The 126,861-nt window shown below is 49.5% G+C and overlaps 2 protein-coding genes across 4 annotated transcripts; one reads left to right on the forward strand and one right to left on the reverse strand.

Moving 5' to 3' along the window:
- The first annotated feature begins 15,126 nt into the window (after window positions 1-15,126).
- On the forward strand, window positions 15,127-47,852 carry PTCD3 (pentatricopeptide repeat domain 3). Of its 2 annotated transcripts, XM_073562070.1 has the most exons (25): window positions 15,137-15,198; window positions 15,394-15,480; window positions 24,296-24,333; window positions 25,035-25,071; window positions 25,328-25,373; window positions 25,462-25,530; window positions 25,831-25,935; window positions 26,392-26,515; window positions 26,812-26,924; window positions 27,911-27,969; window positions 28,818-28,905; window positions 28,983-29,043; window positions 35,683-35,765; window positions 36,081-36,225; window positions 37,897-37,947; window positions 38,131-38,217; window positions 41,757-41,785; window positions 42,938-43,044; window positions 43,428-43,506; window positions 43,601-43,691; window positions 43,914-43,999; window positions 45,114-45,262; window positions 46,580-46,621; window positions 47,219-47,377; window positions 47,656-47,852. In XM_073562070.1, exons 1-25 carry the CDS (start codon window positions 15,143-15,145, stop codon window positions 47,726-47,728), a joined length of 2,064 nt encoding a protein of 687 aa, XP_073418171.1. In that variant the 5' UTR covers window positions 15,137-15,142; the 3' UTR covers window positions 47,729-47,852. The 2 variants fall into 2 exon arrangements, with proteins under 2 accessions (XP_073418172.1, XP_073418171.1); XM_073562071.1 differs by lacking the exon at window positions 15,394-15,480 and having other exon boundaries at window positions 15,127-15,198.
- A 10,614-nt stretch (window positions 47,853-58,466) lies between these two features.
- IMMT (inner membrane mitochondrial protein) lies at window positions 58,467-79,993 on the reverse strand. Of its 2 annotated transcripts, XM_073562072.1 has the most exons (15): window positions 79,793-79,993; window positions 72,110-72,180; window positions 71,247-71,436; window positions 70,729-70,843; window positions 70,519-70,653; window positions 70,200-70,313; window positions 69,903-70,039; window positions 69,697-69,800; window positions 69,417-69,552; window positions 64,346-64,475; window positions 62,207-62,221; window positions 61,238-61,461; window positions 60,941-61,072; window positions 60,728-60,857; window positions 58,467-59,411 (listed from the first exon to the last, which is right to left on the reverse strand). In XM_073562072.1, exons 1-15 carry the CDS (start codon window positions 79,835-79,837, stop codon window positions 58,804-58,806), a joined length of 2,286 nt encoding a protein of 761 aa, XP_073418173.1. In that variant the 5' UTR covers window positions 79,838-79,993; the 3' UTR covers window positions 58,467-58,803. The 2 variants fall into 2 exon arrangements, with proteins under 2 accessions (XP_073418173.1, XP_073418174.1); XM_073562073.1 differs by lacking the exon at window positions 62,207-62,221 and having other exon boundaries at window positions 79,793-79,992.
- Between the last annotated feature and the right edge of the window lie 46,868 nt (window positions 79,994-126,861).

Consider the following 126,861-nt stretch of genomic DNA (forward strand, 5'->3'; position numbering starts at 1 on the left):
CTGCGGGACACTTCGACACTGGGAGTGTGGAGAGAGGACTGGGATCGTGGTGGGGAAGGAACAGTTAGAGGTGAAGGTGTGGAAAAAACTACAGAATGGGTGGACATGTGGGAAGCAGAAGAGGTGGTGTGTGGTGGAGTGGAGGGTTGGGCAGGGACTGTAGGAGCAGATGATGTTGATGGCAAGTTGTATGGGGAAGGAGTTTGGTACGGGGCAGGTTGCTGGAAGTGGGGAGATGTCTGGTACGGGGCAGGTTGCTGGAAGTGGGGAGATGTCTGGTACGGGGCAGGTTGCTGGAAGTGGGGAGATGTCTGGTACGGGGCAGGTTGCTGGAAGTGGGGAGATGTCTGGTACTGGGGAGGTTGCTGGTACTGGGGAGTTTGCAGGTACTGTGGAGGTTGCTGGTACTGGTGAGGTTGCTGGTGCTGGGGAGGTTGCTGGTGCTGGGGAGGTGGATGGTGCTGGGGAGGTGGATGGTGCTGGGGAGGTGGATGGTGCTGGGGAGGTGGATGGTATGTAATAGGAGGGGGAGGATGGAAAGTGGCTGGAGGTGGATGGTATGTAATAGGAGGGGGAGGATGGAAAGTGGCTGGAGGGGGTGTAGATGTAATAGGAGGGGGAGGATGGAAAGTGGCTGGAGGGGGTGTAGATGTAATAGGAGGGGGAGGATGGAAAGTGGCTGGAGGGGGTGCAGGTGGAGGAACTACTGTGGTGGGAGGAGGAGGAGGTTGGGAGGTAACTTGCTGGAGAGCAGCGTGGCATGAATGCATTACATGCATCTGCTGGGCAGGAGAGAGCGTTTCCATGCGCTCCACAACAGACCTGAAAAAGGTGTGGTTTGGCGAAGATCTTGCTTCTGAATGCATGGTTTGCAGAAGTGTCTTCACCTCCAGAATGCTGGAGTTGATCTGCTGATAGCCTGCGGAGATTTGCTCTGACAAGACTTTTAGACAGTTCTGGAAAGATGCATTCAGATGCAAGAACTCTGGCGCATAAGTCTTTTCCTGACCCCTCTGCCGCTGCCGCCCAGTACCCGCAGGTGTACTAGAGGTGGCAGGGGCAGAAGGGTGGGGTAAAGGGAAAGCGATCTCCTCACCAGCAGCTTCATGTAATGTAGGCGGCCACGATGCTCCTGTGCTGGTGGATGGGACAGATGGGTCGAATGTGTGGGAAGGCTGGGAAGGTGCAGATGTACCGGGGCGGTCGAAGTGTCCCTCGGTACCGGTCTCCTCAGGGATCGCCTCAGAAGGGTCCAATCGTGCCGGCTCCCGAGTGCTGCTCACCGTGCTGTGGAATAAAGAGAAAAAAAAACAATTAAAATACTGACATGGTATGGCCCTGGCTGAAAAAAAAATTTACATCTAACATTTTTTTTCACATGTGGTGTGTAATATTTACCTTCTGGTGACCATTGTTTCCCGGAGGAACGACAGGGCTTCTGCGTACTTGTACTTGCTCCTGCGTCCACCAGATCCACTCGGGGCCTGCATCTCTTTATTGAACTCCTTCTTGAAACGATCCCTCACAGACCGCCACCGATTCACAATTCTGTTCCCTGAAACGAGAAAGGAGTGGTTAGTATACAACATCAGTGTTTCCCAAACTCCAGTCCTCATGGTCCCCAGGGGTCATGTTTTCAGGATTTCCATAGTAAATAGAAATCCTGAACACATGATCCGTGGGGACCACGAGGACTGGAGTTCGGGAAACACTGGTTTAAATCAAGCAACCGGTACTGTATATACTTACGCTCTGTAATCTGGGCCCGAACATCGAGGTCCTCCCAGCGGCCCACAAGGAGCGAACAGATTTCCTCCCAGAGTCGTCGGGTAACGATCAGGTCAGCGTGGCGGCGGTCAGCCATATTCCAGAGCGGCTCCCTTTCTCTGACGAGATCGATGAGGCGGTCCACATCAATCCCTCCATCCTCACCGTCAGAGTCGGGAGCACGCTGTGAAGGCTGTTAAAGAAAAAGACAAAAATAACATAATTAGCCTCCACAAAAGAAATGAAATAAAAAGTGCAAAAAAACAAAGCAAAAATATTTATACTTACACGCTGGTGACCGCCGCGTTGCTGTCGCCGACGACCCTGGGAGGCACTGCGAGGACCTCTTGGCCAAGCACCAGATTGGGAAGACTAGAGAAGAAAACAAAAAAAGTTATGTCTTTGGATGTAGGCATTTGTTTGCTGTGTGTGGTCTGCAGAACATTGTTTTCTATGTGTTGTGTGTAGTGTGATGTTGTGTTTCTGCGTTTGATGCAAAAAACTTACCAATTGTGAGCCCACTCCAGGTGTCTGTCCACCCCTTCCTTCTTCTTCTGGGAGCTCCTCTTCATCTTGTGATTCCTGTTTTGAAATAAAAGGCAATGAATAGACATATATTACAGAGAAGATGGATTTTGGAAATAAAAACTTACCGTCAAACGCTGACGATGCGAGGGAGGGCTCCCAGAAGATGATGTGCTGTCTTCCTGGTGGCCACACTCCATGCCTGTGGGTGGTGTTCCAGCTGCTGCCATTGCTGCTGCTGCTGCTGCTGCATCTATTGGGCGGCTGTTGAATAAAGAGAAACAAAGGGCCAATGAATATCTTGATATTCAATAGCCCTAGTTTGGAGGAATGGGTGATTTGATAATTACCGTCTCTCATCTGCTGCTGGACTCCCCTCCCGTTGTTCAGCATGCTGCTCCATTTGGGGTGGTGCTGATGGTGCTGCTGCAGTGGTCTCCTGCCTTCTCCTGCGCCTGGTTGCTGTCTTGGGTGGCATGTTGGGTGTGGCTGTGGGTCCCACTGTCTTGCTTTTATATATGTCTTGTGGGCAGAGCTACTGAGCATGCTCAGACCAAAAAACCGGATCCGGCCGCCGGATCAGGCTTTCGCCGGATCCGGCGCATTGCGGCGCTCATAGGCTTTCATTGTGTGAAAAAGCCGGACGCGCCGGATCCAGCGTGTCCGGCTTTTTCGCCGGAGACAAAAAACGTTACAGTAGACGTTTTTTCCAGACGCCGGATTGCGACACATTGCCGGATCCGGCGAAAACCGGATGAAACGCATGGCCATCCGGCGCTATCCGGCGCAAATGCAAGTCAATGGGGGGGAAACCAGATCCGGCATTGCATTTCGCCGGATCCGGTTTCTGTCAAAACCGCCGGATCGCGCCTGATGGCGAAAACCTGATGTGTGAAAGAGGCCTAAGAGAGCCTGGGGTCAGAACCAGAGCATTTGAAGGCAATTGCCCTGACTTCCATACTGAGGATCCCTTTAAGAGAAGCCTGGGGTCAGAACCAAAACACTGAGAGGATTTGCCCTAACTTGCATACCATTGATCCACGGGAGGGGGTGATTCATTTCTGTCATGTGCTCTCTGCTCCTTTCTGGGGGGCAGACAATGGCTGGGAGCTTATGTTCCCGGGGATGCTAGATTTCTCCCACCATGTCAGTGTCTGCTGAGGTGTTGTCAAGTGGGAAAACTTCCTCGTAGCAACCAATCAGCTCAGCTACTTTTAACCAGCTCTGGTGAAATTAGAGATGCTTAGTGATTGGTTGCAAGGAAAACTGTTGCTCATAGCAAGCAATCACAGCTCAGCTTCTTTTGAACAGTTCTGGTGAAATGAAAGATGCTTCGTGATTGGTTGGTGATACACACATACATATATACATACATTCAGTTTCATACTGTATATAGAGATGATTACTTTTGTCAGATTCGAGTTATTTCTGTGACCATTGTGGGTTTTTCTGTCATTAAACGAGGGGTACCAATAATTTTGACCACGTGTGTATATAATACACTGTATATGTATATATGTATGTACAGTATGTGTGTGTATATATATAAACCTTTTTGGGTTATATGCCCACATTTCATAAGTGCATTTTTTTCATCGAGACAATTGCAGTTCTGGCTGAAAAATCTAACTTTAGGCAAAAAGCTTATAAAAAAAACGCCTTCTGGTGCTTTTTCGACTGTGGCATGTTTTGGGTTTTTTTTTACTCTCATATTTGTGGGACCTTTTTTTTCCTGTTCAAATTGATTCAGAGGTCTTATTTTAACATTTTGTTGTCTTTTTCAAGCAGAAACGTCAGAACAGTTGACACACTCTCTGCATCTCTCATGCGCTCTGCATCTCACGCTCTCTCTAAGCATCTTTCGCTGTCTGCATGTCTTGCTCTGTCTCTATGCATCTCTCTCTCTCTGCATATTCCTCTCTCTCTGCATCTCGCGCTCTCTCTCTACATCTCTCTCTCTCTGCGTCTCTCGCACTCTCTCTACATCTCTCGCTCTCTCGCTGCGCCTCTCGCTCTCTCTGCGTCTCTCTCTCTCTCTCTGCATCTCTCGCTCTCTCTCTGCATCTCTCGCTCTCTCTCTGCGTCTCTCCCGCTTTCTTTGCATCTCTCATGCTCTCTGCTATCTCGCTCTCTCTGCATCTCTCGCTCTCTCTCTCTCTGCATCTCTCTCTCTGCGTCTCTCGCTCACTACGTCTCTCGCTCTCTATGTCTCTCGCTCTCTCTGCTTCTCTCGTTCTCTGCATCTCTCGCTCTCTCTGCATCTCTCGCTCGCTCTCTGCATCTCTCACTGTCTACATGCCTTGCTCTGTCTCTATGTATCTCTTGCTCTCTCTGCATCTCGCGCTCTCTCTGCACGTCTCGCTCTCTCTGCATCTCTCACTCTCTCTGTGTCTCTCGCTCTCTCTCTGCGCCTCTCCCGCTCTCTCTACGTCTCTCGCTCTCTCTGTGTCTCTCGCTCTCTCTCTCTACGTCTCTCTCTCTCTCTGCATCTCTCGATCACTCTCTCTACATCTCTCACTGTCTACATGTCTTGCTCTGTCTCTATGCATCTCTTGCTCTCTCTGCATCTCGTGCTCTCTCTGCACCTCTCGCTCTCTCTGCATCTCTCACTGTCTCTCTGTGTCTCTCGCTCTCTGCGTCTCTTGCTCTCTCTCTGCGCCTCTCCCGCTCTCTCTACGTCTCTCACTCTCTCTGCGTCTCTCGCTCTCTCTCTCTGCGTCTCTCGCTCTCTCTGCATCTCTCGATCATTCTCTCTACATCTCTCGCTCTCTCTCTGTGTCTCTCGCTCTCTCTGCGCCTTTCCCGCTCTCTCTACATCTCTTGCTCTCTCTCTGTGTCTCTCGCTCTCTCTGCGTCTCTCGCTCTCTCTGCGTCTCTCGCTCTCTCTGCATCTCTCGATCACTCTCTCTACATCTCTCGCTCTCTCTGTGTCTCTCGCTCTCTGCGTCTCTCGCTCTCTCTCTGCGCCTCTCCCGCTCTCTCTACATCTCTCGCTCTCTCTCTGTGTCTCTCGCTCTCTCTGCGTCTCTCGCTCTCTCTCTGCGCCTCTCCCGCGCTCTCTACATCTCTCGCTCTCTCTCTGTGTCTCTCGCTCTCTCTGCATCTTTCGCTCTCTCTCTGTGTCTCTCGCTCTCTCTGCATCTTTCGCTCTCTCTGCATCTCGATCACTCTCTCTACATCTCTCGCTCTCTCTCTGCGTCTCTCGCTCTCTCTGCGTCTCTCAAATTCAAATTCAAATAGGCTTTATTGGCAGGACCAAAATACAATTAGTGTTGCCAAAGCAAGAAAAGAAGTGTGGCAGGGAAGTGGATTAGGGTAGTGAGGATGGGGTGTTGGGGGCAAAATTTGGGGAGTGATTGTCCATTTGGAGGTCTTTAGTTCCTCTCATCTTATGACATGTGGTGACATATTGGGCGGCGACCTCCACCATTGATTCTTCTTCCCCCAGTAGGATGCAGAGTTTCCTCTCCTCGTCCATGGATGGGAAGTCTGGGGTATGGGTGGTAAGTTTCTGGAAGTGGGAGTCCCTCACTGCTGAGTATTAGTCTGGGGTATGGGTGGTAAGTTTCTGGAAGTGGGAGTCCCTCACTGCTGAGTATTTGTTGCAGTGCAGCAGGAAATGCACCTCATCTTCCAGAGCCCCCTGCTGGCAGTGCTGGCACAGTCTGTTCTCTCGTGGCTTGTATGTCTGTCGGTGCCGCCCTGTTTCCACCTCTAGGTTCTGGGCGCTTAATCTGTATATACTCAGGGTCTGCCTGTCTTTGGGGTGGCGTAGCCTTTCCAGGTATGGAGCCAGTGTGTAGTCCCTCCGCAGTGACCGGTAGATGGTGAGTTTCTGGGAGTTCTCCAATTCACTCTTCCAACCCTCTATGTATTGCATCTTGCAGCTCTCTGAGATCTCTTTTATTTGGGGTTTAGTTAGAGTGTGTTGCTGACTTTGGTTGAGCTGCCTGCCGAGGTTCCTGGCTTGCTCTTGGCTCTGGCTCAGCAGGGCTTTATGATGGTAGGAGCTGGGGTTGCTGTTCTGTATATGCGCCTGGTGTGATAGCGCCCTCTTGTGTATAGTGAGCCATAAGGGGAATCGGCCCAGCTCTGCCCGACAGGCTATGTTTGAGGTGCTGCGATGTACCTGGAGGAGATATTTGCAGAACTCCAGATGGAAGACTTCGGTTGGGCTGGAATCCCACTTTTTCTGGTCTGGATAGGTTGCTGGACCCCATACCTCGCTGCCATATAGCAGTATAGGTGTGATGACGCTGTCGAATATCTTGAGCCAGACTCTCACCGGTGGTTTGAGGTGGTACATTTGTCTTCTGATGGCATAGAAGGTTCTGCATGCTTTCCCTTTCAGGGTCTCTGCTGCTTGCTTGAGGCTCCCGGTTTGGCTTGGCTCCAGACCGAGGTAGGTATAGCTGCTTGTCTTCTCTAGCGTGGCACCATTTAGTGTGAGGGAGGAAGTGGAGGTTTCTTTAGAACTCCTCTTTTGAAACACCATGACTTTGGTCTTCTTTTGGTTGATGGGCAGCGCCCATGTGGTGCTGAAAGCTTGGCCGTGCTGGAAACAATCTTGAAGGCCTCTCTCGGTTGGGGAAAGCAGCAGGAGGTCATCTGCATACAGCAGGATCTTCACCTCTCGGTCGTGCAGGCTGAGACCTGGGGCAGAGGAGGATTCCAGGGCCGCTGCCAGTCCATTTATGTAGATGTTAAATAGAGTTGGGCTCAGGCTGCAGCCCTGTCCTACCCCATGGCACTGCCAGAAGAAGGCCGTCCTCTTTCCATTCACCTTCACGCTGCACCGATTCTCAGTGTATGAGCTCTTGATGACGTCGTAGGTTCTGCCACCTATTCCGCTCTCCAGGAGTTTCAGGAACAGACCTGGGTGCCACACTGAGTCAAAGGCCTTCTTGAAGTCCACAAAACATGCAAATATTTTCCCCTGTTTTTTTCTATGGATGTGGGTCTTGATGAGGCTTTGCAGGGTGTAGATGTGATCCGTGGTGCGATGGTTTGGCATGAACCCAGCTTGGCTTCTGCTGAGGGTGTCCCGCTGGGTGAGGAAGGTGATGATCCTTTTGTTAATAATGCTGTTAAATAGTTTTCCCAGAACGCTGTTAACACATATTCCTCTGTAGTTTGCTGGATCATATCTGTCTCCATTCTTGTAGATGGGCGTTATGAGACCTTGATTCCAGCTTTTTGGGAAGTAGCCAGCACTCAGGATGTGGGTGAATAGTTTTGCCAGTGCTGCATGTATATCTGGGGAACTGAATTTGATCATCTCTCACTCTCTCTGCGTCTCTCGCTCTCTTTCTCTGGATCTCTCGCTCTCTTTCTTTGCATCTCTCGCTCTCTCTCTGCATCTCTCTCTGCGTCTCTTGCTCTCTACGTCTCTCGCTCTCTCTCTGCGTCTCGCTCTCTGCATCTCTCGCTCGCTCTCTGCATCTCTCACTGTCTACATGTCTTGCTGTCTCTATGCATCTCTTGCTCTCTCTGCATATTGCTCTCTCGTGCTCTCTCTGCACCTCTCGCTCTCTCTGCATCTCTCGCTCTCTCTCTCTGTGTCTCTCGCTCTCTCTCTGTGTCTCTCGCTCTCTCTCTGCGTCTCTCGCTCTCTCTCTGCGTCTCTCGCTCTCTCTCTGCATCTCTTGATCACTCTCTCTACATCTCTCTCTCTGTCTCTTGCTCTCTCTCTGCGTCTCTTGCTCTCTCTCTGCGTCTCTCGCTCTCTCTCTGCGTCTCTCGCTCTCTCTCTGCGCCTCTCCCGCTCTCTGCGTCTCTTGCTCTCTCTGCGTCGATCACTCTCTCTGCATCTCTCGATCACTCTCACTACATCTCTCTCTCTGCGTCTCTCGCTCTCTCTGCATCTCTCGATCACTCTCTCTACATCTCTCTCTGTCTCTCGCTCTCTCTGCGTCTCTTGCTCTCTCTCTGTGTCTCTCGCTCTCTCTCTGCGCCTCTCCCGCTCTCTGCGTCTCTTGCTCTCTCTGCGTCGATCACTCTCTCTGCATCTCTCGATCACTCTCACTACATCTCTCTCTCTGCGTCTCTCGCTCTCTCTGCATCTCTCGATCACTCTCTCTACATCTCTCTCTGTCTCTCGCTCTCTCTGCGTCTCTTGCTCTCTCTCTGTGTCTCTCGCTCTCTCTCTGCGCCTCTCCCGCTCTCTGCGTCTCTTGCTCTCTCTGCGTCGATCACTCTCTCTGCATCTCTCGATCACTCTCACTACATCTCTCTCTGTGTGTCTCTCGCTCTCTCTGTGTCTCTCGCTCCCTCCCTGCGCCTCTCCCGCTCTCTATGCATCTCTCGCTCTCTCTCTCTGCGTCTCTCGATCACTCTGTCTACATCTCTCTCTCTGTGTCTCTCGCTATCTCGGCGTCTCTCCCGCTCTCTCTGCATCTCTCGTTCTCTCTCTGCTTCTCTTGCGCTCTCTGCATCTCTCTCTCTCTGCTTCTCTCACTCTCTCTGCTTCTCTTGCTCTCTCTTCATCTCTCTCTCTCTCTGCGTCTCTCGCTCTCTCTGCTTCTCTCGCTCTCTCTCTACATCTCTCGCTCTCTCTCTCTGCGTCTCTCTCTGGATGTCTCGCTCTCTCTGCGTCTCTAGCTCTCTCTCTGCTTCTCTTGCTCTCTCTGCATCTCTCTCTCTGCTTCTCTTGCTCTCTCTGCTTCTCTTGCTCTCTCTGCGTCTCTCGCTCTCTCTCTGCGTCTCTCGCTCTCTCTGCTTCTCTTGCTCTCTCTGCATCTCTCGCTCTCTACATCTCTCCCTCTCTCTGCATCTCTCGCTCTCTCTGCATCTTTCGCTCTCTCTGCGTCTCTCGCTCTCTCTCTGCTTCTCTCTGCGTCTCTCGCTCTCTCTGCATCTCTCGCTCTCTCTCCGTGTCTCTCTCTTTCTGCGCCTCTCGCTCTCTCTGCGTCTCTCGATCTCTGCGTCTCTCGCTCTCTCTGCATCTCTCGATCACTCTCTACATCTCTCTCTGTGTGTCTCTCGCTCTCTCTGCGTCTCTTGCTCTCTCTCTGCGTCTCTCGCTCTCTCTCTGCGCCTCTCCCGCTCTCTGCGTCGATCGCTCTCTCTGCATCTCTCGATCACTCTCACTACATCTCTCTGTCTCTCGCTCTCTCTGTGTCTCTCGCTCCCTCCCTGCGCCTCTCCCACTCTCTCTGCATCTCTCGCTCTCTCTGCGTCTCTCGCTCTCTCTGCATCTCTCGATCACTCTCTCTACATCTCTCTCTCTCTGTGTCTCTCGCTCTCTCTGCATCTCTCCCGCTCTCTCTGCGTCTCTCGCGCTCTCTCTGCTTCTCTTGCTCTCTCTGCGTCTCTCGCTCTCTCTGCCTCTCTCGCTCTCTCTGCTTCTCTTGCTCTCTCTGCTTCTCTTGCTCTCTCTGCATCTCTCGCTCTCTTTCTACAGCTCTCGCTCTCTCTCTGTGACTCTCGCTCTCTCTGCATCTCTCGCCCTCTCTGCGTCTCTCGCTCTCTCTCTCTGCGTCTCTCGCTCTCTCTGCGTCTCTCCCGCTCTCTGCATCTCTCGCTCTCTCTGCTTCTCTTGCTCTCTCTGCGTCTCTCGCTCTCTCTCTGCGTCTCTTGCTCTCTCTGCATCTCTCGCTCTCTCTCTACATCTCTCGCTCTCTTTCTGCGACTCTCGCTCTCTCTGCGTCTCTTGCTCTCTCTCTGCTTCTCTCGCTCTCTCTGCTTTTCTTGCTCTCTCTGCGTCTCTCGCTCTCTCTCTGCGTCTCTCGCTCTCTCTGCTTCTCTTGCTCTCTCTGCATCTCTCGCTCTCTACATCTCTCCCTCTCTCTGCATCTCTCGCTCTCTCTGCATCTCTCGCTCTCTCTCTACATCTCTCGCTCTCTTTCTGCGACTCTCGCTCTCTCTGCGTCTCTTGCTCTCTCTCTGCTTCTCTCGCTCTCTCTGCTTCTCTTGCTCTCTCTGCGTCTCTCGCTCTCTCTCTGCGTCTCTCGCTCTCTCTGCTTCTCTTGCTCTCTCTGCATCTCTCGCTCTCTACATCTCTCCCTCTCTCTGCATCTCTCGCTCTCTCTGCATCTTTCGCTCTCTCTGCGTCTCTCGCTCTCTCTCTGCTTCTCTCTGCGTCTCTCGCTCTCTCTGCATCTCTCGCTCTCTCTCCGTGTCTCTCTCTTTCTGCGCCTCTCGCTCTCTCTGCGTCTCTCGATCTCTGCGTCTCTCGCTCTCTCTGCATCTCTCGATCACTCTCTACATCTCTCTCTGTGTGTCTCTCGCTCTCTCTGCGTCTCTTGCTCTCTCTCTGCGTCTCTCGCTCTCTCTCTGCGCCTCTCCCGCTCTCTGCGTCGATCGCTCTCTCTGCATCTCTCGATCACTCTCACTACATCTCTCTGTCTCTCGCTCTCTCTGTGTCTCTCGCTCCCTCCCTGCGCCTCTCCCACTCTCTCTGCATCTCTCGCTCTCTCTGCGTCTCTCGCTCTCTCTGCATCTCTCGATCACTCTCTCTACATCTCTCTCTCTCTGTGTCTCTCGCTCTCTCTGCATCTCTCCCGCTCTCTCTGCGTCTCTCGCGCTCTCTCTGCTTCTCTTGCTCTCTCTGCGTCTCTCGCTCTCTCTGCCTCTCTCGCTCTCTCTGCTTCTCTTGCTCTCTCTGCTTCTCTTGCTCTCTCTGCATCTCTCGCTCTCTTTCTACAGCTCTCGCTCTCTCTCTGTGACTCTCGCTCTCTCTGCATCTCTCGCCCTCTCTGCGTCTCTCGCTCTCTCTCTCTGCGTCTCTCGCTCTCTCTGCGTCTCTCCCGCTCTCTGCATCTCTCGCTCTCTCTGCTTCTCTTGCTCTCTCTGCGTCTCTCGCTCTCTCTCTGCGTCTCTTGCTCTCTCTGCATCTCTCGCTCTCTCTCTACATCTCTCGCTCTCTTTCTGCGACTCTCGCTCTCTCTGCGTCTCTTGCTCTCTCTCTGCTTCTCTCGCTCTCTCTGCTTTTCTTGCTCTCTCTGCGTCTCTCGCTCTCTCTGCTTCTCTTGCTCTCTCTCTCTCTGCTTCTCGCTCTCTCTGTTTCTCTTGCTCTCTCTGCGTCTCTCGCTCTCTCTCTCTGCGTCTCTCGCGCTCTCACTGCAACTCTCGCTCTCTCTGCGTCTCTCGCTCTCTCTCTGCGTCTCTCTTTCTGGATCTCTCGCTCTCTCTGCGTCACTCGCTCTCTCTCTCTGCTTCTCTTGCTCTCTCTGCATCTCTCTCTCTGCTTCTCTCGCTCTCTCTGCTTCTCGCTCTCTCTGCATCTCTTGCTCTCTTTCTCTACATCTCTTGCTCTCTTTCTCTGCATCTCTCGCTCTCTCTCTGCATCTCTCGCTCTCTCTGCGTCTCTCGCTCTCTCTCTGCGTCTCTCGCTCTCTCTGCGTCTCCCGCTCTCTCTGCGTCTCTCGCTCTCTCTCTGCGTCTCTCTCGCTCTCTCTCTCTGCGTCTCTCGCTCTCTGCATCTCTCTCTCTGCGTCTCTCGCTCTCTTTCTCTGGATCTCTCGCTCTCTCTGCGTCTCTCGCTCTCTCTGCATCTCTCGATTACTCTCTCTACATCTCTCTCTCTCTGTGTCTCTCGCTCTCTCTGCATCTCTCCCGCTCTCTCTGCATCTCTCGCTCTCTCTGCATCTCTCGCGCTCTCTCTCTGCTTCTCTTGCTCTCTCTGCGTCTCTCGCTCTCTCTGCTTCTCTCGCTCTCTCTGCTTCTCTTGCTCTCTCTGCTTCTCTCGCTCTCTCTGCATCTCTCGCTCTCTCTGCTTCTCTTGCTCTCTCTGCATCTCTCGCTCTCTCTCTACAGCTCTTGCTCTCTCTCTGCGACTCTCGCTCTCTCTGCATCTCTCGCCCTCTCTGCGTCTCTCGCTCTCTCTCTGCGTCTCGCGCTCTCTCTCTGCGTCTCTCGCTCTCTCTGTGTCTCTCACTCTCTCTGCGTCTCTCCCGCTCTCTGCATCTCTCGCTCTCTCTGCTTCTCTCGCTCTCCCTCTGCGTCTCTCGCTCTCCCTCTGCGTCTCTTGCTCTCTCTGCTTCTCTTGCTCTCTCTGCATCTCTCGCTCTCTCTCTACATCTCTCGCTCTCTTTCTGCGACTCTCGCTCTCTCTCTGCATCTCTCGCTCTCTCTGCCTCTCTCGCTCTCTCTCTGTTTCTCTCGCTCTCTCTGCTTCTCTTGCTCTCTCTGCGTCTCTCGCTCTCTCTCTCTGCGTCTCTCGCGCTCTCTGCAACTCTCGCTCTCTCTCTGCGTCTCTCGCTCTCTCTCTGCGTCTCTCTCTCTGGATCTCTCGCTCTCTCTGCGTCACTCACTCTCTCTCTCTGCTTCTCTTGCTCTCTCTGCATTTCTCTTTCTGCTTCTCTCGCTCTCTCTGCTTCTCTTGCTCTCTCTGCATCTCTTGCTCTCTCTGCATCTCTTGCTCTCTCTGCATCTCTTGCTCTCTTTCTCTACATCTCTCGCTCTCTCTCTGCGACTCTCGCTCTCTCTCTGCATCTCTCGCTCTCTGCGTCTCTCGCTCTCTCTGCATCTCTCGCTCTCTCTCTGCATCTCCCGCTCTCTCTCTGCGTCTCTCGCTCTCTCTCTGCGTCTCTCTCGCTCTCTCTCTGCGTCTCTCGCTCTCTGCATCTCTCTCTACATCTCTCTCTGCGTCTCTCGCTCTCTCTCTGCGTCTCTCGCTCTCTCTCTGCGTCTCTCGCTCTCTGCATCTCTCTCTACATCTCTTGCTCTCTCTCTGGATCTCTCGCTCTCTCTCTGCGTCTCTCGCTGTCTCTCTCTCTGCGTCTCTCGCTCTCTGCATCTCTCTCTACATCTCTCGCTCTCTCTCTGGATCTCTCTCTCTCTCTCTGCGTCTCTCGCTCTCTCTCTGCGTCTCTAGCTCTCTGCATCTCTCTCTACATCTCTCGCTCTCTCTCTGCGTCTCTCGCTGTCTCTCTCTCTGCGTCTCTCGCTCTCTGCATCTCTCTCTACATCTCTCGCTCTCTCTCTGCGTCTCTCGCTCTCTGCATCTCTCTCTACATCTCTCTGCGTCTCTCGCTGTCTCTCTCTCTGCGTCTCTCGCTCTCTGCATCTCTCTCTACATCTCTCGCTCTCTCTCTGGATCTCTCGCTCTCTCTCTGCGTCTCTCGCTCTCTCTCTGCGTCTCTAGCTCTCTGCATCTCTCTCTACATCTCTCGCTCTCTCTCTGCGTCTCTCGCTGTCTCTCTCTCTGCGTCTCTCGCTCTCTGCATCTCTCTCTACATCTCTCGCTCTCTCTCTGCGTCTCTCGCTCTCTGCATCTCTCTCTACATCTCTCGCTCTCTCTCTCTGGATCTCTCGCTCTCTCTCTGCGTCTCTCGCTCTCTGCATCTCTCTCTACATCTCTCGCTCTCTCTCTGCGTCTCTCACTCTCTGCATCTCTCTTTACATCTCTCGCTCTCTCTCTGCGTCTCTCACTCTCTGCATCTCTCTCTACATCTCTCGCTCTCTCTCTGGATCTCTCTCTCTGCATCTCTCACTCTCTCTCTGCGTCTCTCGCTGTCTCTCTCTGCGTCTCTCGCTCTCTGCATCTCTCTCTACATCTCTCGCTCTCTCTCTGCATCTCTCGCTCTCTGCATCTCTCTCTACATCTCTCGCTCTCTCTCTGCGTCTCTCACTCTCTGCATCTCTCTCTACATCTCTCGCTCTCTCTCTGGATCTCTCGCTCTCTCTCTGTCTCTCGCTCTCTTTCTCTGGATCTCTCGCTCTCTTTCTGTGTCTCTCGCTCTCTTTCTCTGGATCTCTCGCTCTCTCTCTGTGTCTCTCGCTCTCTTTCTCTGGATCTCTCGCTCTCTCTCTGCGTCTCTCGCTCTCTTTCTCTGGATCTCTCGCTCTCTCTCTGCGTCTCTCGCTCTCTTTCTCTGGATCTCTCGCTCTCTCTCTGCGTCTCTCGCTCTCTCTCTGCGTCTCTCGCTCTCTTTCTCTGGATCTCTCGCTCTCTCTCTGTGTTTCTCGCTCTCTTTCTCTGGATCTCTCGCTCTCTCTCTGCGTCTCTCGCTCTCTTTCTCTGGATCTCTCGCTCTCTCTCTGCGTCTCTCGCTCTCTTTCTCTGGATCTCTCGCTCTCTCTCTGCGTCTCTCGCTCTCTTTCTCTGGATCTCTCGCTCTCTCTCTGCGTCTCTCGCTCTCTTTCTCTGGATCTCTCGCTCTCTCTCTGTGTTTCTCGCTCTCTTTCTCTGGATCTCTCGCTCTCTCTCTGCGTCTCTCGCTCTCTTTCTCTGGATCTCTCGCTCTCTCTCTGCGTCTCTCGCTCTCTTTCTCTGGATCTCTCGCTCTCTCCGTCTCTCTTTTCATTTTTTTCCAGCAGGTTTTGATGTGGATTTTGCAGGCAGAATCTGCTATAGAATTCATGAAAAACATGACAGTCTACTTCAATGTGGAGTTTGAGGGGATAAAAAGAGCGTATGTAAAATTGCAACTGCATTTATTTTGTGTGCAATAAAAAAGCCTCAGAAAAAGCCGTGTCCAATCTGCTCTGAAAATAGAAAAAAAAATCAATAGAATGAAATAAAAAATGCATCGATTGCTGGATGCTGACGCCGACGCTCGGCGGTGAGGTGTGTTCTGCCTTTTTTTTTTTTTTTATTTTGTAATAAATTGCGGTAAAATTATATTTTTGCTGTTTTAAAAATCCTGGGTAAAATAATGTGTTTTTCTTTATAGGTAATTTTTTTATTTTTTTTTTAACATTAATTTCTTGTTTTCTATCAGACATCTCCCCGGGACTACACACATTATATTATTTATTCCTTTATAGTTTTTCCTCTATTATAACCTCTCAGTATTAAACATGGCGCCCAAGGTGTTTGTTGCCCATAGCAACCAAAGTTCACATTCTCCTCAGCGCGTCAGTAAAACAAAGCAGAGCGCTGATTGGTTGCGATGGACAACAACCAATGACGTCATTACTGCTGGACTCTCACTGCCGGTCTGTCAAGGGCACTAAACACGTGTGTGTAAGCCGAAATTGGAACGTACCAAGTTGTTCGGGGGGGGAGTGACAGTAGCATGTCGTTACCGGGCATTCCGTGAATAGTGACGCAGGATATCGCTCACATTTGGGAAATAATTAACCACACTTCGGGTTGTACCAGTGTTTGGGTGTAGCGCGTGGGGGGATAACGGACTCCCCTGTTATCTTTTGTAGGTGGTACAGTCCTGGTCTTGGTGTCATCATGGCGCTGCCCTGTGTGAGGCTGGGAGCTGTACGGTTCCGTACAGGGATGCTGCTCAGGTAGTCTATAGGGGGAAGGGGCCGTGTATACGGCGTCAATGAGGGCTGTGTGTCCGGGACTCGCTCCTATAGGGGCAGTGATGTGTGTGGGGGACATGTGCGCAGGATACTGTCCTGTGTCAGGGGAGGAGATGGAGGGGCAGGGGTCCCACGGAGAGGCTGCGGTCACACAGAGGGGCAGGGGTCCCACGGAGAGGCTGCGGTCACACAGAGAGACAGGGGTCCCACGGAGAGGCTGCGGTCACACAGAGAGACGGGTCCCACGGAGAGGCTGCGGTCACACAGAGGGGCAGGGGTCCCACGGAGAGGCTGCGGTCACACAGAGAGACAGGTCCCACGGAGAGGCTGCGGTCACACAGAGGGACAGGGGTCCCACGGAGAGGCTGCGGTCACACAGAGGGGCAGGGGTCCCACGGAGAGGCTGCGGTCACACAGAGAGACGGGTCCCACGGAGAGGCTGCGGTCACACAGAGAGACAGGGGTCCCACGGAGAGGCTGCGGTCACACAGAGAGACAGGGGTCCCACGGAGAGGCTGCGGTCACACCGAGGGACGGGTCCCACGGAGAGGCTGCGGTCACACAGAGAGACAGGGGTCCCACGGAGAGGCTGCGGTCACACAGAGAGACAGGGGTCCCACGGAGAGGCTGCGGTCACACAGAGAGACAGGGGTCCCACGGAGAGGCTGCGGTCACACCGAGGGACGGGTCCCACGGAGAGGCTGCGGTCACACAGAGAGACAGGGGTCCCACGGAGAGGCTGCGGTCACACAGACAGGGGTCCCACGGAGAGGCTGCGGTCACACAGACAGGGGTCCCACGGAGAGGCTGCGGTCCCACGGAGGGACAGGGGTCCCACGGAGAGGCTGCGGTCCCACGGAGGGACAGGGGTCCCATGGAGGGACAGGGGTCCCACGGAGAGGCTGCGGTCCCACGGAGGGGCTGCGGTCACACGGAGGGACAGGGGTCCCACGGAGAGGCTGCGGTCACACAGAGAGACGGGTCCCACGGAGAGGCTGCGGTCCCACGGAGGGACAGGGGTCCCACGGAGAGGCTGCGGTCACACAGAGACAGGGGTCCCACGGAGAGGCTGCGGTCACACAGAGACAGGGGTCCCACGGAGAGGCTGCGGTCACACGGAGGGACAGGGGTCCCACGGAGAGGCTGCGGTCACACAGAGACAGGGGTCCCACGGAGAGGCTGCGGTCACACAGAGACAGGGGTCCCACGGAGAGGCTGCGGTCACACGGAGGGACAGGGGTCCCACGGAGAGGCTGCGGTCCCACGGAGGGACAGGGGTCCCATGGAGGGACAGGGGTCCCACGGAGAGGCTGCGGTCACACGGAGGGACAGGGGTCCCACGGAGAGGCTGCGGTCACACAGAGAGACAGGGGTCCCACGGAGAGGCTGCGGTCACACGGAGGGACAGGGGTCCCACGGAGAGGCTGCGGTCACACGGAGAGACAGGGGTCCCACGGAGAGGCTGCGGTCACACAGAGACAGGGGTCCCACGGAGAGGCTGCGGTCACACAGAGACGGGTCCCACGGAGAGGCTGCGGTCACACGGAGGGACAGGGGTCCCACGGAGAGGCTGCGGTCACACAGAGACAGGGGTCCCACGGAGAGGCTGCGGTCACACAGAGACAGGGGTCCCACGGAGAGGCTGCGGTCACACGGAGGGACAGGGGTCCCACGGAGAGGCTGCGGTCCCACGGAGGGACAGGGGTCCCATGGAGGGACAGGGGTCCCACGGAGAGGCTGCGGTCACACGGAGGGACAGGGGTCCCACGGAGAGGCTGCGGTCACACAGAGAGACAGGGGTCCCACGGAGAGGCTGCGGTCACACGGAGGGACAGGGGTCCCACGGAGAGGCTGCGGTCACACGGAGAGACAGGGGTCCCACGGAGAGGCTGCGGTCACACAGAGAGACAGGGGTCCCACGGAGAGGCTGCGGTCACACAGAGAGACAGGGGTCCCACGGAGAGGCTGCGGTCCCACGGAGAGACAGGGGTCCCACGGAGAGGCTGCGGTCACACGGAGGGACAGGGGTCCCACGGAGAGGCTGCGGTCCCACGGAGGGACATGGGTCCCACGGAGAGGCTGCGGTCCCACGGAGGGACATGGGTCCCACGGAGAGGCTGCGGTCCCACGGAGGGACAGGGGTCCCACGGAGAGGCTGCGGTCCCACGGAGGGACAGGGGTCCCACGGAGAGGCTGCGGTCACACAGAGGGGCAGGGGTCCCACGGAGAGGCTGCGGTCACACAGAGCAGTGATTTTCAACCTTTTTTGAGCCGCGGCACACTTTTTATATGTAAAAAATCCCGGGGCACACCACCAACCAAAATGGCACAAAATGACACTAAAACAGTACATGTTATACATATAGTTAATAATATAGATTCTAAATGTATTTTTACTCACTCAGTATTCCCATATATATATACAGTCCCATGTAAAGTCATATATACAGTCCCACGTATATGAGCCACATAATTATCAGCATATACCATATATATATATATATATATATATAGTATATGAGCTGGCGCTTGTACTCCAGCCTCATGGCCATAGTATTTCTCATTGTACCCCTTTATATTGCAGTATATGAGCCACATAATTATCCCTTTCTTTTAGTAATATGCCCCATCATTATCACCTTCTTGTAGTAATATGCCCCATCATAATCCCCTTCATGTAGAAATTGCCCATTCCACTACCTCCATCATTTCCTTCTCCCCACCACCCCATTATTGCCCTTTCGACAACCCCATCATTGCCCTCTCCCCACCACCGCCTTCTTATCACCCCCATCACCGCCTTCTCCATTGCCCTCTCCCCATCACCGCCTTCTCCATGACTCCCATCATTGCTTCTCATCACATCCATCAACTCACCTACACACGCACACAAACGCACACCTCTCACCTAGACACAGACACACACACACACACACACACACCCCTCACCTCTCCTCACCGGCAGCTTCCTCTCACTGGCACAGCAGTGAATGATGATGTCATCCAGCCGCGCCGCTGACTGCTGTGTCAGGGAGGAAGCGACACAGGAACACGGGACTGCTGCCTCTCCGACCCGCCGCCCTGCTTGCCTCCACATGGCTAATTTGCATCGCATGTAAATTAGCCATGCGGACACGCGGCACACCCGACCATGTGTCGCGGCACACTGGTTGAAAACCACTGACACAGAGGGACAGGGGTCCCACGGAGAGGCTGCGGTCCCACGGAGGGACAGGGGTCCCACGGAGGGGCAGGGGTCTCACGGAGGCAGGGGTCCCATGAAAGACAAATCTAGGGGTTTCAATAGGAGGAGAATTAGGGCTCTTACCCATCAGTATTAATAAAATCGGTCCGATGTTGTTCCTGTAAAGTGAGACGAGTGTCATGCGAGTACAATGCGATTTTTCTCACCTGTCATCCGTATGAAGTGTGATTTTAAGTTTGGCATTTACATAGAGTAATTCTTGTCATTTAAAGAGTTTTCTATTCTTCTATACATAGAAAGATATGAGTGAGATCTATAATCAGTGCTTTACATGTGTTTAACCCCTCTCTGCCATCCGATGTACTATTCCGTCCATGTGACCTGGGCTTTACTTCCCATGGACGAAATAGTATGTCATAGCGATCAGCCGCGTTCACGGGGGGAGGAGCTGATTGCGGCCGGGTGTCAGCTGATTCTCACAGCTGACACCCAGCACTAAGTGCCAGGAGCTGTCACGGACCGCACCCGGCACTTTAACCCCCGGAAAACTGTGATCAAACACGATCGCAGCATTCCGGGAGCAGGCAGAGGGCTGACCTCCTCTCTGCCTTTAGATTGGAGACCCCGCGGCGTGGCGCATGGTCCCGATCGCTGTTAATGGTAACCCGATGTCATCATGACAACATCCGGGTTCCCAAAGCTGAGTAACTTCCTGTCATACGTAGTGCATGTCAGGAAGTCTTTCAGGTCAGTGTGCACAGAGCGCAGCGCTGACAGCTTATATGGCGGCTTCATCTGCATTATATAGAAGCAATCAGCCTGCAAAAAATGATTGTCCCATAGTGGGACAAAGTGTAAAAGTAAGAATGAAATTAAAAAAAAAAAAAATTCCATAATTGTAAAAAATATTAAAAAAAATAATTTAAAAAAGCAATATTTATTCTATCAATATATTGTAATGACCTGAACTATAAAACTTTCCTACTGGTTAACCCCTTTAGTGAACACCATAAAAAAAATCTAAAAAAAGTGGAATAACACGCAATCAAAAAGACTGATATAAATAAACATGGTACCGCTGAAAACGTCATCTTGTCCCGCAAAAAACAAACCATTTGGTGATGCAAAAACTATTTTTTGCAATAAAAGGCGTCTTTAGTGTGTGACAGCAGCCAAGCAGATAAACCCGCTATAAGGCCTATTTCACACGTCCTGATGTTTCTGGTATCGGAGATGTCCGTGTGTGTAATACTTGCGGCACACGTGTGACGTGTGTGCCGCATCAGGACCACAAGGACGGGCTCCAGGGAAGAAGTGTTACAGAAAGCACTGTTCCCCGGCGCCGGGTGCTGAACACAGCTCTCATCATTCTACCCTGCTCTGCCCGCGATCATCACAACCAGGGGTGATGATGAGAGCCGTGTTCAGCACCCGGCACCGGGGAACAGCGCTTACTGTAACGCTTCTTCCCCGGTGCCAATGCGTGTCACATGGATGACATCCATGTGTGTTATGCGTATGCACGTGTGCTGGATGTTTTGTGGCCTGTGCAGACATTAAAAAACGGACATGTCAGCGTGTTTTGCACACAGACACACGGTCCATGGAAACACACTGACGTGCACTTGAATAGGCAAATAGCGCTCCGTTCCTCCCGAGTCTCTCCGCATGGCTACCCAGCGTTATATAATTCTGTGACACACCCATGGTGTCAATGTGATCACTGCACCCCTAGATGAATTCATTGAGAGGTGTAGTTTGTAAAATGGGGTCACTTTTGGGGGGTTCTGCTGTTTTTGACACCTCATGGGCTCTCCCAGTGGGTCATGGCACCTGCAAACCATAACAGTAAAATGTGGCGCTCCTTCTCTTCTGAGCTCTGCCATACGCACAAACAGTGGTTTACCCCCACATATGGGGTATCAGCATGCTCAGGACAAATTGCACAATAACTCTTTGGGTCCAATTTCTCCTGTTACCCTTGGGGAAAATAAAAAGTTGGGGGCGAAGAGATCATTTTTATGATTTTTTTTATTTTCACGGCTCTACATTACAAACGTCTGTGAAGCACTTGGGGGTTCAAAGTTCTCACCACACATCTCAATAAGTTCCTTAGGGGGGTCTAGTTTCCAAAATGGTGTTACTTGTGGGAGTTTCCACTGTTTAGGCACATAAGGGGCTCTCCGAATGTGACATGGTGTCGGACCTTAATTCCAGCCAATTTTGCGTTGAAAAAGTCAAATGGGTCTCCTTGCCTTCCGAGCTCTGCCATGCGCCCAAACAGTGGTTTACCTGCATATATGGGGTATCAGAGTACTCGGGACAAATTGCACAACAACTTTTGCAGGCCAATTTCTCCTGTTACCCTTGGTAAAATAAAAATAAATTGGATCTGAAGTAAAAAATTTTGTGTAAAAAGTTAAATATAAATTAGTTAATTTTTTTTTAATATTCCAAAAATTCCTGTGAAGCACCTGAAGGGTTAATAAACTTCTTGAATGTGGTTTTGAGCACCTTGAGGGGTGCAGTTTTTAGAATGGTGTCACTTTTGGGTATTTACTATCCTATAGACCCCTCAAAGTGACTTCAAATGTGATGTGGTCCCTAAAAATAAAATGGTGTTGTAAAAATGAGAAATCGCTGGTCAACTTTTAACCCTTATAACTTCCTAACAAAAAAAAATTTTGGTTCCAAAATTGTGCTGATGTAAAGTAAACATGTGGGAAATGTTACTTATTGAGTATTTTGTGTGTCGTATGTCTGTGATTTAAGGGCATAAAAATTCAAAGTTGGAAAATTGGAAAATTTTCACCAAATTTGTATTTTTTTCACAAATAGACGCAAGTTATATGAATGAAATTTTACCACTAACATGAAGTACAATATGTCACGAGGAAACAATGTCAGAATCACCGGGATCCATGGAAGCGTTCCAGAGTTATGACCTCATAAAAGGACAGTGGTCAGAATTGTAAAAATTGTCCCGGTCATGAACGTGCAAACCACCCTTGGGAGTAAAGGGGTTAAGTCAGAAATAAATATGTTAAAAAAGAAAATGTCATGGGATCCCTCAAAAATTTTAATTACGAGCTGAGTGAAAGCGGACAGCTGGGAGCAGATGTTCATAGCCTGGGAAGGGGGTAATACCCATGGAGCTTCCCAGGCTATCAATATCAGCGCACAGCTGTATACTTCCTGTTTATCAAAATGATTATAAATAATAACCAGCAAAGGCTAGGCAGACCGCTGCGGGCTGATATTAATAGGCTAGGAAGGGGCCATGGATATTGCTCCCCCCCCATCCTTCCCAGACTAAAACATCAGCTCTCATCCGCCCAAGAAATGGTGCATCCATCAGTGGCTCTTCCCAGTTACCCTGGTGCATTGGCAAGTGGGGTAATAGTATTGGGGTTGATGTCAGCTTTGTATTGACAGTTGACAGCAAGCTCAGAGAAGCGACTATATTACTAACACCATAGTCAAAATGTAAAAAAAAAAAACACAGCCAGAATAAAGTCCTTTATTTGAAATAAACACTCCTCTGCCTCTTTTACCCATTTATTATTGAAAAATTAAAAATAACCATATTATATATGGCATGATGTGAGCGTTCACCTGATGAACTCCGCTCACCTCACGGACGTCACTGCTCGCTGCGTGAGAACTTTCTGCAAAAATTATGCATACATCCTATTCTGACGGGTTATGCTGTAAATTTACTGTATTCGGCTGGTGAAATGTTGTTTTTTTTAGGAGATGGGCGTGTAAATATTGGACGGCACTTGCATGGTCCGAGTGCCATGCAAAAATTTTCTCACACCCAGTGACTTGTTTTGGCGAGTCTCGTCCGATCCGAGCTGAGAAAAAAAATCCTAGATGAATCATTGACTAACATTGGTCAGAGTGCAGTCCTTTTCCTCTTTGCACCCCACACACATGCATACTCTTCTTGGTCGAGCATGCATGTTTGCTGATAGACACCTCCCTTGTCAGAAGAGAGGATTGGACATGTTGTAAACCAGCCTGCCTGATCCTTTTCTGATCACAATATGGTGATTGCTGGTTACTCCTGCCCCTCTTCTCTGTTACAACATTGGAGGTACTAGCGCCTGCAGTGATCACTTATTGATAACTTTTTTGGAGGGCTAGCAACTTTTAATAAATGGCAAGCGAACAACAAAAAAATGCAAAAAACCTCAGCATTGGCTTGGACCACTGCTGATCAGGTATGTCCTAGTATTGAGGCATCAATAGGATAAACTGCCGGTGCCTGACCTGAGTGATGGGGATGTATTTTCTGCATGCTGTTGTAACCCTCCGCTGTTTTCTGCGGGCTGCTGTATCCCTACACTTTATTGTGCGCGCTGTCGTAAGCTTCCGCTGTCTTCTTCGCTCTGTTGTTACCCTCCGCTGTTTTCTAAGCTCTGATGTAACCCTCTACTATCTTCTGCGGGTTGTTGTAACCTTCCGCTGTGTTCTGTGCTCTGTTGTAACCTTCCGCTGTGTTCTGCGCTCTGTTGTAACCCTCCGCTGTGTTCTGCGCTCTGTTGTAACCCTCCGCTGTTTTCTGCGGGCTGCTGTATCCCTACACTTTATTGTGCGCGCTGTCGTAAGCTTCCGCTGTCGTCTTCGCTCTGTTGTTACCCTCCGCTGTTTTCTAAGCTCTGATGTAACCCTCTACTCTCTTCTGCGGGTTGTTGTAACCTTCCGCTGTGTTCTGCGCTCTGTTGTAACCTTCCGCTGTGTTCTGCGCTCTGTTGTAACCTTCCGCTGTGTTCTGCGCTCTGTTGTAACCCTCCGCTGTGTTCTGCGCTCTGTTGTAACCCTCTGCTGTGTTCTGCGCTCTGTTTTAACCCACCGCTGTGTTCTGCGCTCTGTTTTAACCCACCGCTGTGTTCTGCGCTCTGTTGTAACCCTCCGCTGTGTTCTGCGCTCTGTTGTAACCCTCCGCTGTGTTCTGCGCTCTGTTGTAACCCTCCGCTGTGTTCTGCGCTCTGTTGTAACCCTCCGCTGTGTTCTGCGCTCTGTTGTAACCCTCCGCTGTGTTCTGCGCTCTGTTGTAACCCTCCGCTGTCTTCTGCGCTCTGTTGTAACCCTCCGCTGTCTTCTGCGCTCTGTTGTAACCCTCCGCTGTCTTCTGCGCTCTGTTGTAACCCTCCGCTGTCTTCTGCGCTCTGTTGTAACCCTCCGCTGTCTTCTGCGCTCTGTTGTAACCCTCCGCTGTGTTCTGCGCTCTGTTGTAACCCTCCGCTGTGTTCTGCGCTCTGTTGTAACCCTCCGCTGTCTTCTGCGCTCTGTTGTAACCCTCCGCTGTCTTCTGCGCTCTGTTGTAACCCTCCGCTGTCTTCTGCGCTCTGTTGTAACCCTCCGCTGTCTTCTGCGCTCTGTTGTAACCCTCCGCTGTCTTCTGCGCTCTGTTGTAACCCTCCGCTGTCTTCTGCGCTCTGTTGTAACCCTCCGCTGTCTTCTGCGCTCTGTTGTAACCCTCCGCTGTCTTCTGCGCTCTGTTGTAACCCTCCGCTGTCTTCTGCGCTCTGTTGTAACCCTCCGCTGTCTTCTGCGCTCTGTTGTAACCCTCCGCTGTTTTTTTAGGTGCCTGTGTCAGAGCAGCAGCCATCATGCGGCCACAGGTGAGTGTCTTCTTGTGTCAGCGGCTGCATGAATGTATGAGACTACATATGACGTGAACAGGAACGGCTCTGAGGAATGTATAACAGTAACTGCCGTGTCTGCAGTGCAGCTGTTGCAATGTATATAGAGCAGGTTTCCCTCTGCTTGCTGTCAGTGAATGGTGATATTTCTGTTTGCACGTAGAAGGTAAAAAAAATCTGCACAGACGTAATATTTCTCCTGGGTGAGTACCTGCTACAGTTGTTTGTGCAAGAGGGACGCAACCTGAGGACCCTGATGCTGTTTGTGTGGCCTCTTATAAAGGGACACCAATGCTTATAGGAGTAGGAGATGTCAACTCCAGACTATTTTTTTTTTTTTTTTCCTAAAACAATCCAAGATGCTTTAACATAACACATATATTCCCCACTGCTCCTTTACTGTTGCTACCCAGGCCCCCCGCTGGTCTCAGTAACTCCTGTCTGCTCCAGACAAATATGTGACCACTGCTACCGATCACTGGTCGTAGCGGTTTGATGCGTTGGTCACTGTTACAGCCAGTGGTCACCCCCGGTGAAGTGAATGCATAAACAGCCCAAATCAGTGCAGATTTTGGACACTTTTGCAAGATTTTTGCGTTGGATTAAATGTTATTTTATGGGATATAATAAAGTGCATTAACTTTTTTTTTTTTTTTTTTTTTAATTCTATTCTTTTAAAGCTGCTGAAGAAATTGAAGTTCCAAGAAGAAAGACCTGGTCAGTACTTTACTACATAAGCAATCCTGTTATGGGGTAATGGACGTCTTAGAGGGGTGTCCTTCTCTCAGAGCCTCCTCTTATTTGTGCCATACAGTCATGTGTCACACGGTTGTCTCTGTATGCGACTGACCGCCATGTAATACTCCTTATTTCCTGTAGTGGGCGCTGCAGTGCGTGATCAGCAGAATGGTAGCACGAATGTATTAGTTGTCACCCACTTCTTACCTCTGTCCATTACTATACCCCTCTGCAGGGACAAGACGGCGGTCCTCCAGGCCCTGGCGTACACGGTCAATCATGTACGTTTTTGTTTTGTTTGTGTTTTTTATTAGGTTTTATTTTTCTACTACTTTTTTGAATAATCTTTCTTATTTCTGTTTGTTTCAGGATCCAACAGCCGTCTCCTACACCTTTCAGGATGACCCCTACCTCATTCCCATCACCTCCACAGATTATGTAAGAAACTATTCCATGCGATAGCGTAACATCATTCGCTCCCAACCGTCCCATGCACATGCACTCTCGGGATGACTGAGCATGCATGCGTTTTCTTTGGGACCCATCAGATGGTCGGGGGTCAGATGACATTACTCTAGTGTATATAGGGGCCTCTGTTATTAGTTGGCATTTACCCACATTGGGCTATAATCACCAGTTCCCTGTGATTTGCCTCCACTCTGTAGACAATGTTTGTGGTTTTGTTTTGTTTTTTTAATGCTTTTTCATCTTTTTTTTTTTTTTTCCATTTTCTTTCAGAAATTGTATTCCATGTCCAAAGAATCTGGTAAAAATGCAGCTAAATATATCGTGAATATGTATCCGAACCTGTTTCAGAAGGACATCGCAGAGCCCCACATTCCTGTAAGTAGTGGGCTGCATTATTATTATTATATATATTTTTTTTTTTTTTTTACCCTTTTGCATAGAATAACGTAGGTATTCTAGAAAAATGAAGCAAAAACTACTTTTGGCCTCCATTGGGTGAATTTGGGACCTGTGTATCCATTATCTTGTGTCTTTTGCTCCACCGGAAGTTTCTGGCGTCCCTGATGTCTCTTTAGAATCCCTGCGTTACCAGAATTGCAAAAGTTGTTTTTTTTTTTTTAATAAAATTATCCGTATGATACATGTGCCACTAGCTTCATTGGTCTCTCAGAGCACTTAAGCACGCGGATCCATTCTAATGGGGGTCATGGGATCCCCCGCTCTTGTGAGGAGTGTGACCAGTGTTGGCGACTTTGCCCATGTGTCACGTTGTACATATTATAACGTATTTATTGAGGTTCACACGGTTTTCCGGATTTATTTTCCTTTCAGTGTCTGATGCCTGAGAACATCCAGCCGCAGATTGAAAGCGTCAGCGAGGAAGCCCTGAACGAACGCATCAAGCTCAGAAGAGTGAAGGAGTCCGTAGACTTGTTCGACCAACTTCTTCAAGCCGGTACGTGGCATGATGACCCCTCCGGTATCTGTGTTAAGGGCCCTCCGCCATTATTTTACCTGCTCCCCGGTGAGGCTAGGTGGCAGCTTTACTAGTTGAAGAGTACTGGAGCATCCTAGGAATAAATAATGGGTATACCTCTTTGTTGATTATGTATTACTACAACCTCTTTCTGATCTTTGCAATGGAACATCCATGCTTCCAGCCAGAAAAGAGCAGAGGAGCTGTCACAATGTGCAGTTTTCTATACTCCTTCCATGCTGTCCGTGTAAGTAATGTCCTCCCCATTCCTGTAGGCACAACACCGTCTCTGGAGACTACAAACAAACTTCTCGATCTCGTGTGTTTTTATGGAGACCGTGAGCCTTCTACTGATGATCAACAATACCACCAAGAGGATAATGAGAGTGTGAGTATTGTCTGCCCACATACACCATATTAGTGCTCAGTTATAGGTAGAAACTTGTGCTGAAGCGGAGTAATCCTCCAGAGCTGCATTTACAATTCTGCTGGTTGTCATTAAAGACGGTCGGCAAGCTTGTCATCGGACACATCTTTAGTAAGGGCCTTTTCACTCTTGCTGTCAGTGTTTATTTTTGGGGAGACTTGTCTTCTTACTAGAGTTGTTGCAAATAAATTCACAGGACCAATCGGTCATCTCTAGCAACTGGACGGGAGCCCTGAGGACCGCCTCTTACCTGACGGCATCCATGGCTCTTCTTTTGAATAGTCGGCCTGGCAATACATCACGTGCAGCAATGACGCCAGGCCAGGTAATCAAAAGAAGAGCCATGGATGCCGTTCTAATATCATCAGGGCTGCCATACAGCAGTGCTAGGTTACTGACATGTCCTGCGAATCGATTCGCACCATCCCTACCTCTTGCGTCACCTCACTACTATATACTACTATAAAAAATTTAAAAAATTGGTATTACTGCGCCCATTAATGTCCGATCTATGAAAATGCTAAATTATTAAACCCATAAGATGAAAGCCATAACAAAAAGGCAAAATTAACATTTTATTATCAATGCCTATTTTCCAAAAAATGCTTAAAAAAAATCCGATACAAATTTAGCTTTTTTTTTTTTTTTTGGCTCTAAAATAATATTGTAGATAATTGGTAATCATCACGACCTGTAGAATCGTGCTGCCCCAGGTCATTGTTCTCCTCACACGCTGCATGCCAACAACACAAAACCCTAAAAACAGGCAGATATCAAGTTGGATGTGGCAGGTTCTGGCTCAGCTTTCTGTTATAATGGGTTAAAATTGAGCAAAACCGCTTTCTCTGATGACCATCGCTCATAGTCGCGGAGAAGGTCTACCTTATTCCTCCAGTGTTTGTTATTCCACGGCTTGAGGTTATAACGTAGACTTCTTGTATCTTCAGGAAAACTTCAGGAAGAGATATGTCCCTCAGAAAAGTCTCCCTGCTCGGAAAACATGGAGGTAACGGAGTGGCTACTGTCGTTTCAACAAACTTTTACAATAGTATAAGCACATATAAGAAACTTTACAAGACGGGGTGCCGGCTCATGGGTATTAGTGATGAGCGAGTATACTCGTTGCTCGGGTGTCCTCCGAGTATTTTGGCATGCTCGGAGATTTAGTTTTCGTCTTCTCAGCTGCATGATTTGCGACTTGTAGACAGGCTGAATACATGTGGGGATTCCCTAACAAACAGGCAACCCCCACATGCATTGAAGCTGTCTAGCAGTCGCAAATCATGCGACGAAAACTAAATCTTGGAGCACACCAAAATACCCGAGCAACGAGTATACTCGCTCATCACTAGTATTAGTCACATAGTAGTCAAAAATTGTATTCTTCCTCATGAGATGGCAACAGTCCAGAGATTAGCCAGCACTCGCTTATTAAAAGAATTGCCTTATTGATCCAGTGGTAAGGCACAAAAAATGGTTGAACACAACAGCACAAAAATTAATAAGGCAGAAAAGAAATATCTGCTGCACTCCCAGGCAACGTGTTTCAGTCCTACACGGGCCTTTGTCAATCCTGGGAAAGGACCATGCAGGTCTGAAACATGTTGCCTGGGAGCGCAGCGAATATTTCTTTTTTTACTTTTTAATTTTTGCGCTGTTGTGTTCAGTTTTTGTGCCTCTTATACTACTGGATCAATAAAGTAATCATTTTAAGAAGATGAAAGTGCTGGAGTCATATACTCTAATCTACCGTATTCATTGTACTGCCCCCGCACCCATTTTTCCTCCATGTACCCTTACTGGACCTTTGGAAAGGTGCCTCTGGCACTATTTATTTATTTTTTTTTATTTCAGACCAAATAACAATGCTGAGAGGATCTTCAACCTGATGCCAGAAAGGAACGACCATTCCTACCGCACCATGATCCGAGGAATGGTGAAGGTATTGTGGCAGACACAAGCGGACGCTTTTGATAAGATTTTTCCATACCAAGGTTATAAAGTAATTCTGTGTTTCAGCACGGAGCATATGCCCAGGCGTTCGGCATGTACACAGACCTTCTGAACAACAGATTTACCGGTGAGTTCACGGAACGTGAAAATTATGACGCAGGTAAAGGGCCTGAAATTGCACCATCGTTCCTGTTAGTGTTTTTTCTTTATCGCCTTATTGGGGGACACAGAATACCATGGGTGTATGCTGCTGCTGCTAGGAGGCTGACACTATGCAAAAACAATAAAATTAGCTCCTCCCCGGCAGTATACACCCACCGACAGGCACCAAGCACCTCAGTTTGTGCTTAGTGTCTGTAGGAGGCGGACCGGGATCTCCCCAGATCCGCTTTTTTCTTTTCAGGTTTAGTCTGAACTTTTTAATTTTTCCCTCTTTTGTCTTTTAGGTTATTTTCCATCGGGAAACAGGGTGTAGTTGTCACCCTGATTTCCCATATCATGCGGCTGAGCGAGCAGTGTGGTGTCATCCACATCGCAACTCTCAGTACCGCAGGCAGGACTTTTCCCTTTCGCCTTCCGGTGATAAGGGTTGTGGACAGGTGGCTAGTCCTTGCCGAATCCCCCTCCTCACCCCTCTCTCGGGACAGGGCTGAGAGGAAGACGGCGATCGCAGGTATTTCAAGCCGTCTTCTGCAGGATGCGGGTACAGAGGACTCCCTTCCCCCCAGCGGCCTGCCGTTTCCCCGTGGGCCCCTGTGGTCATCCTCTTCAGGGACGTCAGGTAAGTGCCTGTACGTTCCCTCCGGCCCCCGCATAAGCTCCAGTGCATGGGAGAAGTTGGATCTTGGGATTACAGGTCCACTGTTTTTGAATCTCCCGCCCTTTTTGCCTGCCGCGCGCTCTCACAATGGAACTATCCCTTCCCCTCTTAGTCAGGGAGACGCTGCGGATTCCTTCACTCACCGCAGCAGCGTCGCAAGCAGGGGACCGCTTCATATTTCATCCTGAGCGCGGTATGTCGGGGTGGGCAAGGGGTTGCAGCGCCGGCGCGGGCGCCGTCACTTTCACTTTCACTTTCCCCTCAGCCAGGGGAATTTCTCTGCTCCCTCCTCCATTCCTGAGCGCGCTCTTTCAGTGCGCCTTTTCTAGCCCATCACAGGGCTTCTTTCTCTTTGGAATGCCAGCCTCCCCTCTCTGTCATGCCCCCTCCGTCGCTGGTAGCCAATCACGGTGCAGCCGCTAAGCTCCGCCCCCCATCTTCCAGCACAAGGATTTCCTGGTTGTCTCACTCCTTCCAGCGCTGTTTGGGGGACACTTCAGCGTTTTCTGCTGCTCACAGAATCTCGGTAGGCTCTGCTCTGAGGCAAAGATTAGCTCCCCTCAGCAGTTATTCCATAAATCCTGCGGCCATTCAGTGCAGTCTACTTATGCCCAACCCTTCAGGGGATCTCTGCTTCAGGCCCACCGCTATCTATTACGCCTGTGCGCGCTGTAAAAAGAAGTGGGCATCAGGTCAGTCGTCTCCATTCTGCCCCCCCTGCAGTCCTTCCAATATGTCAGCATCTCAGGAGCGCACAGAGTCCCGGGCGGAGGGCGCTCTTCCCTCCTCTCTCCCCCCGGAGTGGGCCGTTACAATGTCACAGTCTGTGTCTGACTTGACAAAAGTATCACAGTCGCTGGTCCAGGTTTTAGAACGATTACCTCAGCTATCCTCAGCCACCTCTGCCCCGACCACCTCTCGGGGTGAGTCGTCCGCACCTGACCGCGACCTTCAGAGAGACAGACGGGGAAGGTCTTCTAGGAAGCGGGCTCGGTCCTCTTCGTCCTCGAGCTCGCAGGGCCCTTCTGCTCCCAGGCCTCCTTCTCCTTCCTCAGATGACAGCCTTCAGTCAGGCGATGATTCTCATTCGGAAGCTAGCTCTGAGGGGAACAGCGTTTCTAAAACGCGGGACATGGTCGATAGTTTGCTTGCAGCTATCTTCCAAACACTAAAACTTAAACAGGATGAGGCTCCAGCTCAGGAAGGCTCGGTTGTCCTTAGACGAGCCAGACCTCCGTCCCGAACCTTTCCCAATCACAACGATTTTAATACTACCTTAGCCAAACACTGGGAGCGCCCTGAACAACGTTTCTCAGGCCGCAAGTATTTGGACGTTCTGTACCCCTTTGACGCAGAACTGCTCTCAAAGTGGTCCAAGGCTCCAGAGGTAGATCCTCCAGTATCCCGGATAGCCTCTAAAACGGTTCTCTCTCTTCCAGACGGGGCGTCGCTCAAAGATCCTTCTGACAGGCAGATTGAATCTCTGGCTAAATCTATCTTTGAGGCATCTGGCACCTCTCTCTGCCCTATTTTCGCATCCGCCTGGGTGGCGAAGGTCATTTCCGCTTGGGCAAAAATCCTTCGCAGAGGCATCTTAGCGTCAGCTCCTCAAGACGAATTGGCAGATCTTGCAGATCAGATTAACCAGGCGGGAAAATACCTTTTGGCCGCCTCCTTGGACGCGGCCGGCTGCGTAGCAAGGGCTAACAGCAACATAGTAGCTGTACGCCGAGTCCTTTGGCTAAAGTCATGGAATGCGGACACTACTTCGAAAAAGTCGCTTACCAATCTGCCATTCCATGGCTCTAGGCTCTTTGGAGCAAAGCTGGATCAGATAATTTCCGATGCCACTGGAGGCAAAAGTACTTCGCTTCCCCAGTCTCGACCAAAACGCCCCTTCAACGGAAGGGGGTTTCGACCATTCAGGCCTTTTCGTCCCTTCTCTGCCACGGAGAGGGCCACTCAACAGGATCGGCCGCCTGCCACCAGGGAGCGGGATCAGAGGAAACCTTCCTACAAACCCGCTCCTCGCTGGAGATCTAGAGGACAATATTCCAGATCTGCAGGAGCCAATTCCGGCAGATTTTCGTCTAAGTGACGGGTCACCCCCACCTGGAATTCCTTCCAGGGTGGGCGGCAGACTTTCCTTTTTCGCGGATGCTTGGCTGTCCGTTGTAGACGACGCTTGGGTCAGAGAACTCGTCGCATCCGGTTACAAAATCGAATTTGCTTCACTCCCGAACAGACGGTTTTTCCGGTCTCGGCCTCCGCGACAGCGGGCCCAGATTCCGGGTTTTCTGCAGGCCATTTCCTCCCTTCTTTCCGCCGGAGTCATTGTTCCCGTTCCCTCAGACGAACGGTTTTCCGGGTTCTACTCCAATCTCTTTGTAGTCCCGAAGAAAGACGGCTCTCTTCGTCCTATTCTGGACCTCAAATTGCTCAATCGCCACGTGAAGATTCTCCATTTCAGGATGGAGTCTCTTCGGTCGGTGATTGCTTCCATGGAGCCCGGGGAATTTCTCTGCTCGGTGGACATTCGGGATGCCTATCTCCACATTCCAATATGTGTGCAACATCAGAAGTATCTTCGATTTGCGTTTCAGGGAGACCACTTTCAGTTCACAGCTCTTCCTTTCGGCCTGGCTTCAGCGCCCCGGGTTTTCACGAAGGTGATGGCGACTGTGATGGCCATCCTTCGCTCCAGAGGGATCCTCATCATCCCTTATCTGGACGATCTTTTGATCAAGGGTTCGTCTCGCCAGGACTGTCTCCGGAGCCTTCAGATAACCCTGGACACTCTCAGCCGCCTAGGTTGGCTAGTCAACAAGGAGAAGTCCATTCTGGTCCCCACCCAGCGTCTGACCTTTCTGGGTATGGAATTCGACACGGAGCTAGCCCGTGTTTTTCTTCCAAAGGAAAAGTTTGCAACTCTGTCCAAGTGCATCAAATCTCTCAAGAGGCCTGTTCCCGTTCCCATTCGGTTCGGCATGAAGGTCCTGGGGAAGATGGTGACCTCCATGGAGGCAGTGCCCTTTGCGCAGTACCACCTTCGCCCTCTCCAGCTGTCTCTGCTTTCAGCCTGGGACAAGACCACGATGTCCTTGGACCGTCCTATTCGGCTTCCTCTCAGAGTGAGGCAGTCTCTCACTTGGTGGCTACGGCCAGCGTCAGTTCTCCAAGGGAGGTCCTTCCTTCCTCCTCAGTGGCAAATCATCACCACCGATGCAAGCCTTCTAGGATGGGGAGCCGTGTTCCATCAGAAAGCGGCCCAAGGACGCTGGAAGCCACAGGAGTCTCTCCTTCCAATCAATCTTTTGGAGATCAGGGCGATTTTCCTTGCCCTTCTTCACTGGCAGCCCCTCCTTTCCGGCAAGCCGGTCCGCATTCAGTCGGACAACGCCACGACCGTGGCGTACATAAACCATCAGGGGGGTACGCGCAGCAAACAGGTAATGTCAGAAGTGGCCAAGATATTCCGCTGGGCAGAACGTTACGTTCCGACAATCTCTGCCGTCCATATTCCAGGGGTGGAAAATTGGGCAGCCGACTTTCTGAGTCGCCAGGGCCTAGCGTCCGGCGAATGGTCCCTGCACCCCGCGGTTTTCTCTCAGATATGCGACCGTTGGGGCACCCCGGATGTCGATCTCATGGCATCTCGGATGAACCACAAGGTACCGCAGTTCGTAGCCAGGTCCAGGGACCCTCTAGCCGTCGCATGCGACGCACTGGTGACTCCGTGGTCCCAGTTTCAACTTCCGTATTTGTTCCCGCCTCTGGCATTGATCCCTCGGGTGGTAAAAAAGATAAAATCAGAAGGCGTACCAGTGATTCTAGTTGCTCCAGATTGGCCAAGACGGCCTTGGTACGCGGAGCTGGTCAACATGCTCGCGGACGTTCCCTGGAGGCTTCCGGACCGTCCAGACCTTCTCTCGCAAGGCCCCCTTTACCACGAGAATTCTCAGTCTCTGAGTTTGACGGCATGGCCATTGAGACCGCAATTCTAAAGGAATCAGGTCTGTCCAGTCAGGTTATTCAAACTATGATCAGAGCCAGGAAACCAGCCTCTTCCCGCATTTACTATAGGTACTGGAAGGCTTTTTTCCGTTGGTGCGATGATAGCAAAGTCTTCCCAATGTCGTTTTCTATCCCGTCTATCCTAGGGTTTCTTCAAGCTGGGTTAGACGCGGGTCTGTCCCTCAGTACGCTCAAGGGCCAGGTTTCCGCTCTCTCTATCCTCTTCCAAAGAGAGCTAGCTTCTCTACCACAGGTCAAGACTTTTCTACAAGGGGTTTCCCACGTGGCTCCCCCTCATCATTCGCCAATAGACCCGTGGGATCTCAACCTCGTTCTTAGCGCGCTCCAGAAGGTGCCGTTCGAGCCTCTCCAGGACATTCCTTTGTCCCTTCTCTCTTGGAAGGTCACCTTTTTGATCGCCATTTCCTCCATCAGAAGAGTTTCTGAATTGGCGGCCTTGTCATGTCGTTCCCCTTACCTCATTCTCCATCAGGACAAAGCCGTCCTCAGGCCCGTTCCTTCTTTTCTTCCAAAGGTGGTTTCCGCTTTCCATATCAATGAGGATATCGTCCTTCCTTCTTTTTGTCCGGCTCCATCTCATCCTCTTGAGAAGTCTCTCCACAAACTGGACGTAGTTAGAGCCCTGCGTGTCTATCTTGCCAGGACCTCTTCCTTCCGTCTGTCCGATTCCTTGCTAATCATCTCTGAAGGTCGCCAGAAGGGCCTTCCGGCTTCCAAATCCACGATCGCTCGCTGGATTCGTTCTACCATTCTGGAAGCGTATCGTCTTCAGGAAAAGCGGCCCCCTCCGGGAGTAAGAGCTCATTCCACCCGGGCTGTGGCGGCTTCGTGGGCTGCTCGTCACCAGGCCTCGGCCATGCAAATTTGCAAGGCTGCAACCTGGTCATCCTTGCACACCTTCACGAGGTTCTACAGGGTTCATACCCAGGCCTCGTCTGATGCTGTGGTTGGTAGGAAGGTTCTGCAGGCGGCGGTGGCTCACCGGCCGACCTGAGCCTTTCGGTTACTTTCGTTCCTTTTTGCTGTTCCCACCCTTGGGACTGCTTTGGGACGTCCCATGGTATTCTGTGTCCCCCAATAAGGCGATAAAGAAAGATGGATTTTTGGTTCTTACCGTAAAATCTCTTTCTTGGAGCCTTCATTGGGGGACACAGCACCCTCCCTTTTTCAGTTGTACCGTGTTGGGTCTTAGAGTCCCCTGTTGGGTTGGTACATATGGTTCGAGTTTTTTCTCGTTGCTTCTCCTACTGCTTTTTCACCAACTGAGGTGCTTGGTGCCTGTCGGTGGGTGTATACTGCCGGGGAGGAGCTAATTTTATTGTTTTTGCATAGTGTCAGCCTCCTAGCAGCAGCAGCATACACCCATGGTATTCTGTGTCCCCCAATGAAGGCTCCAAGAAAGAGATTTTACGGTAAGAACCAAAAATCCATCTTTTTTTGTTTTGCGCCTTCATTTTTTTTTTTTTTTTTTTTTTTTTTTTTAATTTCTCTAAATGTTTTTGTTTTTTCTTCTTCAGTACCAGCAGTATGAGGGTTTGTATTTTGCAGAACGGGTTGTTAGACTCCCCAAGGCTCACTTGTACAGCTGATGTCAAGAACTATGTTTTGGGTCAATGTGATTGGAGCAGCAGGTTGCACGGGCGACCGTCTGCGCAATGGAGATACTATGGGGATAAGACAGCAAAGATGTCCAGCTGTGTCTCTCTCGTTGTTCGCACTCGTCAGAGCGGGCGCTCCTGTGCTGTAACAGAGTCGGGCGACATAGCTGCCAGCAGACAGCTATCTATTGTGTATGGGAGGCTTTAGAATGAAGCAGCAAGAAATGTCTCTGTACAGAACGCCCGACCTAAAGAAAAATAATTTACTGCTTTAGAAGCCTTTTAGAACTTGTCCTGCTTGTATTCCCTGCAGGAGATGTCTGCACATTCAATGCGCTGATATTAGCGGCTCCAGAGACAAAACCACATATCAACGAAAAGTCCGCCCTGATTGTGGTAAGGACTGCGCGGCCATACAGCCCTTCTACAGTGCCTGCCAGTCACCTTTATAGGGACTTTGCTGACATTGGGTCACGATGCTGGAAAGCAACTATGTGCTGTTGCCTCCTTCTGCTAATGAGGGGCACCAGGCGTAAAATTGAATTTGTGCCCCTTGTATCATGTGTCATTGTGGTTATGCATGGTTGTCATTGCCATCAGTGTGTGTGAAGGAGGGGATCCGTATAACGTGGCCAGGTCCCATGGTCGCTGTAGAAGATGCCTTGGTGCTACCTGTGGCTGAATTAATGCTCATTATGTACTATTTCCCAGGAGCTGCTAAACCAAATGGTGCAACAAAAGGTTACACCAAACTTACTAACCTTCAATTCCGTCATGAAAAGCTTACGTAAGATCGGCCCGGCGGTGAAAGGCATGGCGATGCAGACTCTAATGGAGATGAAAGCACTTCATATAGGTAGGACAATATGAACGGCCTGTCCGGAGCAATGTGGTGGTGAAGCGTCGTCTTGTTCCCTTTTTATACTAGACGCAAACTGAGCATGTATCAAGCTTCCGACTTCAATATGATTCTGTTTAGAGGGAATCTGTCATTAGCCTTTTGCTATTTAATCTGAGAGCAGCAAAATGTAGGAGCAGCAAAATGTAGGAGCAGCAAGCCTGATTCCAGGGATGTGTCACTTGCTCAGCAGCTCAATACTATCAGTGTTTTATCAGCAGGAGATTATCACTCCAGGACTAGATGTCCTGTGTCGGGCAGTCCAGCTAATCTGTGTAACACCACCTCCATCCGATTGGCAGTTTACTATATACAGCTGCCAATCAGAAATTTGGGTGGGGTTATACAAAGCTCCATAGTTAGAGCACTGCTGCATCTACGTCAGAGAAAGCGGGAGTTTTATCACAACTGCAGCAAGCAGCACAGTAAATGACACATTGCCGGCATCAGGGTCTCTGCCCCTACATCATTCTGGTCTCAAAATCTGTTGAAAAAATATGCTGACAAAGTTCCTTAAAGAAGGGGTCTGTTCTATCTATGGGCGGTATTTGATTTTGCAGCATTCATTTAAAAAGCAATATGGGGCAGCAGCAGACAAGGCCGTGGACAACAATGCCGCCGATCCTTTATTCTAATCTTTGAAAATGTTAGTATGAGGGCAAACTAAACATTCCGGCTATATGTTCCCACGGTGCATAAATGCAGCAGAAAATCTGCTGCGTGTTCCAGTGACGTCTGTGCGATTCACTTTTGAGTGCAGCGTAAAATGTGTATAATATCTGCGCCAAAATTCTGTAGGGGATACGCCAAATGGTTTTTAATATCTTTTAGTTCCTATTAGTTGCGTGAATGTGACGATACGCATCCTGAGACTCTCTCATGAACCAAAAGAAAGGTTTATCTAAGCCCCGAGCAGGTGATTGTTTGGACCCATAAGCGTTCACTTGAGTCCTTTCACCGCTTTGCTCACCCTAAGGGTTAAGACTTCAGTATATCAGGGTCCAAGTACAGACCACAACGCACGGACCGGCTTCGACTCGCCTGACAGCCTCGTAGATGCCTGTTAGGCTGTTGTCAGGCAGGAGACCTGATACTCCTGTGGCAGGAGACCTGCGGTCGGAACCTGGTATACAGACATCAGAATTCGGCCTTTTACTTTTTGAGAAATTGGTATGTGACGCCGAATGACAACTGTATAAAGTCACCCTATTTTATTTCTTTATTCTGGCTTTAGGGTACGTGCACACGCTGCGGATTAGGGTGCAGATTTTGTAAAATCCGCAGGTAAATCTGCAGGTCAAAAGACCTGCGGATTGACCTGCAGTTCTGCCCTGCAGTTTTTCATCTCCACAATGGAGGAGATGGCAAACCGCAGCGGAATCCGCAGAAAGAATTGACATGTCAATTCTTTCTGCGGTTTCAAAACCGCGCGGAAAAATCCGCAGCGTCTGCACAGCGGTTTTTTATGCCCATAGGGAATAATGGTACTGTACACCGCAGCAGAATCCGCAGCGTGTGCACACACCCTTAGGGTTTTTTTTTTTTTTATCACTTAGTTGTGCTTTATATTCTCTTATGTTTGCACAACTGAATTTTTTTTGTATTTGTTTTGTTTTTTTTTTCCCCCAGATCCGAGCCTTGGAACATACTGCCATTTATTGGGGGTGCTTTACAGACCTGGTGAGTACCAGAATAGTCGCTGCTGGGGTTTATGGGTGTTATATATCGTGAGTGATATATATAATAATTCTTGCATTGCACATTCAGGGATGAAGCCTTTTTGTGCTTTTCCACACTCCTATCTATCTGTACCTGTTTAATGCCCATTTCCTTGATGTTTTCCTTAATTTCCCATCTTTGCAGGGGATTCTTTCAGCCAATCCCAGCTGCTGGCCTCCATTCTGGAGCAGGCACAAGGAAAGAGCTTCACAGCTGAGGATCCCGATGACGGTATGTTGTAGTTCCAAATGGAGAAGGTGGTATGTCTATTGAGCCGTTGTAGAGCGATTCTCCTGCCTTAAGCAGATGCAAACTAACACACCTTGTAAAATTTGGCAAAGGTGTAAAGTGATGACCAAGTGGACTCTCCACACACCAGAAGGGCGGAGGTCTTGTGAGGAAACGACCATGACTCCCCCAGGATTGAGGGGTGGCACCTTGCCCTTGGAGTGGTAAGCTTCATCAATGGTTGATCAGATCCAGTGGCTGTGATGGACTTGGATGCCGCCAGGATGAAAGGGAAATCTGCTTGGGGAAAGGCAAAATGAAGGCTCTACAGTGTCCCCATCAAAATGTAATGCCCAAACCACTTTTTGGCAAGAAAGAAAGGACTGACCGAAGTACTTCCACTTTGTCCTGATGGAAAACTGTGAAAAGAGACTTGAAGGTCAAGTTGCAAATTCTAAAACTCACCTGATGGACATAATGGCGAAGCATAAGGCGATACACCAGAGGGCACAAAAGCAGATGACTGTAGTATCTCAGAGCAAATTGAGGACCTAGTGTAAGGTTGGATGATGATAAAGTGGGACAGCATTGACCACTCGTGTGAGCAGAAGGTTTGGAGGCAAGTGGGCACTGGAACAAAATGTGACTGAGGTTTGTACCTTGGGAAAGCTTAGACTGAGACTGGATCCCAGTCTATCATTGAGGAAGGAAAGTAGTCGGGAGACAGAGAAATGCTGTGGTTGGACTTTCCAATCTTGTGCCGAATAAAGTACATCTTCAAGGTCCTGTGGCATATGTGGGAGGAGGACGGATTTCTGGCCTTAATGATGGTCTGAATGACTCCCTCAGAAAATCCTCCTGTTCATAAAACAGCACCATTAAATAAAAAGTAGGTAAATTCAGTGGTAGAACGGTTCTTGACAGAGAAGATCTTGTGGAAGAAGACACAATTGGTCGTAGTCTAGAAGGTTGTTTAGATTTATGTACCTTGCTTGTCTAATCCAACCTGAGGCGATGAGATGGTAACGCCTTCTTGAGTACCTAAGTAAAAAGTGAAAGAGGAGGGTAGCCCAGACTGGCTTCAAGGAATGAAGAGAGCTCTGGCATAAACCTTGTCAACTTGAGGTTGAGCCTGGAGACCATTAAGTCTAAACTCAGGGGCCCCCCCACCAGGAGCTGAGTTTGGCAAACACTTCGGAGTGTCGATTCCACTTTCTTGGGTCAAATTGTTTTCAACTGTGTAAGTTGGCCATGCTATTGTCCTCTCCTGGGACTTGGACAGCTAAGATGGCTGATGCGTGTTTTGGCCCATCGTGGGATGGCTGCCCCCATAGCTGCTGGGCTCCTGGTTCTGCCCTGGTGAATCAAGCAGGCAACTGTTATGGCATTGTCTGTGTGGTCTCTGACTGGGAGATCTGATAAAGACCTGAGTTCTTTGTCTCAGGCAGAGGAGAATGGCATAGTTACAGCATGTGGAAGGGACCAAATTCTTTGGACTGTTCGATCTTGAAAACTTCAACACATTGGCATCCATCATAACAACTCTCCAAGAAGGAGGAAGGACCATCCATTAATAGAGCTTAAACTCTGGCCTGAATTCGAGCCATCCAGGAGATTTAGGAATAACTTCTATAGATGAATCCTGGAGGCCTATAGCTCGCATGCGATGTCGATATTGAGGAACGGGTCTGTGCCCCTGAAGAGATGCTTCTTGCTGATACAGATTGTTGAATTCTTCCAAAGGAATAAAAATCCAAGCCTGTGTGGTAGCGAATCTCATGCACTAAAAGGAAAGACTCCGTGAGACGGAGAGACTATTTCAGATAATTAATTCTCAAAAAAAAGGGGTTCAGGGTGTCAGGTCCCAATAATTTGAAGGCCCTGTGGATTGTCTGCTGTGAACAGCGCCTTTATCATGATTTCAACCAGATAAGGAATGGCTAAGACACCCCAGGAGTGAAAAATGGCCATCGCAGAGACCAAGACCTTCTTGAAGGGTTGAGGAGCAGTTGCCAGACCAAACATGAGGGCCACAAACTGGTACTGACAGGATCCAACAACAAAGTGAAGGAAACACTGATGGGTCTGGTTTGGCTATGAAGGTCCTGTTTCTTGTTGATGTGAACTGGACAATCTATCAAAGAGTGGAAATGTCTTCTGGATCTCCTATGAGGAACGGATCTGATGTTTGTTATGTAATCTTTCTGCTTGTCACTTCCCGGATGGTTTTGTCCAGTCGTTTGTGAACCAATGAAGGTGAGCGCCATCTGACTTTTTGCTTTGATTGTAAACTTGCATTTGAGCTATAGGATGCAGCGAATGGCCACTGAGGGGAACGAGGAACCTCTAAGCATCTATGGTGACCTCACGGATGTATCTGGCTGCTTCCAAAATCGGTTGAGTGAGGTCAGCCCAATCTTCAGTTGAAGTGCCAGACAAGATGCCATCCCGGTCCAGCTGGTAGTGACTTCACAAGCCCAGCAAGTGGGAAAAAAACATTTGAGTCACACCAGCCGCTTCAAAGGAAGAATTGGCAAACTATTCTATTTTCTGATCTCATTGACCTTGAAAGGCGACTCCATAACAGGCGAGGAAGAAGATCCATCTTTCCAGTGCATCTTCCAGAAAGGCATACATGACTTCCAAACATTCTGTTTTGGAGAAATGCCAGTCTGGATAGTTCTGTTCCTTTGGAAGTACCAAATCTAATTCCAGATGTAAGGGAAAGATTTGGGCAATTTGGTGAGGAAAAAGATGGTCTCCTCAGAGAGAAAAGTGTCTGGTAACATTCAGGGGTGCACTGACAGGCTGCAGAGGACTAAGATAATTGCATAGGGTTTCTTTTGGTAGTGCCGACTGACACACCTCTGGCCGGAATATGGTGCCGGCCAACTGCACTTCCGCCTGACTAGGTTGCTGGAGAAGAGCGACACCAGGTTTTATACTGCAATAACCCATGTTCACTATCGCGTAATTGCGCACAGACGAGAAAGGAGCAATTCATGAGTCCAAGTGTAATCTGTCTCCACCCAGCCATCCTGCCTGACAGCTGCAGCTTGTACTGAGCGGTGTGAGATCTTGGCAGCAGCAGGAGCCCACTGAGATGCTGTTACTTATTAGGCCATCTGTCTGTAGAGGGAACTCGCCAGCTAATAAAGCCCTGTGATTACAGCAGCCTCTGCGCTGTTAGTCTCAGCAATGTAATAATGGGGAGAGATGAGGAGAGGCAGGATTAATGACAGCAGCGGTGTAGACAGTGACCTGACCAGGCTCCTCCATATCTGTGACAGATTACTTCTTTTATGTGCTGCAAACCTCTTCTTCCTAAGCCACTAACTTCTAAATTTAAAGGTAAGGGCTTCACCGATGTATTGTACGTAAGACTTTAAGAGCAGTGTGAAGTTTCCATTTTTCACTAGCGATCTACCGTAACATACTCTGTCCAATGCTTCTGCAAAGTATGACCTTATACGTTTAGTCTTGGGACTTGTAAAGCATTTATTAATCTGATAATTCCTTTTTTTTTTTTTTTTTTTTTTCAGTGCTCTTTTTCAGTGAAGCGATGAGAGTGGTGAGTAATCCCTGGAGTCTTCTCAGACTGGATGCGGTGTATAGGAGTGTTGCTTGGAGAGACTGAACATTTACCAGTTCCATGATAAACTTTGGCGGTGTTCTGGTTATAACACATTATTGCATATGCAGATTTGCTGCTGTTAACCATTTTTATGCTGCAGTCACTCTCTCATAGTGGCATGTAAATGTTGTGCAGTGGTGCAGGATGCAACACAAAGTTGCACAAATTTTTTTGCGACTTTTGACGTCTAATTCATTAAGTGGCAATCAGCTGGTACTGAGCTATGTTCGTTTTATTACTGCTCGCTCATTATTAAGGCTGGTGTATGAATCAGGGCCATGGTTGTCTGGGAAAAAAATGTAGCAATACTAATTTTTCATTTTTTTGCAAACTTAGGATTTAAAAAAAAAAAAAAAGTTTGATATCGCTATAATTGTTCCGACCTGGAGAATCGTGTTGCCTGTCCATTTTTACTGCATGGTTAATACTGTAATACCGGAACCCTGAAAGAACAATGGCCAAAAAGAGCAATCGGCTCACTTGACCAGATGCACAGCGACGCACTCCAATAATGGTAACAGTCCAAACTATAGCAGGCACTCGAATCATCTGGAAAAAAAAATGGCTTTATTATTCCATTAGTATCAAAAGGCACAAAAATTAAGGCAGAAAAGAAATATCTGCTGTGCTCTCCGGCAACATGTTTCAGACCTACATGGTCCTTTTGTTGTTGCAGCTTTTGTGTGTGTATTTAACCACACTTTTTCCATTTTTCAGTGCATTTGGGTCTTCAAAACCACAAATACTCCTGCAAAAAAACAGCAACAAAAAAAACGTCCTCATACGGCGTTGTTGATGTTGAAGAAGTAGGAAAAAAAACGAAGGTGCAAAAAAAAATGCACGGCTGCGTCATTAAAGGGGCTAAGCAGAAAATAGCCTGCGTGTGGGACTATGTGATCAGCGATGAGCAGGACTGCAGCAGCCGGATAGATGAGGGGCGCTGCAGGCCGACGTGTAATGGACAAATCCTTATACATTGGCGCCAGTTCTGGGGTTTACCCTGTATGATTGCGATACAAGTGCAGGCGTTTCTAGGGGTAAGCGTATTCCGACTTTTCACTTGCTGTATTTCCGTTCCCTTGCTCGCAGTGTCTGGAAGCTAAGGATTTGGACTTGGCTTACGACATCCACAAGCTGCTGAATACTGGGGATAATTGGAGACTGTTAGGAAAGCCTAACCAGGAATTTGCCTACTAGTGAGTATTTGGGGACCAACCCTTGATTTATGCCCTGTTATAAACTTTGCAGGACCCTGGTCTAATGGCCACCAGACCACTCCCTCCACATACTAAAAGAACCAGGGTGACGTCATATGCAAGCTGCACCGCAACGATGGCATTACTGACCGGAAGTGGCGCCAGAGCACCAGGCTTCGGTCCCGCGGCCATTAGACCCCGGGGTCCTGCACAGCTTTCTGCTCAGAAAATGCTTGGAAAATTGTCACAGCTTGCCGGGGTTTGCTGCATGCCCAATCTATAGATCCATCTTCTTTGTCCTAGTTTTCAAAAAAAAAAATCTCTAATGGAGAAACTTGCATCATGGACGCTAACAACATGGATTTTTTTCCCCCTCTTCGCAGTGGCCGACTCTTCCACATAGTGTGCATGATGGAAAATGCCGACGTGGTGTTGAAGTGGTACCGAGAGCTCGTCCCATCAGTACGTTCCCTGGGATGTCTACCTCATGCAATATCTTGTGATATGGATCATCCTGGATTCTAGTGCGGATTTTCATCCATTTTTTCTTTTGTAGCGCTATTATCCTACCTCCAAAGGTTTCCAGAACCTCCTTCAGGTGCTGGAGATGGAGAATCGACTGGAGCTCATCCCTGATCTCTGGAGAGGTAAGTGATCTCAATAATTCAGTGCCAACATGTGCAGAAGTGTCTCCAGCTCCTGACAAGGCTTTGCCTCTCGTGTGCGTTTTTGGATCAACCCATAGACCTGACTCCTCCTGCTCGTCTAAGTATCCGTCCATCGAGTGGTTGTAGTGTATACCGTCATGTGGTGTGTGCCGTGTGTATTTTTACTTTACAGCTGATATTATTACTACTTTCCCTTTTTAGATATCAAGCAAATTGGTCATAGTAACAAGGAGCATTTGCTTGAGGAGGTCCTGAATTTGATGGCGAGCGGGAAGCAGAATGCGGAGGTATATATAAGCACAGACATGGCGCACATGGCCTGAGCTATGCAGCTCACTTGTCAGCTTTGCTGTAAAGACTGAGACAGAATGAGCAGAGCCAGCTCATGATTATAAGAGAAGTGAGGCGTTAAGGACCCCTGTAATGTACGGCTGGAAGCCTAGATAATGCAGGATGGTAAAAACCCATACACATTAGACTAAGATTATTGGCAGAACACGCGAATATCGACAGGGTTAGCTAACAGTCTAACGTGCATGGGGGTCTCCAATAGATGTCCAAGTGGGGAATAGGATTCCAGTATATCCAATTTCGAGCTGCCAGTCCTTTTCCTCTTTAAGATTACTGACAGAGGCTCTCACAAAGGGCACAGGAGCACACCCTGTGTATGGGATAGTTGGCCAAGATGGTTCCGCCAACAGTTAAATTGTATGGCGGGACGTAACACAACACTATGTATACTGAGAAGACAGGACGGTGACACTCGGTACCCAGGACAGTGATGTGTACCCTGGAAAGGCAGGATGGTGACTGTGTACCCTGGGAAGTGTACCCTGGGAAGATAGGACAGTGATGTGTACTGTAGAAAGGCGGTACAGTGACTGTGTGTACCCTGTGAAGGCAGGACGGTGATTGTGTACACTGGGAAGTCATGACGATAATGATGTGTACCCTGGGAAGGCATTGACGGTGACTGTGTATCCTGGGAAGGCATGACTATGATGCTGTGTACCCTGGGAAGACATGATGGTGATGCTATGCACCATGGGAAGGCGGGACAGTGATGCTGAGTATCCTGGAAAGGCGATGCGAGAGCGCTGCATATCCTGGGAGGGTGAGACTGTAACGCTGTGTACACTGAGTGTGCAGGACAGTTATGATGTGTACCCTGGGAAGGAAGGACGGTGACACTGTGTATTCCTGGAAAGGCATGACGATGCGTACCTTGGGAGGGTATGACTATGACTCTGCATACCTTAATGAGGCTGTGCTTTATTTATCCTATGTACATATAACAAACACAGCTTCTAGCATTCAGTAAGGTCCGAGAGCTGCAGCAATAGTACGGCTATATGGCTATGATGGTGTACTCAGTTCTTTCTTTGGCTTTTCCCAACATAGCTCCAAGCCGCCTTTGCGGACACTGCGACCTCTATAAAGTCCGTGTACGATTCTAATGAGCATTCTAAACATCCAATGAAGGGATCTGCGTCTGCGCTGGGGAATGTGGCCATACTGCTGACGAGGGCCGGGAGACTGGATGAAGCTTGGTGAGATCTCGCACTGTCCGGTCCCAGTCTGCCTTTGTTTCCCCAATTTTTTTCCTTATTTTCCTCTAGGCCACCTGCTTATTTGTGCACTTACGTCCTTTCCTTTCAGAGTTCGGCTGTTTGTGCTGCAGCCATTTTTTTTTTTCCTAGTTTACAGACAGCCGACACCATGTAACAAATGGTGGAAATAGATCTTGACCTCAGTAGCTTTTTCCACAAGTCAGCTAGCTCTCGTTACACTCGCCACCCATCCCCTTATTCTGCTCTCATGCAGTAGAGATTGCCTGAAAAGTGTCAGAATTGTTTTGTTTTTAAAAGGAACTTTAGAACTGAGATTGTCCTGTCCTGTGATTACAGCAGCCAAGACACAGCTTTAAAGTGAACCTGACAGCTAATACATGCTGCTGGTACCATGGGCAGCATGCAACAGACATTATTAGGTGCAAGTTCCTTTTAAAATCCAAGACAATTACAACCATAAAGTTTCGGGGTTTTTTTGTTTTTTTTTTAAAGGGTTCTCCCAAGAATGGAATAAAATTCCCCCATCACGTAATTAAGACGGCACGCCGTGTCATGTTGGACTGCAGAAATACAGCTCCTGAGACCTGTATCTCCACTGACACCGGAGCTGTTTGTAAGCACACATACTTGTGAGGCACTGGGGAGAGAGGCTGTGACAGGAGAAGAAATAAATCTTCTCAGCTGATTAAGCACGGAGGACTGAAGCTGGAGGGAAAAAAAATCCTTTGTGCTCAGTGAGCGAGAATAAGATTTATTCTATTGTCACAGCCCTTCGCCTCAGCTAACGGAGATGTGTGTTTATGATACAGCTCTTTTGTCAGGTCTCGGGAGCTGATTCTTCAGGCTGCAGCCTGTCCTGACACGTGTTTGAATTATGTGATGAGGGGGCCTTTCTTTTCTTTTTTTTTTTTTTTTTTTTAACTCTCTTGGAGACCTCAAGCTCAGAAGTAGGAAGATAAAGAGTTTCGAACGCTCCAATAAGAGCGATGAATTCTCACTTAAATTGTCCAGCCTCGGGGAAAATTTTGGCAAGTGCTGCAGCTTGCCAAATCTTAACAGTGAGTAATATTGAGCAGTCGTCACTTGATGGCAAGAGTGTGAATTACTAACTTCACGTGACGGACACGTGAATTGATAAAACGGAGCCGAATCCTGTGTATTTTATACACTCAAAGGATTCATCAAGCTGCAAGAGGTTAGCTTAAAAAAATTCCCCATTTTACTTTATTTTTTTTTTTTTTTTTTTTACAGTTGTTATACTACTTTTAATGCTTTCCAATCATTTTTTCTAAACAGGAAAATTCTCAAGTCATTCCAATCCAAGCGTCTTGTTCCCCGGTGAGTACAAATTTAGTTATTCTCAATGCTCAACAGAGAATTCTGCTTTTAGGTGCCTGCAGATGAGCGCTGCTGCTTTTATGACCTGTAGTGAGAATAAAAACCTTTCCTGACCTAAAGTGCTCTTCATATCCCAGGAGCACTGAAGCATGTCCGATCATCTTAGGACGCTGATCAGTCCTGTAGGGGAGCCCATGTCATCTCCCAATTTAATTATTGTGACTACTGTCTGTCTGCAAATTACTGCCCTTACCTGGCAGTGTCAGCGACTCTTCTTTTGGTTTCTTTTGGTGGTTAGCTGGCCTGGCACGACCTCACTCTGCAATGATGTCACACCATGCCATCTCATCAGAAAAAGAGCCGAGGACGCCGCCGGTAGTCCCGCTCGCGGCCGCTGGCAGATGGAATCAGATGGGCAAATTGATTCACTCCAATTCTAACTAATATCTTGGCAAGAGTGATTTAGGGGATATAAGGACGCCTTTGAAAAGGACTTTTACTACAATTCGATCCTAGCCACGCAGCATCAGAAATGGAAGATCGGGTCTATTCCTTCATTGTCCTCAGTGGTTTATTACCGCTTCTTTTATTTTTCAGGTCCAATGTTATCACTGAGCTTTTAGATGGCGCCAAAACTGCAGGGAACAGAGCTGTGGCCGTAGATCTGGTGCAGCTGGCGCTCGGCTTCAGTTTGCCGGACACGGCGCAGATCGCTCAGCGAGTGCTGGATGACTTCACCCTAACCGAGGAACAGAGGTAAGCCGTAACACCTATCGGGAAAGCTGGGATCATAAGGAGACCGCCTGTCCATGAGCTAAATACAGGGTGTTAGGCCAAAGTCTATCTTTGATAGGGAGAGGTTCGAGAAGATGCAATATGGAGTACAACACAGGGGTGCGCAGGGATCGACTGCTCCTCGGCTAAATGGCCAGTGCCCTGTGTTGTGACGGTCACCTGTCACGCTGATCGGGTAAAGCTCACCTCGTGATCTGACATATCCGCCTTATGTGAAAGCTTTGTGTTGTTTCTTCTAGGATAAGCTTACAAGACCTGACGCAGAGCAGCGGCACCAGTAGCAGTAGTAGCAGTGACAGCGACCATGATTAGGGTTATGGTACTGGATTGTGGAACCTCCATCCTCAGCTCTTTGGATAAAGGAAGAAGAATCTTTACAAACTGTTAACGTTCCTCGTTTACTCTTTGGACAATTTACAATAAATTTATACTATAAGTTTTGTTGTTTTTTTTTTTCTTCTCGTACAGCACGTGTCAGCTATGTGCATTCATCGAACACAGAATAAATTTACATACACTTATCTTGTTCACCCTTGTATTATACTCCAGAGCTGTATTTGCAATTCTGTAAGCCCCCAAAAAATGTCTTTACCCAAGATGCATAACACATTAGTGATGTTTGGTCTTTTGCGCCATGTAAGATATTGAGGCAAGATGCTATATGGAGTTTCCTTCCATATAAATGTTTCCCCTTTTAGTGCTGACTGCACCATTTCTCATCTCTACAGACCTCCATTTGGCTGTACCTTTTTTAAGAGTGGATGAGTTTGAAGCTCACATTTTAAAGTGAATCTCCAAAGTTTATATTGTTTTTAGGTCTATAACGTTTACCAAATTCTACTGCAGCTCGTTGTCTTACATCCAGTCTACGGCTGTCTATGGACAGTGTACATACGGAGACTGGTGTTGGCCGGGTCAGCTTTCTGAGCTCTGCTAAGAACTCTGTGCTACAACTGCTGCATCCAGTAATCTGACACATCGCTGGCATCAGGCTCACCTCAGTCGGAGAAGGGTTCTAAGCTGTGCTCGGCCATGCAGAGCCTTATTGGGACTGTGATGGACACCCTCCAGGTCAAGAATTAGTCCACCTATCCATCCTAGGAAGTGGTTTCTTTCTGTCAGCACTCTCCAGAACAGGTCGCCTTTGCCTACCATGAAGACTGGCAATCATGTAAAAAAAAAAAAAATATATGGGAACTCCTAGATAGGCACGTGCCTTCTAGGAGGTTAATGATGCTGTTCCCTTGCGAAGAAGAATTGATTATCAAAAGGTCCATGCCTCGTCAATGGATTACCAAGTAACTAGTTTCTCTATTGCCACATCCTTTCCCTATTCTGATTTGGATTCTCTGTGACGCGCTGATGGTGAGCAGGTGTGAGTTCTCTCCAAATAGAAGTTTTAGGATTAATGATCGCACTTGCATGTGATGAGGGGTTTAATCCCAACAGCTCTCCTGCTCCTGTTTATAGATCACAACATCATCGCTCATGCAGGGTTAAGTTTGCAAGTAGAACAACGCACAAAATATTAAAAGAAAAGAGAGGAAAAAGGGAAGGAAAGTCTTAATTCTTTCCAAAATTTTTAAAAAAAAATTTTATTTTTTTTTTTACAAAAACAAGAAGCCTAAAATAATAAGACAGAAGAGGCCGTATGGGATTTATTTCCAGTAATGGATTTGTACAGAGGAGGGAGATAACCTGTTCGGGGAGGTCTCCTCTCTTTTTCTAGTAGGTTCACTGTGTATATTTGAACAGAAATTAATTTGACAATTTTCTTAGAATGGTACAATTTACATCTATTGCGCTCTCTCTCTATATATCTCCATAACCTGTTTACAACAATACAGGAAAGACTAGAGGTTTCAGGATTGTAACCACCCCGGACGGGGCTGCACATAAATCTCTCCATGTGCCATATCGCTTCATACACTTGAGGAAGGCTCATTCAGAGCGGAAACACGTTTTTTAAAAAGTTTTTTATGTTGTTAGTGCATGAGCACTTAAGTATTTTTAGAATAAATTTAAATGTAAAAAAAAAAGTGTAATATTGTTACTCTGGAACACCACCTGGAGGTTGCTCCAGAATCAATGTCTTTTTGGGATTCCAGCCACTAGAGGGAAGCGCCTCCGAAAAAGCTTTTTCCACAGGAAAATTGTTCGGGATGCAAATAAAAATCCCCAAATAACATCAGCTGAATCCCTGGACTCTCTGAAAACTAGCGGCGTGGCTGTTTAAAAATGCACAATAAGGAGGTACTTCAAGAAAAATGGGCTGCATGGTCGAGTCGCCAGAAGAAAGCCACTACTGCGCAAATGCCACAAAGTATCTCGCCTACAATACGCAAAACAGCACAGAGACAAGCCTCAAAACTTCTGGAACAAAGTAATTTGGAGTGATGAGACCAAAATTGAACTTTTTGGATACAATCATAAATGTTACATTTGGAGAGAGGTCAACAAGGCCTATGATGAAGGGAACACCATTCCTACTGTAAAGCACGGAGGTGGATCGCTGATGTTTTGGGTATGTGTGAGCTACAGAAGTACAGGAAACTTGGTCAAAAGTTGAAGGAAAGGTGAATGCAGCACGTTATCAGCAAATACTGGAGGCAAATTTGCAATCATCAGCCCGGGAGCTGTGCATGGGACATACTTGGACGTTCCAACATGACAACGATTCAAAACACAAGGCCAAGTCGACCTGTCATTGGCTACAGCAGAACAAAGTGAAGGTTCTGGAGTCTCCATCTCAGTATCTTGACCTCAATATCATTGAGCCACTCTGGGGAGATCTCAAGCGCTCAGTTCATGCTACTAGACAGCCCAGGAATTTACAGGAACTGGAGGCTTTATGCCAAGAAGAGTGGGCAGCTTTACCATCTGAGAAAATAAAGAACCTCATCCACAACTACCACAAAAGACTTCAAGCGGTCATTGATGTTAGAGGGGGCAATGCACGGTATTAAGAAATCGGGTATGTGAACTTATCATCGGGGTCATTTGGATGTTTTGGGCTGTCATTATGATGATTTAAATGGAGAAAACACAGTAGTTTGACAATAAATGGCTTCACCCAACCACTAACCATGAGGGGAGAAAAAGGTTTGGTATTATCTTCTATATATATATAAAGCTATGTGTGTGTGTATAAAGCCCCGCCCCTCATTATGTCATAATGGTTGCTATGGCGACGATGTCATAATAGGTTGCAATGGTGACGGTTATGTTATAACTAGCTGAAAAGCCCGGCGTTGCCCGGGCATAGTAACTAACTGTGGTTAATTATAACAAGTTATAATGATTATCCTCCATCCTATAGTCCAGTGCCCATATACCCATCATACATATCATCCATCCCATCGTCCCGTTCCATGATGACTATGTCATAATAGGTTGTAACCATTCTGACACTGTCACCATGGCAACCTATTATGACATCGTCACCATGGCAATCATTATGACATCTTCGTCGCCATGGCAACAAATGACATCATCGTCACCATAACAACCTATTATGACATCATCATTGCCATGGCAACCATTATGACATCATCTTCACCATGGCAACTTTTATGACATCGTCGATACAAACATATCCTCCATCCCATAGTCCGGTGGCCATATACCCATCATACATATCCTCCATCCCATGGTAACTGATGTCATAATAGGTTGCAACCATTCTGACATCGTCGCCATGGCATCCAATTATAACATCTTCGCCATGGCACCAATTATGACTTCATCGTCACCATGGCAACCAATTAAGACATCATCGTAGCTATGGCAACCTATTATGACATCGTCACCATGGCAACCTTTATATCATTGTTGCCATGGCAACCATCATGACATCATCGTCACTATGGCAACCATTAGGACATCGTCAACATGGCAACCTTTATGACATAATCATCACTATAGCAACATAGTCACCACCGTCACCATGGCAACCAATTGACTTTGTCACCATGGCAACCTTTATGACATCATCGTCGCCATGGCAACCATTATGACATCATCACTATGGCAACCATTATGACATCTTCGCCATGGCAACCTTTATGACATTGTCACCATGGCAACCTATATGACATAATCGTTGCTATGGCAACATATTATGACATAGTCACCATGGTAACCTATTATGACATTGTCGCCATGGCAACCATAATAACATCGTCGCTATGGCAACCTATTATGACATGATCATCGCCATGGCAACGATTGACATCATCAATACACATCCCTCATCCCTTAGTCCCGTGCCATGGTGACTATGATATAATAGGTTGCAACCATTCTGACATCGTCAGTATCATCGACACCATGGCAACCTATTATGACATCCATCGTCGCCATGGCAACCATTATGACATCTTCGCCACCATGCCAACCTATTATGACATCATTGTCACCATGGCAACCATTATGGCATCATTGTAACCTATTATGACATCGTCACCATGGCAACCAATTATGACATCATCGTCACCATGGCAACCTTTATGACATCGATGCACAAACATATCCTCCATCCCATGCCCATATACCCATCATACATATCCTCTATCCCGTGACATGGTGGCTATGATGTCATAAGTTGCAACTATTCTCACATCGTCGCCATGGCAACCTTAGGCGTCAGGCTCCTGCAGCTGCACAGCAAGAATCCAGAGGCATACATCCAGCGGTCTCCCATTCCTTTTCCATTCCCATTCCATCCCTACCTGTACAGCAATCTCGGCGATCCAGGCGCCCTGCTCAGACCAGCTCTCTGGGTCTGGATGTTGCTGCCACCTCTGGACCAGCAATGGTAGTGCAGCCTGCTCTGCAGGAAGCCACTCCAGAGGCTAAGTCCTCTCGCCGCGCTACTGGGCATGCCCACGAGACGATCTCCCAGTGGAGATCGGGGGTCACGTGCTCAGGTCCTTCTCCTGATCTGATTGGCCCATCTCAGAGGTCTGGAAGGTCCCGGAAGCGCACGGCTATAAAAGTCTCGCATGGCCTCTCGGCCATGCGCTAGTACAGACACTAGATGCTACTGTGTGTATGATGATGGATGTATGGACTGCAAATGACTCATTATGATTCCCCTCCCTCTGATATTACGTATGTGGACAGGGAACTAGTGTTAGAGTCAGCACCAGTCAGTGGCACGTTACAGGCCACGGTCTCCATCTTCACAGTGCGAGCGTCTGACGGTGCGCCTCTCCGGGCATTGTTGTATTGCAGCTTGTTTAGTTGCCGCGCTGCAGTCAGCAGCAGGTGGGGCGTTCGCGGTAGCAACTCCGCACGCACGGTAGGTCAAGATAGACTTTGACCCAGAGTCTAGGGCCTAGTCCTGCGACCGATTACCGTGTGTGCACACCGCCGAGTCCTGTGAGGTCAACAGGCTCGGTATTCATGTCTATGTTTAAAGCGTCTGTGATTCAACAGAATACGCTCTGCGCACAACGGGTGACGTTCAACCCACGTGTTATACCACCATACAGCGCGTCTGCCATTAGCTAGCAGCGGTGTAACACCTACTGCACGGTGGACCCCGGGCAGCGAACGCACTTATTATTTATCTATTTAGTGCATTCCGCCGTCCTTAACAGCAACCTATTAGGACATCATCGTCACCATGGCAACCTACTATGACATCATAGTCGCCATGGCAACCAATATGACATCATAGTCACCACCGTCACCATGGCAACCTATTATGACATCATCTTCGCCAAGGTAACCTTAATGACATCATCGTCACCATGTCAACCTATTATGACATCATCATCACCATGGCAACCATTATGACATCATAGTCACCACGGCAACCTATTATGACATCGCCACCATGGCAACCATAATGACATAGTCATCGCTATGGCAACCTATTATGACATAAGTTACCACCGTCACCATGGCAACCTATTATGACATCGTCGCTATGGCAACCTATTATGACATGTTCATCGCCATGACAACCATTGACATCATCGTCGATACACACACATACATTTTCATCACTTAGTCCCGTGCCCATGTTTCAATCATACATATCTTCCATCCCATAGTCTCATGCCATGGTGACTATGATGTCATAATAGGTTGCAACCATTCTGACATCTTTGCCATGGCAACCTATATGACATCATCGTCGCTATGGCAACCTATTATGACATCATAGTCGCCACTGTCACCATGGCAACCTATTATGACATCATCGTCACCATGGCAACCATTATGACATCATCGTCGATACACACACATACATATCTTCTATCCCATAGTCCCGTGCCCATATTTCCTTCATACATATCCGGTTATGTCATAATGGTTGCCATGGTGATGATGTCATAATGGGTATATGGGCACGGGATTATGGGATGGAGGATATGTAAGATGGATATATGGGCACTGGACTATGGGATGGAGGATGTGTGATGGGTATATGGACACTGGACTATGGGATGGAGGATGTGTGATGGGTATATGGGCATGGGACTATGTGATGGAGGATATGTATGATGAGTATATGGGCACGGGACTATGGGATGGAGGATATGTATGATAGGTATATGGGCACTGGACTATGGGATGGAGGATGTATGATGGGTATATGGACACTGGACTATGGGATGGAGGATATGTGTGATGGGTATATGGGCATGGGACTATGGGATGGAGGATGTGTATGATGGGTATATGGGCACTGGACTATGGGATCGTGGATATGTATGATGGGTATATGGGCATGGGACTATGGGATGGTGGATATGTATGATGGGTATATGGGCACGGGACTATGGGATCGTGGATATGTATGATGGGTATATGGGCATGGGACTATGGGATGGAGGATGTGTATGATGGGTATATGGGCACTGGACTATGGGATCGTGGATATGTATGATGGGTATATGGGCATGGGACTATGGGATGGTGGATATGTATGATGGGTATATGGGCACGGGACTATGGGATCGTGGATATGTATGATGGGTATATGGGCACGGGACTATGGGATGGAGTATAATCATTATAATTTGTTATAACTAACCACAGTTAGTTACTATGCCCGGGCTCTTCAGCTAGTCATTCATATTCTTTGAAAAAAGGCCAAGCAAAAATTCTGCTGGGGTATGTAAACTTTTGAGCACAACGGTAGCTGCCTTACATATCTGTTCAGTTGAGACCTCCGATCTTTCCACCCAGGAGGCTGCCGTGGCTCGAGTGGAATAAGCCCTCAAACCTTCTAGTGTCGTCTTGCCACTTGACGTATACACTAATGAAATAGCCTCCCTAGTCCATCTAGCTAAAGTACTTCTCGACACCCTAAGATCATTCCTAGCCCCCCTGGAAGGACACGAATAAGGAATTATCCTTCTGCCAAGGATCAGTGACAGATAAATACTCTAACAGGCACCTCCTGACATCTAGAGTATGAAGCTTCATCTCATTCTGGTTTTTAGGACTGGAAGAAAGGGAGAACAATTTTCTGCAACCTATGGAATTTGGAAGCTACTTTTGGTAAGTAAGATGGATCTGGTTTAAATATAAAATTGTCTTCCAGGAACTTGGTATATGGATTGAGCCTAGAAAGAGCCTGGATATCGCTCACCCTCCGGGCTGATGTTAATGTGACCAAGAGAGCTACTTTAAGGGAGAGCACCTTTTATAGGGGCTGACTCAATGGGTTCAAACAGGGGATCTGTCATAACTGCGAGAACCAAGTCCAGGTCCCTCGGCATAATCCTCTCCTTAAGAATGGGCCTAGATCTACTGTACTTGATGGTTTAATCTAGCAACCCAGTAACAGGGCCCCCAGGGCTGATACCTGGACCCTCAGGGTACTTGTGGAAAGACACATTTCAAGTCCTTTCTGAAGGAATCGCAGGACCTGATGCATTGGAACCTCCCACCGACCCTAAAATCTGAGGTAGCTAAAAACTTTTTCCAGGTTCTGGTGTAGATTTTGGTTGTGATCATCTTCCTACTCATTAGGAGAATGGCTATCAAATTAGGGGAAAATCCTTTATCCCTCAACAACGACCTCTCAAATTCCATGCAGTCAGGTGAAGCCGGGCCACTCGTGGATGGCAAATAGGCCCCTGGGAGAGATCCGGTAGTACCCGTGGCTCGGTGACCAACATGATCCTTAGCCATGAGAACCACACCCTTCTGGGCCAAATGAGGGCAGTCACAATTCTTGCCCTGTGTTCTTTGATTTTCCTCACCACTAGAGGTAATAGGGTAGGGTCAAGGGGGGAAAGGCATAAACCAGTCTGAAGTCCCACATGATTAGGAAGGCATCTTCCACTAGTGGTTTTTCTCTGGGGTTGAGAGAACAGAACAGCCTCACTTTTCTGTTCTTCCTGGTGGCGAAGAGGTCTATATCTGGATGACCCCACATCAGCACAATCTGGTCAAAGATTTATGTCTCGACTTCCCTGCGCACTTCTTTTCCTGGCAGGATCAGGAGAAAATAAGGGGAAGACTACACCACCGAGTGAACTTTCATGAAGATCACGGCGCATAGCCGACAGATCGCTGAAGGCTGCTGACTCGTCCATTCTGCTGGAGATCCTGTGGCTGGACCTCTCTGCAGAATCCAAACTCTCGCTTGCATGGCTATCTTCCACACTCTCGCTGGGTTTTCATTGGGATGCACGGGGATTCTGACCGAGCTCCTTATGTTGCTGCTGTGCAGGGTGTACCTGCTCCTGCTGCTCGCATTACTCCATCCTCTTGAATAAGGATTAGGCCCAGAAGCAATGAGGTCTGCGCTTGTGCCCCTTTTAAACTTGGATATCCAGGTCAGCAGGTTCCTGGTCCTTGGCGCCATCTTCCTCCCCCAGAGATCACTGGCACACCCCCGGATGTGATGTCACCGCCCCATGCGCCTTTCCCCTTCCACAGGCCTGTGACCATGCCACCAGTCACTGGCCTGCAAATGGATCTGTATGTCCCCCCCTAAAACCCGGTCACAGCCCAGACACGTTACCGGTGCACACCGGTTACATCATCCGGCTGCGTTGGCATACTAGAACGCGCCCCCAGGCCCTGCCCCCAACATGTAACCATTGCGTCCCGGGCCGCGTCACCATCCGTGCCCCTGCGTGGTCTCCGGGACCGACCCAGCCGCAGCACTCCACCTGGTTGTCCCCAGATGCATCCCCAGCCGAGGCTGAACGCTTCAAGCGGCGCAATATTGGAGACCATGCTGGCTAGTTTCAGGGGTATACTTACGTGTCTTCTGGCACTGACCTTCCGGAGCTGGTAATTCTCCCTGGACACCGATCCACCTCCTCCGCTCACTATTGTGTGGTCGACCTTGGACCCGCTGTAGCACTTCCAAAGACCCCACACTGGCTGAGGCAGGGGACCCCCACTGCCTGAACTGATCGACCAGGCCTGGGAATCCGTTAACTTCTTTACAGGCATGTCTGACAAGGGTTCCCCATCAGGGACAGGAAACCAACTGTTGCATGGGTGAGGTGCCGCCCTTTTATGTCTGTAGGTTTCTTGTCCCTGAAGGACAGATCCCCTCTCTCGTGGTGCTGTTATGGGAGACCGAATAAAACTATAATATCCCATTATATTTATCATCTTGTCCCTGGGGTTAGTTCTGCTTGACTGTGGCCTATGCCTTTTTTCCCTGGGTGAAGTAGTTAAGCCTTTTGGGTTGCTCTCCTCCTGCTTTAGGAAGAAACGGAGCTGCCTGGTGTCCAATGAGAGGGTACAGCCCACCATGTGGAGTCTACACTTTATTTTCACCTAGTGTCAAGCCTCTATGTGGCAAGGCCTATACCCTGTGTCCCACCATCCCCCAATGTATATGAGAGATTTTATAGCACGTACAAATATTTTCATTTTTTCACCTTTCATACTGTTTTTGTCTTTCCATTCTTTACGCGGACCCTGCTTTTTAGCCTGTCACAGGCTCACTTTCCATGTCTGCCTGTACTTAGCTTAAAACTGCAACTTAACAGGACTCTTTATTCCACATTGCCATTGTGCTAACCCTCCAGCTAAACAACTCAGAACCCTATAAATGATCATCCCTGAAGCAGAGATGAGAGCTATGGCTTCCAAATGGAAGCCACATGTAGAATGGACAGGTCACCACTTTTAGCCGCTTCATCGCTTTCAAAGCCTGAAGCTAGTTCAAAAAGACTGACCGTGTGCACAGCAAGTCGTTTTGACAGTGCGGTGAACATGCTCATCCTTTTTATAATCTCTTTCTGAAGATCTGTTGCGTGTGCACATACCCTTATAGGTGCAGTGAGAGTGTAAGCAGGGTGCCGGGTCTGCGGGTCCTGTATCGGGCACGTTACTCCTGCTGCACGGTGTTTGGCTGGTGTATCGTGTCTGTTTAGGGAGGAGGAAATAGATAGGGGTCTGTAAGCTGCATGGGGGGGACCAGGGCTGTGGAGCCGGTATGCCAAACCTCCGACTCCTCATTTTCCATGACACCGACTCAGACGCCACCAAAATGGGCTCCGACTCCACAGCCCTGGGGAGAGGGACACACGCAGCCTTTCAGGTACAAGTAGACGTGCCTGATTTGGCACCATCCTTGTCCATGGGCTCTGATGCCGCAGAAGCACGCACCACAATAAAGCAGAGCTGCAACACCAGACACTGAATTGCAGAGGATCGAGGGGAATTTATTATTATTAGTCCCTGGACAAGTTATACAAAAGGCATTGTATGCAGTAGACGATTTTGGTTAATGAGGTCCATTGACAATGTTATTTCACCGCTCCAATCCAGAGGAAGAAGTGGCCTCTTGTGTAATATACAGTATAGTTCTTCTGATTCGCTATGACGCTGATCCCATGGTTACGACCACAAGCAGCTGTCACTATATGAGAGGTCGTAACCATGGATACTTAAGATACCACAATGTCCTGCACAGGAGGTAAACAATACAGTGAATCAGGAGAACTATACTACATTTCTAATTGGAGGTATTACTTTTACACCTACTACATATTGGGATAGCACCTTGGAGATGGGAATATTACTTTAAGCTTAAAAAACAACAACAACAAAAAAGTACAGACTGCACCGAAACCGATTTCTGATTTATTCAGATGTTCCATGAGGCATGAACAGTAAAATTATTAGAATTATTCTCTTTTTTTGGTTGGATCAGTAAAACCTGAATACTTTAAAAAAAAAAAAAAAAAAAAGTAATATAGGGTGCGGGGCGTGACGTCCTGGTGGGTTTCAGACATGATAAAAGGTGCGAGCTGTCGTTTCGGAGAGGTCGTCGGAGTGCAAACAAAACCCTACTGTGATCGGTATCATTCACAAACGCCAAAACAACCGGAACTTAAATTAGGCTTCCTGTGTGGGACAAGGGACCGAGTTCTGCCACGTGCCCCTTTCCGTTACTGTACTTGTGTGGTACCCAGGCCCACGGCGCTGGCGTAGGCGGACAGGATGTCGATGACTTGCTTTGTTTCCAGGGTGAGTCGAGCCTCGGTTAACCAGTCGTGGGCCACCCGTCGGGGTTCTCCTCTCAGCTGGTTGACAAGTTTTGCCGCCAGCTCCAGGTCTCCGTGTTCGATGCAATAAGAGGCGTAAGAAAGTAATTTAAAGGTGTCCAGGTCTGCGGCGGTCAGCTCGCCAGGGGGGTGCAGCTGTTTGGGCTCAAACATGAGGATGGACTGTATGTAGGAGAGGAAGTATTGGTACAGACTGTTTCTAGTTTCATCTATCAGCGCCACCCGGCGGGCCAGATTACGGACGGTATAAAAGCGGGCTCTGAGCGCCTCCTCGCTGTAGATGCCGCGCTGCAGGGACTCTTGGGGCAGAGCGGCTGTCAGGGCTTCTGTAAATTCGTTGTTGGAGCAGCTCGCTCTTATCCCCTGGACGGCGCCCTCTAGGGGTTCGGTGGGGTGTTCACCTGAGGCGGATCGCAATGTAAATTTTAAGGCTTCGATGGAGAGCCACAAGTGATGGGCTTTTCTGGCCTCTTCTTCGGCGACGGCGTGTCCTGCACCAGAGCAATACACAAAGGTGTTATTAGAGCAGAGACCCCCCCCCTCCCCCCCCGAGGCTGGACGTAAACACCCCGAGGAATTAAGGAAAAGTGCATATAAATAGAAAAAAGAAAAAAAAAAAAATACCTCCCACATCTAACCACAGCCACCACCAGGGGGAACTCACTGTATGCAGCAGAATAATGAATGAGTCTGCACTCGTTTCATCAGCTCCCCCTAGTGGTGACTGCAGGCAGCCAGAATTCCAGAATTCCATCATTTAGGCCTATGCAGAGGATCTGGGGCTGTGAACACGACCAAGATAAATGAAGAACTCTATGAGCACAAATTCTGGACCTACCAATGTAAATGTTTATCTAACGGCACAAAATGACTGTTCAAACCAAGCACAGGAACTAATAGAAACAGTGCATTAACAAATCCATTGCTGCGTTTGCCAGAAATAGTTCTATATGTATTTGTGCCAATGAGACACGGTGTCCCCCCCCAGGCCGAACAGCATCTTCCTACGCACTCGATTTCTGTCCTTGAAGAAGACGGAGATAAGAGGGGAAAAACAAATACATGCGAAGGTTGCACTGAGAAACTCTGCCACGCCCAGGATGCACCGAGCACTTCATTAGCATATCTAAGTAATGAATAACTTCTGCCAAATGCAGCAGTGGGAACTGAAGCTATGACTTATGTCTCTTACACATATAAGATGAAGTGCTTGGTTTGAGTAGTCATTTTGTGCAGCTAGACTCCCTTTAAAAGCAAAACTTGGCTATCGATGTTTCTGCTAAGAAATATGGGTATTTGCAATCGATACGAGTGCACAAAAGGCGGAAGTCGTCCCCCATATCAGGCCGGTGTCAGCGCAGACCTTTACCAATCACTAGAGGAAGCAGCTGCAGCGATCTCACGATCAGACACTAAAGGCCTCCGTACACAGATGGGTGGCAGATGAACGATGGCTCGGCCGACTCTCCCATGCACACGAGCGCTCTATGAGTCAGCCACCGACAGGCATCTCCGCTGATGATTCATCTCAGGGAGAACAATGATCGGCAGCCCAAAAAATTGCACATCAACATCTCCCCGACCATCACTTTACCAGCGCCCCCCAATACACGAGACCGCCGGCTGAGCCTGTCGATATTGGGAGTGCGGCCGATGTTAGTCTAATGTGTGGGGGCTTCTAGATTCGCTACGGTTACCGGATTCCCTCTGTGAATGGGATTACTATTACTTACTTGGAAATAATCCATGATAGTAGCAGCCAATTCCTTGCACCTACATAAATCACGGTCTACAAGTAAACGCTTACCCTCCACAGCTTCCTCGATGCCCTTCAGCCGGGCGTAGGCCGTGTTAATATCCAGCGTGAAGCCATCGACCTGCTCCTGAGTCAGACGTCTGAACTGCATCTCCTGCTCTGACAGCTTCTCGGAGAGGGACTGTAGGTGAGAAGCACAATGTCAGTCCGGTCCTGCTAAAGCCCGGGTCAATCGCCAACCCCAGAGCTGGGTACCGGGCCCACCTGATGGAACTCAGCCTTCAGCTCCTGCTCCTGGACCCCCAGGACGTCGCGCAGGTGGTCAGTGTGCGCGGCTGCCTGTCTGCGCAGCTGAGTCCTCATCTCGGCCTCCATCACCTCCCGCACTTCTTCCGCCTGAAATGGATCAGAATTAGGCTTTTATAGGATTTCTAACAGGCAATGCAAAAAAACAAAAAAAAAAACAAAAAAAAAAAAAAAAGGACTCCCCTCTCTGCTCGAAACACGCACAGCAGGAAAGGGCTGTCCATCCAATCACTAACAGGATGGCCCCGGCCGTACCTTCTTGTCCTGCTCCAGCTTGATCTCGGCCCGGTAATGCTCCAGCGATTTGGACACGGCACTTTCCAGCGCTCGGTTATTCTCCAGCTTCTGCTTCTCTAGTGCAGCCTCGATGTGCTGCTTTTCTCGCACCCGGTACTCCGCCAGCTGCTTGTGTAACTGGTCGATGCGGCGGTGGGCATGGGCAATCAGAGAGTTCAGGTCTTCGGTGCTCAGCTTGCCGGCTGCACAAGACAAGGCCAATAATATATACAGATGGTGGGGCGTACGGTCACTTTTATTTTCACACCGCAGGTAATGGGCAGGGGACGACGTCACTTCCAGTTTAGCTTCACTTGCATTACTTCGATATTGGAACCTTTTACTCCAGTCCCATCGCACAGAGCCTGGCGTGACTGCGTCGGACGGGTACCCCAATAGCCGACACAAACTCAAGACAAACTTGCAAAGATGTTATAATTGTAGTTGTAGGGGAGCGATGAAAAAAAAATAAGGTCGCCTTTCATTTCCAGCAGCAGTGACTCTACACAAGTGGTCACACAGCAGACGATGGACAACCCATACTTGTCTGAGGGGTCTTTAGAGGATAAGCTCTGGTGGACCTCCAGCGATCAGCTGTGATCGGTGCAGAAACCTGGCAGTAAGCGTGCAGTTTCTCTGCAGTGCCACCGCAGGAGAAATTACGTATTACACGTTCAAATCAATGTGTTATCTGTGTAACACAGGACGGGGCAGGCGGAGAGCCCCTTTGTCTGATATTTGTTCAGGATGAACGCACGTTCTGCCCAGTCGCAGCGATATCGGCACGTGGATCCGCAGGCATACGCGACTCCATTACTTACTCATCTGACCAGCACATTACACGGAGGGAGATACAGGGGGACGCAGACAGACACGGTGTGACATGCAGAGGACACAGGTGTAGAGGACAGGAAGGTGTCAGTGTTAGGAGACAGGAGCAGAACTCACCTAGATCGGAAATCTCTGAAACAGAAAAAGGAAGGTTTAGAGAGGTTAATGCCGCTCCGCGGGGCTAACAAGACTCTACGTGCAGAGAAGCCACAACCCCCATCCACCCGGCGTACGTCCCCATTCATGCCCGTCACATACAGGTGGTCATCCACGATCCCACCCCCCATTTTTACTGTGCACTCTGAGGTGCCAATGTGATTTCTGAAATTTTAATTTAGCTCCCCCCAAATATGAGCTAGCGAGCAGCACAGGGAGGTACGCTGGAAGCCGAGGAAAGACAACGCCAGGAAGAGCGGAACAGACCCCCGTAACAGACAGTAACACTAAGCATGTGTGATAAATGGAAAGCCTTACAGCCTTATTCTGTCCTTCCTCTGCGGCTCCTCCTGGAAATGCAGGCGTCTAACCAGAAATACTGACAGTGTAAACTAAGGAAGCAGCCTTGTAAGGGAGACCGCAGCGCAGGCCTGCCGGGAGCAAGCAACGTCCATGGGGAGGCTCAGACAAGAGTGCTGGGTGTCACTGGGAGGCAGGGACATGTCCGCGACCACCAGAACCTCCTACCTGCCAGCAGCCCCCCCACAGGTCAGCCTGCTCTCATCAGAACTACACAAAATGTGGGAGGGTCACACGGCAGATGCAAAAAGGGTGACATGCAGCAATGGGTGCGATCCCCCAGCACACCGGAAACCGCCCCCCCCCCCCGTGTGCCATGTACTTATTAACTAGTAACCTGGGACACATGGAGAGAGGGGAAACAAGCAAAATCCCTGCACTGTTAAGCCAGTAACATGATACATTACTCTAGTCGTGACCCCCATGTGCTGACGCCATGTATCAGAGGAGGGAACTGCGCTATTGTCTGTCCTGGCCCAAATGACAACTGACGTCACCCAAACACATTGCATCATTCATCCGCCACCTACTTCTCCTGACTACTCCTGTAGCCAGGCATATGCTGATCCCCCCTCTGCCACCACCTGCTTGCTGCTGCTCCTCCTACTCCAACACCTCAAATTCTGCTGCTCCTGCTCTGCCCTCCTGTACCCTGCTCCTCCGCCACCCTCCTCCACTCTGCTGCTCCTCCTGCTCCGCTCTCCTGCACCGTTACTGCTCCTCCCCCCCCGTTGCGCCACCGCCCTGCTGCACCCTGTTCCTCCTTCCCTCTACTGCTCTTCTTTTGCCCTGTTCCTCTTCCCCAGCACTCCTGAAATCTGCTGCTGATCCTCCTCCCGTTTCTCCTTCTTCACCCTCCGACAGTCTGCTGCTCCGCCACTCCCCTGCACCTCCTCCTTGTCCACTCCCCTGCACCCTATTCTTCCTCTACCCCCCCGCTATGCCTCCTCTGCACCTTGTTCCTCCCCCTGCACATTGATTTACATAGGACTGGCGTATGGCGTTTTCTATCCTCTAGACTGTAGAGCAGGAGCTTCATATACGACTGACAAGGACCCCCTACCAATCCTACGGATGACAGGGCAGCCACTGACCACCGGCCCGTGCAGGGCATTGCATCTGGCCTGCTCCATGTACATGAGGCTGTGCAGCCGTTCCCTGTGTCCCTCTCATTCCCAGGATTGTTGGGGGTCCCCCAGCGATGGCCTTACCGATTGTACATGAGATTCCCTAGCAGCAAATATCACTGATGCCGCCTCGCACAGTGGAATCTGACGGATGAAGTTGCCACCGTGACCCCCCCGACAGCAGAGGACCATCTGGTAACCCCCATAGACATTGGTCTATCAGCGATCCCTGTGTACATGCCAGCAGCGGAAAGTTACCACCCGCAGAAGCGTAACCCAACTACATGCAGTGTGACCACGCTGACCCCCACACTAACATTTTCCAAATTATCCCCCCACTGTGCCGCAGACATGATGAGGTCTGACAGGAGGCATCACAGAAATTCAGACATATCCAGAAGCAAATTCAATGCTTCACCCCATGAAGACCCCGGCAACCTCTGTCTCCTGCTTTACTGGGCGTCCCACGCACCAAACTGCTCCTCTCCTAGTTGTGACCTTTTGCAGACATTTCTATGATGCCGAACTCTGACACGTGAGACGTCCTCAGCACCGACATTATATAACTGGTCTGGTGAACGCCGGCAACGTGTTTGGGACACAAGACACTTACTGAGCCCTTTCCAGCCCGGCTGCACCTCCGGCGTGATACTATCCAGCTCCTTCTTGAAATCTTCTCGGGCGGCGGCCACCAGCTCGTGGTACTGGGCCACGATCTTCGCTTCAGACTGAGCAGACTGTACCTGCGGCGACAAGGCGAGAGTCAGACACCGGAGAGTAACGATACCGTGAGGATCACCGCGTGTAAAGCTGGACAAAAAAAGAAAAGCATAGTCGGAGATGTAAGTAGGTCACACGGCTAGGGGTCTAGGAGCAGTTCAGCGGGGGTCTCCATCTCATTCACCACCTGCATCACTTAAAAAAAAAAAAGTGGTGTCGGAGGAGGAAGCGGTCATGTGGATAAATCAAGTGAGTGGAGCCATCTTTCAAGGTAGGAATGTACGCTTTATACAGCGCATGGGTGGTCAAGCGAGGGTCCCTCTTGGCACAGCGGGGGCTGCAACAGAAAGGGGCTTAGGCTACTTTCACACATCCGGTTTTCAGCATCAGGCGCGATGCGCCGAAAAGTGTAAAAACTGGATCCGGCGCCTGTTGCCACCGGATCCGGTTTTTCCCCCATTCAGTTTCATTATTGCCGCATCGCGCCGGATACCTATGCGGCGTATCCGGTTTTTGCCTGATCCGGCAAAAACAGCCTGTCCGGCGTCTGGAAAAAACGTTCCATGTAACGTTTTTTTGCAGCGCCGGACCGGCTTTTTCCACAGCGCATGCCCGGACTCTGTGAATGTTAACCCCACAAGTGCCCGGCGAGAGAGAGATCTCTGTCACCCGGACACTTGTGAGAGATCTCTCTCGCTGGGCACTTGTGGGGTTAACACTCAGTGTCTGGGTGAGAGAGAGATCTCTCTGTGGGGTTAACCCCACAAGTGCCCGGCAAGAGAGAGAGATTCTCTCGCCTGGACACTGAGTGTTAACCCCACGTCTCTCTCTCTCTCCACCCCCCCCTCCCCTCACCTCCCTTTCAGCAGCTGTCTCTCTGGCTGCCTCTGTCCACCTCCTCCTGCGGCTCCTTTAAATCTTGTCCGAGCCGTATCAGACGCCGCACACACATCCGGTGTCACGGCTGCAGGCCGGATCCGGCGGCCCGGCTTTTCGCAGCACGCCGCCGGACCCCACACACCGGATGTGTGAAAGTAGCCTTATACATTTCCTAGCACAATATCACAATTTATTGCTTTTCTTCCCTTTCAATTTTTGCATATACAGATGCCAGATGTTTTTTTCCCCTTTGATCCTGGCAAATCCTGGAGGATAGGGTGGTCATCTGGTGGGCACACGATGATATGTACATGCAGTCACCGCGCCGTAACGACCCAGGGACCCTGATTTATGGGTGCAGTAAGGGGTTAAGATTAGTGTTGAGCATTCCGATACCGCAAGTATCGGGTATCGGCCGATACTTGCTGTATCGGAATTCCGATACCGACTTCCGATATTTTTTCAATATCGGAAGTCGGCATTGGAATCGGAAGTTCAAAGTTGATTGACAGCCTGACGTCATCATGATGCGCGGTGTGTGCGCATCATGATGCGCCGTCATTTCGGGCCTTCCGGGGGGTCTCTGCCGGCCTGCCGGGGGGCTGTGCCGGCCTGCGCCGGCCTGCCGGGGGTCTGTACCGGCCTGCCGGGGGGCTGTGCCGGCCTGCCGGTGGTCTGTGCACCCTGTGGGGGTCTGTACCGGCCTGCCGGGGGGCTGTGCTGATGTCCGGGGGTCTGTGCAAGCATCGTCCGATGGGACTACAAGTCCCATCTGGCGATGCCTGCTACCATGACAGTGATTGACACATTAGCCAATGATGGGACAGTAGTAGTCCCATCATCCGGCTAATGTGTTAAATGTTAAAAAAAAAAAAAAAAAAATACTACATACATACATACTACATACATACTACATGCTACATACATACTACATACATACTACATACATACCACATATATACTACATACATACCACATACATACTACATACATACTACATACATACCTACCTTCCGTCATTGGATTCATGCAGCCCGTAGAGAACGGCAGCAACAGCTGATGCTGCAGTTCTCTACCCAAGATCGTCGTGGGACACACTCGTGGACTGCTTCGGATCGTGGGTGAGTATTTTTGTGGTTTGTTATGTTAATATTTATTCCGTAAAAGACAATGGCTTCGGGGAACAATGTGACAAGTATTGGTAAGTATGTTACTCTATGTTATATGTACTGTATGTCTATGTATGTATTGTATGAATGTATTGTATGTATGTAGTATATATGTGGTATGTATGTAGCATGTAGTATGTATGTAGTATGTATGTAGCATGCAGTATGTATGTAGCATGCATGTAGTATATATGTAGTATGTATGTAGCATGTAGTATGTATGTAGCATGCATGTAGTATATATGTATGTATGTAGCATGTAGTATGTATGTAGCATGTATGTAGTATGTATGTAGTATATATGTAGTATGTATGTAGCATGTAGTATGTATGTAGCATGCATGTAGTATATATGTAGTATGTATGTAGCATGTAGTATGTATGTAGCATGCATGTAGTATATATGTAGTATGTATGTAGCATGTAGTATGTATGTAGCATATATGTAGTATGTATGTATGTAGCATGCATGTAGTATATATGTAGCATGTATGTAGCATATATGTAGTATATATGTAGTATGTATGTTGCATGTAGTATGTATGTAGTATGTATGTTGCATGTAGTGTATATGTAGTATGAATATAGCATGTATGTAGTATGAATGTAGCATGTACACTCACTGGCCACTTTATTAGGTACACCTGTCCAACTGTGTGTTAAGACTTAATTTCTAATCAGCCAATCACATGGCGGCAACTCAGTGCATTTAGGCATGTAGACATGGTCAAGACAATCTCCTGCAGTTCAAACCGAGCATCAGTATGGGGAAGAAAGGTGATTTGAGTGCCTTTGAACGTGGCATGATTGTTGGTGCCAGAAGGGCTGGTCTGAGAATTTCAGAAACTGCTGATCTACTGGGATTTTCACGCACAACCATCTCTAGGGTTTACAGAGAATGGTCCGAAAAAGAAAAAAAATCCAGTGAGCGGCAGTTCTGTGGCCGGAAATGCCTTGTTGATGCCAGAGGTCAGAGGAGAATGGGCAGACTGGTTCGAGCTGATAGAAAGGCAACAGTGACTCAAATTGCCACCCGTTACAACCAAGGTAGGCAGAAGAGCATCTCTGAACGCACAGTGCGTCGAACTTTGAGGCAGATGGGCTACAGCAGCAGAAGACCACACCGGGTACCACTCCTCTCAGCTAAGAACAGGAAACTGAGGCTACAATTTGCACAAGCTCATCGAAATTGGACAGTAGAAGATTGGAAAAACGTTGCCTGGTCTGATGAGTCTCGATTTCTGCTGCGACATTCGGATGGTAGGGTCAGAATTTGGCGTAAACAACATGAAAGCATGGATCCATCCTGCCTTGTATCAACGGTTCAGGCTGGTGGTGGTGGTGTCATGGTGTGGGGAATTTTTTCTGGGCACTCTTTGGGCCCCTTGGTACCAATTGAGCATCGTTGCAACGCCACAGCCTACCTGAGTATTGTTGCTGACCATGTCCATCCCTTTATGACCACAATGTACCCAACATCTGATGGCTACTTTCAGCAGGATAATGCGCCATGTCATAAAGCTCGAATCATCTCAGATTGGTTTCTTGAACATGACAATGAGTTCACTGTACTCAAATGGCCTCCTCAGTCACCAGATCTCAATCCAATAGAGCATCTTTGGGATGTGGTGGAACGGGAGATTCGCATCAGGGATGTGCAGCCGACAAATCTGCGCCAACTGTGTGATGCCATCATGTCAATATGGTCCAAAATCTCTGAGGAATGCTTCCAGCACCTTGTTGAATCTCTGCCACGAAGAATTGAGGCAGTTCTGAAGGCAAAAGGGGGTCCAACCCCTTACTAGCATGGTGTACCTAATAAAGTGGCCAGTGAGTGTATGTAGTATGCATGTTGTATGTATGTAGCATGTAATTTTTTTTTTTTATTTTTTTTTTTTACATTCAACACATTAGCCGGATGATGGGACTACTACTGTCCCATCATTGGCTAATGTGTCAATCACTGTCATGGTAGCAGGCATCGCCCGATGGGACTTGTAGTCCCATCGGACGATGCCTGCACAGACCCCCGAAGCCTGCACAGCCCACCGGCAGGCCGGCACAGCCCCCCGGAGCCTGCACAGCCCCCCGGCAGGCCGGCACAGCCCCCCGGCAGGCCGGCACAGTCCACCGGAGCCTGCACAGCCCCCCTGGCAGGCCGGCACAGCCCCCCGGCAGGCCGGCACAGCCCACCGGAGCCTGCACAGCCCCCCTGGCAGGCCGGCACAGCCCCCCGGCAGGCCGGCACAGACCACCGGAGCCTGCACAGACCCCCTGGCAGGCCGGCACAGCCCCCCGAAAGGCCCGTACAGACCCCAGAGAGGCTGTACAAGGGAAAAACAGGATTTTTCTTATTCCGATACTGGAAGTCCCATAGACTTGAATGGGACTTCCGGTGTCGGAATCGGCGATACCGATACTTTTTTTTTTTTTAAGATCGGCCGATCCATTCCGATCCGATACTTTGAAGTATCGGACGGTATCGCTCAACTCTAGTTAAGATAGAAAATTGATGTGAGACCCAAACTATTGTACTGTGAGGAATTATAACCCTTCACCCTATACACTTGTCATGTGTAGTCACCATATATGGTGCCTCGGGGTCCGGTCCTCCTCCCCCAGTATGGCCACCATGAACCATGCCTTGCCAGCATAGGAAAGTCAGGAGAATCGCGATTTGGACTTACCACTATGCTTCTCTCGCCATCTTGGAAGCAGGGTGACGTACAACAGTATCAGTGAAGGATAGCGGATGGCAAACAGGTAAGGTGACTATTATACATGACAAGTGTCAGGGCTGCGGGTCCCTTGAACTATGTCCGTTTGCTGCAGACTCTTCACGTCCACTATCCCTCAGACTCTTCACAATAAATTGGACACCATATACCTGCATGTGTTACATAGGCCACATTGTACCTTTTTAACCACGTTATCCAGGTCCACGATCATACGATGCAGATTCTCCTCGGCTGACATGATGTGAGGTTTGGCACCATTGACTGAGTTCTTCTTTGTGTCATCAATGACGCTCCGCATCCGCTCCAGCTCTTCCCTGAAGCAAGAAATAAGACAACGTCAATGACGCGCCAGTGGGGAATGTATCGGGAGAAACTTTATGCCTATATAGCGCAGGTAGTGTCACGGGTACAAGATACTTCCAGCTTATATAGGACGCGCAGAACCGGCTGATACGAACTTTGCTTTGAGAAGGGCATCAGCTGCTTCATCCACAGCTTTGCTGCGCACCTTCAAGGCATCCTCCAAATCCCGCCACTGCAAAGACTTCTGCTCAGCCGAGACCTGGGGATTAGAGGAGGCCGCCGTCACCAGATAGGAGGAAGCCGTTCACCAGACAGCAGCACTCCAGCCACACAGAGGTAGCAGAGCTGGGTGTGCACTCACCTGGGTGTCATCCATTGCTTCACGCAGCTTCTGGGCATGAAAGCTGACCGCCTGTACAGCCGACTCCTGGGAGGTGATGGCCTGGAGGGTGACTCGTGCCGTGCTGCTCAGCGCCTCCTCTAGCAAAGCGGCTACAGCTGGAGGGACAAAAAGGAGGATATATATATTTAAAAAAAGCCAAGCATTTGTCTCTCCTCAAACAGCCCAGTATTTCACAGCTCTCCAACTGCACAGGAGAAAGCCACAATGTGGGAATTACATCAGGCTGGACCTTTACAATTCACAATTACGACTTACATTCAATTTTTTCTTTTTCTTCTTTCTCCTGCTGGATGAGACGGGCGGCCACCTCCTCCGCCGGCCGTTCCTTCAGGTGGTGAGACTCCTCATGGTCACACTCCTTACATTGTTCTGGGAAGAAACGAGAGGACGAGGTCAGATGAGCGATTCTGAACATTACGAGCAGTAGACGCGCAGATTAAAATGAAGGCGGCAGCAAAGTTTGGGTTGCTTATTTTTCAATCCCCTCGCAGCTGCCCCTACGTTTCTGACTTTGGACATATCCATTTAGGACTATATAGAATAGTGACGATTAGTGCAGGTGTTGTGCTCTTACCTGCCCCTGCAGGGTGTTTCGGCTTGTGGTCTCCTGCCTCGGACACTTTGGGACCCTCTTCTTCATGCACCGCAGACGCCGGGACGGAAACTGCATCACCGGTGGCAGAAATGATCTGTGCTACGTGTGACGAAGCTGCAACGAAAAAAAGTGTAATAACGATAGAAAAATAACCGGGATAAAAAGGCAAAATAAAATAAATAAAATTACTTTCGGCGGTTTCCCCAGGAGCAGGCGTGGCCTCGATACTTTCTTTCTTGGGTTGTTTAGACTCCTTCATCACTTCCGATGCTGAAGAGATCTTTAGTGGACCGGAGGCTTTCACCTACAAGGAAACAAAATGGCACATGACCAATCATACAATATTACCCCCTGGGGGACATCTGGATAGAGAGAATATAATTTAGTATTTTCATGAAAATGGCAGGTCTGCAAGATGCAAATGTGATGACATCTTACAGCTACGGGAGCCAAAGTGCAGTGACCGGTCTGAATTGTGGCCAAGGCCATCCACGCTTCATTGGTGAGGGTCTGACCTGCAGTACCCCTACCAGATCTGCAGAATGTGGTCTATGATTGGGTCCCGTGACCGTGCTTGGGACCGCGGAGGTCAACCACAGCTCATCTCTAGTGCCAAAAACTACAAGCACGTGGCCGTACCCATCTCCACTCCGGCAGGGAACCCTAACTCTTACGAATTCCTTCCATGCGGCCGCGAGCCAACTTACTGGTTTCTTCGGCAGTGGTACGTTATATGGCGCAGCTCCTAGGACAAGCTCAAAAAGTTTGTCAGAATAGGGAACAGACTTCTCCACGCTGTCACGAAATTTCGGATCCCACTTTGCATAGAGTACAGTGCCCCCGACGCCCCCACCTGCAAAAAGGAGGCCGGCAGCCACGATCTTCCCAGCAGAGGGCCTGCAAGAAAACAAAGGTGTAGTTACTGCGACTATGGACGGCGTCACGTGGATCTCACACAGGAGGACAATGCCGTAACCGAGGCCTCGGTGTACGTGCCGGGCTCATGTTACAGAGAGGGTGAGCGGCGGCCGTCAAGGACACGGCGGCTGCAGAGCTGCACAATGCGGGACCTGAGCCTCTGTTCGCTTAATCAACTGCACAATGCAATTGTACTGCAGTGTACTGTGAAGTTGTCGATCTCCTATGAAGTCCGACCATAGCGTCAGGATGGTCTTCACAGGTGTACCAAGATGGAAGACACGATCGTGAGGTGCTGAAGAGACAACATGGCAGCTGAGGACATTGCAACTTATCAGCAACCACAATCACATGTCGCAGAGGCCCGATTGGGACAAGAGCGTCATCCACCACGTGGGAAGCTGGTAAAACACTGGTGTGACACTAAGCAGCGTCATTTCAGAGGTTAGATTGTTATGATCGGAGCCGGCTCGGATCGCTGCGGATTCGGCTACTCTCACACAGAGAACATGGATCCATTCGTCATTCCTGACACCTTGACAAAAGTCATCAACCCTAGAAAACCCCTTTAATGATAAGGACCTGAAGTGGACTCTACCCCTGAAGTTCACCCACTAAGCAAAAAATGTACATAAACTGGTAATGGCCATACCCGGATGGTGGGGTGGAGTACGCTCTTGTAACCCGGAGCGGGTTATGTGCCGTCTTCATACACAGGCATTCCTACAAAAGAGAAGAAGAAGCGTCACTAATAACCAAGGCCATCCATTTTGCTTCCCCCCCTACAAATCCTGCTACAATGTACAATTGGAAAGGGAAAAAACAGAAGTCTGTAGAAATTATCTAAAACATTCATGATGGCGTAATACACTGCAGTCCCGGGGGTCCCTCCGAGGAAAAGTGTGACGTGATGGGATAATATAATACAGGCAGGACCCCGGGAGCGGAAAACATTCACTATATTGAAGATGAAGAAAAGCTCTGGATATCGTGTGGGTGTAAGCATGGTGCCCGGTTGGGAACACTTTTGACCTGGCTTCTGAGTTTGGGCTCCCTCTGGTGGTTGCTGCTGGTAATGGAGCTGGTCTGGCTGACAGAAGTCAATCACCTGAGGAGGATGATTGGAAGTCAGGTGTTACACACTGGAGAGATTTAAGTGAGCAACCTTCCCTCAGTTGTTGCCGATTTGGTTTTCTTCCTGAGCATTTTGGAAGTCTGCTTGCCTCCTGCTTCGTCCTGCATCTTTCAGATAAGTTATTTGTCTGCTTGAATCTTTTCGCATTTGATCCATTTTTTGCTTTCTCTGATTTCTGCTTTGCTGGTGTGAGTTCAGCCTTGTTCCCTGCTGGGACCTGTGCTGGACTCCATATGCCACAGCTCATATCAGTCTTTTCAGTATTTCTAGTCCCCTTTTATATCAGGATCTTTTGTTTTGTGTCCAGTTCACACCAGAGTTCTGATTTAGTGGGGGGAGAGGTCGTGTGGCCTCAGTATTTTTGCATATCAGATGTGTTGGATTTTTTCTTAGGGTTTTTGCGTGATTGCAGACAGTATCCTTTCCTGTTCTATCTATGGGCGGCACGGTGGCTCAGTGGATGGCACTGCAGCCTTGCAGCGCTGGAGTCCTGGTTTCGAATCCCACCAAGGACAACATCTGCAAGGAGTTTGTATGTTCTCCCTGTGTTTGTGTGGGTTTCCTCCAGGTTGAAGAAAATAGGGGGGGAAGCCAGCACTGCTTAAGGTTAGAACGCATAAATTGGAGTGCATATGCACATAATATCCAGCTGTATTCAAAAATGAGATATTTGGCAAAAAAAATGATCAATTCAATTGAGCCACCCCGCCGCGCCAAGGCAATCTCATGTGGGGGGTCCTACTCTACATTTATAATAAATACTGTGCCATTACGGCCTCCTAAGAGCATGACCACATCTAGTGCAATCTGTACCTGAACATTGCTGGATCGCTCCCATGAAGCCAGATGAAACAAGTGCAGATGAAGGCCAACCAGGTCTGGACACAGACATATCAGGATTGACCTCCACACGTTGCCCAACCAGCAAACATAGATGAAGGGCGATATTGGCCCGGACACAGGTGCACAATTAAATAAAGCTTGGGGCAGGGCGGGGCTGCCGTGTGTGTGCACAGCAGCCTAGATCCATCATAATGCTGCCACCACTGCTGCCGTGCACGCTTGGCTATGTCCGCTATAAATTTTTCTGTGTTCATTATGATGGATCTAGGCTACTGTGCACACACACGGCAGCCCCGCCCTGCCCCAAGCTTTATTTAATTGTGCACATGTGTCTGGGCCAATATCGCCCTTCATCTATGTTTGCTGGTTGGGCAACGTGTGGAGGTCAATCCTGATATGTCTGTGTCCAGACCTGGTTGGCCTTCATCTGCACTTGCTTCATCTGGCTTCATGGGAGCGATTCAGCAATGTTCAGGTACAGATTGCACTTGATGTGGTCATGCTCTTAGGAGGCCGTAATGGCACAGTATTTATTATAAATGTAGAGTAGGACCCCCCATATGAGATTGCCTTAGCGCGGCGGGGTGGCTCAATTGAATTGATTAATTTTTTTGCTAAATATCTCATTTTGAATACAGCTGGATATTATGTGCATATGCCCTTCAATTTATGCGTTCTAACCTTAAGCAGTGCTGGCTTCCCCCCCTATTTTCTTTCCTCCAGGTTCTCCGGTTTCTTCCCACATTCCAAAGACATACTGATAGGGAATATAGATTGTGAGCCCTGCCGGGGTCAGTGATGATGATGTGTGCAAACTGTAAAGCGCTGCGGAATATGTTAGCGCTATATAAAAATAAAGATTATTATTATTATCTAGACAGTTTGGGCCCCATCATTTGCTTGCTGTTTTCTGCCTGTGTTTTGCGCCTCATCTTGTCTCACCGGCAATATATGTTTGGGGGCTATCTATTCCTTTGGGGTTCTGCTCCGGGGCAGTTTAGCTTTTCCCTTTCTCTCTTTAGGCTTAGTTAACTCTGTGGCTGTGCCGAGGTGTCTAGGCCATCGTAGGTACGTCCCACGGCTAATTCTAGTTGTGTTGTCAGTTTAGGGGTCTGCAATCCGCTAAGTTACCAACCTCTCTGGTTGCCTAGTCTATTCCCCGACTATCCTCCTCGGTGACCTAATCACGACAGTGCCCGATGCTCGCCCGCCGAGCCGCGCTCACTCATGTGCATGCGATAAAGAACAAGGGAGAGGAGCGACGTCTGCACTTCTTCCACGCCCGAAAAAAATAACACATCCAGCGCTCTCTTCTCATGACATAGTAATGATCCGCCGATACATGTCGGGCTCATGCAGACTAGCGCCAGGCAAACCGTGCAAAGAAAAGCCGACAGATAAAACGGGAAAATGACCTGGGAGGAGATGAGCGTGACCTGGTACCATTTCGGGATCGATGTGTCTTTTTGATCGCTTGATGCAGCCTTTTTTTTGGGGAATTGCGGCCACCAAAAAAAAAAAAAACTTAATTTTTATGTTCCAGATTTTTTGCCGTTTACGGTGTTTACTAATCAGGCTAGTTGCTTTTATATGTCGATAGATCACACTTTTCTGAATGTGGCGATACCACATACGTGTATTTTTTTTTTTTAAATGTCTTCATTTTCAATGTGGGAAAAGGGGATGACTTGAACTTTTTTTTTTCCTTTTCATATTTTTAAAAAACTTTTTTTCTGTTCTTGCTAGTCCCATTAGACGACCAGAAGCTGCGGTCGTCCGATCGCTTGTGCTACGTGCAGCGAGGCCGCTGTATATAGCAGAAACCACGGTCTCCTTTGAGGCTTGACCGCTGGCTGGAGCTTCCTGATGACAGGCACCGGGGTCATCAGCTGACCCCTGGCTGTCAGGAGAACCTACTGGCGACCCGCGATCACGTCATGGGCGGAGACAATGAGTCTACATCAGGGGCACATTTATAAGATTAAAGTGGGCGCCGGCGATGAGCAACAACGTTTCCAGCACATGACAGCGGATTTCATCAGCCCCTAACAGCTGTGGGATTCCACTTTTTTTTTCGTAATTTCATCGCATTTTGAATTTTTTTCCCGTTTTCCAATACACTATGAGGTCAAACCAATGGTGTCGTTCATAAGTACAACTCGTCCCACAAAAAACAAGCCCTCACACGGCCATATTGACGGAAAAATAGAAAAGTTATGGCTCTGGGATGAAAGGGAGTGAAAAAAAACAAAGACTCAAAAACGGAAAAACCCAAGTGGTGAAGGGGTTAACCCAACCATTTCTGTGCGCCATATAATGAACAGAAAAATCTTCAAACCACCCAAATTACTTTGCACACAGCTGTATGTATATTATACCGTGTATATATAATCATTGTATTACTACTGGTATACTATACATGTGTATATGTGGGCAGTTTCCCTGATTAGCTCACCCATCAAATTTTAGTCTTATGTCTGTAAATCAGTGATTGAATGTTTTTGAGCATCTGTTTAAATATAAATGTGACTTTTTACTTGACATCTGAGCATTATTTTGTTGCTGGCACATCTGTTTTTTTTAAACAAAATAGCAAAATGTCTTTTTTTTCTATATTTTTTAGTCTCCCTATGGGAGTTGAACTTGCTGATCGCGTGCACGTTTTATTTCACTTAATTTCTCCAAATACCGAGCTACTAATCTCTTATTAAACCTCGCCACTTTGTAGGAGCACTGCGATGGGGGCAATAGAGACCTCTTGAAGGAGCACCACGATGGGGAGCAATAGAGACCTCTGAAGGCACAACCGTGATGGGGGGGCAATAGAGACTTTTGAAGGGGCACTGTGATGGGGGGCAATAGAGACCTCGGAAGGCACAACCGCGATGGGGGGGCAATAGAGACTTTTGAAGGAGCACCGCAATCGTGGGCAACAGACTTTTGAAGGAGCATTGCGATGGGGGACAAAAGAGACCTCTGAAGGAGCACCGCAATGGGGGGCAATAGAGACCTCTGAAGGAGCACCGCGATGGGGGGCAATAGAGACCTCTGAAGGAGCACCGCGATGGGGGGCAATAGAGACCTCTGAAGGCACAACAGCGATGGAGGGGCAATAGAGACTTTTGAAGGAGCACCGCGATCGTGGGCAATGGAGACTTTTGAAGGAGCACCGTGATGGTGGGCAATACAGACCTTTGACGGAGCACCGCGATGGGGCAATGATGACATTTGTAGGAGCACCGTGATGGGGGCTATAGAGACCTTTGACGGAGCACCGCGATGGGGCAATGATGACATTTGTAGGAGCACCGTGATGGGGGCTATAGAGACCTTTGAAGGAGTACCGCGATGGGGGGCAATAGAGACCTCTGAAGGCACAACAGCGATGGAGGGGCAATAGAGACTTTTGAAGGAGCACCGCGATCGTGGGCAATGGAGACTTTTGAAGGAGCACCGTGATGGTGGGCAATAGAGACCTGTGAAGGAGCACCGTGATGGTGGGCAATGATGACATTTGTAGGAGCACCGTGATGGGGGCTATAGAGACCTTTGACGGAGCACCGCGATGGGGCAATGATGACATTTGTAGGAGCACCGTGATGGGGGCTATAGAGACCTTTGAAGGAGTACCGCGATGGGGGGCAATAGAGAATTTTGAAGGAGCACCGTGATGGGGGCAAAAGAGACCTTTGTAGGAGTACCGCGATGTGGGGCAATAGAGACCTTTGAAGGAGCACTGTGATGGGGGCAATAGAGACCTTTGAAGGAGCACTGTGATGGGGGCAATAGAGACCTTTGAAGGAGCACCTCGATGGGGGCAATGGGGACCCCAAGTGGGAAAACACTTGCTATTGCAATACAGTACAGACCAAAAGTTTGGACACACCTTCTCATTCAAAGAGTTTTCTTTATTTTCATAACTATGAAAATTGTAGATTCACTCTGAAGGCATCAAAACTATGAATTACCACATGTGGAATTATATAATTAACAAAAAAGTGTGAAACTACTGAAAATATGTCTTATATTCTAGGTTCTTCAAAGTAGCCACCTTTTGCTTTGATTACTGCTTTGCACACTCTTGGCATTCTCTTGATGAGCTTCAAGAGGTAGTCACTGGAAATGGTCTTCCAACAGTCTTGAAGGAGTTCCCAGAGATGCTTAGCACTTGTTGGCCCTTTTGCCTTCACTCTGCGGTCCAGCTCACCCCAAACCTTCTCGACTGGGTTCAGGTCTGGTGACTGTGGAGGCCAGGTCATCTGGCGTAGCACCCCATCACTCTCCTTCTTGGTCAAATAGCCCTTACACAGCCTGGAGGTGTGTTTGGGGTCATTGTCCTGCTGAAAAATAAATGATGGTCCAACCAAACGCAAACCGGATGGAATAGCATGCCGCTGCAAGATGCTGTGGTAGCCATGCTGGTTCAGCATGCCTTCAATTTTGAATAAATCCCCAACAGTGTCACCAGCAAAGCACCCCCACACCATCACACCTCCTCCTCCATGCTTCACGGTGGGCGCCAGGCATGTAGAGTCCATCCGTTCACCTTTTCTGCGTCGCACAAAGACATGGTCGTTGGAACCAAAGATCTCAAATTTGGACTCATCAGACCAAAGCACAGATTTCCACTGGTCTAATGTCCATTCCTTGTGTTCTTTAGCCCAAACAAGACTCTTCTGCTTGTGGCCTGTCCTTAGCAGTGGTTTCCTAGCAGCTATTTTACCATGAAGGCCTGCTGCACAAAGTCTTCTCTTGACAGTTGTTGTAGAGATGTGTCTGCTGCTAGAACTCTGTGTGGCATTGACCTGGTCTCTAATCTGAGCTGCTGTTAACCTGCGATTTCTGAGGCTGGTGACTCAGATGAACTTATCCTCCGCAGCAGAGGTGACTCTTGGACTTCCTTTCATGGGGCGGTCCTCATGTGAGCCAGTTTCTTTGTAGCGCTTGATGGTTTTTGCCTCTGCACTTGGGGACACTTCCAAAGTTTTCCCAATTTTTCGGACTGACTGACCTTCATTTCTTAAAGTAATGATGGCCACTCGTTTTTCTTAGCTGCTTTTTTCTTACCATAATACAAATTCTAACAGTCTATTCAGTAGGACTATCAGCTGTGTATCCACCAGACTTCTGCACAACACAACTGATGGTCCCAACCCCATTTATAAGGCAAGAAATCCCACTTATTAAACCTGACAGGGCACACCTGTGAAGTGAAAACCATTTCCGGTGACTACCTCTTGAAGCTCATCAAGGGAATGCCAAGAGTGTAAAGCAGTAATCAAAGCAAAAGGTGGCTACTTTGAAGAACCTAGAATATAAGACATATTTTCAGTTGTTTCACACTTTTTTGTTAATTATATAATTCCACATGTGTTAATTCACAGTTTTGATGCCTTCAGAGTGAATCTACAATTTTCATAGTCATGAAAATAAAGAAAACTCTTTGAATGAGAAGGTGTGTCCAAACTTTTGGTCTGTACTGTACATGTCGGAAAAGGGTCAAAAGTATTGTGTTTCATACTGGCTATTTTTGTGGGGGAGGGAAATGTTATGTTTTTTTTAACTTTTTTATATTAACACAAACAAAACAAAAAACAGTGATGCGCTACAGAAAAATCATCAATGGTTTATCAGCCACTTTCTACCTCGGGGGCCATCGGTGACTCAGACTGTGACCCATCCTTTATTTTTCGCGCTCATCCCTGTCATCTCCAGTAGGACCCCAGTCACACTGGCTGCAGTGCGCTGCGTTACGCATTCCTCCGCCAGGCAGGGCTGGGGCACAGCTGAGGAGTCACTGAGGCCTGGGAGTGACGCCCACTACAAGGTCACGTCCTCCTGAGGGTAAATGCGGCCAGTGTGTGACCTGAGCTGCTGACAGGCCGGAGCGGAGCCCCCGGGAGGCGCCCCCGCGGCACACACCGCCCCGCAGCGCTGCCCCTCCGCACACCGCCCGCACTGCCAGTATCTGTCCTCAGGACGTACACTAAATGCCCCATCCGACCTACCTAACCCGAGCTTTCCTATTGGATAAGCCGCACGTCAATCACAGATAAGCTGCATTCCATTGGCCAGTAGGCACGTCGCTCACGTAACTCAGTTGAAAGGTCATTGAACAAGCCAGTGATTGGGTGGATTCGTTTTTCCAGAGTGATGTGATTGGTTACTGACATAACCGGGACCATCTCCGATTGGCTGATGGGAGCAGTAGTCCGCTGTGCTCTGTGCGGCCCGGTGTAACGCCGCCAACCACGGGCGGCACAGACATCTCCCTGCCGCCGCCCGGTATGAGACGTGCCCGCCACTTCCGACACCAGCGCTGCTCGGAGCCAATACCGCGCTTTACCGAGGACTCACCTTAGCGAGCAGCGCCGCCCGGGCCTTCCTGCACACCCGCAGCATGGTCCCTGTTGTAACGGGGAGAAATCAGTCCGGTGTCCGACTCAACACAACATATCCCGGCCCGGGATGAATGAGACTAGTGACCGCGCAGCCGAACTGACACCGCGCCCGCCTCCTCGTCTGACCACGCCCCCACAAGGCGGCAGCAGCGTGACTTTTTTTTTCAACAACTTTATTGAACATTTCATCTGACGCGCAGCGCCCTCTAGCGATGGATAGTATTAACCCTTTCAGAACAGGGCCTTTATTTTCTTTTTTCCCACTTTTGTAAGAGCCGCATCTTTTTTTTTAAACTTGTTTATAGATCGGATTTTTATGGAGGCGGCGAGCCTCTGCTAAAATCATATTTGCAATTCGGTTTCAATAAAAATTTTGCGCCGTCCGCCTTCTGTGTTGTTATGTGCTGCGCTGTTTATTGCAGGCTGCGTAATGAGTTAACTGAGAATCTGTCAGTGAGCTTGATTGGTGCTCACACCACACCTAGCAGTTTGGGTCAGGCTTATGGCTGCTAGTCACAGTACGCGCTCCCTAAGACTAAAAGCCGATGGCTCCTGCACCACGGTGATATGTTCCTCTACAGGGGCGTAACTACCACTGGTCGCAGCAGCGGGCCGACGGGGAGTCAAAGGCCCAGCAGGTCAGATCATGATATCTCCCATCCGTCCCCATTCTCGCCGGCCAGTCCCGTTTTTGACCCTCCCGCGTCCGGCCCGGGACTCTATTCTTCCTGCACTGCACTGAGCCGCCACGCCCTCCATCCTCACCCTCCCAGACAGACCCACCGCAGCCCCCTCACAGCCTGCAATGACGTCCTAGGCTGCTCCCTTCTCTGTGCGCACAGGACCTGTGATGAGGTCACAGGAGGGGAGGAGTCAGGGGTCACATGATCAGGGGCCTCAGTGTCTGCAGGACTCTGCTGTGCTGGTTGTCATGGTGCTGGATGAGGTAAGTTTCTGTGTGGGGTCAGGAGGGGTTTACAGGGAGGATGTAGCAGAGCCGTGTGTGTACGAGGTGTACGGAGCGGGGCCGCGTGTGTACGAGGAGAGCGGAGCCGCGTGTGTACGAGGAGAGCGGAGCCGCGTGTGTACGAGGAGAGCGGAGCCGCGTGTGTACGAGGAGAGTGGAGCCGCGTGTGTACGAGGTGTACGGAGCGGAGCTGCATGTGTACGAGGTGTACGGAGCGGAGCCACGCGTGTACGAGGTGTACGGAGCGGAGCTGCATGTGTACGAGGTGTACGGAGCGGAGCCACGCGTGTACGAGGTGTACGGAGTGGAGCTGCATGTGTACGAGGTGTACGGAGCGGAGCCGCGTGTGTACGAGGTGTACGGAGCGGAGCTGCATGTGTACGAGGTGTACGGAGCGGAGCCACGCGTGTACGAGGTGTACGGAGCGGAGCTGCATGTGTACGAGGTGTACGGAGCATGTGTACGAGGTGTACGGAGCGGAGCCGCGTGTGTACGAGGTGTACGGAGCGGAGCCGCGTGTGTACAAGGTGTACGGAGCGGAGCCACGCGTGTACGAGGTGTACGGAGCGGAGCTGCATGTGTACGAGGTGTACGGAGCATGTGTACGAGGTGTACGGAGCGGAGCTGCATGTGTACGAGGTGTACGGAGCATGTGTACGAGGTGTACGGAGCGGAGCCGCGTGTGTACGAGGTGTACGGAGCGGAGCTGCATGTGTACGAGGTGTACGGAGCGTGTGTACGAGGTGTACGGAGCGGAGCCGTGTGTACGAGGTGTGAAGAGAGGAGCTGTGTGTGTACGAGGTGTACGGAGTGGAGCCGCGTGTGTACGAGGAGAGCGGAGCGGAGCCGTGTGTGTACAGGTGTGAAGAGAGGAGCCGCGTGTGTACGAGGTGTACGGAGCGGAGCCGCGTGTGTACGAGGTGTACGGAGCGGAGCCCGCGTGTGTACGAGGTGAGCGGAGCCGCTGTGTATGAGGTATATGGAGCAGAGCCATGTGTGTACAATGTGTATGGAGCGGAGCTGCATGTGTACGAGGTGTACGGAGCGGAGCTGCATGTGTACGAGGTGTACGGAGCGTGTGTACGAGGTGTACGGAGCGGAGCCGCGTGTGTACGAGGTGTACGGAGCGGAGCCGTGTGTGTACAGGTGTGAAGAGAGGAGCTGTGTGTGTACGGAGCGGAGCCGCGTGTGTACGAGGTGTACGGAGCGGAGCCGCGTGTGTACGAGGTGTACGGAGCGGAGCCCGCGTGTGTACGAGGTGAGCGGAGCCGCTGTGTATGAGGTATATGGAGCAGAGCCATGTGTGTACAATGTGTATGGAGCGGAGCTGCATGTGTACGAGGTGTACGGAGCGGAGCTGCATGTGTACGAGGTGTACGGAGCGTGTGTACGAGGTGTACGGAGCGGAGCCGCGTGTGTACGAGGTGTACGGAGCGGAGCCGTGTGTGTACAGGTGTGAAGAGAGGAGCTGTGTGTGTACGGAGCGGAGCCGCGTGTGTACGAGGTGTACGGAGCGGAGCCACGCGTGTACGAGGTGTACGGAGCGGAGCTGCATGTGTACGAGGTGTACGGAGCATGTGTACGAGGTGTACGGAGCGGAGCTGCATGTGTACGAGGTGTACGGAGCATGTGTACGAGGTGTACGGAGCGGAGCCGCGTGTGTACGAGGTGTACGGAGCGGAGCTGCATGTGTACGAGGTGTACGGAGCGTGTGTACGAGGTGTACGGAGCGGAGCCGTGTGTACGAGGTGTGAAGAGAGGAGCTGTGTGTGTACGAGGTGTACGGAGTGGAGCCGCGTGTGTACGAGGAGAGCGGAGCGGAGCCGTGTGTGTACAGGTGTGAAGAGAGGAGCCGCGTGTGTACGAGGTGTACGGAGCGGAGCCGCGTGTGTACGAGGTGTACGGAGCGGAGCCCGCGTGTGTACGAGGTGAGCGGAGCCGCTGTGTATGAGGTATATGGAGCAGAGCCATGTGTGTACAATGTGTATGGAGCGGAGCTGCATGTGTACGAGGTGTACGGAGCGGAGCTGCATGTGTACGAGGTGTACGGAGCGTGTGTACGAGGTGTACGGAGCGGAGCCGCGTGTGTACGAGGTGTACGGAGCGGAGCCGTGTGTGTACAGGTGTGAAGAGAGGAGCTGTGTGTGTACGGAGTGGAGCCGCGTGTGTACGAGGAGAGCGGAGCGGAGCCGTGTGTGTACAGGTGTGAAGAGAGGAGCCGCGTGTGTACGAGGTGTACGGAGCGGAGCCGCGTGTGTACGAGGTTTACGGAGCGGAGCCGCGTGTGTACGAGGTGAGCGGAGCCGCGTGTGTATGAGGTATATAGAGCAGAGCCATGTGTGTACAATGTGTATGGAGCGGAGCTGCATGTGTACGAGGTGTACGGAGCGGAGCTGCATGTGTACGAGGTGTACGGAGCGGAGCTGTATGTGTACGAGGTGTACGGAGCGGAGCCATGTGTGTACAAAGTGTATGGAGCGGAGCTGCATATGTACGAGGTAAACGGAGCAGAGCCGCGTGTGTACGAGGTGTACGGAGCGGAGCCGCGTGTGTACGAGGTGTACGGAGCGGAGCCATGTGTGTACGGAGCGGAGCCGCGTGTGTACAAGAGGTGTACGCAGTGGAGCCGTATGTGTACGAGGTGAGCAGAGCCGCGTGTGTATGAGGTATATGGAGCAGAGCCATGTGTGTACAATGTGTATGGAGCGGAGCCGCGTGTGTATGAGGTGTACGGAGCGGAGCCGCGTGTGTACGAGGTGTACGGAGCAGAGCCATGTGTGCACAAAGTGTATGGAGCGGAGTTGCATATGTATGAGGTAAACGGAGCAGAGCCGTGTGTGTACGAGGTGTACGGAGTGGAGCCGCGTGTGTACGAGGTGTACGGAGCGGAGTGCGTGTGTACAAGGTGTACGGAGCGGAACCGTGTGTGTACGGAGCGGAGCCGCGGGTGTGTAGGAGGTGTTCGGAGCGGAGCCACGCGTGTACGAGGTGTATGGAGCGGAGTCGTGTGTGTACGAGGTGTACGGAGCTGAGCCGCGTGTGTATGAGGTGTACGGAGCAGAGCCGTGTGTGTACGAGGTGTACGGAGCGGAGTGCGTGTGTACAAGGTGTACGGAGCGGAACCGTGTGTGTACGGAGCAGAGCCGCGGGTGTGTAGGAGGTGTTCGGAGCGGAGCCACGCGTGTACGAGGTGTATGGAGCGGAGTCGTGTGTGTATGAGGTGTACGGAGCTGAGCCGCGTGTGTATGAGGTGTACGGAGCAGAGCCGTGTGTGTACGAGGTGTACGGAGCTGAGCCGCGTGTGTACGAGGTGTACGGAGCTGAGCCGCGTGTGTACGAGGTGTATGGAGCAGAGCCGTGTGTGTACGAGGTGTACTGAGCAGAGATGTATGTGTATTTTGGCATGGGGGGGCCCATTTGAAAGTTCGCACTCGGGCCCATAACTTTGTAGTTACGCCACTGTTCCTCTCCAAGTAGCTGCATCTACAGCCACACAGCATTGTAACCATCTGCGCACCCCCTATACCACCGGGAAAGTGTCATGGAGAGCAGATGAAGAGATAAACTATAGATTTGGCCTGTGATAGTCTGGCCGCCAAAGAGGAAGGTGGAACTCTGCAGGATGTGGCAGAATAGGCCTGAGGGGTCAGTTCTGCTGAGCAGAGTCCTGTGGGCTCCCAGCAGCATGTTAGTCAGTCCTTAAAATAATGTCCCCAACCTGGGCCCCATCCTGTCATAATGTCCTCCATCCTGGAACACATATACTGCACCAGGATGGGGGATTATATATACAGTGGGTATGGAACGTATTCAGGCCCCTTTACATTTTTCACTCTGTTTCATTTGCAGCCATTTGGTAAATTCATAAACGTTAATTTTTTTCTCATTAATGTAAACTCTGCCCCCCATCTTGACTGCAAAAACAGAACTGTAGAAATTTTTGCAAATTTATTAAAAAAGAAAAACTGAAATATCACAAGGGAATAAGTATTCAGACCCTTTGCTCAGTATGGAGTAGAAGCACCCTTTTGAGCTAGTACAGCCATGAGTCTTCTTGGGAATGATGCAACAAGTTTTTCACCCCTGGAATTGGGGATCCTCTGCCATTCTTTCTTGCAGATCCTCTCCAGTTCCTTCAGGTTGGATGGTGAACGTTAGTGGACAGCCATTTTTAGGTCTCTCTAGAGATGCTCAGTTGGGTTTAGGTCAGGGCTCTGGCTGGATCAGTCAAGAATGGTCACAGAGTTGTTCTGAAGCCACTCCTTTGTTATTTTAGCTTTGTGCTTAGGGTCATTGTCTTGTTGGAAGGTGAATTTTTGGCCAAGTCTGAGGTCCAGAGCACTCTGGAAGAAGTTTTCATCCAGGATACCTCTGTACTTGGCCACATTCATGTTTCCTTCAATGGCAACCAGTCATCCTGCCCGTGCAGCTGAAAAACACCCCATAGCATGATGCTGCTACCACCATGTTTCACTGTTGGGATTGTATTGCGCAGGTGATGAGCAGTGCCTGGTTTTCTCCATACATACCATTTAGAATTATCACCAGAAAGTTCTATCTTCGTCTCATCAGAAAAGAGAATCTTATTTCTCATAGTCTGGGAGTCCTTCATGTGTTTTTTAGCATACTCTATGCAGGCTTTCATATGTCTTGCACTGAGGAGAGTGTCATGTCCGCCATGTATGTTATGCCGCATGACCTCTGGAGCAGTGTGCACGCGCACCGAACTATCATGCCTGCCATGTCTCATGCCCGTTATGTCTTATGCTGCCAGATCCCTGGAAGCAGTGTGCACACGCACCTCGTGACTGTTGTGCTGCAAGATGCCTGGAGCAGTGTGCACGCGCGCCTCATCTCATGGCTGCCTGCCAGTGCACATGTGTGTTTACCTCATGGCTGTACGCCATTGCTGTGTGACCAGCCGTCTCTGCTCTGCCTGCAGCAATCCTCTCTGTGTTCCTGGAGCCCCTGATCATGTGACTTTTCCTATGTTCCAGCACTGTCTGACCCAGCTAGCCTCTCAGTGTTTCTGGAGCCCCTTGATCATGTGACCTTCTCTATGGTCCAGCCCAGTCTGATCTAGCATTGCTCTCTATGATCCTGGAGGATTGAACCGGAAGTCCTTCCCTGGTCCTGACCCGGAAGTGCAGGTGTGTTAGCACCGCTCCCTGTTTCGCCGCCCCCGCTGCCATATTCACCGCTCCTGCTTCTGCCCCGACTCTCTCCTCTGACGCGTCCTGCACGCGCGCCTCCGCTCCCCTCGCTTTCCGGCGGCCGGTGTCCCGACGCTCTCCTCCACTTCCCTCGGCCGCGCGCATTGTGCCTCTGCGCACGCGCCGGAGGGATAAGCCGCACGCCTCTGCCGGCAGCCACCTGTCTGGCGTGACCTGACCCGGACCGGCCTCCCGACCTATCAGAGGCCACCACCAGGTATTTCAGGCCGCCCTCCCTTAGTGGAGGCGCCTGACTATTGAGTTGCCTCTCGGTTGTCTAGGCCGCGCTCCCTGCTGCTAGTCCCTTGCAAGCTGCGCTCTAGTTTACTCCTTGTGTCTTGTGCCTCCGGCTAGTCCCTGTGTCTTCCGCCTGTGTCCCCAGTGTTCCTCTGACTCTCCGGTCCGTGCCCCCTGCTAACCCCTGTGTCTCCTTCCCTTTTCAGTTCGCCTCCTCCTGGACCCCCGCCATCCTCCGTCCTTCTCCTTCTTCCTCAGCCTCTGGACCCTGGTCATCCTGGTTCCTCTCCGGACCTTCCTCTGTTCCTCATCGTCTGTTCACCCTCCTGAGCCGACCCCTGGTCCTGGCTGCCGTGGCGCTAGAACTTCCCAAGTCTGTTCCCTAACGGTCCCTGTATAGGGGTCGGTCCACTTGGTGCGCTCGCTCAGGGAGGGCTCGGCGCCACGGCCCAGTGGGTCCACTCTCGTCACCTGCGTCCACAGCGTAACAGTATAGTCAGGCCATGGACCCCGCCGGGGCCGCTACCCAAAAGGAGTTGGTTTTCCTTAGGGAGAACCAGACCCGTATTATGTCTTTTATGAAGACTATGGATTCCCGCTTGTCGGCCTTGCAGGCCGCTGACCCTGGTAACGCCTCCCAACTGGCCAGCCTCCAGCAGGAGCTGGTTCAACAACGGGACACCCAATCCCATATTCTTTCATACATGGCTTCGGTCGACGATCGGCTGCTTTCCCTTCAATCGGCCGCCGGACGCGATTCGTCCCGCAGTTCTGATCCCGGACCCTCTCCGCCTCCCAGGCTTGGTAGACCGCCTCGGTATGGCGGCGACCCTAAGTTGTGCAGAGGCTTCTTGAATCAGTGCAGGTTGCACTTCGAACTGCCCCAACAGTACCCCACCGATCGGGCCAAGGTTGCCTTCATTGTCTCCCATTTGGAGGGAGAGGCACTCTCTTGGGTAAATCCCCTGTGGGAGCGGGACGATCCCGTGGTCTCCAGTCTCCAGACCTTCACTGACACTTTCCGTAGGGTCTTTGACGAGCCCGGACGGTTGGCTTCCGCCACGGAGTCTCTTTTTTGCCTCACCCAGGGCACTCTTACGGTCGGACAATACGCCATCTGGTTCCGTACCTTGGCCTCTGAGGTGGGGTGGAATAACGAGGCTTTGGTTGGGGCCTTCTGGCGTGGTCTCTCTGGTAAAATTAAAGATGAGCTGGCAGGGCGAGACACCCCAACCTCCTTGGAGGATTTAATTTCGTTGGCCACACGCATCGACCTTCGGTTCCAGGAACGCGCTAGGGAGACTGCTAGGGATAGGAGACCGCTTAGACCATCTGCTTCTTTTCACAGGCCGTCCAGCCCACGTCCGCCTGGGGCATCCTCCAGTCCGGCGCCTGAGCCAATGCAGGTGGATCGGGTCAAGTTGGCAGAACAGCGCCGCAAGGAGAGACTGATGGAGGGTCTGTGCCTGTATTGCGGCAGCGCGTCTCACTTCCTACGCTCCTGTCCTGAGAGACCGGGAAACTCCTCCACCTAGGGCAGGTAAGAGAGGCCGATCTAGGTGTGTCTCACTCCTCTCACCCCCTTACCCTTTCGGTTCAGTTGGTTTTGGGTCAGAGACGTGGTTCGGAGGTGGCCTATGTGGACTCGGGCGCGGCAGGGAACTTCATTAGGTTGAAGGAGGTAAAGAAGTATCAGATTCCCGTGATCTCCCTGAAGACTCCACGTGTCATCGCCTCAGTAGATGGTAGACCCCTACGAGAATCTGTGTTCCTGGTAACTGAGGAGGTGTGTCTGCAAATTGGGGCCTTGCACCAGGAGCGGATCGCTTTCTACGTCCTTCCCAACCTTTCCCATGCTGTGCTGCTAGGTCTTCCGTGGCTTAGGACACATGAACCTGTCTTGGATTGGCGTTCCGGTGAGGTCCTCCGCTGGGGGCATCCCTGCCAAGAGAAGTGTCTGGGGCCTGTCCGCCCGGCCAATCCCCCACCAGCCTCCTCGGGTCCCGAGGCTCTACCAGCCGCATACTGGGCATTCTCTGACGTATTTGATAAGAAGGAGGCAGAGGTTCTTCCCTCGCATCGCCCGTATGACTGCCCTATTGATCTGCGACCCGGGACCACTCCGCCCCGAGGGCGAATTTATCCCTTGTCCCCTGCAGAGACTACGGCCATGTCCGAGTATATTCGTGAGAATTTAGCTCGAGGGTTCATACGGAAATCTTCCTCCCCGGCCGGAGCCGGGTTTTTCTTTGTAAAGAAGAAAGACGGTTCTCTCCGTCCCTGTATTGATTTCCGGGGCCTGAACGACATTACTGTGAAGAACAAGTATCCGTTGCCTCTCATTCCTGAACTCTTTGACCGGTTGCGGGGAGCCAGCATCTTCTCAAAGTTGGATCTACGCGGGGCTTACAACCTCATCCGCATTCGCCCTGGTGACGAATGGAAGACCGCCTTTAACACCCGGGACGGGCATTACGAATACCTGGTTATGCCCTTCGGTCTCTGCAACGCTCCCGCGGTCTTTCAGGAGTTCGTCAATGATATCTTCCGAGACTTGTTATACTCCTGCGTGGTGGTGTATCTGGACGACATCCTTATTTTTTCCCCGGATCTGGCGTCCCATAGGAGGAGTGTTCGTCTGGTCTTACAACGTCTGCGGGAGAATCGCCTCTACGCGAAGCTTGAGAAGTGTCTCTTTGAGCAGTCTTCCTTGCCTTTCTTGGGCTACATCGTTTCAGATTCTGGGCTGGAGATGGATCCTGAGAAACTGTCGGCTATTCTTCGATGGCCTCGCCCTGTGGGGGTCAAGGCGATTCAAAGGTTCCTCGGCTTCGCTAACTATTACCGTCAATTTGTGCCATATTTTTCGTCCATCATCAAACCCATCTCCAGTCTCACTCGCAAGAACGTCAACTCCTCGTCCTGGCCTCCGGAGGATGAAGAGGCCTTTTCCTGCCTGAAGCAAGCCTTCGCGACTGCACCTGTTCTACACCGACCCGAGGCTAATAAGCCATTCATCCTGGAGGTAGACGCCTCTTCCACCGGGGCAGGTGCAGTGCTCTCACAGAGGTCCCCCTCCGGCCGACTGATTACCTGCGGGTTCTTTTCAAAGGCCTTCTCGCCGGCTGAGTGTAACTACGCCATCGGGGATCGCGAGCTGTTGGCCATAAAGTTGGCGCTGGAGGAGTGGCGTTACCTTCTAGAAGGGTCGGTCCATCCGTTTACCATCTTTACCGACCACAAGAACCTTGCATATCTCCAGTCAGCCCAGAGACTTAACCCTCGGCAGGCCAGATGGTCCCTCTTCTTTGGTCGGTTCGATTTTGAATTGCGTTTCCGTCCCGGGCCAAAGAACATCAAGGCGGACGCATTGTCCCGGTCTCTGCAGTCCCCTGATCTGATGGAAGAACCAACTCACATTATTGATCCCGCTAAGATCATCACTGTGGCCCCGGTGAGACTGATTACTCCTCCCCCCGGCAAGACCTACGTCCCTGACTCTGAAAGAAAAAAGGTACTGCATTGGGGACATTCCTCTAAAATTTCCGGACATGTCGGAGTCAAGAAGACATTTGAGCTCATCGCTCGTTTTTACTGGTGGCCCTCTCTCCGCCAGGATGTGACAGACTTCACGGCCTCCTGTCCCTCTTGCGCCAAGGTCAAGATTCCTAGGCGACCACCCGCCGGCCTTCTGCTTCCTCTCCCGATTCCTTCGGTTCCATGGCAACATATAGGTTTGGATTTCATCACGGATCTGCCTAAATCTTCCGGATCTACGACTATCCTGGTAGCGGTCGACCGCTTCTCCAAGATGGCCCATTTTGTTCCTCTACCTGCGCTGCCCTCCGCTCCAGAGTTGGCGAAGATTTTTATCCAGCACATCTTCCGCCTCCACGGCTTTCCACAGCATATTGTTTCCGATCGAGGTGTACAGTTCACCTCTCGGTTTTGGAGGGCCTTGTGTAAACTTCTAGAGATAAGACTGGACTTTTCATCCGCGTACCATCCCCAGTCCAATGGTCAGGTTGAACGCGTTAATCAGGTACTAGCGTCCTACTTACGGCAGTTCTCTAACGCTCATCAGGATAACTGAGTCCATCTACTTCCCTGGGCAGAATTCTCCTACAATAACCATCCCAGCGAGTCATCAGCCAAGTCTCCATTTTTCGTGGTCTTCGGCATGCACCCTGGTGTCCCTCTACCTCTGTCCGGTTCCTCCGGTGTGCCTGCAGCCGATTCCCTGACCCAAGAGTTCTCTAGGATCTGGTCCGAAACTAAGGAGGCCCTCCAGAGGTCTGGGGAGTGCATGAAGAGGCACGCTGACAAAAGACGCTTGGATGCTCCAACCTACCTCCCAGGTCAACAAGTTTGGTTGTCGGCCAAGTACATTAGGCTAAAGCTCCCTTCCTACAAGCTGGGACCGCGCTACATTGGGCCTTTCAAGATTCTCAAACGTCTTAACAACGTATCTTACAAACTGGAGTTGCCTGCGTCGCTTCGGGTTCCCAACTCCTTCCACGTCTCTCTCCTTAAACCGGTTGTCCTGAATCGGTTTCACCCGGCCCCGAACCTTTCTCTTCCTGTCACGTCTGATGACGTCTTCGAGATAAAAGATATTCTGGCCTCGAAAAAAGTTAGAGGTAAAACCTTTTTTTTGGTCGACTGGAAAGGTTTTGGTCCCGAGGAGAGATCTTGGGAGCCGCAGGAGAATATCAATGCCCCACGCATTCTTAAGAGGTTTTTAGCTAGACGCAGTGGAGGGGAGTGTAAGAGAGGGGGTACTGTTAGCACCGCTCCCTGTTTCGCCACCCCCGCTGCCATACTCACCGCTCCTGCTTCTGCCCCGACTCTCTCCTCTGACGCGTCCTGCACGCGCGCCTCCGCTCCCCTCGCTTTCCGGCGGCCGGCGTCCCGACGCTCTCCTCCACTTCCCTCGGCCGCGCGCATTGTGCCTCTGCGCACGCGCCGGAGGGATAAGCCGCACGCCTCTGCCGGCAGCCACCTGTCTGGTGTGACCTGACCCGGACCGGCCTCCCGACCTATCAGAGGCCACCACCAGGTATTTCAGGCCGCCCTCCCTTAGTGGAGGCGCCTGACTATTGAGTTGCCTCTCGGTTGTCTAGGCCGCGCTCCCTGCTGCTAGTCCCTTGCAAGCTGCGCTCTAGTTTACTCCTTGTGTCTTGTGCCTCCTGCTAGTCCCTGTGTCTTCCGCCTGTGTCCCCAGTGTTCCTCTGACTCTCCGGTCCGTGCCCCCTGCTAACCCCTGTGTCTCCTTCCCTTTTCAGTTCGCCTCCTCCTGGACCCCCGCCATCCTCCGTCCTTCTCCTTCTTCCTCAGCCTCTGGACCCTGGTCATCCTGGTTCCTCTCCGGACCTTCCTCTGTTCCTCATCGTCTGTTCACCCTCCTGAGCCGACCCCTGGTCCTGGCTGCCGTGGCGCTAGAACTTCCCGAGTCTGTTCCCTAACGGTCCCTGTATAGGGGTCGGTCCACTTGGTGCGCTCGCTCGGGGAGGGCTCGGCGCCACGGCCCAGTGGGTCCACTCTCGTCACCTGCGTCCACAGCGTAACAGTGTGCTATGGTGCTATATCAGACCGCCTCTTCCTATGGTTGGGGCCTGAGTATTGTGTTGCTTCCCTGCATGGCTGCTTGGTCTGCTCGGTCGCTCCCTGTATTCTGTGCCCCTGCACTCTGCCCTGTAGTGCGTCTCTGCACACGCTCTGTGCTTGTACTCTGCCTCTTGTCCCGTGCCTTGTCTTGTGTTTGTCCTTTGTGCCATGTTTTGTCCTTGTTATGCTTCGCCTTGTAGTCCTTCCTGTGTTCTTTGCCTTGCCTGCTTTGCCATGTCTTGCCTTTGCTATACTTTGCCTTGTAGTCCTTCCTGTGTTCTCTGTCTTTGTTTGTTCTTCCTTGCTCTGACCTATGGTGCTCTGTGGTGCCTCTTGGCACATGCACCATTCCTCCTCTCTTACCTATGGTGCTCTGTTGTGCCTCCTGGCACACGCACCATTCCTCCTCTCTTACCTATGATGCTCTGTTGTACCTCCTGGCACATGCACCATTCCTGCTCTCTGACCTTTTGTGCTCTCTTGCACATTTCGGGGCTAGTCTCAAGGTACCCCTTGACCCGGCTCTGGGCTTCGGCCTACCCTCCGCTGCTAGCTCTGTTCTCGCTCTGACCTGACTCTGTGTTTCTGCCTATGTTCTGCTCCTTGCCCTGTACCTTGTCTTACCTTGTTTCTCGCCTTGCTTTGCCTCGTTTCTTCGTGCACCCTTTGCATACGCCTGGCCTTCCCTAGCCTCCTGTCTGTGCCTCAGCGGTGCCCGCCCTAGCCGTGCCTCAGCCGTACTCGTCGGCCAGTGACAGCTGTGTCGCCTGTTATGCCTCAGCTGGGTTCGCTGGAGTCTTGCCCGTCTGTCTGTGCCGCAGCCCGACCAGCTAGCCAGTGCCCCAGCCGTGCTCTCTGTGCTTCCTTGCACCCTCGCTGTCTCTGCACTGTGCTTTGCGTGCTTCTCTAATAGCACGCGCAGGCCCTAGCCTGCTCCTTGGCATACCTCCCCGTGCTTCTGTAAAAGTACGCGCAGGTCTTGCCATGTACTCTGTCGTGCCCTCTTGCACGCACAGGCCCTAGCTTGTACCTTGTGCCCTCTTGCACGCACAGGCCCTAGCATGAACCCTGGCGTGTCTCAGCACGCACACTGTCTTGAACCTGACCCTGGCATGTCCCTCGGCATGCGCAGGACCTTGCCTTAAACCCTGACCCTGGCGTGTCCCTCGGCACGCGCAGGACCTTGCCGTGGACCTTGAACCCTGGCGTGTCCCTACACACGCACCATGTCTCGTACTTTGAACTTTGAACCCTGGCGTGTCCCCTACACACGCACCATGTCTTGTAGTTTGAACCTGGCGTGTCCCCTACACACGCACCTTGCCTTGCACCTTGCCCTGGACCCTGGTGTGCACCTAGCACGCACCCTGCTTGGAACCTTACCTTGGCGTGTTCCCTAACACGCACCATGTCTGGAGATCTGTCGTGCCTCCTTGCCTGAACCCTGGTTTGCCTGCCGGATGCCCGGAACCTGCCGATCGCTGCCAGAGATCGTAAGCCTGACGACTGCAGCCTGATGTCCGGAGCTGATGTCCGCAGCCTGATGCCCTGATCATGTCGATCGTTGCCAGTTGCCGGAGTCCAATGCCATTGAGCCCTTGCCTGTACCCAGGCGTGCCACCTGGCACGTACCATGTCATGGACCTTGGCGTGCCACGCACGCACCTTGCTGTGTTTTGCCTGTTACCACGTTTTGCACCTGATGTTACCCTGAGTTTGCCTTAAGATATCTAGAATTCACGTTTTGTCTTGTCTTGTTTCCTGCACGTCCTTTGTCGTCAGACACTCGTACTTAGTGTCTACCTGAGCCGGCGGTCTGGTCCCAGCTGTCGTGGTGGCTCACCCCCTTGGTCTTGCCCCTGACACTCCCTGTAAAGGGGGTGGTTCCTCACAAGGTCAGCTCGCCCTAGGTGGGTGGGTGCCACGACCCAGAGGGTCCACGCTAAAGAAATCGACTCAGCGTAAGCTGACTCAGAGAGGCTTCCATCGGGCCACTCTTCCATAAAGGCCCAACTGGTGGAGGGCTGCAGTGATAGTTGACTTTGTGGAACTTTCTCCCATCTCCCTACTGCATCTGTGGAGCTCAGCCACAGTGATCTTGGGGTTCTTCTTTACCTCTCTCACCAAGGCTCTTCTCCCACGTTTGCTCAGTTTGGCTGGACGGCCAGGTCTAGGAAGACTTCTGGTGGTCCCAAACTTCTTTCATTTAAGGATTATGGAGGAATGATCTTTGTACCATGTTAGCCAGTAGATAGAAGAATATTCTGAATTTGAGAGTGAGAGAGTAGTCTCAAAAGCTTGCAATTTGTTACCATCTTTTCAGTTAGCCATTAAAATGAATCAACCACTGAAGACTCTCAATTCTGAAGATTATGGAGGCCACTGTGCTCTTAGGAACCTTGAGTACTGCAGAAATTATTTTGTAACCTTGACCAGATCCATATCTCCCAACTTTTGAAGGGAAAAGAAAAGGGGGAGACAGGGCGCTTCCAATGCGTAGGTCTGTATGGAAAGTAGATGAGTGCACAGCAAGTGTTAGGCTCACCTGATAGGGTTGTGAGAGTCACAACACCTATAATCGCATAAAACAGCTGCAGCAGTCTGCACGAGGTCCAAGGACTTGGTACAAAGAGAAGGCTGGTAGTGCAATAAGAGACTGCGCTGCTGTGGTAGAATTCAAGGTATCTTCATTGCCAACACGTTTCCTGAGCCAGTCCCAGCTCACTTCACCAGGGCATGTTACAGAAGTTCATTGGAGGGGTATATATACACATAAAAAAAAAAAAAAAAGGGGGAGGCGCCAAGAATAGTGAGGTGACACGTCAGCATGGATACATATACATGAATCATACAAAACAATAAAACTTTATTACAGCCATATTAAAAACGATGCTTAAAATGCCATATAAAGAGTGTTGGTATAAAAAAAGTGATTAAAAAATAAAAAGACACGGGGGGGATCATGAGGTAAAAAATTAAAAAATGGCTCTCAAGTCCTGGGGTGGATTAGAACTTGCTTCAGAGGATATAACTCATGGTATTAGTCCACTATGCTACATGTGAAACTGGAAAGTAAGGAGAAAATGGTTAAAATCATGTGTAAATAGCTAAAACTAGTCTCAAATATCTTTTTTCTAGGTGGAGAAAAGAGAAGAACAACAAGAAGAAACTCTCTGGAATAGGTAATATAAAAATGGTTATAAATTGAGTGTTAAGACATAATAAAAATAAAAATAAATAAATAAATAAAAATGTTCAAAAAAAAAAAAATTAATGGGTAAAAAAAAAAAAATGCATAAAAATTTTTTGCTTTAAAAAACGAAGATGATGATATAAAGGAATTGAAAGGATAAGATATTAAAACACAGGGTCAAAATAAAATCAATAAAAAACATCATTGATGATATTAAGACCATTGGGCTCAATAGATTTGAGTTTGTAGATCCAAAAAACTTCCTTTCTGCATAGTGATTGAAACCTATTGGGGATGCGGTCTGGTATGTGATCAACATTAAGTATCGGGTCCTTCTTAATGATGGACCATAAATTATTTAGAACATCTGAATGTTGTAATAAAATTTGTTCTAAAGAGTTCAGCATCATCTTTCTTTTGTTTAGCCAGAGATTTGCTGAGGAGTATTCTGGTTAAAAAAATTTTTTTAAAATTTTAACCAGAATACTCCTCAGCAAATCTCTGGCTAAACAAAAGAAAGATGATGCTGAACTCTTTAGAACAAATTTTATTACAACATTCTGATGTTTTAAATAATTTATGGCCCATCATTAAGAAGGACCCGATACTTAATGGGGTCCTTCCAGACAAACCTGCTATCACCTTCCGAAAGGCCAGGTCATTAAAGAATATTCTGGCTCCAAGTAGACTTCTACCCCAGAGCCTACTACCCATACCATTTCATCACCAGGGATTTATAAATGTCACCGTCCTAATTGTGCTAGCTGTCATACCATTTCACACTGCACGTCTGTGTTTGTCCACCCCATTACACTTGAAAAATTTCCCCACCCCATTACACTTGAAAAATTTCCCCTCAAATTCCACCTCACTTGTCATTCCTCTCATGTTATATATATCATTTCCTGTCCTTGTCCAGATTGTATGTAGGTCGCACTACACAAGCACTACATTGTCGCATGAATTCACACCGTCACAATATCAAAATAGGCTTCCAAAAACATGGACTTTCACGACACTTTGACACCACACATTCCAGAGATTTCAGTAAAGCCACCATTTATCCCATTGATCACATACCAGACCGCATCCCCAATAGGTTTCAATCACTATGCAGAAAGGAAGTTTTTTGGATCTACAAAATCAAATCTATTGAGCCCAATGGTCTTAATATCATCAATGATGTTTTTTATTGATTTTATTTTGACCCTGTGTTTTAATATCTTATCCTTTCAATTCCTTTATATCATCATCTTCGTTTTTTAAAGAAAAACATTTTTATGCATTTTTTTTTCACCCATGAATTTTTTTTTTATTTTTTGAAAATTTTTATTTTTTTTTTATTTTTTTTATTATGTCTTAACACTCAATTTTTAACCATTTTTATATCACCTATTCCAGAGAGTTTCTTCTTGTTGTTCTTCTCTTTTCTCCACCTAGAAAAAAGATATTTGAGACTAGTTTTAGCTATTTACACATGATTTTAACCATTTTCTCCTTACTTTCCAGTTTCACATGTAGCATAGTGGACTAATACCATGAGTTATATCCTCTGAGGCAAGTTCTAATCCACCCCAGGACTCGAGAGCCATTTTTTAATCTTTTACCTTGTGATCCCCCCCGTGTCTTTTTATTTTTTAATCATGTTTTTTATACCAACACTCTTTTTATGGCATTTTAAACATCGTTTTTAATATGGTTGTAATAAAGTTTTATTGTTTTGTATGATTCATGTATATGTATCCATGCTGACATGTCACCTCACTATTCTTGGCGCCTCCCCCTTTTTTTTTTTTTATGTGTATATATACCCCTGCAATGATCTTCTGTAACATGCCCTGATGAAGTGAGCTGGGACTGGCTCAGGAAAAGCGTTGGCAATAAAGATACCTTGAATTCTACCACAGCAGCGCAGTCTCTTATTGCACTACCAGCCTTCTCTTTGAACTTTTGAAGGGAAAGAGAGACAAAGGCTGCGGCAAATTTTAGGCCATGCCCCGACCACACCCATTTCACAACTAGTCACACCCATGTCCATGCCCAACTGCACCATTTAGCACTGCTGATCACACTGACTCATACTGAGGGCACAGTGGCTGGTACTGTGGGCACACTGACAGGTACTGAGGAAAAGAAAGAAAGAAAACAGAGAGAGAGAAAAAAGAAAACAGAGAGAGAAAGGAGAGCGAGAAAGAAAGAACAGAGAGAGAAGAAAGGACAAAGAGAGAAAGAAAGAGGGGAAAGAAAGAACAGAGAGCGAAAGAAAGAACAGAGAGCGAAAGGGGAAAGAAAAAGAAAGAACAGAGAGAGAGAAAGAAAGAACAGAAAGAAAGAAGGGAAAGAAAAAAAAGAACAAAGACAGAAAGAAAGAACAGAGAGAGCAAGAAAGAGGGGACAGAAAGAAGAGAAAGAAAGAAGTAAAGAAAGAAAGAGAAAGAACAGAGAGAAAGAAAGATGGGAAGGAAAGGACAGAGCGAGAAAGAAAGAGGGGAAAGAAAGAAGAGAGAGAGAGAGAAAGAAGTAAAGAAAGAAAGAAGGAGGGGAAAGAAACAGAAAGGGGGAAAGAAAGAACAGAGAGAGAGAGAAAGAAAGAACAGAGAGAATGAAAAAAAGAAAAATTAAAGAGAGAAAGAAAGAACAGAGAGATGGAAAGAAAGAACAGAAAGAAAGAGGGGAAAGAAAGAACAGAGAAAAAGAACAGAGAGAGAAAGAAAGAGGGGACAGAAAAAAAGAACAGAGAGAGAAAGAAAGCAAGATGGGAAAGAAAGAAAGAGGGGAAAGAACAAACAGAGAGAGAAAGAAAGAACAGAGAGAGAAAGAAAGAGGGGAAGAAAGAACAGAGAGAGAAAGAGGGGACAGAAAAAAGAACAGGGAGAGCGAAAGAAAGAAAGAGGGGAAAGAAAGAAAGAAAGAAAGAACAGAGAGAGAAAGAAAGGGGAAAGAAAGAATAGAGAGAGAATGGAAGAGAAAGAAAGAAAGAGAAAAGAAAGAAAGAACAGAGAGAGAAAGAAAGAAACAAAGAAAGAAAGAGGGGGAAAAAATAACAGAGAGAGAAAGAAGAATGAAAGAACCGAGAGAAAGCTAGAGGGGAAAGAATGAACAGAGAGATAGAGAGAAAGAGGGGAAAGAACAGAGAGAAAGAAAAAAGAAAGAATGAAAGAACAGAGAGAGAAAGATAGAGGGGAAAGAAAGGCGAGAGAGAGAAAGAGGGGAAAGAACAGAGAGAGAAAGAAAGAAAGGATAGAGGGGAAAGAAAGTACAGAGAGAGAAAGAACATAGAGAGAGAGAAAGAAAAAAGAAAGATTAGAGCGAGAAAGAAAGAAAGAACAGAGAGAGGGGAAGAAAGAACAGACAGAGAAAGAAGCAGAGAGAAAGAATAGAGAAAGAAAGAAACAGAGAGAAGGAAAGAACAGAGAAAGAAACAGAGAGAGAAAGAAATAAAGAAAGATTCTATAAAGATACTATAGCAGCCTGGCTCCCATTGTAATGCCCACCTGAGCCTTCCGGTGCAGGACATATCATGATCCACTCACATGGCCGGCATCCCTGATTCCAAGGCAATCCCGCTGTCCGCGCTGTAGGAGGAGGACACGGTGATGGATCTGAAGCATTCCCTGAAGTGCCTACATGGTTCCATCACATCACAATCTCCTCATGAAATTACCTAATTTCTGGTCATCTTCCAGCACATTACTTCTCGTGCAATGTCATGTGCAAGTTTTAAAATGCTCCTCAGGGCTCCGCCGTGTACTCCTGTGTCCACGGGAAAATCCCGCTTTGTATGCCTCGTACACATTTGGCTCCGCTCCGTACATCCCGTACACACATGGCTCCACTCCGTACACACACAGCTCAGCTCCACACACCCCATATACACACGGCTCCGCTCCGCATACCCCATACACACGTGGCTCCGTACACCTCGTACACACGCGGCTCCGCTCCGTACACAAAGTACACACACGACTCTGCTCCGTAAACCTCGTACAAATGCGGCTCCGCTCCGTACACCTCGTACACACACGGCTCCGCTTTGTACACTAAGTACACACGCGGCTCTGCTCCGTACACCTCGTACACACACGGCTCCGCTTTGTACACTAAGTACACACGCGGCTCCGCTCCATACACCCTGTACACACACGGCTCCGCTCCATACACCCTGTACACACACGGCTCCGCTTTGTACACCAAGTACACACACGGCTCCGCTCCGTACACCAAGTACACACGCGGCTCAGCTCCGTACACCTCGTACACACACAGCTCCTCTCCATACACCTCGTACACACACGGCTCCGCTCCGTACACCTCGTACACACACGGCTCCGCTTTGTACACTAAGTACACATGCGGGTCTGCTCCGTACACCTCGTACACACACGGCTCCACTCCATACACCTCGTACACACGGCTCCGCTCCGTACACCTCGTGTACACACGGCTCCGCTCCGTACACCTCGTACACACACGGCTCCGCTCCGTACACCTCGTACACACACGGCTCCGCTCCATACACCTCGTACACACACGGCTCCGCTCCGTACACCTCGTACACACACGGCTCCGCTCCGTACACCTCGTACACACACGGCTCTGCTCCGTACACCTCGTACACACACGGCTCCGCTCGTACACACACGGCTCCGCTCCGTACACCTCGTACACACACGGCTCCGCTTTGTACACCAAGTACACATGCGGCTCTGCTCCGTACACCTCGTACACACACGGCTCTGCTACATCCACACTGTAAACCCCTCCTGACCTCACACAGAAACTTCCCCTCATCCAGCACCATGACAACCAGCACAGCAGAGTCCTGCAGACAGGGAGGCCCCTGATCATGTGACCCCTGACTCCTCCCCTCCTGTGACCTCATCACAGGTCCTGTGAGCACAGCCACAGAACATCCTAGGACATCATTGCAGGGCGCGGTGGCTCTCTGGGAGAGCGAGGATGGGGTCAGTGCATGGGGGGGTGGCAGCTCAGTGTAATGCAGGAAAAATAGAGTCCTGGGCGGAACACGGGTGGGGGGGGGTCAAAAATTGGTCTGTCCCGCGAGAATTGGGACGGTTGGGAGCCATGCAGATCTGTGCCTTGCCACAATTCTGTCTCTGAGCTCCTTGGCCAGTTCCTTTGACCTCATGATTCTCATTTGAATAAACAGGTGTGCGCCTTTACAAATCAAGTCCTATCAGTTGCAAAAATGTTTACATTTCATTTTTTTTCAGTCAAGATGGGGTGCAGAGTGTACATTAATGAGAAAATTGTTTTTTGAATTTACCAAATGGCTGCAATGAAACAAAGAGTGAAAAATGTAAAGAGGTGTATTTACCTTCCATGCCCACTGTATATATATAATATACATATATATATTGTGGTACAGTAAAGGGTGTTTTGGTGGATGGAAGATATGTTTCTCCCAGCAGATTAATGTTTGGCCGGGTTTTTCCCTAAAGACAGGACCTGCGATGATGTCATGGTCACGTGATCAGCCCATGTGATGTCTACCTCACCGGTGGGAGGAGTTATGGGCTATGTAATGGAGGTTAGTGATTGGGCACATGGTGAGTGTGTGTCTGGAAGTTACAGGTACTTGGCTGGACTTAGCCTGAACTTATATACAGGATCCCCGTGCTGCGGGACTATAGCAGCAAGACTCTCAAAAACCCTGGGAATGGCACCTGGCGGATGCCGCGGACCTGGCAGCCGCTTAGTTAAGCCCGTCCCGTGCAAGGGGTGAGTCTGGGACCAGTGGTTCTCCAAGCTGGAGTACATTTATGTTTTTCCCTTATTTTCTGTTAACCTGCTGTTTGCAAAGTGACATTAAACCACTGAAATTAAACTTTAAGCCTGTGTGTTGCCTCATTACTGCAGCCCTGCCATTACCTACCAGAGCCAATCCCTACAATTGGTGGAGAATGCGGGCAAACACAGTGAGGCCAGGCTGTTTTTGCTTATTTTTTGATCTGTACCCCAGCCTTTGTCCTGGGTGAAACAAGTGGCACAGACCCAGGCGGGAAACTTTCCAGAAATGGAGGCCACAGTCAAAACGCTCATAGAGGCCATGTGACAGCAGCAGCAGGCTATGCAGCAGCAGGCTACACAGCAGCAGCAGCAGGAGGTCATGCGACAGCAGGCTATGCAGCAGCAGGATACCAATCAGCTGTTGATACGGCATATCACGACAGCACAGACAAAAGGAACTAACCGGGGAATCCATGAAGTCCGGAAAGCGGTTCGTACAGCGGTTCCCAAAATGGAGAAGTTAGACGATGTGGGGGTGTACCTGGAGATGTTTGTAGGAGTCGCTGAGAGAGAGAAGCTACCCCGGGACCATTGGGCAGAAATCATCGCTCCGTTTCTGGCCCCAGGATCTTTGAAAGCATATCAGGACCTACCTATGGAGCAAAGGGCGGACTACACGGTCGTTAAGGGTGAGATACTGGCACGTCTTGGGGTAAATGTGTTAGTGCAGGCCCAGCGGGTACACCAGTGGGAGTTTACCCCCTCCAAGCTAGCTCAGTCCCAGTATTCCGACCTGTTGCACCTGTTACGAAAATGTTTGCAGCCTGAGGTGTTGTACCCCACGGCCATGCTGGACCGCATAGTGATTGATAAGTTTTGGAGGGCTTTGCCCCACTCCCTCCAGACATGGGTCGGACAGGCATCCCCTACTAATGCCATGCAGATGATAGACCTCATAGAAAGGTATGGGGCCACCAAAGAGTTACAGGGAGGGACTCCCCGGAAGGTAACAGGAAGGTTCCCTAAGTCTCCACCCCTGGTTCGGCGAGCGGAGCCCAGGAAGGCCGCTCAGGACTTGTCTGGGGAAGTAAGAAGCCCCATAATCTGCTGGCGGTGCCAGGAACCAGGGCATCTGAGAGCTGATTGCCCCCACCTGGCTGAGCCCATGGACACCAACTTTGGGTACCGCCAGTCTCACTATGCCAAACCAATGTGTGCAATGGGCACCCCGAAAGGTCCCAATATGGAACATTTATGTCAGGTTGAAGTGGAGGGCACCCCGGCTGTGGCCCTATTGGACTCAGGGAGTCTTGTAACCCTGGTACGAGCCAGCTGGATACAAACCAGCGAGTATACGGGTCGGAAAATTGGGTGTTGTGTATACTTGGGGACTTAAAAGACTATCCCACCGCACTTGTGGTGATCAGCACACCAGCGGGGAGGCGGTGCCATAAGGTGGGGGTTGTGAGTAATTTGCATTATGAGGTGATAATTGGAAGAGACTTTCCTTTATTTTCTATGCTGTGGCCATCTGTTGTCTCACCCACGGAGCAACTGCCGGCACCAGAGGCAACCAGATTACATTCCCCAGAAGTAGGGCATTAACCTGGTGCCCGGAGGAAGAAGTGCTGGAAGTAGGGGTAACCTTCCCTTCGGTGGACGAGGGGAAGAATTCTCCCATAGAAGTATTGGCTGGAGAGGTGGAAGACTTGCCGCTGGGACCTTGAGTTGTCAGACTTGAATGTGTCAGATGACAATTTTGGTACGGCGCAACTCCGAGACCCTACTTTGGCCCGGGCCAGAGAAAATGTATTGTTTGTCAATGGGGAACCCCAACAACCTGGGGCAGCTACAGTGCTGCCATGCTTTGAGCTACACCAAGATTTGTTGTACCGAGTGGAGAAAATACGTGTGGAACTGGTAGTACAGTTACTCGTACCTCAGACATCGTAGGCTGGTAATGGACTTAGCGCATGCGCATGTACTTGGTGGGCATTTGGGCCAAAAGAAAACCCTAGACCGAATTCTGCAGCAGTTCTACTGGCTAGGGGTCCATGAAGAAGTTAAACGGTACTGTAATTCCTGTCCAGTGTGCCAGGTAACCAGTCCCCAGCCTCACTTTCGGAGTCCCTTGGTGCCTTTGCCAATTATAGAGGTACCCTTCGAGAGAGTGGCAATGGATCTGGTGGGGCCTCTCAATAAGTCAGCAAGGGGACACCAACACATCCTGGTAGTTCTAGATCAGGGGTGGGGAACCTTTTTCCACCCGGGGGCCATTTGGAAATTTCTACCATCATTCGAGGGCCGCACAAAAATGATCACCTTGAAAATTACCCCGGTATATTTAGTCAAACAATTAATTACGGTAACTCACCCTTAATGTGACGGCTGGAGCTGCTTCTCCATCACTGGGGGCTATATATATCACAGGTGGTAGGATATACAGTACTCGGGGGGATATACCGCACTTTCGGGGTAAATGCAGCACTGGGAAATATACACATCACTTGGGGGGCACATATAGCTGTGGGGGGATATATAGCACTGGGGGGGACAAGGATAGTCGGGGAGGCTCATAGATCACCGGAGGAACAGATCAGAGGGGTGACACGAAGATCACAGGGGTGGGGCACAGAGATCACAGGGATGCATATAGCTATGTAGCTTTGGGTGACAGATCACAGGGGGCACATGGGAGCACAAACATCACAGGGGGTACGTAGCAGGGGGGCACAAAGCTGGGAACCGCAGATATCACAGGGGTGAACATAGATGGCACAGAGATCACAGGGGGCATATAGCTAGGGGGCACAGATCATGGGAAAAAAAATCACAGGGGGCACATATATCACAGGGGACACAAAGCTGGGAGCCAAAGATATCACAGGGGTGCACATAGCTGGGGGCACAGAGATCACGGGGGCATAGATATCACATGGGGAAACAGCTGGGAGGGCACAGAGATCTCAGAGGGGCACATAGCTGGAGGGCACAGATCACAGGGGGGCACATAGCTGGAAGGCACAGATCACAGGGGGTATATATAGGTGGGGGGCACAGATCACATGTGGAAATATAGCTGGGGGCACAGAGATCACGGGGGCATAAAGCTGGAGGGCACAGATCACAGGGGGCATAGATATCACATGGGGAAACAGCTGGGGGACACATAGATGGAGGGCACAGAGATCTCAGAGTGGCACATATCTGGAGGGCACAGATCACAGGGAGGCACAAAGCTGGAGGGCACAGATCACAGGGGGTATATATAGGTGGGGGGCACAGATCACATGTGGAAACATAGCTGGGGGGCACAGAGATCATGGGGGGCACATAGCTGCATAGCTGGGGGGGCACATAGCTCTATGTACAAGCCTCCCCCTAGCGGTGTCTAGCAGCAGTGCAGACTAGAGCAAGCCACACTAGAACTAATATTGCAACGTTACAACACCCAGCGAGACACGGGCATCAGATCATAGGAGGGCATGCTGGGAGTTGTAGTTTCATGGCAGCCGACAAGCCAACGCCTGTCATTTAACGCCACAACACAAGTTCAAACCGCCGTCCACCAGCAGCGTAACAGGCAAGGAAGCCGGTAACATATTTACAACCGGCTAAAAGACATCTTAACAGCTCCTCCGGAGAGCTGAGCGGTCACCGGTTATGAGCATGGAAAGGAAGGCAGGCAGCCCACCCCAAACCGCTCCCATTACCTACACCTTCCGAAACCACCAATGAATAATGCACAACGCAACTGACCTCAGGACGGAGGAGCATTGGGCGCTAATCCCGCCCATCCAGACGCTAACCACGCCCACCCAGACGACGTCATCATTCATGTGCAGGGCAGGCAGCGTTTTGTAATGAACGCTGCATGCCGTGCACTTGGGGGTTAAAGGGCCGGCAGCTGACAGGATACAGCTGCCGCCCGAGCATTGGGGACTCCAGGGACCTGCCTGCGGGCCGCATAAAAAGCCACTGGAGGTTCTCCACCCCTGTTCTAGATTATGCTACCCGATATCCTGAGGCCATTCCTCTGCGCCACACATCAGCTAAGCTTATAGCAATGGAATTCATGGGTATGTTTTCGCGGGTGGGAATTCCTCAAGAGATTTTAACAGACCAGGGAACCCCCTTTATGTAAAAAATTATGAAGGAACTCTGCCGTTTGCTAAATGTTAAGCAGTTGCGCACATGGGTCTATCATCCCCAAACAGATGATCTGGTAGAAAGGTTCAATAAGATGCTGAGAAGCATGTTAAAAAAGGCAGTTTCCAAAGATGGGAAGGACTGGGATCTCTTATTGCCATATTTGTTGTTTGCAGTGTGGGAGGTGCCTCAGGCATCTACGGGGTTCTCGCCCTTTGAACTATTGTACGGCAGACATCCACGGGGCTTACTCGATATAGCCAAAGAGGCCTGGGAGAACCAACCTATCCCCCACAAAAGTGTGATAGAACATGTTGCAAAAATGCAAGAAAGAATGGAGACAGTCCGACCCTTAGTCCGGGAACATATGTAGGCAGCACAACAGTCACAGAGTCGGGTCTATAACCGGGGGGCTCGGGTAAGAACCTTTAGCCCTGGGGATTGGGTGTTGGTACTTGTGCCTACCGTAGATAGCAAATTCCTTGCAAGGTGGCAGGGACCCTACGAGATCATGGAAAAGGTGGGGCCAGTAGACTACTAGGTACACCAGCCAGGACGGAGAAAGCCAGAACAGGTTTACCATGTTAATTTGCTTAATCCATGGAAAGATAGAGAAAACCTTGGTGGGGATAGTCCACTGCCTGCGTTTCAGATGGAGAAGGCTCCATTACCTCGGGGAGAGGCAGGAGAAGCCCAACCCGCAGTCAAAATTGCAGATACTTTGTTTCCTAGACAGGTTCAGGAGGTCCGGGAGTTCATTAGCCAAAATACAGATGTTTTTTCGGAGCTCCCCGGATGCACTTCCCGAATCCAACATGACATTGTCACGGAGCTGTGGCGCCCCTGAGGGTTCAGTCGCCACAGAGATGCTGCACCTCCTCCTGAGGTGTGGTACCCCACCATCCAGGTAAGGTGGAGATACCTGACCACGCTACAACACCTGCATCCCACACAACATAGTAGTGTAGCAAAGCACCCTTTGGTGGCTCCCTGCTTGGAACACGAAGCGTGCTGGGAGGCGGGTGGAGTTTAGTTTTGCATCAAAAGAGCGGGAAGTGGTTTAGGATTTGGTCAGTTAGTCACAGGAGTCTGACGAGGTCAGTCCGTGAAAGGAGATCCCTGGAGTGGGATGGATGAAGGAAGTGCTGCAGCCGACCTCAGTGATCTGGGTCCGCTGGCACAGGAAAGGAACACCGATAGAAAGCCTGACTCTCCATAAGAAGGAAAGGATTAGAACGGAACGTGAGGAGAAGAAGAGAACTAAGGATTAGGGTTAGAGGAGAACCCTTCCCAAGTTCTAAGCGCAAGGCTGGGGTCCAGTCCCCGAGGTTGTAAGGATACTAATGGTCCTGCAGCAGACACCGGAGGATTAGAAGTTGTCACCACTTTATTCCCACACCAGACCAGGGGGCACAACAGCAACGATAGTGAGCCAGGACTAGGTAGCAAGGAGTCCCCGAAGCAGGCTACAGCTGTCTGCTGTACAAGTAGAGTTCATAGGAACATCTGACAGGAGGAACTCCAGTGTAACTCAGTACTGTGAGTACTTCACTATAGGCGCTAAGAGGGAGATGTTCAGAAAAGGCACATAAGTTGGCGGAGTGTTGGAAAGGAGTACTTCATCTTGCCTGGAGGTTGGCTGAGCTCCTGACCCGGAGGACACGGCACGGATGTGGGCTCTTGTGCCACAACAGACTGTGAGTAAAGCTTTGGAACTACATGCCCTGGTGTCCTCCACTTATTCCTGCGTCAATGTGCCCGGCACTGCTACATCCCCTGCGCCCGACACTACACCATCTAAGTGTCACTTCAACTACTCTGCCCTGGGACTACAGCCCTGCCTGTGGAGGGCTATAACATCATTGCTGCACCACACCATCTGTCCCAGAGGATCTGTCTGCAGCGTTGGCTTAACATTCATTGCCGAACACCACAGGTGGCGTCATGACTCATTCATTCTAATCATCATAAGCACACTGAACATTCCCCCCTTTTTACAATGGGCGCCCAGGGCCACGGGCCGGGTCCCAGCTGCCGTGACAACTCCCACTGAAGCTCATCGGGCCCGGGACCGAGTACCCCGCAGCCCCGGGAGGGCGACCCAACTTGGCGTCACGAACAGGATGACGAAGCCCGGTGCCACTGGGTTCTGTGTGCCTGAATTTATTGAACATAAACATTGCTGAAAATGTGCAGAATAACCAAATTGATAGACTGTAAAATGGACTCTAAAAATGGCCGCAGGCGCGGAGCAGGGCGTGGCAATATGGGTGGTCCTAAGAAAAGACCGCGAACTGTCCTGGGCCTACCCTGCCTGAACTTCTATGCAACTGCAACATGGCCCACCCCCCGAGGGGTTCGTATACTGGCTTGTTATGGAGGAGTTGGAAGAAGACGCCGCCCTCAGAAGGAGGAGAGAGAGCCGGTGGCGGGAAAAGAGTCCAGACAGGAAGAAGGGAGAGAGAACGCCATGATGGAAGGAGGAAGGCCCAAAGAGCGCAAGGAGGTTGAGCTGAACCTCCCTGGCGCATTGGCTGAAGGTTCCGATCCGACTTCCAAGATGGACCGCCAGCAGCTGGAGGCTGAGCACCCAGCTGACAAACCGTCTACGGCTGAGGCAGGAGGCGCTCTGGATGTTAAACTGGCAGCACGCCCGGGAGGGGCCTACGCCATCGGCACCTCCAGTCCTGGTGCCTTCCCCATCGGTACCCGCTGTCGTTGCTGCCATACTAATGCTGTCACGATACTAGTGGATACAACTGGACACCAGTGGCTAGGTCAAAGAGACTACAGACACAGTGGGTTGCGCAAGCAATATTGTATTAATGATCTGAATGCAATATAGCATATAAGTCCAGATAAATGTTCAGTCAATATGATAAATGGTAATAGCAGAGCTGTCTGGTGCAATCCCCATTAGGATGTGCTCCACTATTGCCAATGCCATCCAGTGCACGTCTTGCCGCATGTATGCAGTCCTTGAACAGCCGGTCGAGGGTGCATACTGCTGTGCAAGATGTGAGCACGTTGTGCATTTGGAAGCCCAGAAACAGGATCTAAATGTGCAGCTGGCAACACTGAGATCCATAGACAATATGGAAAGGAGTCTTCTGCTCACTGAGCAGACGCTCAATGGGATAGATGAGGGGGGGGATGCTAGGTTGGAGCTGCAGGACAATGAAGCAGCTAGCTGGGTGACAGTTAGAAGGCGGGGTAGAGGGAAGAGCACCAGGGAGGCTAGTCCTGATCTGGCACACCCCAATAAGTTTGCAAAGTTGGCAGATGAGGGGAGTGTTAGTGCAGGAGTAGCACTGCTGCAGCAAGGCATGTCCTCTGAAAGCCGGAGGAGTGTCTTCTCCAGTAAGGGGGGGAAAAAGGAGAGCAGGGCAGGCCAGACAGGTTCTGGTAGTGGGAGACTCAATTATTAGGGGAACAGATAGGGCAATCTGTCACAAAGACAGGGATCGTCGAACGGTGTGCTGCCTACCTGGCGCTCGAGTCCGACACATCGCTGATCGGGTTGACAGATTACTGGGAGGGGCTGGTGAGGATCCAGCGGTCATGGTGCACATTGGCACAAATGACAAAGTTAGAGGTAGGTGGAAGGTCCTTAAAGATGATTTCAGGGAATTAGGCTGTAAGCTTAAAGCAAGGACCTCCAAGGTGGTATTTTCGGAAATACTTCCTGTACCACGTGCCACGCCAGAGAGGCAACGGGAGATTAGGGAGGTTAATAAGTGGCTCAGGAATTGGTGTAGGAAGGAGGGGTTTGGGTTCCTGCAGAACTGGGCCGACTTCTCAGTTGGCTACAGGTTCTACGCTAGGGACGGGCTGCACCTCAATGGGGAGGGTGCAGCTGTGCTGGTGGAGAAAATGGCTAGAAGGTTGGAGGAGTGTTTAAACTAGGGACGGGGGGGGGGTATTCCTTTTATAGGAGGGGAAGACAGTGCAGATAGAGACCTGGGCACAAATAATGACATTGGGGGTGGAGGTGGCATGGGGGTGGGGTTAGAACAGTTAATAATTTAAGAAAGAATAGAGGTACAGAGAGATACATAAAGTGCATGTATACTAATGCCAGAAGCCTCGCCAACAAAATGGAGGAATTGGAGTCAATGTTGTTGGAACATAATTATGACATGGTGGGGATATCTGAGACATGGCTGGATGAGAGCCATGACTGGGCAGTTAATTTACAGGGCTATAGTCTGTTCAGAAATGACCGTACAAATAAGCGAGGGGGAGGCGTGTGTTTATATGTAAAATCATCCTTAAAACCCATCCTTCGTGATAATATATATGAATCTAATGAAAATGTAGAGTCCCTGTGGGTAGAGATAAGGGGAGGGGGGAAAAATAATAAATTACTGATAGGGGTTTGTTATAAATCTCCAAAAATAATGGAAGCTACAGAGAATATCCTCATAAAGCAAATAGATGAAGCAGCGACTCAAGGAGAAGTCATTATTATGGGGGACTTCAACTACCCTGAAATACATTGGGGAACCGAAACCTGCAGTTCCAGCAAAGGTAATAGGTTTTTGACTACTATGAGAGACCATTACCTTTCACAACTGGTTCAGGACCCAACAAGAGGGGGGGCACTGCTAGACCTAATATTATCCAACAGGCCAGACCGCATATCAAATGTAAGGGTTGGGGGTCACTTGGGTAATAGTGATCACAAGATAATAAGTTTTCATGTATCCTTTAATAAGATGTGTAGTAGAGGGGTTACAAGGACACTAAACTTCAGGAAGGCAAATTTCCAACGGATGAGAGATGATCTTGGTGCAATTAACTGGGACGATATCCTGAGACATAAAAATACACAAAGAAAATGGGAGACGTTTATTATCATCCTGAATAGGATCTGTGCACAATATATACCGTATGGGAATAAACATGCGAGAAATAGGAGGAAACCACTATGGCTAAATAGAGCTGTAAGGGGCACAATAAGAGATAAAAATAAAGCATTTAGAGAATTAAAGCAAGTAGGTAGTGATGAGGCATTAAATAAATACAGAAGATTAAATAAATTCTGTAAAAAGCAAATCAAGACAGCAAAGATTGAGACAGAGAGACTCATTGCCAGAGAAAGTAAAAATAATCCCAAAATATTCTTTAACTACATAAATAGTAAGAAGCTAAAAAATGATAGTGTTGGTCCCCTTAAAAATAGTCTGGGTGAAATGGTGGATGAGGATGAGGAAAAAGCCAATATGCTAAATGACTTTTTTTCAACAGTATTTACACAAGAAAATCCCATGATGGATAACATGATCAGGGATAAAAATTCTCCATTAAATGTCACCTGCTTAACCCAGCAGGAAGTACGGCGGCGTCTACAAATCACTAAAATTGACAAATCCCCGGGCCCGGATGGGATACACCCCCGAGTACTGCAGGAATTAAGCACAGTCATAGATAGACCACTATTTTTAATCTTTAAAGATTCCATAATAACAGGGTCTGTGCCACAGGACTGGCGTATAGCAAATGTGGTGTCAATATTCAAAAAGGGGACAAAAACTGAACTTGGAAATTATAGGCCTGTAAGTTTAACCTCAACTGTGGGTAAAATCCTGGAGGGTTTTCTAAGAGATACTATACTGGAGTATCTGGAGAAGAATAACCTTCTGACCCAATATCAACATGGGTTTACAAGAGACCGTTCCTGTCAGACTAATCTGATAAGCTTTTATGAAGAGGTAAGTTCCGGACTGGACCAAGGGAATGCAGTGGACGTGGTGTACATGGACTTTTCAAAAGCTTTTGATACGGTGCCACACAAAAGGTTGATACATAAAATGAGAACAATGGGGATAGGGGAAAATATGTGTAGGTGGGTTAAGAGCTGGCTCAGGGATAGGAAACAAAGGGTGGTTATTAATGGAGCACACTCGGACTGGGTCATGGTTAGCAGTGGGGTACCACAGGGGTCAGTTTTGGGCCTGCTTCTTTTTAACATATTTATTAATGACCTTGTAGGGGGCATAGAGAGTAGAATTTCAATATTTGCAGATGACACTAAACTCTGCAGGGTAATTAATACAGAGGAGGACAATTTTATATTACAGGAGGATTTATGTAAACTAGAAGCTTGGGCTGATAAATGGCAAATGAGCTTTAATGGGGATAAATGTAAGGTCATGCACTTGGGTAGAACGAACAAGTTGTATAATTATGTGCTTAATTGTAAAACACTGGGCAAAACTGTCACTGAAAAAGACCTGGGTGTATGGGTGGACGACAAACTCACATTTAGTGGCCAGAGTCAAGCAGCTGCTGCAAAGGCAAATAAAATAATGGGATGCATTAAAAGAGGCATAGATGCTCATGAGGAGAACATAATTTTACCTCTATATAAGTCACTAGTGCGACCACACTTAGAATACTGTGTACAGTTCTGGTCTCCGGTGTATAAGAAAGACATAGCTGAACTGGAGCGGGTGCAGAGAAGAGCGACCAAGGTTATTAGGGAACTAGGGGGTCTGCAATACCAAGACAGGTTATTACACTTGGGGTTATTTAGTTTGGAGAATCGAAGGCTTAGGGGTGATCTTATTACAATGTATAAATATATGTGGGGACAATACAAAGACCTTTCTAATGATCTTTTTACTCTTAGACCTGTGACGGGGACAAGGGGGCATCCTCTACGTCTGGAGGAAAGAAGGTTTAAGCATACTCACAGACGCGGATTCTTTACTGTAAGAGCAGTGAGACTATGGAACTCTCTGCCATATGATGTTGTAATGAGTGATTCACTACTAAAATTTAAGAAGGGACTGGATGCCTTTCTTGAAAAGTATAATATTACAGGGTATATACACTAGTCTCCTTAATATTGCGTTGATCCAGGGAGCTAGTCTGATTGCCGTATGTGGAGTCGGGAAGGAATTTTTTTCCCCAATGTGAAGCTTACTGTTGCCACATGGGGTTTTTTTGCCTTCCTCTGGATCAACATGTTAGGGCAAGTTAGGATAGGATATGGGTTGAACTAGATGGACTTAAAGTCTCCCTTCAACCTTAATTACTATGTTACTATGTTACTATGTTACTATGATACTCTGCGACACAGCATGCAAAGTCACTGAGCAATGCGGGCACAAGACACAGACTCTTGCAGAGCGGAGGAACACACTAGCTGGCTGGAGTTCTTACTTCACCGCAGGTGTAGTCAGGCAGAGGTTTCTGAAGTCAGGTGTTCAGCAATCACTCGGTCAGCAGGCAGGGATCCAGACATGCAGGTTGGCAGAGGACTCCGCCGTTAAGAGAGGACCAACAGGGATAGTAAGTCCAGGCTTGGGACTGCAGAGGCACAAAGTCCAATACATAATACACAAGCAATGAATCAGAGCAGGTGCTGGCTTTATATACAGCTTTGACAGGAAGCAAGATGGCCGACGTGGAAACATCAAGATCCATGTTAACTAAGGGCAAGTCTAATGGCAAGAGAAACAGATTCCAGGACTAGATACTGACATTACTCCCACCTCAAGAACGGCCTCCGGACAACCCTAAACCAGGCTTGCCAGGGTACCTTTGATGGAACTGCTCAATCAGTCGGGAGGCGTTAATATTATCCACGGGTTCCCAGGAATTCTCCTCTGAGGAATAGCCTTGCCATTTAATCAAATACTGCAGTCGATTTCTGTAGATTCTTGAATCCAGAATCCTCTCAACGATGAACTGCTCTTGACCATCCACAAGAACGGGATCGGGAGGAGGAGATGAACGTCCTGGAAAAGGATTTGGTACTACAGTCTTTAGTAGGGAAGTATGAAAGACAGGATGTATCTTCAGTGTTCTTGGGAGTTTTAAGCGACATGCAACAGCACCTACCAGACCACTGATCCTATAAGGACCAATGTACTTCTGTCCCAACTTAGGGGAAGGGATCTTCATCTTTAAATTCTTCGTAGATAACCAGACTAAATCTCCTACCTTAAATGTTGGTGTTGGTTTGCGAAATCTGTCAGCTGCATTCTTGTACCTCTCTTGTGCGGAACCCAAAGTCTCTTTCAGAAGTTCAAGGTTCTGTTGAAGTGAAGAGATCCTGTCGGCAACTGCTGGTAAAGATGTATCTACCGGTAATCTGGGAAGAATGCTAGGGTGATATCCCAGGTTAGCGTAGAATGGAGACTGTTTGGTGGAGGCACTCTGGGAGTTGTTATAAGAGAATTCGGCCAAGGGGAGTAGCCTTACCCAATCATCTTGCAAATGGCAAACATAGCAGCGAAGGTATTGCTCTAGTGTTTGGTTGGTACGTTCTGTCTGCCCGTTGGACTGTGGGTGGAAAGCAGAAGATAAGTTAACTTCTATGCCTAATGCTGAACAAAAGCTTCGCCAAAACTTTGAAGTAAATTGAACTCCACGGTCAGAAACAACTTCATCCGGAACCCCGTGCAGGCAAAAGATGTTCTGGATAATTAGGTCAGCAGTGTCCTTCGCAGAGGGTAAACCGGAACAAGGGATGAAATGGGCCGCCTTGGTCAGGCGATCGACCACCACCAAAATCGTACTCTTTCCCTCAGAAAGGGGCAGTTCTACAATAAAGTCCATAGAAATGGATCCCCACGGGCGAGACGGCACCGGCAAAGGCTGTAACAGACCAGTAGGGGAGGCACGTGGAACCTTGAATTTGGCACATACCTCACAAGATGAAACGTACTTCTGGACATCCTTCCGAAAACCTGGCCACCAGAAGAAGCGAGATAAGAATTCTTGAGTCTTCTGAATTCCTCTGTGCCCTGCAACCTTGGAATCATGAACCAATCTCAACACTCTTAACCTCACGGCTTCAGGAATGTAGAGGCGCCGTTCCCGGGTCCAAACTCCATTCCTAAAAAGAAGGCTTACCTCATCAGATGGCTGAGACAGGAAAAGATCAGAGTTGTAAGTTTCTTTGATGACCTGCAGCAAATCTTGATTCTGAATGACTCCTACAAAATTGCAATCAGAAAGTATGGTCTTAGGTGGAGCATCTAGAACAGTGTCAGTGGAGAACATCCGGGATAGAGCATCTGCTTTTCCATTGCGAGAACCTGGTCTATAAGAGATTGTAAAATTGAATTGATTAAGGAAAAGACTCCAGCGGGCCTGCCGTGGGGTCAGGCATCTTGCTGACCTGATAAACTCAAGGTTGCGGTGATCCGTGAGGACCACGATCGGCTGTGAGGCTCCTTGCAGAAGATGTCTCCACTCCTTGAAGGCGGCGATGATAGCCAGTAATTCTTTATTTCCTACATCGTAGTTCTTTTCGGCAGGAGAAAGTCGCTTGGAAAGAAAAGCACAAGGATGAAGTAAATTCTTCTCACCTGTTCTTTGGGACAGTATAGCCCCGGTGGCACAGTTTGAGGCATCCACTTCAATAATGAAGGCGAGTTCCGGGTCAGGGTGGATCAGTACTGGTGCTGACGTGAACTTGGTCTTGAGCCGAGAGAATGCTTCTTGGGCTTGAAGGGACCAAATAAATGCTGTCTTCTTCTGTGTCAACCGGGTGATGGGCGAGACGATGTCAGAGAAGTTCTTGATGAAACGTCTGTAGAAGTTAGCAAACCCAATGAATCGTTGGACCTCCTTGACGTTCTTGGGGATTGGCCACTCCTGAATCGCCTTGATCTTGCTGTTATCCATACTCAGACCCTGTGGAGAAATTACATAACCTAAGAATTGAATCTCCGACTTGTGAAATTCGCATTTCCCCAGCTTGATGTACAGCTGGTGCTCCCTCAACCGCTGCAAGACAGTCTTGACATGTTGCTGATGTTCCTCCATGGAGCTAGAAAAAAATCAGAATGTCATCCAAATAGATTACGACAAAAATATCAAGAATGTCTCTGAAAATATCATTTACGAGATGTTGGAACGTTGCTGGGGCATTGCAAAGTCCAAATGGCATGACCAAATACTCAAAGTGTCCATATCGAGACCTAAATGCTGTTTTCCATTCGTCTCCAGGTCTTATACGGACTAGATTGTAAGCCCCGCGTAGGTCCAATTTTGAAAAGACCTTGGCCTGACGAACTCTCTCGAGAAGTTCCGGAATTAATGGCAGGGGGTAGCGGTTCTTGATGGTTACCTTGTTAATTTCCCGGTAATCAACACAGGGTCTGAGGGATCCATCCTTCTTTTTAACGAAAAAGATGGGTGCACCGGCTGGAGAGGATGAGGGGCGTATAAACCCCTTATACAGGTTCTCGTCGATATATTCTTTGAGAGTCTTGAGCTCAGGACTGGACAATGGATAAATATTACCAAAAGGAATGGTAGCAGCAGGCAGAAGCTTGATTGGGCAGTCATAAGAGCGGTGTGGTGGTAATTTATCTGCATTCTTTTTATCGCACACGTCCGAAAATTCTTTATAAACTGCCGGTAACTCTAGGTCCGATGATGGGTTGGCCGGAGATGGATCAGTCGATTTCTCAGAAGTTACCTCTTTAGCTGGGAAGCGCAATCTCTTAGTCTCCCAGTCAATGATGGGATTTTGAACCTGCAACCAGGGTAAACCCAAGATAATAGGGAAATGTGGAGAGGAAATCAGAAGGAAGGGCAATTTCTGCTGGTGATCATCTCCCATGAGGACCTTCAGTGGTTCAGTCTGCTGGTCTACGGGCCCCGAGGTCAAAGGGGACCCATCCACAGTCTCCATCAGAATTGAAGACACTCTTCTCTGTGATCGGATTCCATATTCCTTAGCAAAAGAAGTGTCCATGAAGTTACCGCTAGCCCCAGAGTCTATCATGGCGGAACTGTTCATCCAACGGGAGTCAATCCAGATCTTGATAGGAAGGTAACAATGTGAATCTTTTTTCTTATTGCAAGGGTATGAAACTGCAGAAGATAGAATAACAGCATTAATGGGTAGTATCGTTTCGGATGTAACAGAGTTCATATCTGAAAAGTCATAATCAGGAGCGGTTGCTGCAATTTCGGGTGGCCCTGATTCGGAAGTCATGGAGTATGATTCAGAGAAGTCGCGTTCTACCACGGCTGCGGTTGTTCTGCGAGAACGATTGGGGCAGTTGATAATAAAATGTCCTGACTTCCCACAGTAAAAACATAAATTCTCCTTGAAGCGAAATTCCTTCCGTTCGTCACTTACTCGACTTCGTAGGGAATTTACATGCATCGGCTCAGGTGTGGACTCCTGAGGACTTGGGTCCGGAATCTCCTTAGGAAGGAAAGGAAGAAGCGATTTATTGCTGCGGTTCAACTCAGACCACCTTTCTAGTTTTCGTTCGGAGATGCGAGCGTCTAGGCGAATACAGTGATTGATGAAATCACCTAGAGCAGTGGGAGCCTCCGCACGTGCAAGCTCGTCCTTGATAGAACTGGACAACCCCTTCTTAAATATAGAGTACTTCGCTGCACTATTCCAGGTGGTGTCCTGAGCCCACCTTCTAAAATCCATAGCATACTCAGTCACTGGGCGTTTACCTTGACGCAAATTCAGCAGGGCCGTCTCAGCTGTAAGGCCACGGTTCGGATCGTCAAACATCTGCCCCATGGCGGCGATAAACATATTGAAGTCATTCAGACATGCATCCTGTGATTCTATCAGAGGGTTTGCCCAGGCAAGGGCCTTATTAGTCAGCAACATGATGATAGTCAATACTTTGGATCGGTCTGTAGGAAACTGTGTGACATGTGCAGCAAAGTTCAAACGACACTGGTTCAGAAACCCACGGTACTTGTCTCGGTCGCCACCAAACCTAAATGGCGGTAGTTTGGGGATGGTAGGAACAGAAGCCTGAGATTGTGCCTCCAGAGCCGCAACTCGGCCACGCAATTCCTGAAGGGTCTGACTGAGCACTTGTATATCATATTTAGTCTGCCCCTCTAGGCCTTCTATTCTGTTCTTCCATGTCTGCACTTCAGAGTGTACAGTGGCAGTGATATTATTTAGCTTCTTAACACGCACTTCTAAAGTCTCTGACCCAGCGGCATCCATTTTTAAGGCTTGTGTATCCTGTCACGATACTAGTGGATACAACTGGACACCAGTGGCTAGGTCAAAGAGACTACAGACACAGTGGGTTGCGCAAGCAATATTGTATTAATGATCTGAATGCAATATAGCATATAAGTCCAGATAAATGTTCAGTCAATATGATAAATGGTAATAGCAGAGCTGATACTCTGCGACACAGCATGCAAAGTCACTGAGCAATGCGGGCACAAGACACAGACTCTTGCAGAGCGGAGGAACACACTAGCTGGCTGGAGTTCTTACTTCACCGCAGGTGTAGTCAGGCAGAGGTTTCTGAAGTCAGGTGTTCAGCAATCACTCGGTCAGCAGGCAGGGATCCAGACATGCAGGTTGGCAAAGGACTCCGCCGTTAAGAGAGGACCAACAGGGATAGTAAGTCCAGGCTTGGGACTGCAGAGGCACAAAGTCCAATACATAATACACAAGCAATGAATCAGAGCAGGTGCTGGCTTTATATACAGCTTTGACAGGAAGCAAGATGGCCGACGTGGAAACATCAAGATCCATGTTAACTAAGGGCAAGTCTAAGGGCAAGAGAAACAGATTCCAGGACTAGATACTGACATTTGCCTTCAGCTGCAGTATCTGCCACCGCCGCACAGGACTTCCCGCAGGCAGTGCCCGTGGAACCGACGGTTACTGCAACGTTGCCAGCAGCGCCTGTTTCCACCTCCACACTGCAATTACCACTGGTCGCAGCCTGTCCGGAGGAGTCATCGGAGGGCCTGGGAGCTGAGGAAGAAGAAGCTGTGCTCCCGCCTGGACCTAGCGCAGCTGCGCAGGTCCCACCGGAGACCCCTGCGGACTCGGAGCCACCATCTGCTCCACCGCTGCCTCCGACAGCTAAAGAGACTATTCCGGTGGATGTTCCTGCCATGGATAACCGCTGTAACCCTGCACCGGAGCCGGAGCATCGCCAGAAGGCCCCAGGTATGTCCACTGCCCCTACACCTGGGAAGGCCTCGGGGTGTGTAGCTGCTGCAGCTTCCGGACAGGTAGTGCTGGACCTTGTCTGGGACCGGGACTCTGAACCCTGTGGGGAAACATCTGAACCCCTAGCAGTGGTACCCTTGTCCACAGTGGGTAAAAGCAGGTCCCGGGAGGAGGAAGAGACGGAGGCCAGATGCCAAAGGAGTATCCGCCAGCTGGCAGCCAAACAGAGGGAATGGGAGCAGCGGAGGCTGGCTGTGCAGGGCTCTGATCTGGACCGGAAGGAAATGGTCCATGCTGGTCACTACGGTCCCCAGGACTCAGCTGGATGGGGACAGGTTTTCAATGTGAATCATGAGCAGGGGTTTGGTTTTATCGCAGACCCCAAGCGGATCAGTGACCTGTTCTTCAGTAGGAGGGATGTGGAGTCACACCTCCGGAAGGGACACCCTGCATGAGACTTGCAACCAGGGGGAATATGTTACCTTTACCCGGCATGAGGGGTTGCGTGGCTGGTACGCCATGAACATATGCTGAATCCCCGAGGTTTTCATTGCGGCCTGTAAGAAGGAGAAGGCCTATGTCCCACCGTCAGGAATACCGCCCACCATAGTGATCACACCTGCCATGGTCAGACAGGCTACGTCCACCCCTGTCAATCACCCTATGGTACAGGTAGCTGCACCCGCTGTACCTCAGGCAGCAATCCACCCAGCTGCCACCACCTCGTCCTATGTGAACCCATCAGCAGGAAGAGGATGCTCAGAAGTTCTTCCCTGGAAGCAGCCCAAGTCATCAGCTTCCAGTACCCCAGGAGGGGACCACCAACACTAAGAAAAACTAACTAACTCTGTTACCCAGGAGGGTATTTGCACCATTGTGTTTGTTTGTTTTCTATTTTTTTTTTCTATTTTTGTTATCATGTCGATTCCAGTTTTGTTGCCCAGTTTTTATTGGCAGCGGTTTTCTTACTGAACTGTGGATATCATGGACACTGAATAATCCAGAACTGTGTTTGTATATAGTTGCACCTCCTTAGGTGCCCTCTCTTGGTTTTACATAAGTCTTTTAAGAATAAGGACTACCTCATTAAGAATAAGGACATTTCAAGACATCTTGGCTGGATCAATGTCTATATTGCACTTATTAATAATGTCTAGCATTTTTGATAGAAAAAGTAAATAGTGAATGTTTTATAGAGTTTAGACTAATGCCTTAATATAGGAATAAAGATTTAAAATTGACCAGTGGCGAACCAGGCATCAGCGGTTGTCACTTAAGGTTAACAATAGGAAGTAGAAAATGTGAAAGAAGAGATGATGAAGAAATGTGTTGATGAAGAATACTTGAAGTGGTAGTGAGTTACTGCCAGTAGCACTTTTGAATTAGGTACTGTGTTAGAGCATAGATAGTTAGTTAAAATTGTTTGCAACGTTCAAGAATGAGTGCCTCCCATATTGGGAAGTTTAAATAAGAACTGTTTATTTAGCAATACAAAAATTTTGTATGTTCTTGTATTTGTCCATCTTTGCTTCTTTTTCAGCCTGCGGACGTGCTGTGTTTAACGGGGGGTATGTGGCGCCCCTGAGGGTTCAGTCGCCACAGAGGTACTGCACCTCCTCCTGAGGTGTGGTATCCCACCATCCAGGTAAGGTGGAGACACCTGACCACGCTCCAACACCTGCATCCCACACAACATAGTAGTGTAGCAAAGCACCCTTTGGTGGCTCTCTGCTTGGAACACGAAGCGTGCTGGGAGGCGGGTGGAGTTTAGTTTTGCATCAAAAGAGCGTGAAGTGGTTTAGGATTTAGTCAGTTAGTCACAGAACTCTGACGAGGTCAGTCCGTGAAAGGAGATCCCTGGAGTGAGATGGATGAAGGAAGTGCTGCAGCCGACCTCAGTGATCTGGGTCCGCTGGCACAGGAAAGGAACTCCGATAGAAAGCCTGACTCTCCATAAGAAGGAAAGGATTAGTACGGAACATGAGGAGAAGAGACCTAACGATTAGGGTTAGAGGAGAACCCTTCCCAAGTTCTAAGCGCAAGGCCGGGGTCCAGTCCCCGAGGTTGTATGGATACTAATGGTCCTGCAGCAGACACCGGAGGAATAGAAGTAGTGACCACTTTATTCCCACACCAGACTTGGGGGCACAACAGCAACGATAGTGAGCCGGGACTAGGTAGCAAGGAGTCCCCGAAGTAGGCTACAGCTGTCTGCCGTACAAGTAGAGTTCATAGGAACATCTGACAGGAGGAACTCCAGTGTAACTCAGTACTGTGAGTACTTCACTATAGGCGCTAAGAGGGAGACGTTCAGAAAAGGCACATATGTTGGCGGAGTGTTGGAAAGGAGTACTTCATCTTGCCTGGAGGTTGGCTGAGCTCCTGACCGGTAGGACACGGCACGGATGCGGGCTCTTGTGCTACAACAGACTGTGAGTAAAGCTTTGGAACTACATGCCCCGGTGTCCTCCACTTATTCCTGCGTCAACCTGCCCGGCACTGCTACATCCCCTGCGCCCGAAACTACACCATCTAAGTGTCACTTCACCTATTCTGCCCTGGGACTACAGCACTGCCTGTGGAGGGCTATAACATTATTGCTGCACCACACCATCTGTCCCAGAGGATCTGTCTGCAGCGTCAGCTTAACATCATTCATTGCCGAACACCACAGGTGGCGTCACGACTCATTCATTCTAATCATCATAAGCACACTGAACATTCCCCCCCTTTTACAATGGGCGCCCAGGGCCATGGGCCGGGTCCCAGCTGCCGTGACAACTCCCATTGAAGCTCTTCGGGCCCGGTACCGAGTACCCCGCAGCCCCGGGAGGGCGACCCAGAGCCACAGGCCAAAGTCCGACTAAAGCCATATCGGGTGCCTGAGGCCCGACGACAAGCCATCTCGGAAGAGGTGAAAACTATGCTACTGATAGGGGTCATAGAAGAGTCCAAAAGTGAGTGGGCCAGCCCAATAGTCCTAATACCCAAGCCTGATGGGTCTCTAAGATTCTGTAATGATTTTAGAAAACTTAATGACATTTCAAAGTTTGACGCCTACCCTATGCCTCGGGTTGACGAGTTGATAGAGCGATTTGGGCAGGCACGGTATTTTACAACTCTGGACCTCACAAAAGGTTTTTGGTAGATACCCCTAACAGAGGCGGCGAAGGAAAAAACAGCTTTTGTAACACCTGTGGGGCTGTTTCAGAACAAGGTGTTACCCTTTGGGTTGCATGGCGCACCAGCAACGTTCCAGCGGTTAATGGATATTGTTCTCCGTCCCCATCGACGCTATTCCTCAGCCTATCTAGACGATATTATTGTGTACAGCACCGATTGGGAAAGTCACTTAGCAAAAGTACAGGCAGTGATAGACTCTCTGCGACAAGCAGGGCTAACTGCCAACCCAAAGAAGTGTTCCATAGGGTTGGAGGAAGCCCGGTACTTGGGTTACGTCATTGGGAGAGGAGTTCTCAAGCCTCAAGTAAACAAAGTGGAGGCAATTCAGAACTGGCCCCGTCCTCTCACAACAAAACAGGTAAAACCTTTTTTAGGTTTGGTGGGATATTACAGGCGGTTCATTCCCATCTTTGCAACCCTGTCCGCGCCTTTAACAGACTGCTTAAAAGGAGAGAAATCTGTGATGGTCCACTGGAATGATCAGTTAGAGGAGGCCTTTACAAAGTTAAAGGGAATCTGTCACCCGTTTTTTGAGATATCATATAATGAGATCATTCAATTGTGTGTCACATAAGGATTCTCTTAGTACTTTTGCTTCCCCCTGACCCCGCACCTTTCATGCAGAAATACCTTTTTAATATTGGTTCAGATGTATGTAAACTGCCACGGTCCGATGGGCGGGACTTATTCAACTTCTCCCCCCTCCCTGTCTTGCTCTACACAAGAAGAAATGCATAGAGCAAGACAGGGAGGGGGGAGCAGGTGAATAAGCCCCGCCCAGCGGACCGGACAGCGGCAGTTTACATACATCTGAACCGATATAAAAAAGGTATTTATGCATGAAAGGTGCGGGGTCAGGGGGAAGCAAAAGTACTAAGAGAATCCTTATGTGACACACAATTGAATGATATCATTATATGATATCTCAAAAAAGGGGCGACAGATTCCCTTTAAAAGAGGTACTGTGTGGTACACCAGTCCTGATCACTCCAAATTTCAAACGAGAGTTTGTGGTGCAGACTGATGCCTCTGAGATAGGGCTTGGTGCCGTGCTGTCTCAGGTGGCTAGCGGGGAAGAGCATCCCATTAGTTTCCTAAGCCGGAAGCTTACCCCAGCTGAAACCAGGTACAGTATTGTGGAGAGAGAGTGCCTGGCCATCAAGTGGGCACTGGAGTCATTGCGCTACTATTTGCTGGGGAGAACATTTCGGTTGGTGACAGATCATTCTCCTCTTACGTGGATGAGTCGAGCTAAGGAGAGGAATGCCCGAGTCACCAGGTGGTTCCTGTCCCTGCAAAATTTTAAATTTTCAGTAGAACATCGTGCAGGCAGACTACAGGGGAATGCAGATGCCCTGTCCAGAGTTCACTGTATGTCATGTGTCCACCCCCTTAGGGTTCAACATAGGAGGGAGGTATGTGGTACAGTAAAGGGTGTTTTACTGGATGGAAGATATGTTTCTCCCAGCAGATTAATGTTTGGCCGGGTTTTTCCCTAAAGACAGGACCTGCGATGATGTCATGGTCACGTGATCAGCCCATGTGATGTCTACCTCACCGGTGGGAGGAGTTATGGGCTATGTAATGGAGGTTAGTGATTGGGCACATGGTGAGTGTGTGTCTGGAAGTTACAGGAACTTGGCTGGACTTAGCCTGAACTTGTATACAGGATCCCCGTGCTGCGGGACTATAGCAGCAAGACTCTCAACAACCCTGGGAATGGCACCTGGCGGATGCCGCGGACCTGGCAGCCGCTTAGTTAAGCCTGTCCCGTGCAAGGGGTGAGTCTGGGACCAGTGGTTCTCCAAGTTGGAGTACATTTATGTTTTTCCCTTATTTTCTGTTAACCTACTGTTTGCAAAGTGACATTAAACCACTGAAATTAGACTTTAAGCCTGTGTGTTGCCTCATTACTGCAGCCCTGCCATTACCTACCAGAGCCAATCCCTAATCTAATATATAAAGCTCAAGTGTGTGTGTGTGTGTGTCCGGGATTGGCATCCGCACCATCGCAGCTACAGCCACAAAATTTGGCACAGTCACACGTCTGGACCCCGAGAGCGTCCTAAGCTATGTTGTGAGGCGAAATTTTAACCTCGCGCGTTCCAATTCACCAAACAATTTTGCCCCTATCTACATAATGGAGAAAAAGTGTGTGTGTGTATCAAGCCCCGCCCCTCATTATATCAAAATGGTTGCCATGGCGACGCTGATGTCATCATAGGTTGCAAACCCCGCCGCTCATTATGATGTCATAATGGTTGACTATGGGATGGAGGATATGTGGGATGGGTATATGGGCACGGGACTATGGGATGGAGGATATGTATGATGGGTATATGGGCACTGGACTATGGGATGGAGGATGTGTGATGGATATATGGGCACGGGCCTATGGGATGGAGGATGTGTATGATGGGTATATGGGCACGGGCCTATGGGATGGAGGATGTGTATGATGGGTATATGGGCACGGGACTATGGGATGGAGGATGTGTATGATGGGTATATGGGCACGGGCCTATGGGATGGAGGATGTGTATGATGGGTATATGGGCACGGGACTATGGGATGGAGGATGTGTATGATGGGTATATGGGCACTGGACTATGGGATGGAGGATGTGTATGATGGGTATATGGGCATGGGACTATGGGATGGAGGATATGTGTGATGGGTATATGGGCACGGGCCTATGGGATCGTGGATATGTATGACGGGTATATGGGCACGGGTCTATGGGATCGTGGATATGTATGATGGGTATATGGGCACGGGACTATGGGATGGAGGATGTGTATGATGGGTATATGGGCACGGGACTATGGGATGGAGGATGTGTATGATGGGTATATGGGCACTGGACAATGGGATGGAGGATATGTATGCTGGGTATATGGGCATGGGACTATGGGATGGAGGATATGTGTGATGGGTATATGGGCACTCGACTATGGGATGGAGGATATGTATGATGGGTATATGGGCACGGGCCTATGGGATCGTGGATATGTATGATGGGTATATGGGCACGGGCCTATGGGATCGTGGATATGTATGATGGGTATATGGGCACGGGACTATGGGACGGAGGATAATTATAATTTGCTATAACTAACCATAGTTACTATGCCCGGGCAGCGCCAGGCTCTTCAGCTAGTTTTTGATATATACTATCCGGGGGCCAGGATTAGGGACATATATACCAGGAAAAGGGGCATGTATACTAGGATGGGGGATTATATATACACTGCTCAAAAAAATAAAGGGAACACTTACACAACACAATGTAACTCCAAGACAATCACACTTAATGGGATATTAATTTTAATTTACAATAATCATTTTATGTTTTATTGCTCTCAATGCATTACATGTGTAGTGAATAAAGATTTGCAACTGGAATGTATCATTCAGTGATATCTAGGATGTGTTCCCTTTATTTTTTGAGCAGTATACTGTATGTGTGTGTGTGTGTGTGTATATATATATATATATATATATATATATACACTAGGATGGGGGATATTACTACATATTGGGGGAGGGGGTGCAACTCGTATGTCCATATAGGATTTAGAACATTACAAGGGCCCATACATGTGACCAACATGAGGGGGGGTCAAACCCATCGGCCTCGTGGTGCAGCACAGTGTAGATTAGGCGCAGGTTAAGCAGGCACATGTCCGCTGCATTCAGTAAGGAATGTTCTCACCGTCTTCAGAAGCGCACAGCTCCCCGGCCTCCTGGCTTCTTAGTTTCGGGGGTGGAGCGTTCCTGAAGATTGACAGTTCAGACCCCGGCACCGCTGCACCACTGGCCTGATCTGTGCGTTGTCTCCTGTTGCAGACTGAGGCCGCATCACCTTTTATTTAGCATTGAAGCAGCGCCGGGGACAGAGCCTGACCAGGTGCAGCTCTACATCCAGCGCCAGAGAAGCCCTTACAGGCCTGTAGAGTTTCCAAGCAGAGCGCGGACTTTCCCTAGGTGAGCAGCCACTGTACGGCCGCAGGGTAACACAGACAATGAGCGGTGATATAAAGAATTACACTTCCTTCACGACAGAGAGGATATATAATAGAAGGTAGATTGGAAAATTGCTTGATTTTACAAACAATTGCTATTTTTAACCATTTAAGAACATGAGACGACCCCTTTAAGCGATCCCCCTATCCATAAGTGATAAAAAGAGCGCCACCTGGTGTTTGTTACGATTATCATGTTGTGTAGACTTATACTGTGGTCGTCATGTGTTTTAATTTTTTTTAAGTACTATCTGCTCTTCAGAGCCCCTGATAATAAGCAGATCATATGGGGCATCGCTGGGCAGCGCCATACGCAGTGAGCGGTGCGGCGGTACAGCATGCGCACCACTGCTCTATTGTAAAGGGGATATAAGTGCCCCCGTTCGGCCGAATGGTGCAAGCCCCAGCAGTCAGACCCCCACCAAGTTATCACCCATCCTCTAGACAGGTGATAACTTGACAACCCCTTTAATGAAGGTAAAAAAATAGATATAACACTACAGTGTGCAGGCTACATAGCACATAACATACGGTAGTTACCCCCAGATACAGTGACAATCACAGTGCCCCCGGTATAGTGACAGACACCACCCCAAAAGGCAGTGCAGCCACAGCTTCCCCAAATACAGTGACGGCTATGGTGCCCCCATAAATAGGGATAGCCACAGTACCCTAAAATACAGTGATAGCCACGATGCCCCAGATATAGGGATGGCCACGATGCCCCAGATATAGGGACGGCCACGATGCCCCAGATAAAGGGATGGTCATGATGCCCCAGATATAGGGACGGCCACGATGCCCCAGATATAGGGATGGCCACGATGCCCCAGATATAGGGACGGCCACGATGCCCCAGATATAGGGATGGCCATGATGCCCCAGTTATAGGGATGGCCACGATGCCCCAGATATAGGGACGGCCACGATGCCCCAGATATAGGGATGGCCACGATGCCCCAGATATAGGGACGGCCACGATGCCCCAGATATAGGGATGGCCATGATGCCCCAGTTATAGGGATGGCCATGATGCCCCAGTTATAGGGATGGTCATGATGCCCCAGATATAGGGATGGCCGCGATGCCCCAGTTATAGGGATGGCCATGATGCCCCAGATATAGGGACGGCCATATTGTCCCTAAATATGGTGCCTGCTATGAAGCCACAGTGTCCAAAATAGTGAAAACCACAAAATACAGACAGCCATAATTTTCCCCAATTTTTTTGATAAGTTACTGTGCCCCAAGATATAGACAGAAATAATGACCCCAAATATAACAGCAGTTACAGTTTCCCTCTAAAACATTGATAGATACTACATAAATACAGTGACAGCCGCAGAGCCCCCAAATAGTGATATCAGCAGAGCCCCGGATATAGTGCCGGACACAATATTTCGAGATGTAATATCAGCAGCACTGCCCCCGTATACAGTGATGCACCGCAGTGCATTTAATAGCAGATGCACAGGAAGATCAATCAGTCTAAAATCAGACATACTTTGTGTTCCATAAAACATTTTTTCAGCAGTCTCATTATCATCACAGACAGGATTATAATTAAAAGGAAACACCTCTACATACAGTTTTTAACACAAGATCTAACGTTCCCTGGGCGGCGTGAGCTTTGTCTAGATCAGGCAATGCCCAGGAAATCCTGTGATAGAATTCGGAGCCGGTCTGTCGCTGCCTAGGTCCATGTGGATGCTGAAAAGAACAGGGAAGTATCTAGTAACAGGGTTAGCAGCCGGTGGATTCCAGTG

Source organism: Dendrobates tinctorius, unplaced genomic scaffold, assembly GCF_039654945.1.
Source record: "Dendrobates tinctorius isolate UK_male_01 unplaced genomic scaffold, ASM3965494v1 ptg000334l, whole genome shotgun sequence".
NCBI lineage: Eukaryota > Metazoa > Chordata > Amphibia > Anura > Dendrobatidae > Dendrobates > Dendrobates tinctorius.

Excerpts from the sequence above, each read along its gene's own strand:
- PTCD3 (XM_073562070.1), top strand. The coding sequence starts at position 15,143 with ATGACGTCATTACTGCTGGACTCTCACTGCCGGTCTGTCAAGGGCACT. Across the intron at positions 35,766-36,080 it reads AAAAGTCCGCCCTGATTGTG|GAGCTGCTAAACCAAATGGT; the intron begins GTAAGGACTGCG and ends ACTATTTCCCAG. Across the intron at positions 43,045-43,427 it reads AACCAGGAATTTGCCTACTA|TGGCCGACTCTTCCACATAG; the intron begins GTGAGTATTTGG and ends CCCTCTTCGCAG.
- IMMT (XM_073562072.1), bottom strand. The coding sequence starts at position 79,837 with ATGCTGCGGGTGTGCAGGAAGGCCCGGGCGGCGCTGCTCGCTAAG. Across the intron at positions 70,844-71,246 it reads TACCACTGCCGAAGAAACCA|GTGAAAGCCTCCGGTCCACT; the intron begins GTAAGTTGGCTC and ends GTTTCCTTGTAG. Across the intron at positions 70,654-70,728 it reads TCCTGGGGAAACCGCCGAAA|CTTCGTCACACGTAGCACAG; the intron begins GTAATTTTATTT and ends TTTTCGTTGCAG.